The sequence below is a fragment of the Oncorhynchus mykiss genome, chromosome 11 (genome assembly GCF_057628025.1).
Source record: "Oncorhynchus mykiss isolate SJ-2025 chromosome 11, ASM5762802v1, whole genome shotgun sequence".
Lineage (NCBI taxonomy): Eukaryota > Metazoa > Chordata > Actinopteri > Salmoniformes > Salmonidae > Oncorhynchus > Oncorhynchus mykiss.
The window spans coordinates 69,272,843-69,397,273 of NC_143032.1; the positions used below are offsets into that span (position 1 = coordinate 69,272,843).

General features: G+C 42.1%; 3 protein-coding genes across 22 annotated transcripts; all 3 read right to left on the reverse strand.

Annotated features, from left to right (window-relative positions):
- Positions 1–22,719: 22,719 nt before the first annotated feature.
- Positions 22,720–81,881, reverse strand: LOC110536278 (lysyl oxidase homolog 2B). The gene is made up of 14 exons (XM_021621975.3): positions 81,502–81,881; positions 78,464–78,865; positions 77,914–78,089; positions 51,701–51,912; positions 48,760–48,976; positions 39,889–40,072; positions 37,146–37,297; positions 36,808–36,975; positions 28,167–28,332; positions 27,564–27,804; positions 25,875–25,990; positions 25,451–25,587; positions 25,014–25,125; positions 22,720–24,302 (listed from the first exon to the last, which is right to left on the reverse strand). Exons 2-14 carry the CDS (start codon positions 78,822–78,824, stop codon positions 24,232–24,234), a joined length of 2,313 nt encoding a protein of 770 aa, XP_021477650.1. The 5' UTR covers positions 78,825–78,865; positions 81,502–81,881; the 3' UTR covers positions 22,720–24,231.
- Positions 81,882–82,991: 1,110 nt separating this feature from the next.
- On the reverse strand, positions 82,992–99,264 carry cyb561a3a (cytochrome b561 family, member A3a). 11 transcript variants are annotated; one of them, XM_090191054.1, is made up of 7 exons: positions 99,107–99,212; positions 97,259–97,409; positions 96,343–96,550; positions 88,338–88,546; positions 87,997–88,151; positions 84,542–84,710; positions 82,992–84,215 (listed from the first exon to the last, which is right to left on the reverse strand). In XM_090191054.1, exons 2-7 carry the CDS (start codon positions 97,394–97,396, stop codon positions 84,192–84,194), a joined length of 903 nt encoding a protein of 300 aa, XP_090047180.1. In that variant the 5' UTR covers positions 97,397–97,409; positions 99,107–99,212; the 3' UTR covers positions 82,992–84,191. The 11 variants fall into 11 exon arrangements, with proteins under 11 accessions (XP_090047180.1, XP_021477653.3, XP_021477654.3 ...); XM_021621978.3 differs by having other exon boundaries at positions 98,838–99,202; XM_021621979.3 differs by lacking the exon at positions 99,107–99,212 and adding an exon at positions 98,852–99,016.
- Positions 99,265–106,215: 6,951 nt separating this feature from the next.
- On the reverse strand, positions 106,216–121,441 carry LOC110536280 (tumor necrosis factor receptor superfamily member 10B). Of its 10 annotated transcripts, none has more exons than XM_021621989.3 (10): positions 120,903–121,441; positions 111,531–111,693; positions 111,093–111,221; positions 110,837–110,948; positions 110,585–110,676; positions 110,292–110,375; positions 109,970–110,010; positions 109,524–109,790; positions 108,042–108,075; positions 106,216–107,907 (listed from the first exon to the last, which is right to left on the reverse strand). In XM_021621989.3, the coding sequence occupies exons 1-10, from the start codon at positions 120,942–120,944 to the stop codon at positions 107,609–107,611; spliced, it is 1,263 nt and encodes a 420-aa protein (XP_021477664.2). In that variant the 5' UTR covers positions 120,945–121,441; the 3' UTR covers positions 106,216–107,608. The 10 variants fall into 10 exon arrangements, with proteins under 10 accessions (XP_021477664.2, XP_021477660.2, XP_021477665.2 ...); XM_021621985.3 differs by having other exon boundaries at positions 110,292–110,378; positions 110,567–110,676; positions 120,903–121,361; XM_021621990.3 differs by having other exon boundaries at positions 109,692–109,790; positions 110,292–110,378; positions 110,567–110,676; positions 120,903–121,102.
- Positions 121,442–124,431: the final 2,990 nt, after the last annotated feature.

The window sequence follows — 124,431 nt, forward strand, 5'->3', positions numbered from 1 at the left end:
AATGTATTAAATAGTTTTTCCCCCTCATCAGTCAACACACAATACCCCTTAATGACAAATCAAAAACAGGTTTTTAGAAATGTTTTCAAATGTATGTGGATATCACATTTACATAAGTATTCAGACCCTTTACTCTGAAGATCCTCTCAAGCTCTGTCAGGCTGGATGTGGAGCGTCGCGCTGCAGCTATTTTCAGATCTCTCCAGACATGTTCGATCAGATTCAAGTCCGGGCTCTGGCTGGGCCACTCAAGGACATTCTTAGACTTGTTCTGAAGCCAATCCTGCGTTGTCTTGGCTGTGTGATTAGGGTTGTTGTCCTGTTGGAAGGTGAACCTTCGCCCCAGTCTGAGGTCCTGAGTGCTGTGGAGCAGGTTTTCATCAAGGATCTCTCTGTACTTTGCACTGTTCATCTTTCCCTCAATCCTGACTAGTCACCCTGTCTCTGCCATTGAAAAACCTCCCCACAACAGGATGCTGCCACCACCATGCTTCACATTAGGGATGGTGGTTTCCTCCAGATGTGACCCTTGGCATTCATGCAAAATAGTTAAAATGTGGTTTCATCAGACTAGATAATCTTGTTTCTCATGGTCTGAGAGTCCTTTAGGTGTATCTTGGAAAACTCCAAGCGGGCTGTGATGCGCCTTTTACCGAGGAGTGGCTTCCATCTGGCTACTCTACCATACATGCCTGATTTATGGAGTGCTGCAGAGATGATTGTCCTTCTGGAAGGTTCTCCCAACTCCACAGAGGAACTCTGTAGCTCTGTCAGAGTGACCATCGGGTTCTTGGTCACCTCCATGACCAAGGCCCTTCTCCCCCGATTGCTCAGTTTGGCCGAGTCTTGGTGGTTCCAAACTTCTTCCATTTAAGAATGATGGAGGCCACTTTTTAAACTAAATGTGCAGAAATGTCTAAAAAACTGTTTTTGCTTTGTCATCATGGGGTATTGTGTGTACATTGATGACGGGGAAAATTTGATTTAATCAATTTTAGATTAAGGCTGTAACATAACAAAATGTGGAAAAGGGGAAGGGGTCTGAATACTTTCCGAATGCACTGTACACAGTGGGAGTCTGAAGCGTGCTATAAAGTTCACAGCTGGTGATGCCTCATTGCCATTGTTTTTTTCCCCATTTGCAAAAATGTCAATGAGCGTCATCACTAGCTTTCCTTTGCGGTACCTCAAGCTGTCGTGACTGCCAGCTGAGAAACTTTTATGACTTGCTTTTACTCCTGGCCCAGAGTGTGTTTGAGCAGTATTTTAACATCATCCTTTAACCTACTCTGAGCTGGGAGGTTTTGTAGTCTTAAAACAGGTTTTAACAGGATTCCTATGACTTTTTTCTGAGATACTTTGTGGATACGGGCCCTGATCCTAGATCAGCACTCCTACTCTGAGATGCTTGATACCTACGGCCCCTGATCTGCTAAGGCTCCTGCTGGTCAGACCCATTTGCTTTATAAATCATTTTGAGACACATAACATGTTTATGTCCCGTGTCCAGCTCCTCTGTTCTCCTGCTTTTAGTTAGTGCCTTGTGGGGTTTTGTAGACTAGGCGCCGAACACGTCAAGAAGTGCCGCTGAGGACTCCAATGCACTCTTCACTGATCTGGTCTTTATCCTCAGTTGAACTGTCACACTTGAGAGCAGAAACTGGTTTGAAAAACAGGATTTGGTAATAATCCAGGGAATGGAGTGAAGCAGGTCCATGAGGATAAACACTTCTGCTCTATGCCCACATTAAAGAATGTGCAGCTAGCTAAATGGTTAGAGCAGAGTTCACAGGACAAAAACAATTTTTTTTGCCATGCATGTGCCACATGAAAAAGGTAGCTTTACAACACAGCTTTGTGGTTTAATGGCACTTCCCTCTTGATTGGGTGGTCTCTCTTTAGCACACTTTTTTTCCCTGTAGGATCCACTACACATACCACTGCTGAAGAAATACAGCGTGCTACTCCTCAGGGAGTCGATCCACAGCTACAGTGCCTCATCATAAAACCTTTACAACATTTCTCTCATTCCCTTGCTAGCAGTATATCATAGGAATTGTAATGCCAAACTTTTTAAGTGAGCTTGTAATTTTTTTATACAGTCATATTTATTTCACCAGATTTTCTTTTTCTTCCTTTTTTTCAGATGTCCAAGTGACAAAATACCAAATGCATAAATTCATAAAATACTTTATTTTATTTAACTTTGGATCCATGTTGGTCTTTTATCTGAAATAGATCATGGGGCAGAACATTTTGTTGATGATTTCCACCTCTATTGAAGAATATTGACTTATTATTAAATGTTATTTTCTATTCCAAGGTTTAGTACAAGAACATGTCTGGCGAAGCACTAAGCATTCAGTGTATTTGGCAGGTAGCGAGCCAGACCAGCCAAGGACAATAAAATGCTGTCAAATTTTCTCCACATCCCCTTTCCCTTTAATTTTCCTTATTCACATATCTACAGTAGATCGCTTGACACAAAGTAGGCTAAATAACTTGTTTAAGATGGTATCTATCCTCAGAAACTCCTATCGTAGCACACTCTTATCCTAAAGCCTGTGTGCCGTACACTTTTTAATGTTCAAATTACTGCATCCAACGTAATGGAAATATGTTCAGACGAAGGAGAAATGTGGTTTGAATCCCAGCCTTTAGATGGGAAATTAGAGGGAGAACAAAGACTCCTCACGGCGGGCACCAAACATGCCTAAGACAACTGATCTGTTGGCGCTTGTTGTTACATTCCTTGGGCAGTGGGTGCATGGGAACATAACTTGGAGGCTGTTCAGAGGCCCGAAAGGCCTGGCTGCTCTCCTCATCTGGTCTGGTTTGCAGGACACTGCAAGTCCCCTCTCTTATTTGTGTCCCAAATGGCACCCTATTCCCTATATAGTGCAAAACATACTGTGCTAACTGAATAAAAAAAACAAATGAAACAAATATTTTCCACAATTGTTCTACATATGATAATAGGATTATTACACCTACTTATTAACAAACATAACTTTTTAACATGATCATCTAAATATAGTGTACTATGAGCGCAGCATTAATTAATAAATTAATAACATGAGTTTCTATTTTACCATTATGAGTTCTTAAGTAACCTAAGTAATTTATTCAGGCAGCTATAGGCTGCAAATGCAATAGGTAGCTTATGATTCTGTAATCATGTATAAATAGGCTTTATCATTATTATAATATAAATTATAAGCCAAAGTGCCTTAACATGTAACACATACCGATTGCAAGGTGCAGCCTGTGTCCAAAACGTTGGAGTCTGGTCCAGTCATTCAACGTGATGACCTTTACCACATTTGCACCGATATCGTTATGCACCCTTGCTGCTACTTATTCAGATCCCAGGCGGCTAAAGCTTCTCATCAATAAAGTGTTCTGTAAAATGAATGTACGGCTCGGTAGTTCTACTGGACCAAATTTTCGTTGCAGTCACGTAATAGTCAACATGTGAGCTCCTTCAACTTCTCCCTTAAATGCATACATCGGGATTCCCCAAAGTCCAATGAACTTGTGGATACCATTTGTATGTCTCTGTGTCCAGTGTGAAGGAAGTTAGAGGTAGTTTTGCAAGCCAATGCTAACTAGCGTTTATGCAATGACTGGAAGTCTATGGGTATACCCATGGACTTCCGGTCCTTGTGCTAATGATAGTTAGCAATTGCTCTCTCGCTAGTAAGCAAATTCCTTCAAACTGCACACAGAGACATAAAAATGGTATCCACGACTTCATCTTACTCTGGGGAATCCCGAAGTATGCATTTAAGGGAGAAGTTGAAGGAGCTCACATGTTGACTATGCTGCTGCTACTCTCTGTTAGTATCTATGCATCGTCACTTTAATAACTATACCTACATGTACATATTACCTCAATTACCTTGACACCGGTGCCCCCGCACATTGACTCTGTACCGGTACACTCCTGTATATAGCCCTGCTGACAAATCTTTTCAGCCTCCTGAGGGGGAAGAGGGGTTGTCGTGCCTTTTACATGACTGTGTTGGTGTGTGTGCACCATGATCATGATCCTTAGTGATGTAGACACCTAGGAACTTCGACCCGCTCCACTACAGCCCTGTGGATGTGGATGAGGGAGTGCGTGTCCCTCCGTTTCCTGTGGTCCATGATCATCTCCTTTGTCTTGCTGAAATTGAGGGGTAAGTTGTTTTCCTGGCACCACATTGCCAGGTCACTGATCTCCTCCCTATAGGCTGTCTCATCGTTGTCTGTGACCAGGCCAACTACCATTGTGTCATCAGCAAACTTAATGATGGTGTTGGAGTTGTCTGCAGCCACGCAGTCGTGGGTGAACAGGGAGTACATGAGGGGACTAAGCACGCACTCCTGAGGGGCCTCGGTGTTGAGGATCAGCGTGGCAGATCTGTTGTTGCCTACCCTTACCACCAGGGGGTGGCCTGTCAGGAAGTCCAGGATCCAGTTGCAGAGGGAGGTGTTCAGTCCCAGGTTCCCGAGCTAAGCGATGAGCTTGGAAGCCACTATGCTGTTGAACAATGAACAGCATTCTCACATAGGTGTTCCTCTTGTCCAGGTGGGAGAGGGCAGTGTGGAGTGCATTAGAGATTGTGTCATATGTGGATCTATTGGGGCAGATTTCGAATTGGGATGGCCTTGGGATGATGGTGTTGATGTGAGCCATGACCAGCCTTTCCAAGCATTTCATGGCTACAGATCTGAGTGCTACAGGGTGACAGTAATTTAGACAGGTTACCTTGGCGTTCTTGAGCACAAAGACTATGGTGGTCTGCGGTCTTGTGAATGTTAACCCTTTTTAAAGGCCTTACTCACATCGGCTACGAGCAATGAGATCAAACAATCATCCGGAACAGTGGGAGCTCTCATCCATGGTTCAGTGTTGCTTTCCTCGAAGCGAGCATAGAAGGCATTTAGCTCGTCTGGTAGGCTCATGTCACTGGGAAACTTGCGGCTGGGTTTTGTTTTGTAATCTGTGAAAGTTTGCACGCCCTGCCACATCCGTTGAGCATCAGAGCCGGCATACTAGGTTTTAATCTTAGTCCTGTTTTGACTTTTTTTATGGATCGTTGGAAGTCATAGTGGGATTTCTTATAAGTGTCCAGATTAGTGTCCCACTACCTTGAAAGCAGCAGAGTAGGAGTAGCCTTTAGCTCAGTGTGGATGTTGCCTATAATCCATGGCTTCTGGTTGGGATATGTACGTACTGTCACCGTGGGGACGATGCAATGCATTTATTAATGAAGCTCGTGACTGATGTGTTAAACTCCTCAATGCTATCAGATGAATCACGGAACATATTCCAGTCCAGTAGCAAAACAGTCCTGTAGCTTAGCATTGGCTTCATTAGATCACTTCTGTGTTGAGCGTCACTGGCACTTCCTGTTTGAATTTTGCTTGTAAGCAGAAATCGGGAGGATAGAGTTATGGTCAGATTTGCCAAATGGAGGGCTAGGGAGAGCTTTGTATGAGTTTTTGTGTGTGGAGTAATGGTGATCTAGAGTTTTGTTGCCTCCTAAAACGGATTTCAGTTTCCCTGCTTTAAAATCCCCGGCCACTAGGAGTGTTATCAAGGATAACTCTCTTGATAAATAGTATGGGCTGCAGCTTATCATGTGGTATTCCAAAATCTCAATACTTCCTTAACATTTGAGATCGCGCACCAGCTGATAACAAAGAGACATAAACCTCCCCCTTAACCTTACCTGAAGCTGCCATTTGGTCTTGACGGGCCTGGTCCAGATGGAGCAGTACGTCCAGAGCTTCTGACTCGTTGAAATCAAAATCTTAATCCAAATCAAGGTTAGTGATCGCTGCTTTGATGTCCAGAATCTGTTTTTTTGGTCATAGGAAATGAGGGTGGAAATATCATGTAAAACAAAAGTTAAGATCAGTGTAAAAAAAAGACACAAAATGGCCAGGAGCCCATAAGACGGCAGCTATCCACTGCAGCGCCATCTTCATCGCGTTACAACATTTTTACGTTTGAAGTCAATGTCGTAGTTGTACATTGTCGGTGAAAATCACTACAATAAATGTTCTTTAGCTGTCACCCTGGCCTGATGTTGGCTACACTATCTAGCTACTTCCCTTTTCTTAGTGCTGCCAGTGGGAGCAAATGACACTGCCAAGTGTTGTAGTGTTGTTGGCTTGCAGCGCAAACTCTCCACATTGAGCAGTGTAGACTGTATCACGGTGACAACAGATGGTTACTACCAATATTACAAGTTATTTTTCATGAAGGCTGCTTTCCTACTAAAAATAAAATCAAGTGGTATGGAACAATTTGGAGATGGTGACCAAATCCAGATGGTGATCAATACTACAAGTTATTTCTCCCTCATCGAAAAATAAACATCGCGTTCTTGTGCAAGTTTCAACGAGCACCATGCTGTTGCCAGCTAGACAGCATAAACTAGCTGGGAAGGGCAGCAAGGGTTTATCAGGACCGAATCCATTCGTTTCTACACTCGCCTGCAGGCGTGTCCGTATAGCCTCTCCCCACCAGCATCTAACTGCGGGCTCTAAGCAGGGACGCTTGTGATTGACCAGTTTGTGCATGCTATGTGCATGCTATGCGTACGCTACGGTCACAAGACGCAAGCCTCCTAATTGTCCCTAGAATTTCTAAGCAAACAGCTGGAGGCAGGGCATTCTCCTATAGAGCTCCATGTTTAAGGAACGGTCTGCCTACCCATGTCAGAGACGCAAACTCGGGCTCAACCTTTAAGTCTTTACTGAAGACTCATCTCTTCAGTGGGTCATATGATTGAGTGTAGTCTGGCCCAGGAAGGTGAAGGAAGGTGAACAGAAAGGCTCTGGAGCAACGAACCGCCCTTGCTGTCTCTGCCTGGCCGGTTCCCCTCTTTCCACTGGGATTCTCTGCCTCTAACCCTATTACAGGGGCTGAGTCACTGGCTTACTGGGGCTCTCTCATACCGTCCCTGGGAGGGGTGCGTCACCTGAGAGAGTTGAGTCACTGATGTGGTCATCCTGTCTGGGTTGGCTTCTGTCCTAGCCACCGTGCTTCTACACCTGCCATGCTTGCTGTTTGGGGTTTTAGGCTGGGTTTCTGTACAGCACTTTGAGATATCAGCTGATGTACGAAGGGCTATATAAATACATTTGATTTGATTTGATATGCAAAGAGTGAGAGAGGTTGCTTGTGATTGATCTGCATCCTCTGTGCATGTAAGTGTGAATAAACAGAGTCTAGCACATCTCATTGGAGGAGGTACAGTATAGTTTTTATTGTATTTTCATTTATTCATCAGACACTCTTATCCTGAGTGATTTACAGTAGTGAGCACATAGATTTTCATTTTTTCATACTGGTCCCCCGTGGGAATCAAACCCACAACCCTGGCATTGCAAGGGCCATGGTCTACCATCTGAGCCACATTGGACCCTGGTATACATTTTTAAAACATTACATTTTCGCCTAAAATCTAACTGCCTGTAGCTCAGGCCCTGAAGCAAGGGTGTGCATATTCTTGGTACCATTTGAAAGGAAACACCTTTTAAGTATGTGGAAATGTGAATTGAATGTATGAGAATATAACACAATAGATTAGTAAGAAGCAGTGCGGCTTGGTTGGGTTGTGTATTGGAGGACGCATGACTTTCAACCTTCGTCTCTCCCGAGCCCGTACGGGAGTTGTAGCGATGAAACAAGATAGTAGCTACTACAACAATTGGATACCACGAAATTGGGGAGAAAAAGGGGTCAAATAAAAAAATAAAAAAAACATTTAAAAAACGTCTTTGGGATATGGGGCAGTATTTTCACATCTGGATGAAAAGCGTGTCCAAAGTAAACGGCCTGCTACTCTGGCTCAGAAGCCAGGATATGCATATTATTAGTAGATTTGGATAGAAAACAGTCTGAAGTTTCTAAAAGTGTTTGAATGATGTATGTGAGTATAACATCACTTATTTGGCAGGCGAAACCCAGAGGACAAACCATCCAGGAATATATTTTGAGGTCACTCTCTTTTCAATGGGTTTCATTGGTAATCTAGAATTATAAGGCAGGGGCTTGCAGTTCCCAAAGCTTCCACTGGATGTCAACAGTCTTTAGAAATTGGTTGAGGTTTTTCCTTTGTGTAATGAAGAAGTACGGCCATCCAGAACGAGGGTAACTTGAAGTGTACTGTTAGATAGAGGCGCATGACCAGAAATGCTCGCTACACATTGTTATCATCCTGTATTGAACGCCGTTTATCCCATCTTCAATGTTATCGATTATTTACGTTAAAAAATACATAAAGTTGTATTACAAAAGTAGTTTGTAATGTTTGGACAATGCTTACACAGGTAACTTTTGAGATATTTTGTAGTCACGTTGCACAAGTTGAATCCGGTGTTTTTCTGGATCAAACGCGCCAAATTTTGGATAAACATCGACGGAATTAATCGAACAAGATGCTCGTCAAAGGTAAGGCATGAATTATATTTTTATTTCTGCGTTTTGTGTCACGCCTGCAGGGTTGAAATATGCTTTTCTCTCTTTGTTTACTGCTATCCTCAAATAATAGCATTGTTTGCTTTCGCCATAAAGCATTTTTGAAATCTGACACGTTGGCTGGATTTACAGCAAGTGTTGCCTTAATATGGTATATTGAATGTGTGATTTCATCAAAGTTAAATTTTTATGGTAATTTATTTGAATTTGGCGCTCTGCATTTTGACTGGATGTTGGCTGGGTGGGACGCTACCGTCCCACATATCCCAGAGAGGTTATTAACAAGAAAAAACAGAAATACCTTATTTACATAGTATTCAAACCCTTTGCTATGAGACTCGAAATTGAGATCAGGTGATCCTGTTTCCATTGAGATGTTTCTACAACTTGATTTGAGTCCATCTGAGGTAAACTCAATTGATTGGACATGATTTGGAAAGGCACGCACCTATCTATATAAGGTCCCACAGTTGACAGTGCATATCAGAGAAAAAACCAAGCCATGAGGTCAACGTAATTGCCTGTAGAGCTCTGAGACAGGATTGTGTCGAGGCACAGATCTGGGGAAGGGCACTAAAAACTTTCTGCAGCATTGAAGGTTCTCCAAGAACACAGTCGCCTCCATTCTTAAATGGAAGAATTATGGAATCGCCAATACTCTTCCTAGAGCTGGCCTCCCTGCCAAACTGAGCAATCCGGGGAGAAGTGCCTTGGTCAGGGAGGTGACCAAGAACATGATGGTCACTCTGATAGAGCTCCTGAGTTCCTCTGTGGAGATGGGAGAAACTTCCAGAAGGAGTACTATCCCTGCAGCACTCCACCAATAAGGCCTTTATGGTAGGCACATGACAGCCAGCTTGGAGTTAGCCAAAAGGCACCTAAAGACTCCCAGAACATGAGAAGCAACATTCTCTTGTCTGATGAAACCAAGATTGAACTCTTTGCTCTGAATGCCAAGTGTCACGTCTGGCGGAAACCTGGCACCAACCCTACTGTGAAGTATGGTGATGGCAGCATCATGGTGTGGAGATGTTTTTCAGAGGCAGGGACTGGGAGACTTGTCAGGATTGAGGGAAAGATGAACGGCGCAAAGTATGGAGAGATCCTTGATGAAAACCTGCTCCAGAGTGCTCAGAACCTCAGTCTGGGGTGAAGGTTCACCTTCCAACAGAACCATGACCCTTAGCACACAGCCAAGACAATGCAGGAGTGGCTTCGGGAGAAGTCTCTGAAAGTCCTTGAGTGGCCCAGCTAAAGCCCGGACTTGAACCCGGTCGAACATCTCCGGAGAGACCTAGCTGTGCAGTGATACTCCCCATCCAACCTAACAGAGCTTGAGAGGCTCTGCAGAGAAGAATGGGAGAAACTCCCCAAATACAGGTGTGCCAAGCTTGTAGCATCATTCCCAAGAAGACTTGAGGTTCTAATCACTACCAAAGGTGCTTCAACAATGTACTGAATAAAGGGTCTGAATACTTACGTAAATGTAATATTTCCTTCTCTTTTTTTTTTGCAAAAATGTCTAAAAACCTGTTTTTACTTTGTCGGTATGGCGTATTGTGTGTAGGTTGATGAGGGGAAAAAATCTCTAATACATTTTAGATTTAGGCTGTAACGTAACAAAAGGTACAGTACAGTGCACTACTAACTACTAGCTGGTCAAAAGTTGTGCACTACATTATGAATAGGGTGCTATTTGAGAAACAACTTTTTTTCAATTGTGGTTGGTGTTTCAGATTGATAAGCAGCAGTTTGTTGAGACTGAGGACATTGAACAACTTGTATGCTGTGACAGAGATGCTGGGAGGCTCGTCGCACCTGGAGGGCTGTCTGGCCTGCCTCACAGCTTACACAATCTTCCTCTGTATGGAGACACAGTACAAGAGGGTGGGAGACCCTCACCCATCCACACAACTTGGGTTGTAAAATATGCTAACTTTCCCCAGATTCCCAGGTTTCCAGATATCGAGATTGGAAGTACAAACTACTGACCACTGTGTGTCGGTCTGGATAAGAGTGTCAGCTAAATGACAACAACAACAAAAAGAGTCCATGAATCAGAAGGGAATGAGAAGGAAATGTGGAATCCTTCAAGGATTTCTGGAAATCCTGGGAATTTTGAGACACAAAACAGAATTCTGCAACCCTGCATGCTACTTAATGTATGCTGACAACAAAGCTCCACCAAGTAGAGCCAATGTACTTTCAAAAATGCTTTGTAGTTATCCAATTTAGATTGAGGACAAACAGATTTAATAGATTTTATGCTAATCAGCAGCCCTATTTTAGAGTTGGAAAGAAAGGCCCCCTCATAGAAATTGCATGAAATTAAAGGGTATTTTGTTCCCACACTGAAGGTCTTTATCGCTGTCATGTAATCCATCAAGAAATTTGATCAATGGTTTTTATCTTCATGTTGCAATTTAGTAAGTCTGAATTAGGAGAAAGGAACCCAAATCAGTACAGTAAAGGGAACATGAAATGTGAGGCATTGATATTAATATAATCACCTTTATGATATACAGTCAGTTAAAATGGCAGCGAGCAGTGCAGCTCTAACAGTAGAGCCCAAACAAGCAGATATAGACGATCTGATTTTAAATGTGATTTAAAATGTACCTCTTTAGTAATTTAGCAGACGCTCTTATCCAGAGCGACTTATAGTATACTATTACTACACAAATGCCTTTCTCAGATCCAGCTCTACCGGTTGGCACAGACAACCATATAGGATTTGATTTATTCCTGTGATCCATTGATTCAGACTCCTCGTGGGAGTCATAAAGGGGCTTACATGTTAACGTCATCCTACCTGGAAATAATGTGGAGACTTGGTCATGTGCCTAAAGGAAATCCTAGTGGGAAAATAGATCATTGTAATTTAGGAGGATAAATGCTATTCCTCTTGGCCAGTCCTACGCATGTAATGGGACCCCAATAAGAGATATGGGTTACGTCCCAATAATCTCTCCATCCTCCTGAAGTGTGCACTTGTTTACTACACCCAACAAATGGAAAAGTTTTAGATTGGTGTAATGAAAGTGCGTGCCTGCCTGCCCCTGTACCTGTTTCAATGGGGCCTTCTACCCCATGGGGTCTTCTCCTCACCGACCCTCTAGCAAGCCACTCTCTCTCTCTTTTCCCAGGGGAAAAAATGCTCCAGCAGAAAACAAAGTATTCTGATTGTATAACAACGGTCTGAGAGAGGAGGTTCTCAGATTTCTGTAGGTATACATTGTATTTCACAAATCTAAATTTTGAGGTCAGTAGCAACTATTTTACAAAGAAGATATTAGATATGGCTTTGAGATCCTCGAGCGCGTGAAATACGCATTGGCCATTGCATTGGGCAGTAGGATACAGCTTTGTTTTTTTTTTTGAACATTACATGTAATACATGGCTACTAGCAGTGGGTATTACATTTAGAGTTAGTGATCTAGCTAATGTGTTTAAAGTTTCCACTTTCTCAGGTGGTGAATTAGCCCCAAATAAATTGGCCTATGATATTAGATCACATAAAGATACAGGCAAATTCATCTCTATTAAAAATAGTTTTTAAAATTGGAAAATTCTAGGGCCCTATTTTAACAGTAAAATACAACAATACCTTGTTTATTAAATACCATATTGGTAGTCTATTACACTTTTTAATAAAGCACAGTGAATGACTTTATAGACTATAGTAATAATATACCATTTAGCAGATGCTTTTATCCAAAGCGACGTAGTCATTGCGTGCCTACATTTTATGTTTGGATGGTCCCAGGAATCTAACCCACTATCCTGGCATTGCAAGCACCATGCTCTACCAACTGAACTACTGATTTTTTCTATTGTGACACCGCATTTATTTTTTTGTGCTACCAAATCATGGGCTGGTGCCACCAACTGAAAACCAGGTGAAAATCTTAGTTTGGAGCCCTGGGCTAGCTAGAGGGAATGTCCATATGCCAGTCATTTTCTTTCAAATCCATGAAGTGAACAAGTGCACACTTTGGGAGAAAGGTGAGATTATTAGGAAGCAACCCATGGGCTCTCGTATATTGGTGAAATATTGTTATATACTGTATGTCTCAGCATTAAGACACTTTTATGGCCTATCAGATAGCTGGTTGCATAGGCCTACAAAGTACTGCCTACATCCCAAAAAGGCCCTATCGCCCCCTAATGAAACTAAAGTGACAGGGACTTTGTGAAATCGTCCACCACTGTTTTCATAGACGGAAAAGGAGTCGTAATGGAGAGCATCTATGCGGCTTGGCTGTAAATCGACATTTGACAAAGTGATTTATATGAATCTGGTACCATAGAAAAGTTATAGTACACTATGTACAGGAATGAGTGTGTTATTGGTGTTCCAGTCTCATCTGGATTTCTATTCGACCAGACAGGTTTGATATGGGATGATTTGAACCATTGGCTTGATTTTATATTTTATGAGGGCTCATAAAGATAGAAGTCAAGATGAATGATTTGAAATGACTTCTTAACTGAGCACACCTAAAAGATTAACTACAGTAAATTTGACAAAATGTACATCATAAGTTGATTATTATTATGTATTTTTTGCATTTTAGCTAACCCTAATCCTTTTCCTAACCTTAATCTGATTCTCCTAACCTGCTCTGTTATTTATCCTAACCTGCTGCGGAAGTTCTCCTAAACCTGCTCCAAAAAGTCAAGTCTGACAAAAGCTTGATACAGTACCTTCTAGCCATGAACCTCCTTCCTGTCCACTTAGAACATGAGGGGATGAGGTCAAGGTTGAGAGAGACACAAGTCTACTCTCCTTATTGGTGAAAATAAATTCTCCAGCTTGAAAATAAAGTTGGCAATCTTCCAACATGGAATAATTGAACTTAAACTATGTATAGCAAGGATAGTTATAAAATTGAAAATGTTTTATTTTTTCTCTTTTCAGCTTTTGAAGAAGATTGCCAAATTCATCCAGGAGCAGAATGGTAAGATCTATGCCGCACGAGGTCTTCTCCTCATCGACCCTATTGAGAGAGGCCTCAGAGGTGTATCCTTCTACACCAAGCATTTTTATAGACATCAGAGCAACATGTCTATTTTTGAAAGGAGACTCAGACTGTCCCAAATGGCACCCTACTGTATTAAGGCTACTACTTTGTAAGGTAGTGCACCATATAGGAAATGGTGCCTATTGGGATGCAGTCTCAATGCGTGCTAGGGACACAGGGTAAACCAGTTACTCTTAGCCAATAGAAAAAACACTATTTAGAATTAGTATTCTGGATTTTTTCAGTACCCACAGAAAACTTGGCCATTTGAGGGCATTTGGAAACGCCTTCAATGCGTTCGCCTTCATTAAGTCTGTCAGAAATGGTTTACCTTGCAGATGTAAACACAGAAATACAAACTGCTTGAATTACAATAACAGCACAATGAGTTGGGTGATGCAGCCTGATATTAGATGTTACAGTTGGGGCTGGGCTAGCTCCATATTGATGTGCTGTGCAGTGCTAGCTAGAACACTGAAGTTTCACAGTGACCTGCTGCCGATGTGCGACCGAGTGGTTATGTGGTATTACCACAGATGCATCCCAAATAGCACCCTATTCTCTTTACAGTGCACGACTTTTGACCAGAGCCCCATAAGGAATAGGTGTAATTTGGGACACATACCCAGAGCACTGTGTGGTATGCTCCCCTCCAGAACCCCTTCCTGCCTGCCTGTAAATGGAAACCAGGAGTCTGGACAGCTCACAGGAAACCTAGTGGTACCCTGTAATAACACCAGATAAAAGTTATATTTAATCCATTTCATCTGCACTAAATCATAGGGTGCAGAAACAGTCTCTGTTCTCCAAGTGTGTGGGGTGCAGCCTGAGTGACTGACTCAACATCCAAATTAATTGTACAGAGGGCTGGGGCAGGCAGTGAAATATGACTGAAATTGTTTGCAGCTGAGGACCTCCTCCTCTTGTATGATTTCATTATCTGCATCCTAAATGGAACCCTAATCCCTATATAGTGCACTACTTTTGACCAGAGCTCCATAGACTCTGGTCGAAAGTAGTGAACTATAGGATAGGGTGTCATTTCTGAAATAGACCTTGGCTTTATGGAGACCTCCTGGATTATTTCTCCAGCACTGCAGAGCGTCTGATTTTGGCCTGGGAGCGGCAGGGAGAGCAGAGTGGAGATGGACAGAAATGTTACACCTGCCCTGTTTTTCCTCCATGCCCTCTCAATGCACCCAAACAAATGAGATGTCTGCATTTTCTAATATCTTATATGAAGTCTTGACTATTGCTGCCCAAGTACAGTATGTGTCTGTTGATGTACAATTCTAGAGGAATTTTGCAATGCCTTTAAACATTGTACTTTAACTGAACATAAGTAACCATCTTTGAAGACAAGAGCCTGGACAGATAAAATCTACAATACTGTGGTGAGTTTCTATGGAAGCATTTATTTGCCCAAACTCAATTGGAAATTAAATGGGAAAATCACAAATCAATATCATGTTGGCAATTCCTTTTCCTAAATGTGAATGCATTTTCTATGACAAAATTGTGATTGAAATGCAAAAGAAGATATTGCATGATCATTTTCATGATTGAGTACGCATAGTGTCACGTTCTGACCTTAGTTCTTTTGCTTTGTTTTAGTATGGTCAGGGCGTGAGTTAGGTGGGTTGTCTATGTTAGTTTTTCTATGTTGTGTTTTGTGTTTGGCCTGGTATGGTTCTCAATTAGAGGCAGATGTCATTAGTTGTCTCTGATTGAGAATCATACTTAGGTAGCCTTAATATTGTTTGATATTTAATTTCCATGGTATTATCCAGTACAACACTGACACATTTAAAAATTAAATGTAAATGCTTAAATGACAAATAATTTCTCATGTTTGCCATTTCATTTCCCTGTTGTGATCGCATAAACAGTTATGCAAATAATATATTTTCCCTACTCTGTGTGGTTTAAGACTGTCAATATTCAAATAATCAATTAAATGTTTTATATGCCATTTAGCTTCCTAATTTCCTCGTTCAACCTGTGTTGATTGCCAATCGAACACTGTGGGTGGCGTTTCGGTAACGTGAGGCGGAAGAGGTTGCCTGTGTTGCTGGCAACAGTTACTTTCGGTCGTAGCTGTGTCGATGTGATGCGTTTTTTGGCTGTCCCGGTAACAACAGCCAGTGTGAAACCCCACAGAAGAAGAAGAAGAACAGAACATGTTGCAAAGAGTTTGTGGGAGGAGACTATAAAGCTCAGTGGAGGGGACACGGGAGACACTAATAGCTAGTTAATATGGCAAATTGGCTATTATAGGTAGCTAGCTACCGATAGGTTAGATAGCTTGCTATTAGCCTAGGAGCATCCAGACACAGAACAATGAGCCAGATATTTCACCAGATGTATGAGTGTGAAGCATCCGGTTGGCGTTTCCACTCTACCAAATATGGTGATGAGAGGAAGCCCAGTTGCCGGAAGTGGGAGAATATGGAGCGAGATGGATTTTGGCAGACGTGCTAATTTTCACATCATTTAAATATTTGATATCAATACAGTTTTCTGTTCCCAAAACTAGAATCTGTTACTAACAGAGTGGACTAAGTTTTGTGGATCTTACCCTTTCCAAAGTAAAAAACAATTGCGTTCTTTAGAAGTGCAAGGCGAATTGAGTTATTGCATATGCTCACTTCACAGAGTAGGCGTTCCCTAATAGAAATATGAAAATACTTAATAGAATGCGCCAGTGGGATCTCACTAGCTCGTGCTTGGCTCTGCCACCCCCCTTGCTTGTTCTGCCCACTGTGACATTTTTTTTCCCCCATTGGAAACGTCAGGCTTTGGTCTATCTTGGTTTGTTATAAAATTATATTTGATACAGAGAAGGAGCTACCAGATGCGTCATAATTGCCTGGAAGTAAAGGCACACTGGGAGCCAAATTTTAAAGGAAATACATTGAATCCATGGAGCAGGGTGGAAAAAAATCATATGAAAACCCGATTTAAATGTATTTTTTCTGAAGGGCTCACCATTCAATTAATACATTACATATATACAGTGCCTTGTGAAAGTATTCAGACCCTTTGACTTTTTCCACATTTAGTTACGTTACAGCCTTGTTCTAAAATTGAATTAAAAAAAATAGATTCTCCGCAATCTACACACAATACCCCATAATGACAAAGCAAAAACAGGTTTTTAGAAATGTTTGCAAATTTACTAAAAATAAAAAACAGAAACACCTTTTTTACATTTCTGCAGCATTGAAGGTCCCCAAGAACATAGTGATACCATCATTCTGAAATGGAAGAAGTTTGGAACCACCAATACTTTTCCTAGAGCTGGCCACCCTGCCAAACTGAGCAATTGGGGGAGAAGGGCTTTGGTCAGGGAGGTAACCAATAATCTGATGGTCACTCTGACAAAGCTCTAGAGTTCCTCTGTGGAGATGGGAGAATCTTCCAGAAGGACAACCATCTCTGCAGCATTCCACCAAACAGACGGAAGCCACTCCTCAGTAAAAGGCACATGACAGTCCGCTTGAATTTAGCCAAAAGGCACCTAAAGGACTCTCAGACCATGAGATTCTCTGGTCTGATGAAACCAAGATCGAATTCTTTGGCCTGAATGCCAAGCATCACATCTGGAGGCAACCTGGCACCATCCCTATCGTGAAGCATGGTGGTGGCAGCATCATGCTGTGGGGATGTTTTTTAGCGGCAGGGACTGGGAGACTAGTCAGGATTAAGGGAAAAATGACCGGATGACTCGAATGTAATTGCTGCAAAAGTGCTGGGGAAAGGGTCTGAACACGTATGTAAATGTGATATCATTTTTTCATCATTATGGGGTATTGTGTGTAGATTGAGTGAATAAAAAAAATTGCACATCTGTGCTGTTTGGGAGCGATGTTAGACTGCATATCATTGTTTCCTCTTCAGAGCGCACTGTGCACAAGTAATATATTGTAGAATTTCGCTTGACCGTGAGTTCCACAAGTTCTGTTCCACAAGTTTTTTTTCATAAAAATGATGTGTGTGTATTTACAGTATCAGGGATGGGCATCTTTGATGGGGTTTGGGCCACAAAAAAGTGGATCTCATCATGAGGGGCCGCAGTGGCTCATGGGTCTGCGTACGAGAAGTGACAGCACATACATTGAAGAGAATTTCTATGTTTGATTTGGCTTCATTCTCTCGTTGATACATTTCACACCTTCCCAATCCAGACCAAAAGACACATTTGAGTTACACACACGAGGACTCAGAAAATTGTGAAAGAATAACATTAGGAAACAAGAATATCAACCTACAGCGGTCAAATGATTTATAAGTAGAAGCAATCACCAACAGCTTAATAAAATGTGTGAAATACACATGTGAAAACAGAATTATGATAATAATATTGGGAATATATCTATGATGAAAAAAGAGAATGGAATATAATTGGATAAATATCTTAAAAGACGAGTTGAGTTGCACCCACCAATCGTGTGTGGATCGCTATTTCTAAAATCAATATGGACAGTGCCTGGTGCTGAAAGTTAAATAGGCAAATTTACTAACAAGGCTTTGTTGGCACACTAAGAAATAGGAGGTAGGCTTACCAGTTTGACAGATGCAATTATGCCTTCCTAAAATTGAGTTGCTCCCCTTTTTGCCCTCAAAACACTCTCAATTCGTCGGGGCATGAACAATACAAGGTGTCGAAAGCGTTCCACAGGGATACAGGCACATGTTGACCCCAATGCTTCCCACAGTTGTGTCAAGTTGGCTGGATGTCCTTTGGGTGGTTGACCATTCTTGATACACACGGGAAACAATTGAGCGTGAAAAACCCAGCAACGTTGCAGTTCTTGACACACACCGGTGCGCCTGGCACCTACTATAATATCCTGTTCAAAGGCACTTAAATCTTTTGTTTTTCCCATTCACCCTCTGAATGGCACACACACAATCCATGTCTCAATTGTCACAATCCATGTCTCCTCCCCTTCATCTACACTGACTGAAGTGGATTTAACAAGTGACATCAATAAGGGATCATTGCTTTCACCTGGATTCACCTGGTCTATCTCATGGAAATATGTTTTGTACACTCAGTGTGTATAGTGAGTTGTTCAGTATATAGTACAGCTTCGCTTATCCGTCACTGATCCATAAATATTTTAGAAATTAAGAGTATTTCTGTCTGAGCATAGCTAGCAAGACCAGGCAACCTCTTCTGCCTCACGTTACCAAAACCCAGCCCACCGTGTATGATTGACAGGTCAAACGCAGAGGAGCAATGAGGAAACTAAATAGCAAAATGAAGCATTGCGATTGATTTATCTAATTTGATTGATCATTGGAATTTGGACAGTCTTAAACCACACAGAGTATGGAAAATAATTTTCAATTGCAGTTGAGAATTCAAATAGTTTTCGTCACAAACAAACATGAGAAATGTATGTGTTGTACTGGATAAATTCAATTTGAATTTTGTCACAAATGCATACCCATTTAGGGAAAGGAATTGCAAAAATTATATTGATTTATAATTTAAATTTAACCATTACAATTTAAGATTTAATTATGTCACTCATAGGCATCCATAAGGTTTAAGACACAGTCATGCCACACAGGATGTGTACAACAGATTCCATATGGGCAATTGTACTGGTAATAGAGGGATGCTGAGACTCAGATTCTTCACTTTAAAATGTTTGTCAAAGAAAAAACAATGTTTGCATAGTTAAATAAACCATACAACTCTATGCACAAGGACTACTTTTAACAATTTACACTTTAACAATTTACATTTTTTTATAAAAAACACATTACTTGAAGAACAGTGCAGATGAAAATGGTGCCTTCACTTTGTTACCAAACTTTGCATCTGCACTGTTTCTCAAGTAAATGGGTTTTTGTACTATTTTCTGTGGAGATTCTTTAAAGTAGTCATTGTGCATAGAATTGCCCATATGCCTGTCCTCATAGTCTTTCTGCACTGCGAACCAAATTACTCTGTAGCAATCGAATACCATCAAAAACTGCTCAATGGGAGAAATCTAAAAGTATCTGTGAGTAGTGAGACTGCGTGAGAGCAATTTCTGTAATCTAATGATGGATAGAAATATGTGGCATGTTATTGAATTGAAATATGGCTGGTCTTGCTTTCCAAGACTGACATTATATTTTTCCTCGTTCACCCCATGCTGTAACTAAATCTAGAAAATCTTTGAGACCATGTCATTGCTCTAGAGCAATTTGTTTTATATTGGTGGAATCATATGACAGTATTACAGCCACTCTGACAGCACAGTGTTTTTGTCCCAAGATTTTCAAGAGCACTAAAAATCATGTCTTGAATCTATTTACCTCACTCAAGCACATCTTTAAGGCTTGTGTAAGTTATTGCATATCACAAAGAACATAATTTTTCCATTGAGATCCCAACCCATTTTCATCAACTAGTGTCATGCTGTGAAACGGTTTACTAACTCATAATGACAACGTCTCAACATAGTGTTTTTCAACACTCAGTCAGGCCTAACCCAAGCTGTGTCTGTGAATGTTCTGCCTGTAGAGAGAGACATCGTTTTTAATTCAGACCCCTTTACTTTTTACACATTTTGTTACACACAGGAACCAGGCACTGTACGCCATTTAGCAGACACTTTAATCCATACGTATGGGTGGCTCTGGGAATTTAACCCACAATCCTGGCGTTTCAAGCACCATGCCCTTCCAACTGAGCCATACAAGACCACATAGCCCTATTTGTTCATCGGGTGCTGGTGCAGACCTGGTCCTGGTGGAACAATGTGCACACACAGATGATTATTTTCATTAGAAATTCCTGCCAGGCACCTCTGTACATACACATGTCTTTGTAAAGGAATGTAAACTGCTCTTTTATAAGTAGCTGTTGAGAGGGGTGTCCGTTGGACCTTTGCCATGTTCAAAGAAAGTATAAACCACTCTTAGCAAAGGGAATGTGTTCGTGCTCTTTCAGTCATACATTCTTTTATGCCCACTGGACAGTGTTGCAATAGTGTCGTCCCGCTGCTCTGCTGCATGCTCGTTCCTGCTTCTCTAGCAGAGCAGAAGGCCCTCAGTGGACCTGCCGTGGAACCTCCTCTTCATCCATACACTAATAGCATAGATGGACTAAAACTGGTTTCACACAGACTGTGTGTGTACTGATGTCTGGTCAGAGTGTAATTTAGAGAGGAAAACGTGCAACCTAGGGTTGGAAAAACATCAGGACTTTCCAGAGAGCTGTTTTCAGTTCCAGGTAATATTTTCTCTTGTCAACAAGAGTTATAGAAGAGCACCAGCACTAATAAATCTCACTGAAAATAGTAGTATTTCTCTCTGTTAAACTAAACATTCACAGAAAAGTCATTCTGGGTATAACTAAGGAGGTGGAGAGAGATTTCTAGTAAGATTTGAAAAAGGGACACAGCTACGGCTCTGGTCAAAAGTAGTGCACTACATAGGGAATAGGGTGCAATTTGGGACGCAAACACAGAACCTTCCCATGAGCTCTGTCGTAACTCTTGACTAAGAGAAATAAGAGCCCATCACCTGTTCTGGTTCCCTGTCCTCTCCCAAGCCGAGCCAGAGAAAGAGACTGCTGAACCATATCCCCTCTAGTTTTAGCTCGCACATCCTCTATTCAGCCATGCCTCAAACATAATTCGATCTCCCTTCAACCTTTAATCACATGAATGCAGCTCTTTGTTACCTCATAGAGTAGAAGGAGATTTTCTCTTGCCCAAGCATGTCTAGTCAAACGAATGTCTGTCGATAGCCACTAAGTCTCAAGTTACCCGTGACATTCCCCTCCTGGTGGCACAGCATAGTAGGTGGTCATCCCTCCCCGGCCACAAAACAAGACCCTCAGCCGTGTGAGGAGTGTGGTTAGTTTGTGTGTCTTGTTGGACATGTGTGTGTCTGTGCGGACTACAGTATATCAGAGGAATGGGTGGTCTTGGTAGTTGGAAGGGGATTAGACAAACACTTGGATACTAAAAACTAAAACAGTCAGAGGGTGATAGGTGTGGAGTTTATGGTCCTGGATGAATCACATCTTCCATGATAATAGGCCATGCATGGCTGGGGCTAAATTCAGTATCTATATCTGCGTCCCAAATGGCACCCTATTCCCTTTTTAGTGCACAAGGCTTTTGACCAGGGCCCATGGAGCTCTAGTCAAAAGTAGTTAATTATATAGGAAATAGGGTGCCATTTGGGGCACAACCTATGCTTGAGACCTGGAGCATTTGTCTAAACTGTGAAGCAGCTTGTCAGGTTTTCTTAACAGCCCTGTTCCTGAGGGTGCTGGAGATAAACCTTACTATACCCGAGTAATGCAGGGCTGCTTACATTTGCACAGGAGACAGTCCTAACAGAGTAATGAGGCCTGGATTTACTCCGACCAATGTCAACGGGACGTCCATCTCTCTCTAGTTTTCCCTGAAAGCAGTCACCCAGTGAACAGCTCCAAACGGAATGCATACCATGCTCCTACAAAGTTTGTCATTTGGAGTAGCTTGCTGCAGAAAGTCCAGAGCTTTTGTCGTACGTCAAACACGTTCTGTCATTTGCTTTATGGACTATGACCTCTTTATGTGTGGCACAATGCACACATAACTCTCTAACAAATGGCAAGGAAGCATAAATGAAAGAGTTAAACTAGTTGTGAGAATGTTTCTGATGCCACACTAAAACAAATTCACTCCCATTGAAGTAATTCAGAATTCAGATGTTAAGGACATCCCTTGGTCATACTGTAGAAATGATAGGAAAGTCAACAGAGCAGTGAAGAACAAACTGTAATGACTATAAATGACCAGAGGGTGGAGATCATTTATCATCATTGAGAATGATAGAGGCCTCTGGTGGCCAAAAGGCCACATTAGTCCTCTCTATCTCTGTATATACCGAACTGTAGTAGACTACTGCTTTACGGTACACTGCCAAATCACTACCCTAAAGTAAAACAACCAGAAGATGGCAGCAAATTCAAGGGCTGAGGAAATCAAGCACAGCTTGTGATCATGAGGATGGTGGCATAAGGCATAATTTATATCGGGGTGGCAGATAGCAGTTAAGAGTGCTGAGCCAGTAACGGAAAGGTAACTGAGCCGACTAGGTAAAAAAATTGTCTGTGCCCTTGAGCAAAGCACTTAACCCTCATTGCTCCTGTAAATTGCTCTGGATAACAACATCTGCTAAATTACCAAATATCTGAATATCCAACCAACAACTTAGATTTGTTTGCTTTAATATAGTTATCAAACAAAGGACATTATGGATTTTTACACTCCATTCAAGTATACAGTTAGCATAACATACTGTAGCCATTCAGCTGTCACTGTACTGTACCCTCATAAAACAGAGGTTAACAGTTTGGTAGCACCATTACTTTTTTAAAGTACAATAAAATAATGAGATACACATTATTGTACAAAAAAAACTGAAAGGAAAAAGGGAAAAAATGCTATTAAAATCCCTGACTTTTACAACAATAAGTTACTAATATGTTTGCTTGAAAAGATGAGATTGTTTGTGAATGTTGAAAAGGAAACATATGCATGAGAAAATAAAAATGACTTTATTTCTCTCAATATAAGGCACTGAGGGGCATTAGTTGTATCCCTCCATTTTAACTACCGTACTACCGCCACTACTGTTGTGGTGTGGAGTGGACTAATGTCTGCCATTTGGTCACAGTTTTTACATTGGAAAAGGAACTTCTCAGGCACTTGGGATGGGTACTGGGGTTGAATACAGATGTCAGAATGGGAAACATGACAGAATAACTTAAAGATAGAGCGTGTTGACCATAGAAATCTATACCACAGACTAAAAGATTGGTGACGGTAACAACCTTGTACTTCAAAATAATGACATCTACATTTCCAAAGAAAAAGAAAATAGAAGACAGGTGAAATTACTACATCACAGGACATCTGTTTGTTAAACACTTCACAACAACAATGCACTTACTGGCAGTTAGTTATTGGATCCTAATGTATTGCATTGTACTATACTGTGTCCTCAATACTCATCGTCATTAAGCTACTTAGAGAGTAGCCTATATGAGGCCCTTACTTTATAATGCAAATCTATTATTAGATCATGATCAATGAAGTCTGTAGTATTCCCAAATATGTCTTTGTTCATAGTTCAAGAAAGATTTTTGTCAGAGATATTCAACCTCTGCGGAAATGACCTTTGACCTTTGAATGTTCTATCATTAAAAAAAAAAATAAGAAAGTGCAGCAGGATTCACTTTCATTACTGTACATCAGATAACTTACACAGCACCCAAAAGTAGTGCACTATTTTGGGAATAAGGTGCTATTTGGTCTCATCATCACCTCTAGCGGGGAGCATTGGGAATGTATATTTCATGTCTCTAACCCAGGGGTGTGAGAAACTGCATCAGTCCCTTCTTGATCTCAACCAAAGAGCTGGGAGAGGCTGCCTGCTTTTGGGATAAACTAATGAGAGGGGATTGAATTTGAGATGACAGAAAGATACATCAAATTATGTATATATAGGGCAGCTTGTCCACATTTTGTCCATATAGCATTCCTAACTAGCAGGGGGATTCTTAACAGCTGTAGTCTTATTGGTGACAAGATAAAAGAGTTTACTCTGGACTGCTGACTGGGGAACAGAGAGAGGGGGGGTGGGGGGGGTCTAGTGGTTGGGGACATTTTGGCAGTTTCTCTGTGGTGGTGATGGTTGCTCTGTTCTTCTCTTCCATCCTTTTACCTGTGGGTCACCTGGTTGTTCAGTAGCCCAGGGAAGGACTCCTCAGTCTCAGTGCTTAACGATCCACCTGAACAGGAAAGGGACAAATGGTCAACATTTAAAAACGTCTCAACGCTTTACACTTTCAAATCAAAGTTTGCCAGACGTTTTTTTGATTACTAAAGTAGTGTAATGTCAAGATGAAACCAAGTCCCACGACATCAGTTTAAGGGCAACTCCGCCACTTTTCAACCTCATGAATTATCTCCAGTACCAAACCAGTGTCTAAATATGTGAAAAGGGTTTATTTTTATGATCTGTAGTAAAATTATAAGAAGATTGGTCCTAAACAATGCTTGTCTGTGACATCATAGGGTAGGATTAAAAGTAAGAAAAGCAGTGATTTTCAAAACCTTCAACAAGTTTCTAGCCAGAGGAGGGTATTTTCTTGCTCCCCAAGTCACCGCGAATCTCATAGTGTTTGAAAATCACTCAAATGTTGTAACTTTTGATGATGTCATCTGGTAGAACTTATTTTTTTTCTACAACACCGTTTTCACATATGTAGACACTGGTTTGGTGCTGGAGATAATGAATATGAACTTGGCCTTTAACATCCAGCAACTGTATACACCTCCTGCACAAATGAATGGCTGGATCTATACATCTTAACATTAGTCTACTTGTGAGGTCTGCAAACATCCAACTTTCATTTATGAAAGGGGTTGCGGAACAATGCAGTAACACAGAATTTCTGAGGTAAAACAGTCACACAAATTGTGGCACATCATTGTCTTACCATTATGACAGCTGTACATCCATATACGGTGGCCGTCGTATCTACATCTACACTTCATTAAGTTGTTGGAGTAGTCGGACTCAGGCACCTCATAGTTAGGGTTAATAAAAACCTGTTGGAGAGAGCAAAATGCTGTGAATCATTATCCAACACAAAGAGTGGAAATTAACATTGATAATCATAGTTAGGATTTTGCTCAGTTGAATGAAAAAACTCTATATGCATTTTACATTTGTCCAATAAAATTAATGAATTAACTTTATTAGACCTCAATCGATAACATAGTTAACATAGTGTAGAGGAATGACCTTGGTTGCGTCCCTAATGGCACTACTTTTGACCAGAGCCTTACGGGCCCTGGGATATATAGGGAATAGGGTGTCATTTAGGACGCACTCCTTCACTGGAAAGACTAAGTAAGCAGAAAGGTAATTTACCTGGAATATGTAATCTCCGGGCTTGATGTCTGTGATGTCAATCCACTGGCAGTCAATATCATGTCTGTACGTATCCCAGCAGCCAACAGTGATGCCTTGCTCTCCAAAGTTGGCACACTCGTATCTTTTCTCAATACCTGTCAAGATGACAATAAATCAAAGTTAATCAAAGTACATACAATGGCACATAATATTTTGTGAGTGAAAGAGCATGTTGAGCTATTGCTCAGGCTGTATTATATATGTGCTATGCAAGGAGTGAGGAACACTAGGCAGACAAGATAGTATAGGTAGCTAGTCTGTCTGTGTCCCAAATGGAACCCTATTCATTATAGAGTGGACTACTTTTGACCAGGGCCTTATGGACTCTATGTAAGGGATAGAGTGCCATTAGGGACACACATTTATTTATCCAGGCTCTTACCCTCTTCACAGTCAGTGTCCTCCAGACAGAAGCTTGCCTTGTGTCCCTCTGCCACCTTGGTTCCGTTGAGGCTGAGCAGGTCATAGTGGGTGAATACCTCCATGCTGTGGTAGTGCCTGGGCACAGCGAGAAAGAGAGAGACACTTCATTTATAAATAGACCTGCCATCTACTGTAGAGTCTATTATATTCTCTCTGAAGCAGATATGTTTTTATACAAGAGCTAGAGACTGTTGAAACATATGGCACTAAGGCAGACACTAAGAAACCCAAAATAAACATTTGCTTTCAAAATTGTATATGTTTAGCGATTCAGATTATATGCATAATCCCACAGGCACTGAGGGTTTTATTTGTGTAAAACTGGTGACTGTGTGAAGCTGCCGACATTGCACAGTTCACCCAATGCCTAGACAGAAAACATCTGAGACGTTTCAGTCTGTGGCCAATTACAGGGCAGCGAACGTATGGAAATGGAAAATGGCTCAAGAACGGAGTTATCTAGAGAGTTCAGTAGAATGTTCCCTTAATGTCAGTCTCCTATAAAAAGACAACTAGGTAGTCATGGTGACCGACAACTATGAGGTAAAATACACTCAGTGACCAGTTTTTTAGGTACACCACCCAGTTCACGAAAATGAATCGTTCCTACAGACAGTGAGTCACGTAGCCGTGGCTTGCTTTATAAAGCAAGCAGACAGGCATCGAGGCCAAGCAAGCAGACAGGCATCGAGGCCAAGCAAGCAGACAGGCATCGAGGCCAAGCAAGCAGACAGGCATCGAGGCCAAGCAAGCAGACAGGCAGAGGCATTCAGTTACTGTTTGATTAAACGATAGAACGGGCAAAACAAGTGATCTAAGTGACTTTAAGAGTGGTATGATCATTGATGCCAGGCGTGCCGGATCCAGTATCTCAGAAACGGGTGGCCTCCTGGGATTTTCACACACGACAGTGTCTAGGGTTTACAGAGATGCCAGGCGTGCAACAAACAAAAAACATCCAGTCAGCGGCAGTCCTGCGGGAGACAACAGCTCGTTGCACGAGAGAGGTCGAATGAGAATGGCAAGAATCGTGCAAACTAACAGGCGTGCCACAAACAGACAAATAACAGCGCACTACAACAGTGGTGTGCAGAACGGCATCACGGAATGTACAACTCGTCAATGCTTGTCACAGATGGGCTATTGCAGCCACACCGGGTTACACTCCTATCAGCTAAAAACAAGAAGCGGCTCAAGTGGGCAAGCGATCACCAACACTGGAAAATTGATGAGTGGAAAAACATTGCCTGGTCTGATGAATCCCAGTTCCTGTTGAGTCAGGATTTGGTGTAAGTAGCATGAGTCCATGGATCCATCCTACCTGGAGTCCACGGTACTGGTGTGGGGAATGTTTTCCTGGAACCCTTTATGTCCCTTGATATCAATTACGCAAAGACCAATTCCGACACCTTGTAGAGTCCATGCCCTAAAGAATTGCGTCTGTTCTGGAGGCAAAGGGGGGTCCGACCCGGTACTAGATGGGTGTACCTAATAAACTGTAATCTGAGTATATATCACCATATTAAACAAATAATACAATTCTAGCCTGGATAACATTGCGCATAGCCCTGGGCTAACAACATGCTGTGTGAACAAAGCATATCTTTCAATTTCACAAACAAACAGGAAGGGCCATGGAGCAACTTGCCTATGGCAGTCATGCCACACCCAGGAGTGGCGTCCAGCCTTGGGTCTGAAGTCTGACTGTCCGTTGTTGTGGATCTGGGAGGAGAAGCGCAGCAGGCGGCGGTAGGAGTTGGCAGGGGTCTTGCTGGAGGTGGTGGATAGGCAGTTCTCTTCATAAGCACACTGCAGCATGAACATGGGCCTGTCCTCCATATAGGTGGTCTGCTCCACTACCTGGGGGCTCAAGACCAGGTCAGGGGCCGCTGATGGGGAGAGCAGGGAGGGAAGAGGGAGAGAGAGAGAGAGTGGTTAAAAATGTGAGCATACTTCATCATTACAATGTTACAGTTATTATAGTTATTATCTTATAAAAAGGCCAGGACAGACAAATACATGTTTTGGTATTCAACCATTATTATCAGCATTCAATCCAAGGCATCTAGTACTGGTAGACTACTGAGAGGGAAAGGCAATAGGAGCGCTCTTATGCAGCATGAATGAGGTTTTGGCCACACCACATCAAAGGCTAATTATAAAGATTGTGTAAACAGAAAAGTAGCAAATCTGATGTTGAAGAAAGGTACATATTACTTCACATATTTTGTTAGTGTAACAAGCCCCTTACTCTCTGAGCAGGAGACTCCGGCGGCGTTGCGTCCTCCTCCTTTAGGACAGGTGAGGTGAGCTCCGTGGTGCAGGCAGTGGGATAGGGACATCTCCGTGCCAGAACATCTCACCCCACTCATCACCACAGGGTCAGCACTAACCTCTCCTGGCCAGTACCACGTCTCCTAAAGGACAGGGACACAACATGACAGAGGTCAGGCATGTATTTTATCAGACAGAGAATTTGCGGAACATGTCCTAGGTTATGTGTTTGTTATGCAATTGTATTATTACATTTTATCATTATACAGAGCCTTCAGAAAGTATTCAGACCCCTTGACCTTTTCCATATGTTACATTACAGCCTAACTCTAAAATTGATTAAATTAAATGTTTTTTCTTATCAATCTACACACTTAATGAAAGCGAAAAACAGTTTTTTGGCCATTTTTGCAAATGTATAAAAAACAGAAATACCTTATTTACATAAGTATTCAGACCCTTTGCTGTGAGACTCAAAATTGAGCTCAGGTGCATCCTGTTTCCATTGATCATCCTTGATATGTTTCTACAACTTGATTGGAGTGCACCTGTGGTATATCCAATTCATTGGCCATGATTTGGAAAGGCAGACACCTGTCTATATAAAGGTCCCACAGTTGACAGTGCATGTCAAAGCAAAAACCAAGACATTAGGTCGAAGGAATTCTCCGTAGACAGGATCGTGTAGAGAAAAAGGGGAAGGGTACCAAAACATTTCTGCAGAATTGAAGGTCCCCAAGAACACAGTGGCCTCTATCATTCTTAAAATGAAAGAAGTTTGTAATCACCAAGAATCTTCCTAGAACTGACCGACCGTCCAAACTGAAAAATTGCAGGAGAATGTCCTTGGTCAGGGAGGTGACCAAAAACCTGATGGTCACCCTGACAGAGCTCCAGAGTTCCCCTGTGGAGATGGGAGAACCTTCCACAAGGACAACTATCTCTGCAGCACTCCACCAATCAGGCCTTTATGGTAGAGTGGCCAGACAGAAGCCACTCCTCAGTAAAAGGCACATGACAGCCCGCTTGGAGTTTGTCAAAAGGCACCTAAAGGACTCTCATACCAAGATTCTCTGGTCTGAAGAAATCAAGATTGAACTCTTTGGACTGAATGCCAAGTGTCACGTCTGGAAGAAACATGGCACCATCTCTACGATGAAGCACCATCCCTACGGTGAACATCATGCTGTGAGGATGTTTTTCAGCGGCAGGGTCTGGGGAAGATGAACGGAGCAAAGTACAGAGAGATCCTTGATGAAAACCTGCTCCAGAGTGCTCAGGACCTGGGGTGAAGGTTTTACCTTCCAACAGGACAACAACCCTAAGCACACAGCGAAGACAATGCAGGAGTGTCTTGTCTCTGAATGTCCCAGCCAGAGCTCGGACTAGAACCAGATCGAACATCTCTGGAGAGACCTGAAAAAAGTTGGGCAGTGACGCTCCCCATCCAACCTGATAAAGCTTGAGCGGATCTGCATAGAATAATGGGAGAAACTCCAAATACAGGTGTGCCAAGCTTGTTTCGTCATACCCAAGAAGTCTCACAGCTGTAATCGCTGCCAGAGGTGCTTCAATAAGGGGGTCTGAAAATGTATGTAAATGTGATATTTAATTCTTTTTTTTTTTTATATACATTTGCAAACATTTCTAAAAACCTGTTTCTTCTTTGTCATTATGGGATAGTGTGTAGATTGATGAGGGGGGAAAAAACAATTGAATCCATTTTAGAATAAGGCTGTAACGTAACAAAATGTGGAAAAAGGGAAGGAGTATGAATATTTTCAGAATGCACTGTATAATGGTGTTAGAACAATATACTGGTAGGATTCAAATTCACAATGGATTCAAGGTAGCAACAAATATAAGCAAAACTATTTTTCTACTAACCACAAGAGGGGGCAGCCTGTTCATTATCTCTCTAGCTGTATTTAGTAGTGTCACTATTACTTTATTTTGTCCCTCAGACAGAGGCGTCATGCCCATCGGGGGCACAGATGTTCTGTTTAATACTGTTTATATTATATATATATCTATCTATCAATCTATCTATGTATATATATATATATATATATATATATATATATATATATATATATATATATATATATATATATATATATATAAAATACTGAGTGTAATAAAACTGAAGGATACCTGCTCCTTCCATGACTGACCAGGTGAAAGCTATGATTCCTTATACACTGAACAAAAAAATATACACGCAACATGTTTTGGTCCCATGTTTCATGAGCTGAAATGAAAGATCCCAGAAAATGTTCAAATGCACAAGAGGCGTAATTTCTCTCAAATTGTGTGCACAAATTAGTTTACATCCCGGTTAGTGAGCATTTCTCCTTTGCCAAGATAAACCATCCACCTGACAGGTGTGGCATATCAAGAAGCTGATTAAAAAGCATGATAATTACACAGGTGCACCTTGTACTGGGGACAATAAAAGGCCCCAGCACAAATGTGCAGTTTTGTCACACAACACAATGCGACAGTCTCAAGTTGAGGGAGTGTGCAATTGGCATGTTGACTGCAGGAATATCCACCAGAGCTGTTGCCAGATAATTGAATGTTAATTTCTCTACCATAAGCCACCTCTAATGTTGTTTCAGAGAATTTGGTAGTACATCCAATCGACTTCACAACCGCAGACCCACGTGTTTGACGTCGTGTGGGTGAGCTATTTGCGAAGAGTGCCCCATGGTGGTGGTGGGGTTATGGTATGGGCAGGCATAAGCTATGGACAACGAACACAATTGCCTTTTAGTGATGGCAATTTGAATGCACAGAGATACTATGACGAGATCCTGAGGCCCACTGGGAGGCCCTTATTTCTAAAGGTATCTCTGACCAACAGACACATATCTGTATTTCCAGTCATGTGAAATCAATAGATCAGGGTCATAGATCAGGGTCTAATGAATGTACAGTGCCTTGCAAAAGTATTCGGCCCCCTTGAACTTAGCGACCTTTTGCCACATTTCAGGCTTCAAACATAAAGATATAAAACTGTATTTTTTTGTGAAGAATCAACACAAATGGATTGTCTTGTTGGAAGACAAATCTCCGTCCCTGTCTCAGGTCTTTTGCAGACTCCATCAGGTTTTCTTCCAGAATGGTCCTGTATTAGGCTCCATCCATCTTCCCATCAATTTTAACCATCTTCCCTGTCCCTGCTGAAGAAAAGCAGGCCCAAACCATGATGCTGCCACCACCATGTTTGACAGTGGGGATGGTGTGTTCAGGGTGATGTTGCTTTTACGCTTTTACGCTGTGTTGCTTTTACGCCAAACATAACGTTTTGCATTGTTGCCAAAAAGTTCAATTTTGGTTTCATCTGACCAGAGCACCTTCTTCCACATGTTTGGTGTGTCTCCCAGGTGGCTTGTGGCAAACTTTAAACAACACTTTTTATGGATATCTTTAAGAAATGGCTTTCTTCTTGCCACTCTTCCATAAAGGCCAGATTTGTGCAATATACGACTGATTGTTGTCCTATGGACAGAGTCTCCCACCTCAGCTGTAGATCTCTGCAGTTCATCCAGAGTGATCATGGGCCTCTTGGCTGCATCTCTGATCAGTCTTCTCCTTGTATGAGCTGAAAGTTTAGAGGGACGGCCAGGTCTTGGTAGATTTGCAGTGGTCTGATACTCCTTCCATTTCAATATTATCGCTTGCACAGTGCTCCTTGGGATGTTTAAAGCCTGGGAAATCTTTTTGTATCCAAATCCGGCTTTAAACTTCTTCACAACAGTATCTCGGACCTGCCTGGTGTGTTCCTTGTTCTTCATGATGCTCTCTGCGCTTTTAACGGACCTCTGAGACTATCACAGTGCAGGTGCATTTATACGGAGACTTGATTACACACAGTTGGATTGTATTTATCATCATTAGTCATTTAGGTCAACATTGGATCATTCAGAGATCCTCACTGAACTTCTGGAGAGAGTTTGCTGCACTGAAAGTAAAGGGGCTGAATAATTTTGCACGCCCAATTTTTCAGTTTTTGATTTGTTAAAAAAGTTTGAAATATCCAATAAATGTTGTTCCACTTCATTATTGTGTCCCACTTGTTGTTGATTCTTCACAAAAAAATACAGTTTTATATCTTTATGTTTGAAGCCTGAAATGTGGCAAAAGGTCGCAAAGTTCAAGGGGGCCGAATACTTTCGCAAGGCACTGTATTTAAATTGACTGAATTCCCTTACATGAACTGTAACTCAGTCAAATATTTGAAATTGCTGCATGTTGCATTAATATCATTGTTCAGTTTATACAGTACTAGTCAAAAGTTTGGACACCCCCACTCATTCAATGGTTTTGCTTTATTTTTTTACCATTTTCTAGATTATAGAATAACAGTGAAGACATCAAAACTATGAAATAACACATATGGAATCATGAAGTAACCAAAAAAGTGTTAAACAAATCTAAATCAATTTTATATTTTGATTCTTCAAAGTTTCCACCCTTTGCCTTGACAGCTTTGCACACTCTTGGCATTCTCTCAACCAGCTTCACCTGGAATGCTTTTCCAACAGTCTTGAAGGAGTTCCCATATATGCTGAGCACTTGTTGGCTGCTTTTCCTTCACTCTGCGGTCCAATTCATCCCAAACCATCTCAATTGGGTTTAGGTCGGGTGATTGGGGAGGCAGCACTCCATCACTCTCCTTCATGGTCAAATAGCCCTTACACAGCCGGGAGGTGTGCTTTGGGCCATTGTCCTGTTGAAAAACAAATGGCACAGTGGTCTAAGGTACTGCATTGCAGTTGCTAGCTGTGCCACTAGAGATCCTGATTCGAGTCCAGGCTCTGTCGCAGCACATTTGGCCCAGCATTGTTCGGGTTAGGGGAGGGTTTGACCGGCAGGGATGTCCTTGTCCAATCGCGCTCTAGCAACTCCTGTGGCGCGCCAGGCGCATGCACTCTGACACAGTCGCCAGGTTTACAGTGTTTCCTTCGACACATTGGTGTGGTTGGCTTCCGGGTTAAGCAGGCATTGTGTCAAGAAGCAGTGCGGCTTGGTTGGGTCGTGTTTCGGAGGACGCATGGCTCTCGACCTTCGCCTCTCCCGAGTCCGTACGGGAGTTGCCGCGATGAAACAGGAATGTAACTACCAATTGGATACCACAAAATTGGGGAGAAAAGGGGTAAAATAAAAACATAAATAATAATAGAAAAACAAATGATAGTCCCACTAAACGCAAACTGGATTGGATGGCATAACGCTACAAAATGCTGTGGTAGCCATGCTGGTTAAGTGTGCCTTGAATTCTAAATAAATCACAGACAGTGTCACCAGCAAAGCAGCCCCACACCATCACAACTCCTCCTCTGTGCTTCACGGTTGGAACCACACATGCAGATGTCATCTGTTCACCTACTCTGAGTCTCACAAAGACATAGCGGTTGAAACCAAAAATCGCAGATCTGGACTCATCAGGCCAAAGGACAGATTTCCACCAGTCTAATGTCCATTGCTCATGTTTCTTGGCCCAAGAAAGTATCTTCTTATTAGTCACCTTTGGTAGTGGTTTCTTTGCAGAAATTATACCATGTCTCCTCTGACCAGTTGATGTTGAAATGTGTCTGTTACTTGAGGCATTTATTTGGGCCGTGTTGTTTCTCTTCACATATTTGAGCTGTTCTTGCCATAATATGGACTTGGTCTTTTACCAAATAGGGCTATCTTTTGTATACTTTGTCACAACACAACTGATTGGCTCAAATGCATTAAGAAGTTAAGAAATCCCACAAATTAACTTTTAACAAGGCACACCTGTTAATTGAAATGCATTCCAGGTGACTAATTCATTAAGCTGGTTGAGCGAATACCAAGAGTGTGCAAAGCTGTCATCAAGGCAAATGTTGGCTACTTTGAAGAATCTCAAATATAAAATATATTTAGATTAGTTTAACACTTTTTGGGTTCCTACATGATTCCATATGTATTATTTCATAGTTTGTAGTCTTCACTATTTCTCTACAATGTAGAAAATAGTAAAAATAAAGAAAAACCCTGGGATGAGTAGGTGTGTCCAAACTGTTGACTAGTACTGTATATATAGGAGGTCAGCATCTTCACTGTTGATGTTGAGATTGGTGTTTTGCAGGTACTATTTAACGAAGCTGCCAGTTGAGGACTTGTGAGGTGTCTGTTTCTCACCGGGGCCTCCCACTCTTTCTATTTCTGGTTAGAGCCAGTTTGCGCTGTTCTGTGAAGGGAGTAGTACACAGCGTTGTACAAGATCTTCAGTTTCTTGGCAATTTCTCGCATGGAATAGCTTTCATTTCTCAGAACAAGAATAGACTGATGAGTTTCAGAAGAAAGTTCCTTGTTTCTGGCCATTTTTAGCCTGTGCTCAAACCCACAAATGCTGATGCTCCAGATACTCAACTAGTCTAAAGAAGGCTAGTTTTATTGCTTCTTTAATCAGATCAACAGTTTTCAGCTGTGCTATCATAATTGCAAAAGGGTTTTCTGATGATCAATTAGCCTTTTAAATGATAAACTTGGATTAGCTAACACAACGTGCCATTGAAAGTGATGGTTGCTGATAATGGGCCTATGTAGATTTTCCATAAAATAACCAGCCGTTTCCAGCTACAATAGTAATTTACAACATTAACAATGTCTACACTATATTTCTGATCGATTTGATGTTATTTTAATGGACAAAAAAAATGTGCCTTTCTTTCAAAAACAATAACATTTCTAAGTGACCCCAAACTTTTGAACGGTAGTGAATATATTAAAAGATTTTGTTGATGTTGTTTCTGTGTAATACTACTAGCAACCTAGCCATTTTATGAATGTGGCTTTAGCTAGCCCAGTTAGGTTCCCAATGAGGTAGTAGAGTCACTATGAGCTGTGTCACTACTACCTCATAACTAGCTACCAAGAAGCCATTTCAGACTATCATCAAGTTAGAGTAGCTAGCTTGTCTAATTATCTTAGCTGGCATGGTTGGTAGACTTTAGAAAAGCAGCAATAACTAAATGTACTGAATAAGACTCACGTTCCTTTCAATCTTTTTTCCCAGAGGCATAGAATCATATTTAGTTTCTTTAATAAAAAAATAAAGAAACTAAAAAAAGAATCACAAGTCAGGAAGATACAGACAGCTCAAGATGTATGCTTAGATATATATAGATATATGGAATCAAGCATAATGGTTATAGCTCTAAAATGCAGACTAAAGCTAAAAAATTATAAATTGTCCATCTTCCCTAGCCCCCCTCCGGACCCCCCCACCTTCCCTCAGCCATCCTCACGTACTTTGTGCACCCTCAGATTATTTGGGTGCATGACACCCCTACCCTCAGATATCCTTGTAGTGTAGCCATCACAAATATTAAAACAACCTACAGTCTATGAAATAGATAAGCTTTCAATCTATTCATATAAAGTTGTTATTCAGTAGTCATTCCTCTGCTTCGAGGTAAACTAGACAGCCTACAATAACATATTGTCCCTACATTGCAATTTCCACTCATAAATCTCTGGTTTGAAAGCAATATAATTTCTACTACTCCAAGGTTTACAGATATTTTCCAAACCAACTATTACTGTTATCAAGCAGTCTTGTAAAATCCATTTGCTCCAACAAATACTCTTGTGTCTGACTGGAAGGTCTCCTTACTGCTTTGCAGGTGGAAACAGTTTACAGAAACAGTTGACAGAAAGAGTTCAGTCCTACATCAGTGAGAGTTACTGTATATTTCACCCTTGGCAACTACAGACACACACTAACACACTTATATTTACAGCACTGACTGAAGGCCCTAATTTGGGGAAAGCTCTCATTTGGGATGGCAATGACGTAAAAAAGACAATGGAAAAGTTTAGACTCACAACAGCCATAAATATTACCTCCTTGGCGATTATAATTGTCAGTACACAAAATTCTTTTAATTACAAAATCTAATTCCAACCAAACTACTAAAAACACACCTTTCACAGAGTGAAAACCCACACTTCAATGTCTTCCCAGTCTGATGTGACTCTGCTCAGCACAGTCGGTACAGTTTGTGAGGTTGGTGGTATCAATAAAACATCAAGGAGCCAAGGAACATCATTAAAGTATCAATGATTCCTCTAATTATACGAGATTATAACGAACAACACGGAAACATTTTGCACTTAATCAAAGCAGATTTTTATTTGAGTCTGTGTCTGGTAGGTAGTTGCGTGATCTTATTTTGACACACAGATCTGGAACTAGCCTTTCTAAGAACAGTAATCTTATCTACCTTCTGCCCGTAACACTCCAAGATACTTCACCCCTGAATTACCACTTCCACCTCTGTTACGTCATAGTCTGGAATAGGATAGAAACACATAAACCTTTTTTCCCTTAGGGCCCAAACTTTTACTCACTGTAAACAGCAGTCATTGTTTTGCCTGCTACAACTTGTATGTCTGTAGATCATACACGTAAGAGAGAGGCCTCCTATTCCATCCATTAATTAAATATGAATGTGTAACTGTACTGTAATGCTGCTGAGACCTGCTGCATGTTTGGTCGTCAAAGTCGTCAAAGCAGGAATTTGTTCTTAATTGATTTACCTGTATAAATAAAGGTTAAATAAATAAATGATTCTCACCTGGAAGGCATTACTGGCGAAGCCCAGGCCTAGCTGTCTGCATACCACCATGGCCTCCATGGTTCCCCAGCCATCACTGCACACCGTGCCCCACACCAAGGAGCCGTTCCTCTCCACCAACGCCTCCACGCGCCCCTCGTATGGGTTACGCCCCCCACTCAGACGCAGCTGCACAGAGAGAGACACAACACAGGAGAGATCTTTAGCTACTATCACACACGGAGCAATAGGAATACTATAAGATTCTACATCATTATTCATCAACCAATGACTGAGACAAAAAAAGAAGAAGAATGTTTATTGATGATGATTTATGGTTTATCAAGTTGAGCACTCACCCTCTCCTGGAAGCCCATGGCTGGAACGTTACACGTGACGGCTGCATCTTCCTCATGGCTACAGCCCAAAGACTCCTTGTTGAAGAAACACTCTGTGACGGACTTCTCAAACCCAGAGCACTTCACCTCATTCATATGGACTGGGCCCATACCTGGGAAACAGGAACAGGGGAAGAATACTGGTAAGAGCCGGGCCGAGTAGGGTTAGGTTGCATTGACAACACATTTAGCACATTCTGTCTAATTACATTCATCTATCTAATACATAATGGAGCATGTTAACAGGGAATAAATGGAACCATAGAAAACCTAAGTCAGAGATTCAGTGTGTCAGTTCACAACCTCTATACATTATGTTTTTTATCTGTGTTCCATGATAGAAGTTCTATCTGTGACTTATTTTCCTGGAAGCCTTAGTTACAGGGACAGTGTTCTTTCCTCCTTGACAGTAAATCATGTTGGAAATTATTTTTCCAAAAGGAACAACCAGTCCAGAATTCTTGCTCTCTGCGTCCCAAAAAGGAACCATATATAGTGCACTACTTTTGACCAGATGCAACATAGGGCTCTGGTCAAAAGTAGTGCTTTACGTGGGGGAATAGGGTGCCATTTGAGACAGCCACTGTCTGCTGTTTCCATGTTCCATAATGTGCCATTATCCTGGAATTTACTACTCCTTTCCAGTCTCACGCCTGGGTGGACTAGCTTGCAGATGAAACGATTAATAGCTGTACCTATTTGGAAAACAGCAGTGTGCAATTCCTTTCAACCCTGTTATAGGGGTATATTATGGGAAACACAGTAACAAGAAAATATACCATCTACTTCAGCAGACACTTCAGTCTCACTCAAAACAGGCAAATTATGTAAAGACACAGTTACTGTAGCCTACATGCAGATCTGCTGACTACATAGTTTTGACAAGAAGAGAGTCAGTGATACATATATGGGGGGGGGGGGGGGGGGGGGGTACATGCCTCAGTTATTGGTTAAGCCCTCCATTTGGCTCATACAGTAAAAGAAGAAACACCATGGTAACCAATATCCCCGTAGGTAACACTGAGTTAGAGGACATTTTACAGTCACACTGTAACGACTCTCGTGGGTTGAAGAAGGAGACCAAAGTGCAGCGTGGTAGGCGTTCATGATTTTTAATAATCTGAACACCGCAACAAAATAACAAAGTAGAAAATAACAAAAGCGCACAGTTCTGTCAGGCAACAAAACAGCTAAACAGAAAATAACTCCCCACAAAACCCAAATGGAAAATCACAACTATTATATGATCCCCAATCAGAGACAACGATAGACAGCTGCCTCTGATTGGGAACCACACATGGAAAAAACAACAAAGAAATTGAAAACATAGAAACAGAAAACCTAGAATGCCCACCCTAATCACACCCTAACCTAACCAAAAATAGATAAATAAAAGGCTCTCTAAGGTCAGGGCGTGACACACACCCACAAACCAGGACTTACAGGAATGCACCCCATAATTAGGGAAACTGGTCAATAAAGTGAAGGTCCTCTTTTGGGCAGAGCCCATGTCCCTCGAGGGGAAGGCGAGGCCTTCCAAACTGATAAGGGAGTTGATACATGATGTACTCTTTATATATAGTATTTCTCTCCACTACAGCCTTTCAATTACAGTACTGGAATATAGCAAGTATGGGCTTGCATTGTTCGTCTCTGTCACGACTTCCGCCGAAGTTGGTGCCTCTCTTTGTTCGGGCGGCGTTCGGCGGTCGACGTCACCGGCTTTCTAGCCTCCACCGATCTACATTTCTTTTACCATTTGTTTTGTCTGTATTGTACACACCTGGTTTCCATTACGTTTGAATTATTTCCCTATTTAACCCTCTGGAGCCATCATGGTTTTGTGCGTGTTTATTGTTGTCAGTTGTCTCGTTTATGTGATTCTGGATTTTCGTCCTCCTTGTTGGAAGATTATTTTTGAGTAAAGTTTCTATTATTACTCATCTCTGTGTCCTGCGCCTGACTCCGCCTTACCCACATCACCTAGACTCTGGGCCATTATTCAGAAAGCGTCAGAGTAGGAATGCTGATCTAGGAACAGGTCCCGCTTTTCCATTTTGAGATCATTATGATCTCAAAGGACAAACGGATCCTAAATCAACGCTTCTACTCTGTGAAGCTTTATGAATATATTACATTTCAATATCCCAGCCAGTTCCGGTCCTCCAGGGGGGTTCCTATTGTTCAAGTCAAGATGAATTAGTGTGGGGCTTAAAGAGTCCGCAAAGAAGGGATAGTATTACAGACTATGATATCTTTTGGACATGTTCCCTTTGTAACATTTGGTGCGCAGATGTAGCTCTACACTACACAACTGAGCTGTTCATGTTCATTGTTCTTTATATTTCAGGAATTCAAGTGGTTATCCTATTGGTACTCGAGCTTTGTGCAGTTATGCCCATGTTTCTTGATTGTTGATTGATAACAGTGAATCAAACCAAATATTTCTCATACAACTGCTCGAAAAGAAGAGACCAGTAAAACCTCCTTGACCTCAGTCATTCCCGATTTTGATTACTTCTGTAATAAGAATTATGTGTATTGTTAATCTATCCAAGGCCTTCTACCCAGAGGCAATATTCAAATAGTCAACTTCATCTTCAGCCAAGTCAACTGCAAGACGGACCAATATGTTGGCCTGCCCATCATGTACTTGTCCAGATGTAGTATTGTTGTTATAAGTAGGACTGATTCTAATCCCTACCCTGTCCAAGCCGACCACCAGACAAGGCCTCCTTGGCACTCCCGAAGCCCAGTTCTCGACACACCACTGTGGCTGACAGCAGGCTCCAGTTATCATCACAGATGGTTCCCCACTCGCCGTTCTTCAGCACCTCCACACGACCTTCCCCTACGATGGCGCCACCTCGCAGACGCACCAACGGTTGCTGCAGGAACAAGAGAGAGATCACTCATAGTAAGGCTGAGTTATTCAAACACTCAAAGCAAGCTATTATGTTGCATTAACTAACAATGAAACATGAAAGACAATAGGTGGGTTTTCAAGACAATAGAAGGTCAGGTTATTATGCCTTATTGGTCCGAGAAGCAGAATTATAGAGTTCAACTTTCTATAAATGAATGACTCTTGAGCCTGAGAAATATATAACTAATATATAACTAGAGGGGGCCATCCATAAAGAGTTACAAAACTCTGTCTTGAGTTGGCTCTTTCCAAGACGTTCAGAGAAGCTAGAAGGGTGGAATGAAGACTGTCAGTGTCATGTACTGTCATGTTGTGTCTTGTCTCTGTCCTTTCCCTTCACCCTGTCTCCCTCTGCTGGTCGTGTTAGGTTACCTTTTCTCCCCCGCTTTCCCCCAGCTGTCCCTTGTCTCCTCTAACTACCCATTCACCCCGTTCCCCACCTGTTCCCTTTTTTCCCTCTGATTAGGTCCCAATATCTCTCTCTGTTTCTGCTCCTGTCCTTGTCGGATTCTTGTTTGTTTGTGTCATTCATGCCTGAACCAGACTGTCGTCATGTTTGCTGTAACCTTGTCCTGTCCTGTCGGAATCTGCCGGTCCATCTGAGCCTACCTATGTTTGGTAATTAAAGAAGCTCTGTTTAAGTTGATTCGCTTTTGGGTCCTCATTCACGCACCGTAACAGAAGAATCCGACCAAGAATGGACCCAGCGACTTCGGATCCTCTCCACTCAGCCGTCGAGATCCAGGGAGCGATGCTAGGCAGACACAAGCAGGAATTGTCTGCTGCTCGACATGCCGTTGAGACCCTGGCCACCCAAGTCTCCAACCTCACAGAACAGGTTCACCATCTCCGCCTCGATCCACCGGCCACTTCCAGGGCTTTCGAATCTCCGGAGCCCAGAATCAATAACCCGCCGTGTTACTCTGGGGAGCCCACTGAATGCCGCTCGTTCCTCACCCAGTGTGATATTGTGTTTTCTCTCCAGCCCAACACTTACTCCAGGAGCACTGCTCGTGTCGCCTACGTCATATCTCTCCTTATTGGACGGGCTCGTGAGTGGGCCACGGCAATCTGGGAGGCAAGGGCTGAGTGTACTAACCAGTATCAAGACTTTAAGGAGGAGATGATACGGGTTTTTGATCGATCTGTTTTTGGGGAGGAGGCTTCCAGGGCCCTGTCTTCCCTATGTCAAGGCAATCGATCCATAACAGACTACTCTATTGAGTTTCGCACTCTTGCTGTCTCCAGTGGCTGGAACGAGCCGGCCTTGCTCGCTCGTCTTCTGGAGGGTTTCCGCGCAGAGGTAAAGGATGAGATTCTCTCCCGGGAGGTTCCTTCCAGCGTGGATTCCTTGATTGAACTCGCTATTCGCATTGAGCGACGGGTTGATCTTCGTCACCGAGCTCGTGGAAAGGAGCTCGCGCTCTCCGTCGCCTCCCTCTCCGCATCACTACCATCTTCCTCTGCCGGCTCGGGTGCTGAGCCCATGCAGCTGGGAGGTATCCGCATCTCGACTGAGGAGAGGGAACGGAGAATCACCAACCGCCTCTGTCTCTATTGCGGTTCCGCTGGTCATTTTGTCACTTCATGTCCAGTAAAAGGCCAGAGCTCGTCAGTAAGCGGAGGGCTACTGGTGAGCGCTACTACTCCTGTCTCTCCTTCAAGATCCTGCACTACCTTGTCGGTCCATCTACGCTGGACCGGTTCGTCAGCTTCCTGCAGTGCCTTAATAGACTCTGGGGCGGAGGGCTGTTTTATGGACGAGACCTGGGCTCGGGAACATGACATTCCTCTCAGACAGTTAAAGGAGCCCACGGCCTTGTTCGCCCTGGATGGTAGTCCTCTCCCCAGGATTCAGCGTGAGACGCTACCTTTAACCCTCACTGTTTCTGGTAATCATAGTGAAACCATTTCTTTTTTAATTTTTCGTTCACCTTTTACACCTGTTGTTTTGGGCCATCCCTGGCTAGTTTGTCATAATCCTTCCATTAATTGGTCTAGTAATTCTATCCTCTCCTGGAACGTCTCTTGTCATGTGAAATGTTTAATGTCTGCTATCCCTCCTGTTTCCTCTGTCTCTTCTTCACAGGAGGAGCCTGGTGATTTGACAGGGGTGCCGGAGGAATATCACGATCTGCGCACGGTGTTCAGTCGGTCCAGGGCCACCTCTCTTCCTCCACACCGGTCGTATGATTGTAGTATTGATCTCCTTCCGGGAACCACCCCCCCCCCCGGGGTAGACTATACTCTCTGTCGGCTCCCGAACGTAAGGCTCTCGAGGATTATTTGTCTGTAGCTCTTGACGCCGGTACCATAGTCCCCTCCTCCTCTCCCGCCGGAGCGGGGTTTTTTTTTGTCAAGAAGAAGGACGGGTCTCTGCGCCCCTGCATAGATTATCGAGGGCTGAATGACATAACAGTGAAGAATCGTTATCCGCTTCCTCTTATGTCTTCAGCCTTCGAGATCCTGCAGGGAGCCAGGTTTTTCACTAAGTTGGACCTTCGTAACGCTTACCATCTCGTGCGCATCAGGGAGGGGGACGAGTGGAAGACGGCGTTTAACACTCCGTTAGGGCACTTTGAATACCGGGTTCTTCCTTTCGGCCTCGCTAACGCTCCAGCTGTCTTTCAGGCATTAGTCAATGATGTCCTGAGAGACATGCTGAACATCTTTGTTTTCGTTTACCTTGACGATATCCTGATTTTTTCACCGTCACTCCAGATTCATGTTCAGCACGTTCGACGTGTCCTCCAGCGCCTTTTAGAGAATTGTCTTTTTGTGAAGGCTGAGAAGTGCACTTTTCATGCCTCCTCCGTCACATTTCTCGGTTCTGTTATTTCCGCTGAAGGCATTAAGATGGATCCCGCTAAGGTCCAAGCTGTCATTGATTGGCCCGTCCCTAAGTCACGCGTCGAGCTGCAGCGCTTTCTCGGCTTCGCGAACTTCTATCGTCGTTTCATCCGTAATTTCGGTCAGGTGGCAGCTCCTCTCACAGCCCTTACTTCTGTCAAGACGTGCTTTAAGTGGTCCGTTTCCGCCCAGGGAGCTTTTGATCTCCTCAAGAATCGTTTTACATCCGCTCCTATCCTTGTTACACCTGACGTCTCTAGACAGTTCGTTGTCGATAGGTTCTCTAAGGCGGCTCATTTCATTCCCCTTGCTAAGCTTCCTTCTGCTAAAGAGACGGCACAAATCATCATCGAGAATGTTTTCAGAATTCATGGCCTTCCGTCAGACGTCGTTTCGGACAGAGGTCCGCAATTCACGTCTCAATTTTGGAGGGAGTTTTGCCGTTTGATTGGGGCTTCCGTCAGTCTCTCTTCCGGCTTTCACCCCCAGTCTAACGGTCAAGCAGAACGGGCCAATCAGACTATTGGTCGCATCTTACGCAGTCTTTCTTTTCGCAACCCTGCGTCTTGGTCAGAACAGCTCCCCTGGGCAGAATACGCCCACAACTCGCTTCCTTCGTCTGCGACCGGGCTATCTCCTTTTCAGAGTAGCCTCGGGTACCAGCCTCCGTTGTTCTCATCTCAGTTCGCCGAGTCCAGCGTCCCCTCCGCTCAGGCTTTTGTCCAACGTTGCGAGCGCACCTGGAAGAGGGTCAGGTCTGCACTTTGCCGTTATAGGGCGCAGACTGTGAGAGCTGCTAATAAGCGTAGAACTAAGAGCCCTAGATATTGTCGCGGTCAGAGAGTTTGGCTCTCCACTCAGAACCTTCCCCTTAAGACGGCTTCTCGCAAGTTGACCCCGCGGTTCATTGGTCCATTCCGTATCTCTCAGGTCATTAATCCTGTCGCAGTGCGACTTCTTCTTCCGCGATATCTTCGTCGCGTCCACCCGGTCTTCCATGTCTCCTGTGTTAAGCCCGTTCTTCGCGCCCCCGCTCGTCTTCCCCCCCCCCCCCCATCCTTGTCGAGGGCGCACCTATCTACAGGGTCCGTAAAATCTTGGACATGCGTCCTCGGGGCCGTGGTCATCAGTACCTAGTTGACTGGGAGGGGTACGGTCCTGAGGAGAGGAGTTGGGTTCCCTCTCGGGACGTGCTGGACCGTGCGCTGATTGATGATTTCCTCCGTTGCCGCCAGGTTTCCTCCTCGAGTGCGCCAGGAGGCGCTCGGTGAGTGGGGGGGTACTGTCATGTACTGTCATGTTGTGTCTTGTCTCTGTCCTTTCCCTTCACCCTGTCTCCCTCTGCTGGTCGTGTTAGGTTACCTTTTCTCCCCCGCTTTCCCCCAGCTGTCCCTTGTCTCCTCTAACTACCCATTCACCCCGTTCCCCACCTGTTCCCTTTTTTCCCTCTGATTAGGTCCCAATATCTCTCTCTGTTTCTGCTCCTGTCCTTGTCGGATTCTTGTTTGTTTGTGTCATTCATGCCTGAACCAGACTGTCGTCATGTTTGCTGTAACCTTGTCCTGTCCTGTCGGAATCTGCCGGTCCATCTGAGCCTACCTATGTTTGGTAATTAAAGAAGCTCTGTTTAAGTTGATTCGCTTTTGGGTCCTCATTCACGCACCGTAACAGTCAGGCTACAGACTGGGTGGCATCACATTTACACAGCAGGTAAATGTTACTCCCATTAATGGTTTTGGCAAATTGGAAGTGTTTAATTTAACAAGGGGATACACGAATAGCATAACTGTATCTTATTTACGTGGATTTGTAATTACAAACAGCAATGCACAGGTATTTTCATGCAGTTTAGGATTGGCTCTGCTTTGTGGTTTGTGTTCCCATTCCAAAAAAGGAAACTATAACATATATTTATTCCCAGTGCAAGAATATTCTAAATAGGTATCTAAAATCAAATTTAAAAAATACCAAAACCATCATAAAATGTGTACATATCCAAAAGCAGTAAGTATTTGGGTAAGTATTTGTTTTATGACTAAATATTTCTTAGGTGAAACTGTGGCACTTGAAGAGGGAAAAAGGTTTTAGAAAAGGGGATTGACACAATCTGAACCCAAGCAAGGACAGGAATGGCATTCTGAAATATACACTACCGTTAAAAAGTTTGGGGTTACTTAGAAATGTTATTGTTTTTGAAAGAAAAGCACATTTTTTGTCCATTAAAATACAATCAAATTGATCAGAAATACAGTGTAGACATTGTTAATGTCGTAAATGACTATTGTAGCTGAAAACGTCTGTTTTTATATGGAATTTCTACATAGGCGTACAGAGGTCCATTATCAGCAACCATCCCTCCTGTGTTCAAATGGCACGTTGTGTTAGCTAATCCAAGTTGATAATTTTAATAGGCTAATTGATCATTAGAAAACCCTTTTGCAATTATGTTAGCACAGCTGAAAACTGTTGATTTGATTAAAGAAGCAATAAAACTGGCCTTCTTTAGACTAGTTGAGTATCTGGAGCATCAGCATTTGTGGGTTCGAGTACAGGCTCAAAATGTCAAGAAACAAAGACTTTTCTTCTGAAACTCATCAGTCTATTCTTGTTCTGAGAAATGAAAGCTATTCCATGCGAGAAATTGCCAAGAAACGGAAGATCTTGTACAACGCTGTGTTCTACTCCCTTCACAGAACAGAGCAAACTGACTCTAACTAGAATAGAAAGAGGAGTGGGAGGCCCCGGTGCTCAACCGAGCAAGAGGACAAGTACATTAGAGTGTCTAGTTTGAGAAACAGACGCCTCACAAGTCCTCAACTGGCAGCTTCATTAAATAGTAACCGCAAAACACCAGTCTCGACGTCAACAGTGAAGAGGCGACTCTGGGATGCTGGCCTTCTAGGCAGAGTTCCTGTGTCAAGTGTCTGTGTTCTTTTGCCCATGTTAATCTTTTGTTTTTATTGGCCAGTCTGAGATATGGCTTTTTCTTTGCAGCTCTGCCTAGATGGCCAGCATCCTGGAGTGGCCTCTTCACTGTTGAAGAGAGCAGGGAGGCAGGCAGGCCTACACTACAGCACTTGCTGTGCAAAATAGAGGTGGGAGAAAGGGTGAAATAGAGGAAAGAGAGAGAGAAGGTAAAATGGTGGGTGGAGAAAGAGGGTGAAATGAGAGAGAGAGAGAGAGAGAGAGAGAGAGAGAGAGAGAGAGAGAGAGAGAGAGAGAGAGAGAGAGAGAGAGAGAGAGAGAGAGAGAGAGAGAGAGAGAGAGAGAGAGAGAGAGAGAGAGAGAGAGAGAGAGAGAGAGAGAGAGAGAGAGAGAGAGAGAGAGAGAGAGAGAGAGAGAGAGAAATGAGAGCGAGTGAAATGAGAGAGAGAGAGAGAGAGAGAAAGAGAGCACAGCACAGCACAGCACAGCACAACCTTGCCATTGAGAAAGGTAGACACAGGAAAACCTGGCTCCCTGTAGAGGAAAGGCTGTGCAACCCCTGCCCAACAGCACCACTGCACAACAGCAGAACCTGAGACAGAGCTGCATCTCCTGACTAAATGTAAAACATGTCAATCAATTAGTGTGACATTTCCCCATTATTCAAGGTTTCAAAGACCTCTCTGATGAGAATAAGCTACCTGTCCTGTTGAGGGAGGATGCAGAGAGCTGTGGGTTGGCAGCGCACTACATTGCTGCCTGCCATAAGATGAGGGACAGTGTCTGCTGTCTGCACATGTCCTCTACTGTATGCTTAGAGGACATGAGAGAAATGAGAGAGAAATGAGAGAGAGAGAGAGAGAAATGAGAGAGAGAGAGAGAGAGAGAGAGAGAGAGAGGGTGAAATAGAGGAGAGAGAGGGTGCAATAGAGGAGAGAGACAGAGAGGGTGAAATAGAGGAGAGAGAGGGTGCAATAGAGGAGAGAGACAGAGAGGGTGAAATAGAAGAGAAAGGGTGAAATAGAAGAGAGAGAGGGTGAAATAGAGGAGGGGGAGAGGGTGAAATAAAGGATTAGATCACAGCCAGAGAAAATATGTGTTAGTGCAGATTCCCACAAGATGTTTGCATGGACGAGCATGAATTATCTACTACCCACAGATCTTGAGTCCATGATGAATCACTTATACTAATATTCAAAACATCTGCAGATGGGCTTCACAAAGCATTGAGTGTCAGAGTAACAGTAACGCATCTCAGAAAACCCCATTGTCTATCGATCTCCCACAGGATTCATCAGATCAGAGATAAAATAGCCCACTCAGTTTTACAGTATGTAGTTAAACCCCCACAGCTACAGTACCAGTCAACAGTTTGGACACACCTACTCATCAAAGGGGTTTTCTTTATTTATTTTTTTACAATTTTCTACATTGTAGAAAAATAGTAAAGACATCAAAATAACACATATGGAATCATGTAAACATTAGTAACCAAAAAAGTGTTAAACTCTCAACCAGCTTCACCTGGAATGCTTTTCCAACAGGCTTGAAGGAGTTGCCACATATGCTGAGCACTTGTTGGCTGCTTGTCCTTCATTCTGTGGTCCAACTCATGTCAAACCATCTCAATTGGGTTGGGGCCAGGTGATTGTGAAGGCCAGGTCATCTGATGCAGATCTCCATCAATTAAGTGTGCCTTGAATTCTAAAAAAAATCACTAACAGTATCACCAGAAAAACACCCCCACACTTCCTCCTCCATGCTTCACGGTGGGAACCACAGATGCGGAGATCATCCGTTAACCTACTCTGAGTCTCACAAAGCCATGGCGGTTGGCACCAAAAATCTAAAATTTGGACTCATCAGACCAAAGGACAGATTTCTACCAGTCTAATGTCCATTGCTCGTGTTTCTTGGCCCAAGCAAGTCTCTTCTTATTATTGGTGTCCTTTAGTAGTGGTTTCTTTGCTGCAATTTGACCATGAAGGCCTGATTCACGCAGTCTCCTCTGAACAGCTGATGTTGAGATGTGTTTGTTACTTGAACTCTATGAAGTATTTATTTGGGCTGCAATTTCTGAGGCTGGTAACTCTAATGAACTTATCCTCTGCAGCAGAGGTAACTCTGGGTCTTCCTTTCCTGTGGCTGTCCTCATGAGAGCCAGTTTCATCATAGCGCTTGATGGTTTTGCGACTGCACTTGAAGAAACTTGAACTTGAACTTTTCCATATTGACTGACCTTCATGTCTTATAGTAATTATGGACTGTCGTTTCTCTTTGCTTATTTGAGCTGTTCTTGCTATAATATGGACTTGGTCTTTTACCAAATAGGGTTATCTTCTGTATACCACCCCTACCTTGTCACAACACAACTGATTGGCTCAAATGCATTAAGAAGTTAAGAAATTCCACAAATTAACTTTTAACAAGGCACATCTGTTAAAAGTGATTACCTCATGAAGCTGGTTGAGAGAATGCCAAGTGTGTGCAAAGCTGTCATCAAGGCAAAGAGTGGCTACTATTTGGTTAACACTTTTGGTTACTACATGATTCCATATGTTTTATTTCATAGTTTGATGTCTTCACTATTATTCTACAATGTAGAAAATAATCAAAAGAAAATAAAACCCTTGAATGAGTAGGTGTGTCCAAACTTTTGACTGGTACTGTTTTCCCCTACCTATGTTTTATTTGCCATAACCAGGCAGTGGCACAACATAAATCAGTCCAATTCCAAAGAGGGTGACAGAATCATAGAAATAGAATCACTAGAACATGCATTCCCATTCAAGTCAATAGATCTGGCTATATCTGCTCTATTGATTATATTTATATGGACAGAATGCATTGGTTTAATGAGTCCATGGTGCCTACCTCCTGCCTGAAGGCCTTTCTGAAGCCAGTCATGGGGGTTGGGGAGAAGGCTCTTCCTGGCACACAGCTGACAACCACAGGTGTGCCCCCTCCACATGTGCTGTTGGCCTTCGCTGCCACGGCATGGCCCAGCTTGCAGCTCGACAGGTGCGCCTCATTTCCAGTGCAGTTGACTGAGTAGTCCCAATAATTGGGCTTTCTCCTGCGAGCAAACATCCTGAGAACACAGGGAAAACATAAAGTAGTCAAATAATAACACATTTTAGACAGACATTTCATTCAATATTTACACAAGGCTGCTATCCCGTTTTCCCTAACACCTACCGTACATACAGCATTAACTGTATGTAGTCAACTTGTTGCTAAATACTGCTAAAGACTCATATCTCTCTATCTAACTTTAAGCACCAGCTCACATATCACTGCACCTGTACATAGCCCATCTGTAAATAGCCCTTCCAACTACCTCATCCCCATACTATTATTATTATTTTTTTGCTCCTTCGCACCCCAGTATCTCTACTTGCACATTCATCTTCTGAACAACTCCAGTGTTTAATTGCTAAATTGTAATTATTTTGCCACTATGGCCTATTTATTGCGTTACCTCCCTTACCTCATTTGCACACACTGTATATATACTTTTCTATTGTCTTATTGACTGTATGTTTGTTTATTCCATGTGTTGTTGTTTGTGTCACACTGCTTTGCTTTATCTTGGCCAGGTCGCAGTTGTAAATGGGAACTTGTTCTCCACTGGCCTACCTGGTTAAATAAAGGTGAAATAAAATAAAAAATAAAAATAACAGCGCTAGTCCGATAACAAAGGGTTCAGTATTAGGCTACAGGTGTGCCTGTTTAGTCTGTGATGTGAACAACAGGTGATTGAGGTCTTCCAGGCATGCAGGGATGTTAATTAATTCCTTTACTTTTCAATGGTGAGACAACCAACGTGTTTAATGAACGTTTATGGCAGCACAGCCTGTCCTTGTCCTGTCTCTTCATCACATGTCTTAGAGGTGTACATGAAAGCAGATTAAAGAGAACGGGAGGAGACACACACACAGCATTTGTTTTCCATTTGGAACCTGGATAAAAGAACATTGCGGATCACTGTCCGGAACCCATCCAAAGCCTGCGTTCTAAGCCTCTGAGTCTGCGGGGGGACATACAGAAGTTGTGAGTGAAGGATGGATAAATAGAACTCAGGGGAAAAAGCATCTTGATCTGTTCAAATGTGTTCAAGCAGCAGCTGTGAAGGTTCAACCAAGTAAAAACTGAACATGGTAGGAGCGGTAGGAGCTGTAAACTCAAAACATATTACATAAGTCACATTAGGCAATTGGATCAGTGATCTATTGTTACTTTTCATCAGCTTGAAAGTTTGCACGTGCTACCAAAAATTTGCTTTTGAAATGATTACATACCACAGCACACATAAACCATTGAAAAGCACAGATGACGTCTACTAAATCCTATGCTCTCCAAATAATTTGGAATATGCTAAGCGGGCCAACAGAGGCATTTGAACAGAGACCAAGTTTGGATTATGAAAGAACTGTAGACCTTGGCTGTCTGCCGCCGCCTGGACCAAACGGCAGACTATAAAAACACATTCTGCACGTTTCATAAGTTTCAAGCGGTTGCATGCCGGCAGTCACGTAGATGGAAAGTAGGGTGCTGCTGTACTGTGGTTACCTAAGCAGAGGAACCTTCTCTCCCTCTCTGCCCTGAATGAGACAGTAAATTCAAGGATGGCTTCAGAGCTAGAGACAAGGTCTCAAGGTTTGAAGTGATTAATTAACTGCTGGCTATTCCTCTGCAGGTTTCCACGTGTAAATAAGAGTTAGATCCTTCCCCAGCCCAGTCAGTACCGGATTACAACTACTTTAAGGAATGCACTGATCCTGGATATATACATACGAAGGGGGGAGGGGTTACTTAAGTTCTATGAGAGTGTTTGATGTGAAGCAGAATAAATAACGTTTCTGTAGAATTCAGCATTATTGCTCTGTATTAGGGCAAATATGTTCTGTATGCAATATATAAGTCAAACAGCAAAGATCTAAAAGATTTATCCACCACGGTAGGGTAAGAAGCTCAAAGTTCTGGTGAGTTGTCAGTCTGTTGAATAACAGCCTGAACTTTCAGTAGCATAGTGGGGTTAAAAAGTAACCACATAGGTTCATAGTTTTCACCATGGGAGTACTCTGAGTTGACATCCCTCTCCAGTGTTTAAGAGTCAAGGTGTCTGTGTAATGTGTACCAAGAATGAATCTTGACTGAGATAAGGTATGGGTCTGTCAACGGCTTGTTGCCCTGGGCCTGGGATAGTAACTGTCCATGGTACATCGCCTCCCCAGGCTTAATACATCTGAAGATGAATAAAGGGCTGTGCCTGACCAAACCAAACAAGTTGACATAATAAGAATATGTACAGCAGAGGAGGCTGGTGGGAGGAGCTTTAAGAGGAAGGGCTCATTGTATTGGCTGGAATGGATTAAATGGAAGTCAAGCATGTGGTTTCCATATGTTTGATATGTTTAATACGATTCCATTTGTTCCATTCCAGCCATTACATTGAGCCCATCCTCCTATAGCTACTCCAACCAGCCTCCTCTGATGTACAGTAGTGTCCTGTCCAGGGGGTGTACTTGTACATCCAGCTGCCTCACACTACAGAAACAGGAGATAGGGTAGGAGTCTATGTGCCATTCTGGCATGGACACGGCTTACTTACTTATGTTTACAGTAGTCCTGCTCCATAACACTCCAGTAAAATGGAACCTGCTGCTGCCACTGCCCATCCATAGAGACACATACAGTATTCCTTTCTACACTCTCATCCCTTTCATCAAAGAATGGCAGGAGCGCATTGTGGCCTTAATTCCCATAGAGGACCAAGAGGATTCAGTTAAACAAAGACCCATCCCTCACTCACTTGTAGACTCTGGCATTGTACTTCCTCTCTCCGGGGAAACCGAACATGCCACAGATAACTCTGCTGTTGTGCTTCGTCCACTCCGCATCACAGATCTGCTTCCATTTCCCACCGTCCTTCACCTCCACGTAGCCCTCTGTCACAGGGACACGCTTGCGGTACGACGACAGAATGGCCCGGATACGCACATCCTCCACTTGAATGTTTAAACTCTGTGAAGAAAAATGTGGTATGATTCATTTCACATGAATAGGCCAAGTCATCTCTTCCTCTGCGGTCCTCTATGGTCCTCTCTTCCTCACTGCTCTCTTCCTTATTTATCTGCAAATAATCGCTCCAAATGTGTCTGCATTTTGACAGTTTGCCCTTGTTATATAGCCATATAATGAATGTAAGGCACTCACCCTCCGGCACCAACCCCACAACATTGCATTCCCTTGTAAAGCCTCTCCAGCTTACCCAAACATTTTTACAATCCTATCACCTAGTGAATCACAGGCCAGACCCAGCTGTGCTACAACTGCTTGGGTTTTGAACAAGGATATCAAAGGAGTGACCATGGCAACTCATACAACACTTTCTAGTCATGTTTTAAAGGGTGTCACTGGACAGAAGCTGGTAGGTGACGAAGATCCAGTTTAGGATCAAAAGTTTATTAAACACTTTCGGAGCATTATGCAAGATTTACTTTTTGATCCTAGTCGTGAAAATCCAGATACTTAATTTACTGTAATATCACAAGAATATTGTTGAACTTGCTGAACCGTCTGTGGTGGAATTGACATGCTGACTTGCCTGGGTTGTTATCTCATCTCCTGAAAGAATTATCTGATCAATACCAAATAATTTCAAAGGCAATGAGTCTATCCATCTGTCTACATGTCTGTCTTTGTCCAAAAAGTAATGTGGAGACCTTCCTCTGTGAAGCCTGATGGGGTTTGAACAAACAGCCTCTCTCCTAAAGACCCAGCCCACATTCCTGTGCTACGTGACAGTGCAGGCCATGGGAGAAGAGAGGAGGCAAGATGAGAACTGGCGGATAGATATTTGCTTGTCTCAGCAGATGTGCTGGTGGATGGGCTGGCTGAGACACATATCAAACCCAGCCCCTGTCCTGTCCTGTCAGACCTGAAGTCAGTGGCTTTGTCTCAAATTGCACCCTATAGCCCATAGGGGTCTGAACAAAAAAAGGTGCATTATATAGGGATTAGGGTGCCATTTGGGACAGAGACAGTTAGACCTCCAAACATTTTCCTGAAATGGCATCATACATCAGTCCACAGGATGAAAGCGAACCACAGAGAAACTGTAAATGTTCAGTCTGCTCTTATTTAACTATTTTTATCCGCAGATGATCACATTAACCAGCGAGTGGAAGGATGAGATCCAGCATGTTGAGCTATCTGGGGGGGTTCAAACCCTGGGACATGATCATTTAGAGAACTGTGGTGATAGTGACCTTGTCTGTATTTAGGATCTCTAGTAGAATACTGTAGTGTACTTTGATTTTAAAAAGTCTGCACAATAAAGACCAAATGAAACTGGGTGTGCTACAGTTGTGTGTTTCTTACATCATAACACGGTCTTTCAGCAATAATGTGTTCATCTTATTCTTAATGGTGAAAAAATACCATTCAGAGCAAGATCCCCAAAATGTAGACCTGGCTGCAAGCAGGGTCTTTGCAATCAACACACATGATTTTTACTTATCAACTCCTCCAAAACCAGGGGGACAACTTTCACTGGGGACAGGAGGGACAGGATTCCCCCACGTTCTGAAATTGCATTTTTGTCTCCCCCAGTTTATTAATCAATGCACTGTGATACAAAAAGCGGCATTGTGTGCTTTAGGATCATTCGGACGCCTCAGAGAGGTTGGGTAGGTTGTTTGGCGGTATCAACCACCTGAATTTAGGACCGTGCGGACACAAAGGCAGCTGTTGTCTGTGTGTGTTGTGCTTTTTCTCAGAGTTGTAAAAGCAAGCAGAGCAGAAACTGGCTATTCTTTATTTCATTTATGTAGCTGACAAGGTAACTGCTGTTTAACTTAACAGGGGAAGAAATGTATTTATTCACAATGTTGAATATGTAATGTAACTGACATGAAATGTTAGCTAATGCATTAGATAAATGTTTCATCCCCTCTCAACTGAAGTTCTGTCTGAAGTGAATGAACTAGCTAGCTAGCTAGTAGCTACCACAGCCAGTTCAGCTCTAGCCTCTAGTTTTCTGTCAGGTAGCAGAATCTAACAAATCACATTTTATTTGTCACATGCGCCGAATATAACAGGTGTATGGAAATGTTTTGTAGCATTTGTTTTGTCCTGTTTCAACAGAATTAAATTAACTTGGCTAGTTTTCGCCAGTTGACAAACCATTAGCGCTAGCCAGAAGTTGGCTAACGTTAGAAAGCTAGTCAGCTAGATCACTAACTTTAGCTATTCTTTTTGCAACAATTACACTAGTCTAGACCTGAATCAAACGATGAAAACAGCGGCCAAACGATTGAAGACCAATATTCTGACGTTTTTTGATAGCACAATGTGATTTTGTTTTCAATATAGCAATGCAACGTTATTGATTGGTCAGTTTCCATAGATAGTTCCCTACTTTTCACACTGACATGGTGTAAACAACTCTACAGACTTCTCTGTCATGATGCACAGTTGCTACACAACAGTATGCTCATCATGCCTTAACATGATCAAATAGTGACAGGTGTCCCAGCAGAGTTAGCCAGTCAGGGAAGGGCAGTCTACAGAGCTCTGGGGAGTTTTACAGTATGTTATAACAACCAGTGAATGGATACAAAGTTCCATCTTGAGTTGATGGGTAGACTACAGTCTGGTATCTGGGAACTGGGAATAATGGTTATTTCAATTATTGAAACATTGATTATATTCTTGGATAATATAATGTATAAATGTACACCAAGCTAATTATTTGTCATGCCTCATCTGAGCAGGATCTGATGGTAACTGGGGTCTCAGCAGGGTAATGCAACCTGGGTGGGGGGGACCCCTAGGTGCAGGATGGGGCAATCCATCTTTATTGTTTGCAAGTAAAAAGAGCTCTAGAGTACTTTTAGGCATAAAAAAAATAGATTGTTTCTCAACACTTCTACATAAATCTGCATGCTATATGAATAATCCTGAATGAATCGTGAGTAATGAATCGTGAGAAATTTATAGACGCACAAATACCATCCCCCCCAACAAAAAAATGCTAACCTCCCCTGTTATTGTAATGGTGAGAATATATAATCTCTAAAAGGCCCCAGAGTCTGCAAACACCACCAAGCAAGAGACACCATGAAGACCAATGAACTCTCCAAACAGGTCAGGGATAAAGTTGTGGAGAAGTACAGATCAGGGTTGAGTTATAAAAAAATATCAGAAACTTTGAACATCCCACAGAGCACCATTAAATCCGTTATTAAAAAATTTAAAGAATATGGCACCACAACAAACCTGTCAAGAGAGGGCCGCCCATCAAAATTCACGGACCAGGCAAGGAGGGCATTAATCAGAGTGGCAACAAAGAGACCAAAAATAACCCTGAAGGAGCTGCAAAGCTCCACAGCGGAGATTGGAGTATCCATCCAGAGGACTACTTTAAGCCGTAAAGCCCAGCATTACGGAAGAGTGGCCAGAAAAAAGCCACTGCTTAACCTCTCTTGGGTAGGGGGCAGTATTTTCACGTCCGGATGAAAAGCGTGCCCAAAGTAAACTGCCTGTTACTCAGACCCAGAAGCTAAGATATGCATATAATGGTAGATTTGGATAGAAACCACTTGTATGGATTGCAGTAGAAACACAGTTTCTAAAATTGTTACAAGTATGTCTGTGAGTATAACAGAACTGATATGGCAGGCGAAACCACGAGGACAAACCATCCCCCCAAAAAAATATTCAGCCTACCACTGTTTTCAATGGCTGTAACTTTTATTATAAGGTGAAATCCACCCAGATTGCAGTTCCTATGGCTTCCACTAGATGTCAACAGTCTTTAGAAAGAGTGTCATGCTGGTGTTTTGAAAAATGAGTCAGAAATTGTAGTTTTTCTAGGTGGCTCTCATTTTGGCTGTAGTTTTTCCAAGCTCGTGGAAGAGAGCGCGTTCTTTGGTATTTTTCTCCGGTAAAGACAATAACGATTCTCCGTCTTAAATTGTGTTTATTTACATATTAGGGTACCTAAGGTTTGATTATAAATGTTGTTTGACTTGTTTGGAAAAGTTTATTAGTAACGTTTGGGATTCATTTTGTATGCATTTTGAGGGAGGGAAACTGGGTGGATTATTGACTGAAGCGCGCCAGCTAAAATGAGTTTTTATGGATATAAAGAAGGACATTATCGAACAAAAGGATGTATCTGGGACCTTTTGGACTACCAACAGAAGAAAATCATCAAAGGTAAGGCATTTATTATAATCGCTATTTCTGACTTTCGTATGCGGGGCGCTGTCTTCAGATAATCGCATGGTGTGCTTTCGCTGTAAAGCCTTTTTGAAATCTGACACAGCGGCTTAACAAGAAGTTAAGCTTTATTTTGATGTATGACACTTGTGATTTTATGAAAGTTAAATATTAATAATTCTGTAGTTTGAATTTCGCGCTCTGCAATTTCACCGGATGTTGGCCAGGTGGGACACTACCGTCCCACCTGCCCATAAGAAGTCAAAGAAAAAAATAATCAAACACGCTTGGTGTTCGCCAAAAGGCATGTGGGAGACTGCCCAACATATGGAAGAAGGTACTCTGGTCAGATGAGACTAAAATGTAGCTTTTTGGCCATCAAGGAAACCGCTATGTCTGGTGCAAACCCAACACCTCTCATCACCCTGAGAACACCATTCTCACAGTAAAGCATAGTGGTGGCAGCATCATGCTGTGGGAATGTTTTTCATCAGCAGGTGCTGGGAAACTGGTCAGAATTGAAGGAATGATGGATGGCAGTAAATACAGGGAAATTCTTGAGGGAAACCTGTTTCAATCTTCCAGCGATTTGAGACTGGTACAGAGGTTCACCTTCCAGCAGGACAATGACCCTAAGCATACTACTAAAGCAACACTCAAGGGGTTTAAGGGGAAACATTTAAATGTCTTGGAATGGCCTAGTCAAAGCCCAGACCTCAATCCAATTGAGAATCTGTGGTATGATTTAAAGATTGCTGTACACCAGCGGAACCCATCCGACTTGAAGGAGCAGTTTTTCATTGAAGAATGGCCAACAATCCCAGTGGCTAGATGTGCCAAGATTATAGAGGCATACCCCAAGAGACTTCCAGTTGAAATTGCTGCAAAAGGTGGCTCTACAAAGTATTGACTTTGGGGGGGTGAATAGTTATGCACGCTCACGTTTTCTGTTTTTTTGTCTTATGTCTTGTTTGTTTCACAATAAAAAATATATTGCATCTTCAAAGTAGTAGGCATGTTGTGTAAATCAAATGATACAAACCCCCCCAAAAATCTATTTAAATTCCAGGTTGTAAGGCAACAAAATAGGAAAAATGCCAAGGGGGGTGAATGCTTTCTCAAGCCACTATACATGATTTACTTGTACAGATGAAATATTCACTCAGCTGTAGTTAAACCTAAAATACTTATACAGAAAGAACCCCCCTTTTAATGTGAAAGAGAGGAGTGAACTTGTTTCACCAACTTAAACTCACATGGCAAACCAACCTCCCCATTCCCTCCTTGTTACTTGGCATCCAACCATTTCTAATTATTGATTTCTTGTTTAGAGTTCAGGACTACACGTGCATCGATGTCTAGTTCAAATGACTGGAAAATAAATGCCTGTTGATTGCGACGGTGGTGTGGTAGAAAAGTAGAAACACGGCAGCAGCCGGTGAGATACTTCTAACATAAGTGGCTTGTTTCTATGCACTCTGGGGAAGGGGATTCCAGAAATTGGCAGCAGGGGGAGGAAGGTGCAGAAGATGGAAAAGCCATTAGTGGGATGCATCTTTGAGGAGAGAAGCAGAGGAGAGGAAGCTGGTGGGCCCTCTGTCGGTCTCAACTAAGCCCTGAATCACTCTGAGACCACTTCTCCAGAAGGAGACATAGGTACAAGTGGTAAACCGATACCTTCTTATGGAAAACACTGAGGCAGTGGAACAGCATTATGTCATTGTTGCTGTCATCCAGAATCAATTAGGTCATCCATGATGGCTATATATCTATATACTGATGTTTAATTTGAATGTTAATGAGACAGGAATCCCTACACATTTATGTCCATAAAAGATAACCTTTCTGCCCCTGACTGCTCCATGAAGTCAATGCAGTGCATTTGTAGGCCTACTATTGGTAGGTGAAGAGATTATGTCATTCAGCTAAACAAGTTAAAAGAGGTCTCTTGGAATGAGACCGGAGTCAGTGGGTCATTCTTACCCTCCGGGCTTGTATTTGAAGTTGAGCCTGTCAACGTATTGTCTGATGTCAAACAATGAGCTATCTTATGTATAGACCACAGGACTGAAGAATCAGCCATCAGCAAAAATATCCCCACAATGGCTAACATTCATGATTCCCGTATGTGTGAGGTTTATTATGTAGGCTACAATAGTCCATTCCCAGAATCATACACTAGAAAGTGAGTACTGGGCATTAGTTCTAAAATGAACAAATGATGCTACCCTTGAGAAATTAACAAAAATATGTATATCAAAACCAACTGAAACCAAGAAGACATTGCAATGAAAAAAATAAATGCATAAGTCATATTTCAAGTGTCACTTGCACTGACAGTACTCAGGCGCAATACTCTTTATGACGTGGTTGCCAGTTCGGAGCATTTGACAATGGTGTGACTTAGTGTGCCGACTTTAATGAACATACTTCTCATCCTCTCAGGCCAGAATGTGACCTCAAGCCTCTACTAGAACACAGTACTAATGCCAGCAATAACAACGCCCACGGAGCCTACAGCATATGGTTCCAATAGAAATCATGAAGTACATTCACTTCTAACAGAAATTCCCATAGATTCTAGTAGTCAAACTGGATTACATAGAAATTCCAAGTGAGAGAACAAACCAATGGGATAAAACTGAATGTATCATCAACATTGTTTTCACCTCATCTTAAAAAAAATGTGATGACGTTAAATCAACGTGGATAACTGATTGGATATGCAAAACGTCGTCATCGTTATTTTTTCACCCAACTTTTAAACTAAATCCATTGTCATTGTCAATGTTTTTGTTGATTTCATATTAAATTCACATTAGTTGACAACTCACTCAACCAAATGTAAATCAAATAAAAATAGTAATTGAACAGGCGTCTGTGCCTAGTGGGAAATCATTTCTCGAACATCACAACCGTATTTTGCTGAAGTTACTTCCTGGGATAAAGTTTGCTAAGATGTTTGTTGATATCATGTTTGCCACAGAGTGACCACTCCCTCCCTGGGCTTGTTTTTCAATATCACATGTGCTGTGCTCACCAGGCCTGCACTGTTTGGGTGCTGATAATTCTTTGAGCCACAACACAAATGGATGATTATCTCTGTCCTGAAACAGTGTTTATAGTGTGGCAGTGAATGATGTCATGTACCTCATGTCTCTGTTCCACTTGTTTCTGCTCCTTAAAAGCCATTAAAAGAGCCTTTTGACAAAGTGGATACAGATGTTCCACAACACCTTCACAAATCCTGAAAAACTACAGTTTAACTTATTTGTTTATTAAAAGAAAGAATGCTATTATTCTTTTTAGTTGAATTTAAGTTTCAGAAAAAACTAGTTTAACTTGGCAGAAAATCTCCCTAACTATCATTCTGTGGCATGTATAAATTAGAGACAGAGACGTTCATGGTTTGTGCCAAACTGGCACCAACTCACACAATGACTGTAAAAACCACTTCTGCCGAGGCTTGAAGTTGTTAGAGCAACGCGTTGTTAGAGACTGAGGGCTTTATAATATAATGTGTATATCTAGAGGGTAAATGAAACATGCTATTCAGTTGAGTTATAATGTAGGAATGTTGTCCCCTGCAGGGTGTGGACTTTAATCTGCAGTTGTGACATGACCAGAAAACAATCTATCAGTTATGTGAGAAGTTAATTAAATTGTTCAAATTAAATCAAATTACTTTTTCAACCCCACATTAAATCAAATCAAATCAAATCACATTTTTATTTGTCACATACACATGGTTAGCAGATGTTAATGCGAGTGTAGCGAAATGCTTGTGCTTCTAGTTCCGACAATGCAGTAATAACCAACAAGTAATCTAACTAACAATTCCAAAACTACTGTCTTGTACACAGTGTAAGGGGATAAAGAATATGTACATAAGGATATATGAATGAGTGATGGTACAGAGCAGCATAGGCAAGATACAGTAGATGGTATCGAGTACAGTATGTACAAATGAGATGAGTATGTAAACAAAGTGGCATAGTTTAAAGTGGCTAGTGATACATGTATTACATAAGGATACAGTCGATGATATAGAGTACAGTATATACGTATGCATATGAGATGAATAATGTAGGGTAAGTAACATTATATAAGGTAGCATTGTTTAAAGTGGCTAGTGATATATTTACATCATTTCCCATCAATTCCCATTATTAAAGTGGCTGGAGTTGAGTCAGTGTCAGTGTGTTGGCAGCAGCCACTCAATGTTAGTGGTGGCTGTTTAACAGTCTGATGGCCTTGAGATAGAAGCTGTTTTTCAGTCTCTCGGTCCCAGCTTTGATGCACCTGTACTGACCTCGCCTTCTGGATGATAGCGGGGTGAACAGGCAGTGGCTCGGGTGGTTGATGTCCTTGATGATCTTTATGGCCTTCCTGTGACATCGGGTGGTGTAGGTGTCCTGGAGGGCAGGTAGTTTGACCCCGGTGATGCGTTGTGCAGACCTCACCACCCTCTGGAGAGCCTTACGGTTGAGGGCGGAGCAGTTGCCGTACCAGGCGGTGATACAGCCCGCCAGGATGCTCTCGATTGTGCATCTGTAGAAGTTTGTGAGTGCTTTTGGTGACAAGCCAAATTTCTTCAGCCTCCTGAGGTTGAAGAGGCGCTGCTGCGCCTTCTTCACAATGCTGTCTGTGTGAGTGGACCAATTCAGTTTGTCTGTGATGTGTATGCCGAGGAACTTAAAACTTGCTACCCTCTCCACTACTGTTCCATCGATGTGGATAGGGGGGTGTTCCCTCTGCTGTTTCCTGAAGTCCACAATCATCTCCTTAGTTTTGTTGACGTTGAGTGTGAGGTTATTTTCCTGACACCACACTCCGAGGGCCCTCACCTCCTCCCTGTAGGCCGTCTCGTCGTTGTTGGTAATCAAGCCTACCACTGTTGTGTCGTCCGCAAACTTGATGATTGAGTTGGAGGCGTGCGTGGCCACGCAGTCGTGGGTGAACAGGGAGTACAGGAGAGGGCTCAGAATGCACCCTTGTGGGGCCCCAGTGTTGAGGATCAGCGGGGAGGAGATGTTGTTGCCTACCCTCACCACCTGGGGGCGGCCCGTCAGGAAGTCCAGTACCCAGTTGCACAGGGCGGGGTCGAGACCCAGGGTCTCGAGCTTGATGACGAGCTTGGAGGGTACTATGGTGTTGAATGCCGAGCTGTAGTCAATGAACAGCATTCTCACATAGGTATTCCTCTTGTCCAGATGGGTTAGGGCAGTGTGCAGTGTGGTTGAGATTGCATCGTCTGTGGACCTATTTGGGCGGTAAGCAAATTGGAGTGGGTCTAGGGTGTCAGGTAGGGTGGAGGTGATATGGTCCTTGACTAGTCTCTCAAAGCACTTCATGATGACGGAAGTGAGTGCTACGGGGCGGTAGTCGTTTAGCTCAGTTACCTTAGCTTTCTTGGGAACAGGAACAATGGTGGCCCTCTTGAAGCATGTGGGAACAGCAGACTGGTATAGGGATTGATTGAATATGTCCGTAAACACACCGGCCAGCTGGTCTGCGCATGCTCTGAGGGCGCGGCTGGGGATGCCGTCTGGGCCTGCAGCCTTGCGAGGGTTAACACGTTTAAATGTCTTACTCACCTCGGCTGCAGTGAAGGAGAGGCCGCATGTTTTCGTTGCCGGCCGTGTCAGTGGCACTGTATTGTCCTCAAAGCGGGCAAAAAAGTTGTTTAGTCTGCCTGGGAGCAGGGCATCCTGGTCCGTGACTGGGCTGGATTTCTTCCTGTAGTCCGTGATTGACTGTAGACCCTGCCACATGCCTCTTGTGTCTGAGCCGTTGAATTGAGATTCTACTTTGTCTCTGTACTGACGCTTAGCTTGTTTGATAGCCTTGCGGAGGGAATAGCTGCACTGTTTGTATTCGGTCATGTTACCAGACACCTTCACCTGATTAAAAGCAGTGGTTCGCGCTTTCAGTTTCACGCGAATGCTGCCATCAATCCACGGTTTCTGGTTAGGGAATGTTTTAATCGTTGCTATGGGAACGACATCTTCAACGCACGTTCTAATGAACTCACACACCGAATCAGCGTATTCGTCAATGTTGTTGTCTGACGCAATACGAAACATGTCCCAGTCCACGTGGTGGAAGCAGTCTTGGAGTGTGGAGTCAGCTTGGTCGGACCAGCGTTGGACAGACCTCAGCGTGGGAGCCTCTTGTTTTAGTTTCTGTCTGTAGGCAGGGATCAACAAAATGGAGTCGTGGTCAGCTTTTCCGAAAGGGGGGCGGGGCAGGGCCTTATATGCGTCGCGGAAGTTAGAGTAACAATGATCCAAGGTCTTTCCACCCCTGGTTGCGCAATCGATATGCTGATAAAATTTAGGGAGTCTTGTTTTCAGATTAGCCTTGTTAAAATCCCCAGCTACAATGAATGCAGCCTCCGGATGAATGTTTTCCAGTTTGCAAAGAGTTAAATAAAGTTCGTTCAGAGCCATCGATGTGTCTGCTTGGGGGGGGATGTATACGGCTGTGATTATAATCGAAGAGAATTCTCTTGGTAGATAATGCGGTCTACATTTGATTGTGAGGAATTCTAAATCAGGTGAACAGAAGGATTTGAGTTCCTGTATGTTTCTTTCATCACACCATGTCACGTTAGTCATAAGGCATACGCCGCCACCCCTCTTCTTACCAGAAAGTTGTTTGTTTCTGTCTGCGCGATGTGTGGAGAAACCCGTTGGCTGCACCGCTTCGGATAGAGTCTCTCCAGTGAGCCACGTTTCCGTGAAGCAAAGAACGTTACAGTCTCTGATGTCCCTCTGGAATGCTACCCTTGCTCGGATTTCATCAACCTTGTTGTCAAGAGACTGGACATTGGCAAGAAGAATGCTAGGGAGTGGTGCACGATGTGCCCGTCTCCGGAGTCTGACCAGAAGACCGCCTCGTTTCCCTCTTTTTCGGAGTTTTTTTTTTTTTGGGTCGCTGCATGGAATCCACTCAGTTGTCCTGTTTGTAGGGCAGAACACAGGATCCGCGTCGCGAAAAACATATTCTTGGTAGTACTGATGGTGAGTTGATGCTGATCTTATATTCAGTAGTTCTTCTCGACTGTATGTAATGAAACCTAAGATGAGCTGGGGTACTAATGTAAGAAATAACACGTAAAAAAACAAAAAACTGCATAGTTTCCTAGGAACGCGAAGCGAGGCGGCCATCTCTGTCGGCGCCGGAAGTAGTCAAGTTCCTGGTGCCTCCCATTAGGCTTTACATTGCACTTTATAGAACCCTACTATGATGACAAGGCTAGAGTATAGAGGTGAACATGGATGGTTTGACCGTAAAGCTGGAATGCTTAATGGTGAAGCAGTCACTTCCATTTGTGATTTTACAACACAGAAGTTTTCCCCTTTGACATCATTGCACGCATGATAGAAAAGCGCAGAATGTACCATGCTGTGTGACGCTTGGCAACAAAAACAATAACAACTGTGGTGGGGCGGCCAGTGACGCTATTTCCCTCTACAGCGGATTCTATCTATAAGCCTAAGGGGAAAAACTGAGAGGAGGAAGGTAAAATAAACTATTGCTTTGTGTGTGCGCGTGCATGCGTGCAAGAGAGAGAGAAAAAGAGACCGACAGACAGACAGACAGACAGACAGGCCTGCCTGCCTGCCTGCCTGCCTGCCTGCCTGCCTGCGCCTGCCTGCCTGCCTGCCTGCCTGCGCCTGCCTGCCTGCCTGCGCCTGCCTGCCTGCCTGCCTGCCTGCCTGCCTGCCTGCCTGCCTGCGCCTGCCTGCCTGCCTGCCTGCCTGCCTGCCTGCCTGCCTGCCTGTCTGTGCCTGCCTGCCTGCCTGTGCCTGCCTGCCTGTGCCTGCCTGCCTGCCTGCCTGCCTGCCTGCCTGCCTGCCTGCCTGCCTGCCTGCCAGCCAGCCAGCCAGCCAGCCAGCCAGCCAGCCAGCCAGCGACAAGGGGAGAGACCTGCTCTGGCACAGAACCCCTGCCTCGCCATAGACTCCCAGTTTCCCAGACCCAGCTCATATAACAGGATGATAGGACATTCCTCCAAAACAAAAGTGAAAACTAATGAAGGTACATACATCAAAGTTGGGCAAGGCTTTGTTTCAAGGTGTGTTATCACATAAATCAACTAACTACAGTAAAGATTTTTTCATCTAAACTTAAAAAAAAAGAGCAATGTTCCCCAGTCCTTTATGATGAAGCACCATTAAACCTTACTTTACTTTATATCACTTTAATAAACCTCAATTAACCACCTTTATGGTGATGTATTTACATGGATGTTTCAACAACAGATGTTCAAAATTGACCCCACAAATTTGAACCAAAGAATAAACTTGTTTCAAGATGTGTTCCGTATAATTTCTAAGAGCCCACAGTATGCTGTTTGTTCCTCACCGAGGATGCAGAGAGATGAATAAATCTCAAATATTTCCTTCTGAAATTCTCCAGCAATGGAACACATTGGTGTCTACATAAAGTCTGCATTGATAAAAGCTGCTCGCTAGTTAGCCAAGAATAACCTGCATAAACACTGAGGAATGCTCAATGTTGAAAGTTGGTTAGAGCAGAATGTACCCTAATGCATGTGCTTGATCACAGGTCAGACAACCACACAAACCTCACTTCTAAATCATGACTATACAGCCACCTCTATTTACAAGCTGAAATGATGTGAGAGGATATTACTAAGGATAATAGAGAGGGACAGATGTTGCTCCTGACCTTTTCATGACCCAACTAGGAAAAACTCTGGGCACTAATCTTAAAATGCTTTATGCCAAACAACCTTAAGGACATGACTGAAAAGAATGTGTGTGTGATAAACACATGAGGAACAGAACATTTATATTTATATAATAACAGTCTTAATGGAAAGCACACAGTAACTTCTCAGAAGAGCACTGGATGTCCTCTACTGTTGTTTTAAAGTGCAGATGACTGAGACACAATGCCACTAAAACTGCAATCCATACAAACCCATAAACTGCACGGCACACAAAGCAAATTCTTGCTCAGTTCACATGCTATGGGTATTTTCCAGAGTTATAATTAAACTTGGTTACTTGAAACAGAAACTTAGAAAGAAGTGCAAGTGTACTAAAAACAAGGCATTCACAGAGGAATCGGACAAAAAATGCCCTAAGAAGCCAAAGGTAGGTAACACATGCATGCAAGCTTCAGGTTTCAACACTCTCTTAAGTCCTAAGTCTTTGAAACATTTCCTTTGTGGTTCCTTTGTGGTCGGATGGCCAGCAATTACCCTGAAGTCATCGCAAGTGGCCCACAATGAAAGGGCAACAGTCTCTAAAATGTCTCTAAAATGTAGGCGGAAATGTTCTCACCCCAAGCACCTATTTTGAGTCCCCATACCTCTCATCATCCCCCTCCACAGTATCACACTAGTCTGTCGTCATGCCTAACATTAGACATTGTACGGCCCAAGTGGCACCCTATTCCCTCTATATGACACTACTTTTGATGGGCCCTGATCAAAAGTAGTGCACTGTAAAGGCAATAGGGTGTGATTTGGGATAAAGCCAAGTGTAACATCAAACTGAAGCTGTGAGTCACCACCACCATCAAATGACTGTTTCCAGATGATACGGTAAAGGGAAGTCTCCATTAAGTCTGTGCCTGCGCTCAAATGGTAGCCTATTCTCTACTCAGTGCACTACTTTTTATCAAAACCCTATGAGCCCTGGTCAAAAATAGTGCACTACATAGGGAATAGGGTTCCATTTGGAACATAACCTGTGTGTGTGGAGGGCTTTGCCTCAGCCTGGCTGTGTTTTACATTGCTTCTGTGTGGAGCTAACTCGGCGTGCCCCACATCTAAGTGAATGGAAAAGATGAGCCTGATATTCTCTAAGTGAATATCACAGCTTGAGACATCACAAAGGGCTGAAGGCGGACTCCAGATGTCTGGACCTCTACAGCGCAGCTCTTTGGAGCATTATAATCTCTACCTTTTGTCTTTATAAACCTCACCAGAGGAAGTGAACTGGAGCCATTCTTCCTCATCTTGTCCCATTACAGAAGTTGAATAGCATTGGAAATTGCAAACTGTGTACGGTCACTTCTCTGAAAAGATAACCAAAGTGCTTATTGAGGATGTTCAGCTATGGTGTGGGCCAGGGGCGCAACTTTGGTTTTAGAAGTGTGGGGGACATAATATATAAATATATATATACAGTACCAGTCAAAAGTTTGGACACACCTACTCATTCAACGGTTTTTCTCTATTTTTACTATTTTATACATAGTAAAATAATAGTGAAGACATCAAAACAATGAAATAACATATATGGAATCATATAGTAACCAAAAAAGTCTTAAAAAACAAAAAAGTCTCAAAAAAGTCTTATTTTGTATTTGAAATTCATCAAAGTAGCCACCCCTTTGCCTTGATGACAGCTTTGCACACTCTTGGCATTCTCTCAATCATCTTCATGAGGTAGACACCTGGATTGCATTTCAATTAACAGATGTGCCTTGTTAAAAGTTAATTTGTAGAATTTATTTCCTTCTTAATGCGTTTGAGCCAATCAGTTGTCTTGCGACAAGGTAGGGGTGGTAAACGGAAGATAGCCCTATTTGGTAAATGACCAAGTCCATATTATGTCAAGAACAGCTCAAATATGCAAAGATAAATGATAGTCCATAATTACTTGAAGTTATGAAGGTCAGTCAATGCGGAACATTTCAAGAACTTCAAAAGTTTCTTCAAGTGCAGTCGCAAGAACCATCCAGCGCTACGATGAAACTGGCTCACATGAGGACAACCACAGGAAAGGAAGAGTCAGAGTTGCCTCTGATACAGAGGATAAGTTCATTAGAGTTACCAGCCTCAGAAATTGGAGCCCAAATAAATGCTTCACAGAGTTCAAGTAACAGACACATCTCAAGATCGAATGTTCAGAAGAGACTGCGTGAATCAGGCCTTCATGGTTTAATTTCTGCAAAGAAACCATTCCTTAACGACACCAATAATATGAAGAGACTTGCTTGGGCCAAGAAACAGAAGCAACTGACTTTAAACCAGTGGAAATCTGTCCTTTTGTCTGATGAGTCCAAATTTGAGATTTTTGCTTCTACCCACAGCGTCTTTGTGAAACGCGGAGTAGGTGAATGGATGATCTCAACATGTGTGGTTCCCACTGTGAAGCATGGAGGAGGAGGTGTGATGGTGCTTTGTTGTTGACACTGTCTGTGATTTATTTAGAATTCAAGGCACACTTAACCAGCATTGCTACCACAGAGTTCTGCAGCGACACGCCGTCCCATCTGGTTTGGACTTAGTGGGACGATCATTTGTTTTTCAACTGGACAATGACGCAACACATCTCCAGGCTGTGTAATGGCTATTTGACCAAGAAGGAGAGTGATGGAGTGCTGCATCAGATGACCTGGCCTCCACAATCCCTTGACCTCAACCAAATTGAGATGGTTTGGTATGAGTTGGACAGCGTGAAGGAAAAGCAGCCAACAAGTGCTCAGCATATGTGGGAACTGCTTCAAGACTGTGGGAAAAGCATTCCAAGTGAAGCTGGTTGAGAGAATGTCAAGCGTGTGCAAAGCTGTCATCAAGGCAAAGGGTGGCTACTTTGATGAATCTAAAATGTAAAATATAATTTGACACAATGTAGATAATAGTAAAAATAGGTGTCCAAACTTTTGACTGGTACTGTGTATATATACATATATTTTTTTATGGGGCAGGGACAAAAATGCAATTTAAGAATGTCCCCCCTGTCCCCAGTGAAAGTTGCACTTCTGGTGTGGGTTGTCAACCAAGTAACCCAGAATCACCCTGAAACACCCAGTCCTGGTGGGGCCATATTTGCGGAAACTAGAAAAAGTTTAAGTTCAAGGTTAAGTTTAGGCATCAGCCAATTAATATCATTGACATAGTGTCACGTGATATAATACTACATTGTAGCCGGTCCCATCAGATAAGCTGGCACACGTTAGGCCTAAGTTAACCTCACAAGGTGGTAGTGATTATTTCCTGTAACAAATTCCTCAGCAGTCTATCAAACTTTTTCTCCACAAACCAATGTCATTTCTTAAAACAGGTTAAAACAGGTCAACTCGACCACCAGAGGGATACATGTAAACCTTGAATTTGGAGGTGTCAGTCATCGTTGGAGTCAAATAGAGACATGATTTGAGCTGACTCTCCTGGAGAGTGCTGGTCTGCACTAACTCATAAAATTGGAATGTGAACTCTTGAGGGCCTGCAGTGAGTGAGCGGAACAACACATAACACTCTGCCTTTGGTGGCAATTAGCTGCAGGCTTTTATACAAAGGGTAGGTGTAATCCTGAATGCTGATTGGTTAAAAGTGCATTCCAGCTGGTGTCTATTCCACAAGTTACCAACGGCTAAATCTATGACATTAAAATGCCCTTTTTACACTGTTCCATCTGACTGCGCAATCCACTGTCTCATAAGCCCAGGCAGGGAAGTTATAAACTTGATCTCCACTATAAAATGCACCTAAACATTATCTGGCAATTCTTTTAGACTAATATTTAGTTTTCAACAGTGGAGATTAGTATAAACCTTGCTGTCTGCCTGTCTGACATTTGCAACTTTGTTTCAATACTCAAATTCAATCTCCAACTGTCCCAAAGTAATGAACGTGTAGGGGTCGGGAGTCGTGACGAAAGAGAGAGGCAGGCAGAGTTTCTTTCGAATTTATGAATCAGCTGGCATCATTTTTATGGATATATACAAAGAAATGTCAATTGATAAAAGGTCAAACGAAAGTCCGGCTAGTTTGCAGTCTTTCCAGCTTCAGTTTGAAGCCAACCTTCCTTTGCTACCTGACAACTTTCCGGTTTTTACTTTTTAATTACCATTTATATTTTTGGTTTTTCCCTCAACTTTATTTTTTTCATTAAACTTTTTCACTCCGGACGCTTTATCTGGACATGGTTCGTCAGGACCTCCAACAGCCGAAGCTAAGTAGTAACATTAACATGATGCCTTCTAATTGCAGTCGCTGTACTCATAATATACAGGTGAACGATCGCCTTTCGGCGAGGATAGCTGTGCTACAAGCCCAGCTTCAGACGCAATTGTTAGGCAAGGGTAATTTCAGTGTAGGAAAGGATGAAACAGCGTCTGTGCCACCAGTAAGTACAGATAGTAACGTTAGTATAAGTCCCCTCGCACGGTCCCGCAGCCGGACAACTTTCTCACAGTTTCTGGAGGGAAATGCTGTAGGAATGCTCAACCGGTGTCGCTCATTCAGCCGACAGAAACTTTCAACCGGTTTTCCCCATTAAGCAAGGAGTCGGAGTCAGAGGCCGAGCCTTCTCTTGTCTCTACTCCTCCCGTTACGGGGTCTGAGACGCCGAAGCTTCCCACCATTAGTTCTGACAAATTGAAAACTCTAGTCATTGGCGACTCCATTACCCGCAGTATTAGACTTAAAACGAATCATCCAGCGATCATGCACTGTTTACCAGGGGGCAGGGCTACCGACGTTAAGGCTAATCTGAAGATGGTGCTGGCTAAAGCTAAAACTGGCGAGTGTAGAGAGTATAGAGATATTGTTATCCACGTCGGCGCCAACGATGTTAGGATGAAACAGTCAGAGATCATCAAGCGCAACATAGCTTCAGCGTGTAAATCAGCTAGAAAGATGTGTCAGCATCGAGTAATTGTCTCTGGCTCCCTCCCAGTTAGGGTAAGTGATGAGCTCTACAGCAGAGTCTCACAACTCAATCGCTGGTTGAAAACTGTTTTCTGCCCCTCCCAAAAGATAGAATTTGTAAATAATTGGCCCTCTTTCTGGGACTCACCCACAAACAGGACCAAGCCTGACCTGCTGAGGAGTGACGGACTCCATCCTAGCTGGAGGGGTGCTCTCATCTTATCTACCAACATAGACAGGGCTCTAACTCCTCTAGCTCCACAATGAAATAGGGTGCAGGCCAGGCAGCAGGCTGTTAGGCTGCTAACAGCCTGCCAGCATAGTGGAGTCTGCCACTAGCACAGTCAGTGTAGTCAGCTCAGCTATCCCCATTGAGACTGTGGCTGTGCCTCGACCTAGGTTGGGCAAAACTAAACATGACGGTGTTCGCCTTAGCAATCTCACTAGGATAAAGACCTCCTCCATTCCTGTCATTATTGAAAGAGATCATGATACCTCACATCTCAAAATAGGGCTACTTAATGTTAGATCCCTTACTTGAAAGGCAATTATAGTCAATGAACTAATCACTGATCATAATCTTGATGTGATTGGCCTGACTGAAACATGGCTTAAGCCTGATGAATTTACTGTGTTAAATGAGGCCTCACCTCCTGGCTACACTAGTGACCATATCCCCCGTGCATCCCGCAAAGGTGGAGGTGTTGCTAACATTTGCGATAGCAAATTTCAATTTACAAAAAAAATAATGACGTTTTCGTCTTTCAAGCTTCTAGTCATGAAATCTATTCAGCCTACTCAATCACTTTTTATAGCTACTGTTTACAGGCCTCCTGGGCCATACACAGCGCTCCTCATTGAGTTCCCTGAATTCCTATCGGACCTTGTAGTCATAGCAGATAATATTCTAATCTTTGGTGACTTTAATATTCACATGGAAAAGTCCACAGACCCACTCCAAAAGTCTTTCGGAGCCATCATTGACTCAGTGGGTTTTGTCCAACATGTCTCTGGACCTACTCACTGTCACAGTCATACTCTGGACCTAGTTTTGTCCCATGAAATAAATGTTGTGGATCTTAATGTTTTTCCTCATAATCCTGGACTATCGGACCACCATTTCATTACGTTTGCAATTGCAACAAATAATCTGCTCAGACCCCAAACAAGGAACATCAAAAGTCGTGCTATAAATTCACAGACAACACAAAGATTCCTTGATGTCCTTCCAGACTCCCTCTGTCTACCCAAGGACGCCAGAGGACAAAAATCAATTTACCACCTAACTGAGGAACTCAATTTAACCTTGCGCTATACCCTAGATGCAGTTGCACCCCTAAAAACTAAAAACATTTCCCATAAGAAACTAGCTCCCTGGTATACAGAAAATACCCGAGCTATGAAGCAAGCTTCCAGAAAATTGGAACGGAAATGGCGCCACACCAAGCTGGAAATCTTCCGATTAGCTTGGAAAGACAGTACCGTGCAGTATCGAAGATCCCTTACTGCTGCTCGATCATCCTATTTTTCCAACTTAATTGGGGAAAATAAGAACAATCCAAAATGCAACTCACTGCCTTCCTGAAGACAAACAATGTATACAAAATGCTTCAGTCTGGTTTTAGACCCCATCATAGCACTGAGACTGCACTTGTGAAGGTGGTAAATTACCTTTTAATGGCATCAGACCTAGTCTCTGCATCTGTCCTCGTGCTCCTAGACCTTAGTGCTACTTTTGATACCATCAATCACCACATTCTTTTGGAGAGATTGGAAACCCAAATTGGTCTACACGGACAAGTTCTGGCCTGGTTTAGATCTTATCTGTCGGAAAGATATCAGTTTGTCTCTGTGAATGGTTTGTCCTCTGACAAATCAACTGTACATTTCGGTGTTCCTCAAGGTTCCGTTTTAGGACCACTATTGTTTTCACTATATATTTTACCTCTTGGGGATGTCATTCGAAAACATAATGTTAACTTTCACTGCTATGCGGATGACACACAGCTGTACATTTCAATGAAACATGGTGAAGCCCCAAAATTGCCCTCGCTAGAAGCATGTGTTTCAGACATAAGGAAGTGGATGGCTGCAAACGTTCTACTTTTAAACTCGGACAAAACAGAGAAGCTTGTTCTAGGTCCCAAGAAACAAAGAGATATTCTGTTGAATCTGACAATTAATCTTAATTGTTGTACAGTCGTCTCAAATAAAACTGTGAAGGACCTCGGCGTTACTCTGGACCCTGATCTCTCTTTTGAAGTACATATCAAGACTGTTTCAAGGACAGCTTTTTTCCATCTACGTAGCATTGCAAAAATCAGAAACTTTCTGTCCAAAAATTATGTAGAAAAATTCATCCATGCTTTTGTCACTTCTAGGTTAGACTACTGCAATCCTCTACTTTCTGGCTACTAAATAAACTTCAATTAGTGCTAAATACGGCTGCTAGAATCCTGACTAGAACCAAAAAAAATGATCATATTACTCCAGTGCTAGCCTCCCTACACTGGCTTCCTGTCAAGGCAAGGGCTGATTTCAAGGTTTTACTGCTAACCTACAAAGCATTACATGGGCTTGCTCCTACCTATCTCTCTGATTTGGTCCTGCCGTACATACCTACACGTACACAAGACGCAGGCCTCCTAATTGTCCCTAGAATTTCTAAGCAAACAGCTGGAGGCAGGGCTTCTCCTATAGAGCTCCATCTTTATGGAATGGTCTGCCTACCCATGTGAGAGACGCAAACTCGGTCTCAACCTTCAAGTCTTTACTGAAGACTCATCTCTTCAGTGGGTCATATGATTGAGTGTAGTCTGGCCCAGGAGTGTGAAGGTGAACGGAAAGGCTCTGGAGCAACGAACCGCCCTTGCTGTCTCTGCCTGGCCGATTCCCCTCTTTCCACTGGGATTCTCTGCCTCTAACCCTATTACAGGGGCTGAGTCACTGGCTTACTAGGGCTCTTTCATACCGTCCCTAGGAGGGGTGCGTCACTTGAGTGTTGTTGAGACACTGATGTGATCTTCCTGCCTTGGGTTGTGCCGTAGCGGAGATCTTTGTGGGCTATACTTGGTCTTGTCTCAGGATGGTAAGTTGGTGGTTGAAGATATCCCTCTAGTGGTGTGGGGGCTGTGCTTTGGCAAAGTGGGTGGGGTTATATCCTTCCTGTTTGGCCCTGTCCGGGGGTGTCATCGGATGGAGCCACAGCGTCTCCTGACCCCTCCTGTCTCAGCCTCCAGTATTTATGCTGCAGTAGTTTATGTGTCGGGGGCTAGGGTCAGTTTGTTACAGTGCCTTGCGAAATTATTCGGCCCCCTTGAACTTTGCAACCTTTTCCCACATTTCAGGCTTCAAACATAAAGATATAAAACTGTATTTTTTTGTGAAGAATCAACAACAAGTGGGACACAATCATGAAGTGGAACGACATTTATTGGATATTTCAAACTTTTTTAACAAATCAAAAACTGAAAAATTGGGCGTGCAAAATTATTCAGCCCCTTTACTTTCAGTGCAGCAAACTCTCTCCAGAAGTTCAGTGAGGATCTCTGAATGATCCAATGTTGACCTAAATGACTAATGAGGATAAATACCATCCACCTGTGTGTAATCAAGTCTCCGTATAAATGCACCTGCACTGTGATAGTCTCAGAGGTCCGTTAAAAGCGCAGAGAGCATCATGAAGAACAAGGAACACACCAGGCAGGTCCGAGATACTGTTGTGAAGAAGTTTAAAGCCGGATTTGAATACAAAAAGATTTCCCAAGCTTTAAACATCACAAGGATCACTGTGCAAGCGATAATATTGAAATGGAAGGAGTATCAGACCACTGCAAATCTACCAAGACCTGGCCGTCCCTCTAAACTTTCAGCTCATACAAGGAGAAGACTGATCAGAGATGCAGCCAAGAGGCCCATGATCACTCTGGATGAACTGCAGAGATCTACAGCTGAGGTGGGAGACTCTGTCCATAGGACAACAATCAGTCGTATATTGCACAAATCTGGCCTTTATGGAAGAGTGGCAAGAAGAAAGCCATTTCTTAAAGATATCCATAAAAAGTGTAGTTTAAAGTTTGCCACAAGCCACCTGGGAGACACCAAACATGTGGAAGAAGGTGCTCTGGTCAGATGAAACCAAAATTGAACTTTTTGGCAACAATGCAAAACGTTATGTTTGGCGTAAAAGCAACACAGCTGAACACACCATCCCCACTGTCAAACATGGTGGTGGCAGCATCATGGTTTGGGCCTGCTTTTCTTCAGCAGGGACAGGGAAGATGGTTAAAATTGATGGGAAGATGGATGGAGCCAAATACTGGACCATTCTGGAAGAAAACCTGATGGAGTCTGCAAAAGACCTGAGACTGCGACGGAGATTTGTCTTCCAACAAGACAATGATCCAAAACATAAAGCAAAATCTACAATGGAATGGTTCAAAAATAAACATATCCAGGTGTTAGAATGGCCAAGTCAAAGTCCAGACCTGAATCCAATCGAGAATCTGTGGAAAGAACTTAAAACTGCTGTTCACAAATGCTCTCCATCCAACCTCACTGAGCTCGAGCTGTTTTGCAAGGAGGAATGGGAAAAAATGTCAGTCTCAGGCACGCCTCCAACACCATCATTACATTTGCCGACGACACAACAGTGGTAGGCCTGATCATCGACAACAACGAGACAGCCTATAGGGAGGAGGTCAGAGACCTGGCCGTGTGGTACCAGGACAACAACCTCTCCCTCAAAGTGATCAAGACAAAGGAGATGATTGTGGACTACAGGAAAAAGAGGACTGAGCACGCCCCCATTGAGCAGGTTGAGAGCTTCAAGTTCAAGTTGGTGTCCACATCACCAACAAACTAACATGGTCCAAGCACACCGTGACAGTCGTGAAGAGGGCAGAGGGCAGGACAAAACCTATTCCCCCTCAGGAGACTGAAAAGATTTGGCATGGGTCCTCAGATCCTCAAAAGTCTCTACAGCTGCACCATCGAGAGCATCCTGACAGGTTGCATCACTGCCTGGTATGGCAACTGCTTGGCCTCTGACCGCATGGCACTACAAAGGGTAGTGCGAACAGCCCAGTACATCACTTGGACCAAGCTTCCTGCCATCCAGGACCTCTATAGCAGGCGGTGTCAGAGGAAGGCCCTGAAAATTGTCAAAGACTCCAGCCACCCTAGTCGTAGACTGTTCTCTCTGCTACCACACGTCAAGCGTTACTGGAGCGCCAAGTCTAGGTCCAAGAGGCTTCTAAACAGCTTCTGCCCCCAAGCAATAAGACTCCTGAACATCTCTGTTGTCATCTATATATAGTCACTTTAATTAAGTCTACCTACATGTACATACTACCTCAAATAACCGGTGCACCCGCACATTGACTCTGTTTTGGCATCCCACTGTATATATTGTTCTTTTTTTACTGCTCCTCTTTAATTACTTGTTAGTTTTACCTCTTATTCTTATCCATATTTTTGAAACTGTACTGTCGGTTAAGGACTAGTAGGTAAGCATTTCACGTGACTAATAACATTTTGTTTTATTTGATTGACCCGTTGTATAAAAGTGATAATGCCCTCGAAGCCGGTGTTTGGAGGATATATAGGCATATATACAGCTGTCGGAAGTTTACATACACCTTAGCCAAATACATTTAAACTCAGTTTTCATCTCCTGACATTTAATCCTAGTGCAAATTCCCTGTCTTAGGTCAGTTAGGATCACCACCTTATTTTAAGAATGTGAAATGTCAGAATAATAGTAGAGATAATGATTTATTTCAGCTTTTATTTCTTTCATATTCCCAGTGGGTCAGAAGTTTACATACACTAAATTAGTATTTGGTAGCATTGCCTTTAAATTGTTTAACTTGGATCAAACGTTTCGGGTAGCCTTCTACAAGCTTCCCAGAATAAGTTGGGTGAATTTTGGCCCATTCCTCCTGACAGAGCTGGTGTAACTGAGTCAGGTTTGTAGACATCCTTGCTCGCACACGCTTTTTCAGTTCTGCCCACACATTTTCTATAGGATTGAGGTCAGGGCTTTGTGAGGGCCACTCCAATACCTTGACTTTGTTGTCTTTAAGACATTTTGCCACAATTTGGAAGTATGCTTGTCCATTTGGAAGACCCATTTGTGACCAAGTTTTAGCTTCCTGACTGATGTCTTGAGATGCTACTTCAATATATCCACATAATTTTCTCCCTCATGATGCCATCTATTTTGTGAAGTGCAGCATTCCCCCCTGCAGCAAAGCACCCCCACAACATGATGCTGCCACCCCCGTGCTTCACGGTTGGGATGGTGTTCTTCGGCTTGCAAGCCTCTCCCTTTTTCCTCCAAACATAACAATGGTCATTATGGCCAAACAGTTCTATTTTTGTTTCATCAGACCAGAGGACATTTCTCCAAAAAGTACGATCTTTTTCGCCATGTGCAGTTGCAAACCGTATTCTGGCTTTTTTATGGTGGTTTTCGAGCAGTGGCTTCTTCCTTGCTGAGCGGCCTTTCAGGTTATGTTGATCTAGGACTCGTTTTACTATGGATATAGATACTTCTGTACATGTTTCCTCCAGCATCTTCAGAAGGTCCTTTGCTGTTGTTCTGGGATTGATTTGCCCTTTTCGCTCCAAAGTACGTTCACCTCGAGGAGACAGAACGTGTCTCCTTCCTGAGCGGTATGACGGCTGCGTGGTCCCATGGTGTTTATACTTGCGTACTATTGTTTGTACAGATGAAAGTGGTACTTCAGGCATTTGGAAATTGCTCCCGAAGATGAACCAGACTTGCTACAAATTATTTTTTAGCCTATCAGAAGTTTCTAAAGCCATGACATCATATTCTGGAATTTTCCAAGCTGTTTAACGGCAGAGTCAACTTAGTGTATGTAAACTTCTGACCCACTGTAATACAGTGAATTATAAGTGAAATAATCTGTCTGTAAACAATTGTTGGAAAAATTGCACAAAGTAGATGTCCTAACCGACTTGCCAAAACTATAGTTTGTTAACAATACATTTTTGGAGTGGTTGAAAAACAACTTTTTTTTTGTTTGTTTGTTTGTTACCCCTTTTTCGTGGTATCCAATTGTTTTTATTAACTACTATCTTGTCTCATCGCTACAACTCCCATACGGGCTCGGGAGAGACGAAGGTTGAAAGTCATGCGTCCTCCGATACACAACCCAACCAAGCCGCACTGCTTCTTAACACAGCGCCATCCAACCCGGAAGCCAGGCGCACCAATGTGTCGGAGGAAACACCGTGCACCTGGCAACCTTTGGTTAGCGCGCACTGCGCCCGGCCCGCCACAGGAGTCGCTGGTGCTCGATGAGACAAGGATTTCCCTACCGGCCAGACCCTCCCTAACCCGGACGACGCTAGGCCAATTGTGCGTCGCCCCACGGACCTCCCGGTTGCGGACGGTTTTGACAGAGCCTGGGCGCGAACCCAGAGTCTCTGGTGGCGCAGCTGGCGCTGCAGTACAGCGCCCTTAACCACTGCGCCACCCGGGAGGCCCCGAAAAACGACTTTTAATGACTCCAACCTAAGTGTATATAAACTTCCGACTTCAACTCTATATAACACCAGTGCCAATTTTTCCTCCAAACACCGGCTTCTCAGGCATTATCACTTAAATAAGACATACCACTCTGAGGTGATGAATGAACCCTTTAGGAGCCCAGTAGGTATGAGGTATGAGTTAGTAGGTATGATTAGTTAGTTTGTTTCTGGTAGCCCAAGTTTCCCTGAAAAATGTATTGTGGGCTTCTGCACTTTAATTTGAAGTCATCATTGGGTTCAAGCTGTGATTTTGGCTTGACACTTTTTTCAAAAGCCACGTGTACTACTTATGTCAAAAGGTGTGTCTGCACTCTGCACAGAACAGCTCAATAATAAAAAGACCAGCTGTGAGGGCCTTCTTGGATGAGGAGTCAAGAGCCAAATGTTCTGGAACATTGCAGTGCAAGAATCTCAGTCAACAACAATGTCAACCAAAGCCTCTTCAGGGCCATTTCCTGGACACAGATTAAGCCTAGTCCTAGAATTTTTGATTTTTTTTCACCCAACTTTTAACCTAAATCCAATGACGTTGTGGCATTTTTTGGTTGATTTCACATTTAATTCACGTTAGTTGAATTAGGCAGGTTGTTTACCTCCACATTATTGGCCATGGTGTTGATGAATTTAAATCCTGGAATCCTTTTGTCGCTGCACACCACGCCCACGTCCTCTGTGTGCTTGCAGTCGGAGACGCCGATCCCGTTGGACATGCACAGTGCCAGGGTCTTCTCTTTCCCAGTGCACTGGACATTATCAAACCAGATGCGCCCTGAAAAAAAGCAGGATTCTCAACACATTGTAGATACATCAAGACCTCCGTAGGGAGGAATCTTTTTTCACCTGACCAGTGGTAGCTAGTGAGGCCAAACAGCCAAGCAAATTTGGCAAAGTGACTGGACACAGGCAGTAATTCTACTGCTGAGTTGTACACTCACTCTCGTATCCCTACCGTATCTCCGCTATAGATGTGAATTATTCATTTTGGTGAAAGATGAGTCAGAATGTATTGTAAAAGCTTCACCGGAAAAATTGCTTAACATTGGCCAATAAAAAACATCCCTGAAAATAGAGTCAATTATTTCCCCTTTCCCTTATCATTACACACATGCATAATGGGTTGATGTGTAATAGCAGACATTTTACCTTCTCCTTTCCCATATTTAGAGGACGGAGACCAGGAGACAGCCTCCAGGTAGCCCAACTCCCTGCACACTACCTGGGCAGAGTGAATAGAGAAGTCATCATCACAGACCGTGCCCCACTCGCCATCATAGAAAACCTCCACGCGCCCCTCGTTGTGCTTGCGCTTATCCCCCGCCAAACGCAGCTGTATCCTGGGTGTGTCAGGTGGCAGCTCCGGGGCAGTGTACTGCTCCTGCTCTGGCTCTGGGTAGCCCTGTGGATAGCCGTGTGGGTAGCCTAGTTGTTCATACTGGGCCCGACACAGCTTTAACAGGCCCAGCAGGATGGTGAAGCAGTAGGGGAGCGACCACGGGGCCAGCATGGTGGTGTCTGTCAAGTCAGACAGTAGACTGAAGAGGTTATCTGTGGGAGAGTAGAGAGTAGGAAAATAACATTACTTATAAAAAATTTAAAAATCCTTTGGCTACTTTGTCATGTTTTTTTACTGGGAGACTGGTGGTTGGAATTCAGCTAAAGAAGTACCCTACATTCAAAGTATTACAGTGACACTGATTGAGGCCATTATTAAGTGGAGGAACAGAGTTGTGGCATGATGTCATCATGAGGTATGAAGTCACAGAGAAATACACTGATTTACAGCATGTCCTGACTCCTGCTCCGAGGTGCCCCTTGGAGCCTTGTGAGTCAGTAACAAAGAGAATTTAAACACACAAATGTACATCTGTAGATCACATAGCCTATCCTCAGACCTGAGCAATAGTGTCTAAATCAAGTTATGGTCTTATAACCAGTATCAATTACATTCAAAGATATGTATGACAGATGGTTTTAATCAAACAGCATAACTCCTTTTAAGACTGCTGAAACATTTCACACAAAGCACTGAGCCAATGAACAATAAAGTGGCTTTTAAATTATGTAAACTAAAGGCTATGTCTGTCTAGAAGTTGAAGCTGGATCTTTCTATTTGCCAGCATCTTTCTTTTTCCTTCGCTGTGACGTGGCAGTTGGTTACACAAGTTACAAAACATAGATGTTACAAAATCAAGCCCAACAGCTGGCATTAAGCCCACCGGGTGTGCATCTCCCCACAACGGCACATAAGCGTCATAACCAGGCTGATGTTTTCTTTAAACCACATGGATAAAGATCCACACATGTGATCTGGAATATAGGATATATGAACCGCTATCTTTCTTTAAACTCAATCCTGCTTCAGCACTCTAAGATTAAGATTTAGGGTCTCAAAGTAGAACACAGACAGTACAGAATCACAAAGTAGTTTGCAGAGCAAATATAAGGTAAAGATTCAAAAGTATAAGATGGACCACCCCATGAAATGGTGACCTCTTGGATCAAACAGAAGTCTCCTGGCAACAGCGAATCAAACAAGTTATTCAGGAAGCTCTGGCTCCCTTTGGTCTTAAGTAAAAACCAATATGTCCAGGCAGAGAAACTCAACACATCAGCATCTATCGACAAACTAGAACGCTTCTTTTACTGCTTTTAAAAAAGAAAGACATTAATTCCATGATGAGACATAGAAGAATGGCACACTTGTCTTTTCTATCTCCTCATGTTTCACCGTGAGACAGCTAGACACATAACTACCACTGACTAGGGACAGCAGGTCATCTGGGTCAAAGGGAGGAGGTTCCGGGGTCAATATGTCAGGTCAGAACAAAGAGTTAGAGCCTTCCTAATATCTTGCTCAGACCGTTAGACTGTTTAGAACGAACTGGATCATTCTAGATAGAAGAAGTCTGTTTTATCATGCATGGATGGCGATCGAATACTCTATAAATGCATTATACATATGCAGCTCATAGAAAGTGTTACCAAACCATCAACTTGAATAGTTATTTCACGGTTCCTTCTAGGTCAAGACAGTAAAGTAGAATAAAGTCAGAGAACTCCTGGCACATGCCATTTTTTTTTTTTTACAGGTAACTGCCAAAATAAAGGAAACACCAAAGTGTCTTGATATGGTGTTAGGCCACCACGAGCTGCCAGAACAGCTACAATGCTCCTTGGCATAGATTCTACAAGTGTCTGGAACTATTGGAGGGATGCGACACCATTCTTCCATGAGAAATTCCATAATTTGGGGTTTTAATGATGTGGAAAAAGCTGTCTCAGTCGTGTTCAATTGGGTTGAGATCTGATGACTAACACACACACAAGTCACACACACACACACACACACACTTTAAACCCTCTATGGTCCTTTGAGACCCCTCTTTCAAAGTTACTGAGATCTCTTCTTCTAGTCATGGTAGACAAAATAATGGGCAGCAATCCTTATATGTGACCCTATTAGCATGATAGAACTCAGAAACCACACCTGTGTGGAGCACCTGCTTTTAATATACTATGTATCCATTTACTCAAGTGTTTCCTTTATTTTAGCAATTACCTGTATATGACAGAGGAGCACATTCAGGTAATAATACACAATATAGCCATATAACATTCTCTGCAACCTAATTACATAGCTACTATAGACTATAGAGACTGAAAGCACTTATCGTGATTGGCAAGAGTGAGAAATCAGCTCGCAATCATGAAGTCCACAAAAGCAAAACACATTTATCTCCTCCTGTAGTCTACTGCATCTAAACTGTAGTTGAAAACAGTGTGCACCCTACAGCGCACCCGGCACCAACATATCACAAACCCCACAACTATTCACACCTGGCATAATTTATTAGGATGACATCATCCTTGTTTTGGAACCATATAAAACAAACTGCGGTGAATTCCATCTCAGTAATATCCTACAATATTACAGGCAAATAGAAACTTCTATAAGAATTTGGTACAAGTAAGACATACCGTTCAAGCAGATCAACATGAAATCAAACTGCATTTGGTTATATGTAGTGTGGCATATAAGGATACAGCTTAAACACCTAATTTTACATGACAATCTCAAAGACCAAATGTCATACACATTTTTTTCCAATAATATCCTTAAATAATTGTTGAATTAACCAACTTTTCAAGTTATTTCCAAATACTTTGAAAAAAATTCTCACCACAGACGATTTAAAAAAAATCCTCTTGATCCTTTATTGAAACCTATAGATGACTGTCTAATATCATGCCCAAGTCCCAAAATCGTCGCTTTACTCCCCAAAGATTGCTATGTGCCTTACGGATGTTTTACCCCGCTAAACTTTCACTCCCACATGCAATTTCAATGCCGCCTTCGACCAAATTACGCCTTGTGCAACTGCCCAGTAACGCCCCCTGCTGAAATGACCTCATCGATGGCCCGAGCGCTGAAATTGGAATAGCCTGAATTCCTATGGAGTTGGAGCGACACCGGGGACGCGATAGCATCGCAGAAGGGCAGCAAAAAATTATCCTAGGTCAATTAGGGTCCGGTGCAGCTCAACAACCATCTTGCTTTTGTGCCACATTGGTAATTTCATCACACAGAACCAAAAAGCACACCCTTGTCATGAATTGAGTGTATGGTAACACTGTGACATTCAGAAAGCAAAGATCCACATACTTTTTTTTTGTGATCAAATGTTTATTTTGTAATAATAGTCAGCAAACATGAAAACATACAAACATGAATACATACAAAATTAAGCTACACCACCATCCCCCCATCCCAATCTCACCCCACCCAAGGACCAAATTAAATAACAGATCCACATACTTTGTTAAACATTTTGCTCTTGTATAGCCTAGCCTACTATATCTAAAATGTCTTGTAGCCCGCAAAACACATATGTGCTATTGCGCACGACTATCAATTTAGTGTGATATTTGCTCTCTACACTGAATCCTTGATACTGCTGCCACCATGTGAAAAACATATAGCCCATTAATATTTTGGAATTTTTATTTAACAAGGTAAGTTGACCGAGAACACATTTTCATTTACAGCAACAACCTGGGGAGTAGTTACAGGGGAGAGGAGATGAATGAGCCAATTGTAAACTGGGGATGATTAGGTGACCATGATGGTATGTGGGCCAGATTGGGAATTTAGCCAGGACACCAGGGTTAACACCCCTACTCTTATGATATGTGCCATGGGATCTTTAGTGACCACAGACACCCATTTAACAACCCATCCGAAAGACAGCACCCTACACAGGGCAATGTCCCCAATCACTGCCCTGGGACATTGGTATATATAAAATAAAATAAATACCAAAAGGTGCCTCCTACTGGCCCTCCAACACCACTTCCAGCAGCATCTGGTCTCCCTTCCAGCAGCATCTGGTCTCCCTTCCTGGGACCAACCCTGCTTAGCTTCAGAAACAAGCCAGCAGTGGGATGCAGGGTGGTATGCTGCTGGCCATATAGGCCTAGCTGTAGCTTTCTCTACCCCATAAGAACACAACATATTGTTTGTGTGGCCAAACACTGAATGGTCAATATAAAGAATTGAAATGAGCATTGAACAGATTCCAAAATCCCAGACTGTAGCTTTAATGATGAGGCTACAGCCTAAATTGCATGCACAACAGGAATGGCAGTCACAAAGAACTGCTGAAATACCGTGTTATCTTTGAGTATATCATACTTTATTCATGATTTTATTCATAAAAAAGAAGGCAGCGATGTAAAATCTACTATTTAATACATTTATAAAACGTATATCTTGATGGGACACATACTATTGCTTACAACACTGTCATGACCAGGGCCAGCACTAGTCTTTTGGGGGCCCTAAGCAAGATTTGCTTGGGGGGAGCTCCACCTCGCAGCCAAAAGATTACCGTGGTCCCATCTTGACAGCGGAGAGAAACATTTTTAAGTTTGAAAGTAAATTTCATGCAATTCTACTCATTTTGCCATGGGACAGAGAGAAACATTTGCAGTGTACCAGCTGATTTTCAGCAATTTTACACATTTTGCCCTGACTTATGCCATGTTAAAGGGATTTTTTGGGATTTTGACACCGAGGCCCTTTATCGACTTCCCCAGAGTCAGATGAACTTCTTGACACCATTTTAATGTCTCTGTGTGCGGTTTAAAGGAAGTTGCTAACTAGCGCTATTGCAATGTCTAACTAGCATTAGTGCAATGACTGGAGGTCTATTGGTATCTGCTAGCATGCCAGCAGATAGCACAATAACTGGAAGTTTATGGGTAACGCTAGTTAGCATTGGCTTGCGAAACTACCTCTAGCCTGCCTCATACTGGACACAGAACCATAAAAATGGTATCCACAAGTTCATCTGACTATGGAGAAGTAGATAAAGGGCCTCGTTGCCGAAATCTCGAAGTATCACTTCAATATGATATCTGAGTGTGAATGACTAACAAAATCAATGTAAGCGTCCTGGAGTTCATGGCCCCTTGGCATGTGCTCTGCGTGCCGAGTCAGTAATTTGGCCATGATTACTACAATGTTTAGATAGCTGGCTAGACTAACTTACCAATCAAAACAGTTTTAGCTGACATTGGCTAATTCAGTGACTGTCAGTGTCTGATATAAGAGAAAAACTGCTGATGCAATAACACATTTTAAAATTGTACCTAGTGTGTTTTACTATATTAACTCTCAACAGTAAGTTCAGACCCCAAAGTGGCCAGGGGCCCTTATGCCCAGGGTTGGCCCTGGTCCTAGGACATTCAACATCTCATTATCCAAAGTTGCGGCAACTTTGGACCCAGCAGGGGCAGATAACATTTCTGGATAGCTTGCGTAGTATGGTTAGCGGCTGAGAGCGGGTTTGAAGCCTCTTCATCTCTTCTATTAGCTGTCGTCTTGAAGCAGTGGCTGCATGTGGAAACATTAAAGTTTGTTAAAAACACAAAGGAGTTGAATATATCTGTGAATACACTTTCACCTAGTATGAATATAGCATTGAAGAAGAAAAAAGCATTTTCAGATGTCATTCAAATAATGAATTTGTTTTAGACCAAACAGGGTTTATAACAATTTCACAACAAAAAAAATAAAAACAGCTATGAAGATAATACAGCTCTATCTGCATACATAGTATGGGACAAATCTGTTCTGATTTTTACACATCATATTCAGTGCTGCGCTCGGTCAGGACATCTGACTTGGCAACATTACATCAGAAGGTTTGTTGCACTCACACTGTAGCCCAGGTCTTCACTTCGAGGCTCTGGTCGCTGCCATTTCTGATTGGACAGAATCTTCAGGACGACCAATCCAAAGGCTACAATCAAGACTCCTAATGAGTTGGCGACCAATGCCTCAGGTGGCAGGTTGCCATATGGCACTGTTCCATTGGTGGTTCCTTTCCTGAAGAAAGAATCAACAACACTTTGTACACAGTTTGAATAATATTGTCCAACACAGGTTGATGTCCTTTTTGTCTTTAGCTATATTATGGAAATATGTGTATAAAGAGTACATTGTTTCCTACTCAATAAAAAAATATAAAATGTTTCCCAAATGGCAACCTATTCCCTAGTACAATATTTCTCAATCCTGTTCCTTGGGATTCAAAGGGGTGCACATGTTAGTTTTTTCCCTAGCACTAACATACAGTGCCTTTGGAAAGTACTCAGACCCGTTGACTTTTTCCACATTGGATTAAATTGTTTTTTCCCCTCACCAACCTACACACAATAAACCATAACGACAAAGCAAAAACAGGTTTTTAGATTTTTTTGCAATAGTATATATGTATATATATATATATATATATATATATATATATATATATATATATATATATACACAGTGCCTTGCGAAAGTATTCGGCCCCCTTGAAATGTGCGACCTTTTGCCACATTTCAGGCTTCAAACATAAAGATATAAAACTGTATTTTTTTTGTGAAGAATCAACAACAAGTGGGACACAATCATGAAGTGGAACGACATTTATTGGATATTTCAAACTTTTTTTAACAAATCAAAAACTGAAAAATTGGGCGTGCAAAATTATTCAGACCCTTTACTTTCAGTGCAGCAAACTCTCTCCAGAAGTTCAGTGAGGATCTCTGAATGATCCAATGTTGACCTAAATGACTAATGATGATAAATACAATCCACCTGTGTGTAATCAAGTCTCCGTATAAATGCACCTGCACTGTGATAGTCTCAGAGGTCCGTCAAAAGCGCAGAGAGCATCATGAAGAACAAGGAACACACCAGGCAGGTCCGAGATACTGTTGTGAAGAAGTTTAAAGCCGGATTTGGATACAAAAAGATTTCCCAAGCTTTAAACATCCCAAGGAGCACTGTGCAAGCGATAATATTGAAATGGAAGGAGTATCAGACCACTGCAAATCTACCAAGACCTGGCCGTCCCTCTAAACCTTCAGCTCATACAAGGAGAAGACTGATCAGAGATACAGCCAAGAGGCCCATGATCACTCTGGATGAACTGCAGAGATCTACAGCTGAGGTGGGAGACTCTGTCCATAGGACAACAATCAGTCATATATTGCACAAATCTGGCCTTTATGGAAGAGTGGCAAGAAGAAAGCCATTTCTTAAAGATATCCATAAAAAGTGTTGTTTAAAGTTTGCCACAAGCCACCTGGGAGACACACCAAACATGTGGAAGAAGGTGCTCTGGTCAGATGAAACCAAAATTTAACTTTTTGGCAACAATGCAAAACGTTATGTTTGGCGTAAAAGAAAGTATTAACTTAAGGGGGCTGAATAATTTTGCACGCCCAATTTTTCAGTTTTTGATTTGTTAAAAAAAGTTTGAAATATCCAATAAATGTCGTTCCACTTCCCACTTGTTGTTGATTCTTCACAAAAAAATACAGTTTTATATCTTTATGTTTGAAGCCTGAAATGTGGCAAAAGGTTGCAGAGTTCAATGCAAATTTCACATTTACATAAGCCTTCAGACCCTTTACTCCAACCCGATTACAGCCTCGCGTCTTCTTTGGTATGATGCTACAAGCTTGGTACACCTATATTTGGGGAGTTTCTCCCATTCGTCTCTGCAGATCCTCTCAAGCTCTGTCAGGTTGGATGGGGAGCGACGCTGCACAAGGTATATTCAGGTTTCTCCAGAGATGCTAGGTCTTGTTCAAATCTGGGCTCTGGCTCGGCTACTCAAGGATATTCAGAGACTTCCCCCGAAGCCACTCCTGCATTGTCTTGGCTGTGTGCTTAGGGTTGTTGTCCTGTTGGAAGATCAACCTTTTTCCCAGTCTGAGGTCCTGAGCGCTCTGGATCAGGATTTAATCAGGGATCTCTCTCTACTTTGCTCTGTTAAACTTTCCCTCAATCCTGACTAGTCTCCCAGTCTCTGAAAATTATCCCCACAGAATGATGATGCCACCACCATGCTTCACAGTAGGGACGGTGCCAGGTTTCCTCCAGAAGTGAAGCTTGGCATTCAGGCCAAAGAGTTGAATCTTGGTTTCATCAGACCAGAGAATCTTGTCTCTCATGGTCTGAGAGTCTTCAGGTGCCTTTTGGCAAACTCCAAGCGGGCTGTCATGTGCCTTTTACTGAAGAGTGGCTTCTGTCTGGCCACTCTACCATAAAGGCCTGATTGGTGGAGTGCTGCCGAGATGGTTGTCCTTCTGGAAGGCTCTCGCATCTCCACAGAGGAACTGTGGAGCTCTGTCAGAGTGACCATCGGGTTCTTGGTCACCAACCTGACCAAGGCTCTTCTCCACCGATTGCTCCGTTTGGCCTGGTGGCCAGTTCAAGGAAGAGTCTTGATGGTTCCAAACTTCTTCCATTTAAGAATGATGGAGGCCACTGTGTTCTTGGGGACCTTCAATGTTGAAGACATTTTTTGGTACCCTTCCCCAGATCTGTGCCCCGACAAAATCCTGTCTTGGAGCTATATGGACACTTCCTTTGACCACATGGCTTGGTTTTTGCTCTGACATGAACTGTCAACTGTGGGTCCTTATATAGACAGGTGAGTGCCTTTCCAAATTATGTCCAATCAATTGAATTTAAAACAGCTGGACTCCAATAAAGTTATAGAAACATCTCAAGGATGATCAATGGAAACAGGATGCACCTAAGCTCAATTTCAAGTCTCATAGCAAAGGGTCTGAATAATTATGCAAATAAAGTATTTCAGTTTTTAATTTCTAATACATTTGTAAAACATTCTAAGAACCTGTTTTCTACTTTGTGTGTAGAATAGAATAAGAATAAGTCTGTAAGGTAAAAAATGTGGAAAAAGTCAAGGGGTCTGAATACTTTCAGAATGCACTGTACATGACTGAAATCAAAGGCTTGAATGAAATGTTATCACTTCCAAAAAAAATGTGAAACACTGCCCTAGTGTACTGCTTTTCACCTATGAGGCCTAGTCAAAAGTATTGCACTACACTCTTAGAAAAAAAGGAGCTATCTAGAACCTAAAAGGGTTCTTCGGCTGTCCCAATAGCATAACCCTTTTCAGTTCAAGGTAGAACCCTTTTGGATTCCATGTTCATTTCAACAGAGGGTTCTACATGGAACCCAATAGGGTTCTACGTGGAACCAAAAAGGGTTATCCTATGGGGACAACTGAAGAACCCTTTTCGAACCCTTTTTTCTAAGAGTGTATAGTGAATAGGGTGCTATTTGAGATGCAACCAATGTCTCTTACAGTGCAAAGAAGAGCTTCTCGTTGATCCCTGAAATGCAGGATACAATGCTGAGTATCAGTATGCAGCCTCCCATCCACACATGGGCAGGCTTAAGCAGCTTGCGGAATGACATGGGTGAGCAGGGTAGGAGGAAGCCAGCAAGGCCCATCACCCACTGAAAACAAAACATATGTCACCATCTCACAGCCATAGAAAGTGGCATTACGATTTTAACAATCGCCATACATGCCAAGTACGACATAATACGTTTAGGCCATTATATGGCGTAATATGAGCTGACAATTGTTTTTAAGACAATGCCGTTTTAATTTGTGTGCTGGCAGTGGCAGATATACTAAACCTGAGTGGTGAAGAGTGCTGTAGTGCAAATGCCAATCCAGCTGTGCAAGGAGTAGAGGTTGGGAGTGCTGTTGGTGTGGTGGAAGTCAAACACAGCACAGAGGCCAAGGATGGAGCAGAGCAGGGCCAGGAGCATGACACCAGCATGCAGCAGTTTCCAGGGCAGCTTATTCTGCCCCCATGTGAGGGGAATGCGGTACAACACCGCTCCTAGAGATAAGACAGGTAAAGACACAAAAATGTAAAAAGGTCACCACTCACTTTACTTGGATATCAGCTGCAATTGAAGCTTTGTTTTAATTGTCTTTCTCTCGTGTATACAGTACACCAGGGCTATTCAACTATATTCGTACAGGGGCCAGATCTAAAATTGCAGGGGGGCCAGACATTTTCCATAAGCGAATATTCTTTGGAAGAACTGTATAAACTGTATAAAAAAGCAACACACAAACACACCAATAAAGCACTTATCTTAAAATTGAATGTTACTAAAGGTAATTATGAAAGAAGTGGAAGGCGCTCAACCAACTAAGTCGAGGTGCAACCAAAACATTTCATAATCATTGAAAAGGAAAAGCACAACTAGGGCTGTAGCTCACGAAATTTCATCAGCCTGTGATTGTCAAGCAAATAACTGTGGGTATCATGGTAATTGACAGTTAATTAACAAACACATTTCACATCTCAGGGCTTCCAAATACAGCCTACAAGACATTTTTAAAAGTCTAATAAATCCATGTAATATAGCCTACACCTTCACAATAATTCCATTATTTATTTTAGACAGGTCTAAAGACGCATGATTTTAAGAAAATGTAGTCTATTTCAGAAGAAAAGAACAGCATACTCTGAGTTGTCCTTATGTTAGGTCCTGATGTGGCTATGCCAAATGGTTGTGGGCTACACTAGTTCATTTAGAAGACAATATTTCCTTAAAATTCAGTTTCATTATCTTATAGTATGAAGAATACAATTGAACAAAGCTGAATAAAATATAAATATTTTCTCCAAACGATTTGAGGGAGTGCGCACATGCGGCTATTCTGCGTTGAGCGGTTAACAAATATATAGGTACCCCTTATATGCTACATTTAGAGTTATTACTGTAACTTTACTTGTTCTACAAACGTTGGGCTATATGTTTAGATGTTTTGATTCATTGTAAGGCTGCACGATGAGACGCTAATGATGATTTGAAAAAAGTAACTTGAAAGGCATAAGCTCTTTTTTTGCGCAGGCTGTACACACTCCAATAGTCTCTCATTCACAATTTGACAAGCACTTGATAATGCATCGAATTTCATGGCGGCATCCCCTTTCTGGCCGTAATGCACTCTAAAAAAATCCATGACTTTTGCGTCCTGGAGTGCGGAGTTGTGCCCTTCGCAATTCGAAGTGTCTCTCACTCACATGGCTCTCCATCACGTGATCGGGTCTTCACAAGCTACAAGTCAGACACCTCCGGGATGCAACTGCGCAAATTCCTTATCCAATTCCGAGGTGCATATTGAAAGATATTGGAAGAAATGTCCACATTTACTTTTCGTCAGCCAACAAGAGGAGTAGGCCTAACGAACAGCAAAAGCACAAGCCTATGTTAATCTACTATCCCCCATCGTAGAGAAGTCGACCTATTTATTATATTATGTGCGAGAAATAAATATTCCAAACATAGTCTGGGACAGTTGTGGAATGAGATGGATCCCAAATTAATACAACAACTAGCATAAAAAAAAACGTTTTATGCCATGTGGCTGACGCAACAGATCAGAACGTTTAGCTTAAAATGTTGATAAACTATTAGGTTATTTCTTCACAATATAAGCGCAGCAATAAGCACAAGGTAGTAGGCTATAAGTGCGAATGTTTCATTAGTGGAAAAAAACATTATCAAAAGTGACCGCAAATATAATTATGCATGTAATGCCTGCATTATAAAGGTCATTTTTACGCTGAAAATTGTCTTCCTCAAACTTGAAACTGACGCTGGAGGAGATGGCTGCCGTTTTACTGTCTCCTAACCAATTGTGCTATTGTGTGTGTTTTTTCGCGTTATTTGTAACTTATTTTGTACATACTGTTTCTGCCACTGTCTCTTATGACTGAAAAGAGCTTCAAGATATCAGGACAGTGATTACTCACCTCATACTGGAGGAACATTTTTTTAATGAGTCGAATGCGAAGGATTTACTTCAGACACCCAAACAAGGCCCTCATCCCCATCATTCGCAGGAGAAAGAGACAGAGATATCGGGACATAGGTTGGGGTGCCTTGTATGGATCCTACGGCAATTGGATAATCTGCCTTTACCATCAGTCCTATTAGCCAACGTACAATCATTGGATAACAAAATAGATGAACTAGGATCACATATGCAGTGGCAAGAAAAAGTATGTGAACCCTTTGGAATTACCTGGATGTCTGCATAAATTTGACATACAATTTGATCTGATCTTCATCTAAGTCACAACAATAGACAAACATAGTGTGCTTAAACTAATAACACACAAATTATTGTATTTTTCTTGTCTATATTGTATGCATTGTTTAAACATTCACAGTGTAGGTTGGAAAAAGTATGTGAACACCTAGGCTAATGACTTCTCCAAAAGCTAATTGGAATCAGGAGTCAACTAACCTGGAGTCGAATCAATGAGACGAGATTGGAGATTTTGGTTAGAGCTGCCCTGCCCCCCAAAAAAGACTCACACAATTTGAGTTTGCTATTCACAAGAAGCATTGCGTGATGTGAACCATGCCTCGAACAAAAGACATCTCAGAAGACCTAATATTAAAAATTGCTGCCTTGCATAAAGCTGTAAAGGGTTACAAAAGTATCTCTAAAAGTCAGTCCACAGGAGAAATTTCAGCCCTGTTGCTACTGTCCCTAGGAGAGGCCGTCCTGCAAAGATGACTACAAGAGCACAGTGCACAATGCTCAATGTGGTTAAGAAGAATCCTAGAGTGTCAGCTAAAGACTTACAGAAATCTCTGGAACATGCTAACATCTCTGTTGACGAGTCTACAATTCTGCTTACAAGCCAATTTAAAGCTGTAAGCACCAGAGACTAAGGTCAATAAAGAAGTGGTCGGATGACGTAGATACTAAGATACAAGACTGTTTTGTAAGCACAGACTGGAATATGTTCTGGGATTCTTCCAGTGGCATTGAGGAGTACACCACATCAGTCACTGGCTTCATCAATAACTGCATCGATGACATCATCCCCACAGTGACTGTACGTACATACCCCAACCAAAAGCCATGGATTACAGGCAACATTCGCACTGAGCTAAAGGGTAGAGCTGCCGCTTTCAAGGAGTGGGACTCTAACTCAGAAGCTTATGATGCTTATGATGCCCTCCGACGAACTGTCAAACAGGCAAAGTGTCAATACAGGATTAAGATTGAATCGTGTTACACCGGCTCTGACGCACGTTGGATGTGGCAGGGCTGGCAAACTATTACAGACTACAAAGGGAAGCACAGCTGCGAGCTGCCCAGTGACACAAGCCTACCAGACGAGCTAAATTACTTCTATGCGCGCTTCGAGGAGAGCTACACTGAAACATGCATGAGAGCATCAGCTGTTCCGGACAACTGTGTGATCACACTCTCCGTAGCCGACGTGAGTAATACCTTTAAACAGGTCAACATTCACAAGGCAGCAGGGCCAGACGGATTACTAGGATGTGTACTCCGAGCATGCGCTGATCAACTGGCAAGTGTCTTCACTGACATTTTCAATCTCTTCTTGACTGAGTCTGTAATACCAACATATTTCAAGCAGACCACCATAGTCCCTGTGCCCAAGAACACTAAGGTAACATGCCTACATGACTACCGACCCGTAGCGCTCACGTCTGTAACCATGAAGTGCTTTGAAAGGCTGGTCATGGCTCATATCAACACCATTATCCCAGAAACCATAGATCCACTCCAATTTGCATCCCGCCTCAACAGATCCACAGATGATGCAATCTCTATTGCACTCCACACTGCCCGTTCCCACCTGGACAAAAGGAACACCTATGTGAGAATGCTATTCATTGACTACAGCTCAGCGTTAACACCATAGTGCCCTCAAAGCTCATCACTAAGCTCACAACAGCCTGATTACCGACCACGATGAGACAGCCTATAGGGAGATCAGAGACCTGGCCGTGTAGTGCCAGGATAACAACCTCTTCCTCAATATGATCAGGACAAAGGAGGTGATTGTGGACTACAGGAAAAGGAGGACCGAGCACACCCCCATTCTCATCGACGGGGCTGTAGTGGAGCAAGTTGAGAGCTTCAATTTCCTTGGCGTCCACATCACCAACAAACTATCATGGTACAAACACACCAAGACAGTTGTGAAGAGGGCACGACGAAGACTATTCAATCTCAGGAGTCTGAAAAGATTTAGCATTGGTCCTCAGATCCTCAAAAAGTTCTACAGCTGCACCATCGAGAGCATCCTGACTGGTTGCACCACTGCCTGGAATGGCAACTGCTCGGCCTCCGACCGCAAGGCACTACAGAGGGTAGTGCATACGGCCCAGTACATCGCTGGGTCCAAGCTTCCCGCCATCCAGGACCTCTATACCAGGCGGTGTCAGAGGAAGGCCCTAAAAATTGTCAAAGACTCCAGCCACCCTAGTCATAGACCGTTCTCTCTGCTACCGCATGGCAAGCGGTACCGGAGCGCCAAGTCTAGGTCCAAAAGGCTTCTAAACAGCTTCTACCTCCAAGCCATAAGACTCCTGAACAGGTAATCAAATGGCTACCCTGACTATTTGCATTGCCCCCCCACACTGCTGCTACTCTCTGTTTATTATCTATGCATAGTCACTAACTCTACCGACATGTACATTTGACCTCAATTACCTCTACTAACTTGTGCCCCCGTACATTGACTCTGTACCAGTACCCTGTGTATATAGCCTCGCTAATGTTATTTTACTGCTGCTCTTTAATTATTTGTTATTTTACATTTTTTATTTAATACTTATTTTTCTTAAAACTGCATTGTTGGTTAAGGGCTTGTAAGTAAGCATTTCACTGTAAGGTCTATTTGCCGCATGTGACAAATAAATACAAATTTATATTTATAATACAAAAAACGTGCGTGCTAGCAGTTGCTCCCGACACCACTTGGGTACACTGCAGCATACACCGAGAGGCTCTTGCTACCAAGGGAAAGTCTGACAGCTTGAAAGACGTTTTGGACACTACAGTGAAAATGGTTGACCTTGTTCAAGCAAGGCCCCTGAACTCTCGTGTATTTTCTGCACTATGCAATGACATGGGCGGCGACCATGTAACGCTTTTACAACATACAGAAGTGCGCTAGTTATCAAGAGGCAAAGTATTGACACATTGTTTTTAATTGAAAGACGAGCTTCAAATTTTGACCACCGCTTGTATGATGACGAGTTTCTCACACAACTGGCCTATCTGGGTGATGTTTTTTCTCACCTGAATGATCTGAATCTAGGATTACAGGGACTCTCCACAACTATATTCAATGTGCGGGACAAAATTGAGGCTATGATTAAGAAGTTGGAGCTTTTCTCTGTCTGCATTAACAAGGACAACACACAGGTATTTCCATCATTGTATGATTTTTTGTGTGCAAATGAACTCAAGCTTATGGACAATGTCAAATGTGATATAGCGAAGCACCTGAGTGAGTTGGGTGCACTATTACGCAGGTACTTTCCCTAAACTGATGACACCAACAACTGGATTCGTTATCCCTTTCATGCCCTGCCTCCAGTCAACTAACCGCTATCTGAACTAGAGAGCCTCATCGAAATTGCAACAAGAGGTTCTGTGAAAATGTAATATAATCAGAAGCCACTTCCAGATTTCTGTATCCTGCCTTGGCAAATCGCGCTGTTAAAACACTGATGCCCTTTGCAACCACGTACCTATGTGAGAGTGGATTGTCGGCCATCACTAGCATGAAAACTACATATAAGCACAGACTGTGTGTGGAAAATGATTTAAAACAGACTCTCCCCAATACAACCCAACATTGCAGAGTTATGTGAATCCTTTCAAGCACACCCTTCTCATTAACCTGTGGCGAGTTATTCACAATTTTCGATGAACAAATAAGGTTTTATATGTAATGGTTAAATAAAGAGTAAAATTATTTATTATTATTATTTGTCACTTCCCACGACCCAGGTTGTGACAAAAACTCACACTCAATCTTATGTTTAATAAATGTATCATATAGTGTGTGTGTGGCAGGCTTACAATGACTGCAAAAAACAACATTTGAGAGTGCGCTGACCCTAGTGCTAGAGGGGGTGCACAGCTGGAGGTTGAATGTTTGAAGGGGTACAGGACTATAAAATGTTTGGGAACCACTGGGCTAGGCTACATGAGGTGGCGACTATGATTAGAAAATGTTGGAAAAAAAGGCTTTGTTTCTTATTCCGGGTATCATTCACAAGTGATAATATATAATTCACCAGTGATAGGCTAATATTGTTACCCATCAGACTATTCTTGATTTCATCTTGTCTTTACATACACTAAGTAATATATGTGTGACATTTGTTTTGATTTAGAATGGACCATTATCATGCACCTGTATCGAAAAATACATGTAATCTAAGCACTTAAATAGCGAATGGAGGATGCTTTTCCCCATGATCTATTTTCATGCCAGCCAGGTAAGCTATACTCCTGTTGTAAAGAGAAGCAATGTGCTTAATATTAGGAAAGTTTAGAAATAAATATAGTAGGCCTAGTCTATAGAAAGCAGATGGTATCCTCGTCTTTTTATTTACGGCCATCACTCTATAGAAATGTTGCGCAACATGAGCTCATGGGCTCTCATGAAGTGTTTGATGGGATTTTGATTAGAGGGACAATAGAGTGCTGAGTACCAGACCGTTAGCAAGTTTGGTAGGCTACTAATGACCAGCAGCAGCATTAGAGCTTGGAGAAGCCTAATAACCATGTCTAAATGGTCATGTGGAATTTGACTACCTTCATGACTCGTGACCGCCAGTGTGGCGGTAATACGGTGACCGCAACAGCCCTAGGCACAATGCTCGCGCTCACCATTTTTTTAAACAACTATTAAAAGTAATTAGGTCATTTTAAAATGATCTGAAAACTATGCATCTCAATAAATAACACAAGGATGTGTCAAATCAGGTAATGCCAAATTCCAGTCTGAAGGAAGTATGCTTTGAATTAATTTCCCCCAGTCATTAGATGTTTTTCTGTCACGCTCCCTTCTAATGATTCCTTGTGAGCATCAGAGAGGGAAACAGAAGGCACGTATTTGTTCCTGAGAGTTGTAGCTTTTAGAAATGGGGTCATATTGTGTAGATTAAACTGTTCAAACGCTTGAGCCAAATTCATATGAAGAAAACATTATCCATATAGGCGCTAGACTGCAAAAAAATCACATTTTGGCACTGAATGTCAGATTTTGGCAAGGATTTTTTTGCAAATCTTTTATTAATGTTCAGAATTGATCAAAGGGCCAGTCTAAATGAATAAACGGCCCGGATCTGGCCCGCGGGCCTCCAGTTGAATATCCCTGCAGTACACTGTCAACGTGGTTAAGTTCTTGACATGCCTACGGTGCCAGGGAAAGACGAGAAGGGAGCAGCGAAGGAAGTTAAGGTGACTTTATTTAGTTTTCTATATGCCGAAACACCAGCACAGAACATCTTCATATCCTACATAACATTATATATCCAAACATGAATCATTCATTGCGATTGAAATGCTTTCAGTTCTTATTTCCAATTCATGTCTGAGACACATTCATCTGCATCAACAAGGGAATGTGAAACCACTTGATTGTAGTTTCACTACAACTGACTAAGCCACTCACCTACATAACAAACCCCCATACATAACACAAACTATCCAAACCTGAGACAGTCATTGTAATTAAAAAAACATCAAGTTCTCATTTCAAAGGCTGAGACACATCTGCCTGCACCAAAGACTGGAAGTAAAAGCACTTTCTGAGCCACTCACCATTGCCGTAGAGCACGACCAGACCTGTGACCATCAGGACAGGGTGCCAGTTAAACTGAAGAGCCGAGCCATCCCAGGCAAAGCCACCACGCCACTGGGAGTTCCAGATGGACACAAACACCACACAGGCGATCCCCAGGCACAGGCACAGCAGGTAGCAGAAGTAGAAAGACACAATGGATCTCATCCTGGTAGAACAATCTGCAAGCTAGTTTGAGAACACAAGAAAAAAATGGAAAGAAAGTTATTTAATGGAATTGCATGGTTACATAAGTCTGGACATTTTCAGAGTAGGAATAAACCTCCACTCAGAGGTGTGAAGCAGGTCAAATGGACAATAATAAAAGCCTAGGCTATACAGTAAAAACATACGTACAGTTTGTCCTCACTATCTTGTCTCACCGTCAACACAAAATGAGCAAGATAAGACAACTAAAGTGTGATTCAGTTTCTGTTCTACTTCTGTGTCTAGTGGCTTGAAAAATCCCTAAATGGTTTCTGACCAAAATCAGTTGGGTCTAAATACCTTAATGTGGCTCCTACGTATGATGCTGCATTCATAACCAAGTGGGGTGGTGGTAATTACCAGTTGTGAAGTCGTAAATATGAGTTGGAGGCATTCACATGCTTTGAAATCATTGAGAAAAATCGATTGGCCAATGGCAAAAAAGCTGTGTCAACATTAAGTAAGAGTACAGCTATCATGCAAGCAAACAAATTATAGTGTTCAAAAAAACATTAATAGATTGTTATAAATAATGCTTTGTTGTTGCATTTAACAGCCAGAAATACAGTTGAAGGCCATTTTCTTAATATGTGACAGAGTTGGAGGACCGTTCAACTGGATTCTTCCCAGTTGTATGTGGTAAATACCACCTTCCTACTTGGTTATGAACGCAGCATTATGGCTACTCACAATGGCCCTTGATTTCAGTTCCTTTTTCATTGTGTCAACTGCTAACTCGCTTCCACATTCCATTGTCTCATTCCACTGGCTTAGGTGTAAGCACTCAGATGGGGTTGAACAGGTGTTAGGTGGGGTATAGTCATGCATGTGGTCAGGTGCCCTACATGAAAATAGTAAGGTATCACAAACAGACTTAGGTAGACATCGCATCATTGTATCTGTCCCATTGTGGTGTCTGTGAGAGCACAGGCAGCGTCATTTAGGCCATCTGCATTTTGAAATAATAAATGTTCTTCTTCTAATACTTCTATAAATTGGCAACAAGGGCCTGGGTTCCGGCCTAGAAGCACGGTTTCGACTGCTCATACAGTTTTGCTTCGATACGGCAGTTTAACCGACGCCCGGCCCAGAAAGACAATTTGCATAGACAGCAACATAGAGAAGTCATATTTGAAAATTCCTAATCAGAAACTTTGGTCATCACCTTTGTGCACAAAACTTCCAATGAATTATTAAAATAATCGTCGCTGAGGCCTATTTTTTTTCCCATCACACACATCCGAACATATTAACATTTTATATTCATCCAATGTCTGACATGTTTTTGGATGACGTCATTTCTGCTCTCTGTGCATACTGAGTGCTAGTGCATATGTGAACCGGATGCAACCCAGATATAGACAGTCCATGAACGGACCGAGGTATAATTCATTATCATGAGTAGATTAACTTGAAAACAACGGTCGAACATATTGGACACAATCTCCAGTTCTTATTATATATCAGTGGTTGGCAAACAAACTGAAAAATTGCACACTTTGAACAGGTATAAAGTCAAGGTTGGTGATTTACTGCCACCTGCAGTTATGGAATGTTTCCACATGCATATAATTCATTATCTGATCCATCCTGATGACATCTTCTGATCCTTTCTTAACCCATAGGAAATCCCATCCAGTTGATTACAACAAAATGGTAAAAGTCCTCAATGCTGCTGCCCATGCTAACACAAGCTTTAGGGCACTAGAGTCCTTCATCTATCTCTATGGCATCACATCCATGATGCTTTGTGGGTAAATTGTGACGACTGACCTATAAATAATAAGTAGGCCTTGCTAGTTATTTATGATGCAAGGTTATTTGAAAATCAGTTATTCAGCAGTTGCATGCACTGTCGAACAAGCCCAGTTTCTATCCAAAATGGAACCACTTTTGACGAGAGACCGTACTTCCATTGAGTATGGATTATGTCTAAACAAAACTAAGGGCTTTTTAACCCTGGGGATATCAAACAGGTCTCACAAGAAAAATACTAGCCAGCTATGCACCGTCACCCTGAGATTGCCTACCTTAGAATACAGCGAGAATATTGTATGCAACACATCCAGAAGCCACATATGATATAAAACACCCACACATATCGGTAAAAACTAAAAACGGGAAATATTCCTTGGAAAAAAATTGTCAAAGACACATGCCACAAACTGAACAAAAATACATCCTAGCTAGCTAACAAAGATGTTGTTGATTGACCCGAGTTCATGAGTACACATAACGTTAGCTATAGTAAGTTTTCTTTAAGTTTTACCTAGCTCTTCCTACCTATCTTAAGATTCTTCCATATCAGCTTAGATCGAGATAATTAAATACTAACTATAATCATTGCCAAATGTTGTAAAGTTTAGAAATACATTATATTCAATCAGCACAAAAACAGCTGCTGGTGTTTATTACAAGTCACATTTCCTTATTGACCTCGCAAGGCATGATGGGAAATGTATTATTGGCTACAAACGATAAACTGTGTGCACGAACTGCCATAGTAGCCAACAACAACAGTGCCGTGTTGCATTGAACCTTTCTGTTGAAAATCTCTCTGTTGCTTGTATTATTGTAGTAGAGTTAAAACGGTTATTCCATCAAACTTCAAATTATTAGAATAGTACACAACGCAGAACAGATCAACCAGGTTGAGGGTCATGGCCAAAGCCCACCAACAGGAATATTCCAAGTTCAGACAGAAGGGGGGAGTCAGATCGCTATGATCGCCAGGAACTTTACTTTTGGTCTCTATTTTTAATTGTTGCGCTACTGGTGATGCCTGTTGATGTTAGGTAGGCAGCTACAGTAGCTGAATGATGTTAACATCTTCGGGTTTTATTTCTCTAAATGTATTAAATGTCACCTACTAACACCCTGGTACACCCGTAGCTCCCGTTCTCCTCAGTCCAAGAAAACACAGAGAAACATGTGTTGCAAATTACTCCTTTGTAGAAGTCCATAACGTGAAATAAATAAAACATCCCAAGGTTAATGCTGTAGATATTGTTTAAAGGGTGTTTGAGACTATTGAAACACGTAACTTTCAGAGTTTTACTGTTATTAATATAGTTTACAGAGTGCGAAAATTGTTCTAGCATGGCTTTCTGTGATGCAGACGGTTAGCTGAGCTGGTGATGGTGTTGCATTATTTATTTATTTTTTAATTTCACCTTTATTTAACCAGGTAAGGCAAGTTGAGAACAAGTTATCATTTACAATTGCGACTTGGTCAAGATAAAGCAAAGCAGTTCGACACGAACAACAACACAGAGTTACACATTGAGTAAAACAAACATACAGTCAATAATACAGTAGGAAAATGAGTCTATATACAATGTGAGCAAATTAGGTGAGATAAGGGAGGTAAAGAAGGCCATGGTGGCGAAGTAAATACAATATAACAAGTAAAAAATAAAAATAGACACTGGAATGTTAGATTTGCAGTGGAAGAATGTGCAAAGTAGAGATAGAAATAATGGGGGTGCAAATGAGCAAAATAAATAAATAGAGTAGGGGGAGGGGTAGTTGTTTGGGCTAAATTATAGATGGGCTATGTACAGGTGCAGTAATCTGTGAGCTGCTCTGACAGCTGTTGCTTAAAGCTTGTAAGTGTTTCCAGTTTCAGAGATTTTTGCAGTTCGTTCCAGTCAATGGCAGCAGAGAACTGGAAGGCGAGGCGGCCAAAGTAAGAATTGGTTTTGGGGGTGACCAGAGAGATATACCTGCTGGAGCGCATGTTACAGGTGGGTGCTGCTATGGTGACCAGCGAGGTGAGATAAGGGGGGACTTTACCTAGCAGGGTCTTATAGATGACCTGGAGCCAGTGGGTTTGGCGACGAGTATGAAGCGAGGGCCAGCCAACGAGAGCGTACAGGTCGCAGTGGTGGGTAGTATATGGGGCTTTGGTGACAAAACGGATGGCACTGTGCATCCAATTTATTGAGTAGGGTATTGGAGGCTATTTTGTAAATGACATCGCCAAAGTCGAGGATTGGTAGGATGGTCAGTTTTACAAGGGTATGTTTGGCAGCATGAGTGAAGGATGCTTTGTTGCGAAATAGGAAGCCAATTCTAGATTTAACTTTGGATTGGAGATGTTTGACGTGAGTCTGGAGGGAGAGTTTACAGTCAAACCAGACACCTAGGTATTTGTAGTTGTCCACATATTCTAAGACAGAACTGTCCAGAGTAGTGATATTGGACGGGCGGGCAGGTGCAGGCAGCGATCGGTTGAAGAGCATGCATTTAGTTTTACTTGTATTTAAGAGTAATTGGAGGCCACGGAAGGAGAGTTGTATACAAAATGGTGTCGTCTGCGTAGAGGTGGATCAGAGACTCACCAGCGGCAAGAGCGACATCATTGATGTATACAGAGAAGAGAGTCTGTCCAAGAATTGAACCGTGTGGTACCGCCATAGAGACTGCCAGAGGCCCGGACAACAGGCCCTCTGATTTGACACACTGAACTCTATCAGAGAAATAGTTGGTGAACCAGGCGAGGCAATCATTTGAGAAACCAAGGCTATGGCGTCTGCCTAACCCGCATGGAACTTTAGATACACTTCTCCTTAATGCAACCGCTGTGTCAGATTTCAAAAAAACTTTGCTGACAAAGCATAATCTGAGTACGGCGCTCAGAGCCCAAACCAACCAAAATAAATATCCGCCATGTTGCGCAGTCAACGTTAGTCAAAAATAGCATTATAAATATTAACTTACCTTTGATGATCTTCATCAGAATGCACTCCCAGGAATCGCAGTTCCACATTAAATGTTTGTTTTGTTCGATAATGTTCATCATTTATGTCAAATAGCTTCTTTTGTTAGGGCGTTTGGTAAACAAATCCAAACGCTCGTTCAGGTCCAGTCGGACGAAAAGTTCAAAAAGTTATATTACAGGTCGAAGAAACTTGTCAAACTAAGTATAGAATCAATCTTTAGGATGTTTTTATCATAAATGTTCAATAATGTTCCAACCGGAGAATTCCATTGTCTTTAGAAAAGCAATGGAACGAGAGATACCTCTCATGTGAACTCGTGTGACTGAGAACGAGGCTGCTGCCAGACCCCTTAGTCAAACAGCTCTCATTTGCTCCCACTTCACAGTAGAAGCCTGAAACAACGTTCTAAAGACGGTAGACATCTAGTGGAAGCCGTAGGAAGTGCAAAATAACCCATATCCCACTCTGTATTCGATAGAGGCTGAGTTCAAAAACTACAAACCTCAGATTTCCCACTCCCTGTTTGGATTTTTTCTCAGGTTATTGCTTTGCCATATGAGTTCTGTTATACTCACAGACATCATTCAAGCAGTTTTAGAAACATCAGAGTGTTTTCTATCCAATACTAATAATAATATGCATATATTAGCATCTGGGACTGAGTAGGAGGCAGTTAACTCAGGGCACGCTATTCATCCAAAAGTGAAAATGCTGCCCCCTATCCCAAATTTAACAGGTGCATGTTTATCAATAATTGGAAGAAGCAATTTCATAAATTCATCAAGTGCAGCATCTGGATGCTCCTCATTAATCACATCAGACCACAAATATTTTTAACATCATCCACATAAGAGTCACAGCAAAATCTTTTGTATGTTCTCTTATACATTATTTTAAGCCCAGCTATTAGAACTTTGGCTTTCCTGGATATAGCCACTATATTGTGATCACTGCATCCAACGGGTACGGATACAGCTTTAGAACAAAGTTCTGCAGCATTAGTAAAAATGTGATCGATACATGTGGATGATCTTGTTCCTGTAGTGTTTGTAAACACCCTGGTAGGTTGATTAATAACCTGAACCAGATTACAGGTACTGGTTACAGTAAGAAGGAGCTATTGATCTCTTGAGAAGAAGCTCTTGAGTGGACAGCTTGATGAAAACTAGTTAATATTCAGGTCCCCAAGAAATTAGAGCTCTCTGTTTACATCACATACACGATCATGCATCTCACACATATTATTTAGATACTGACTGTTAGCACTTTGTGGCCTATAGCAACACCCCACAAGAAAAGCTTTAGATGTGCCAAGGTAACCTGCAACCACAACACTTCAATAACACTTGACATAAGATCTTATCCAAGCATTACAGGGATATGGCTCTGAATATTTTCAGCAACACCTCCCCCATAATCATTTCTGTCTCGTCTATAGATGTTATATCCTTGTATTACTACTGATGTATCATCAAATTAATTATCTAAGTGAGTCTCAGAAATTGATAATATAGGAATGTTATCTGGTGTTAGCACGTTATTGATTTCATTAACCTTATTTCTAAGGCTACATATATTAATATGGGCTATTTTCAGCCCTTTCCTGGGAAGCTTATCAGATATAGAAATAATACTGAATTAGAGCAAACAAAACAAGAGAAAAAAATATACATTCAGCAGTCCAGTAATCAATTGGTGTGTGTGTGTGTTCTGCGAGGTTGAAGCTACGAACCCATAGGCTTGGCTCTCTCATCCTTTCCAGGCTTCTGTGAGGGAGGGTAGACAATGAGCATGTCATAGCGGATGTAAGCAATGTACTCACGTGCTCTGGCTGCTTTCATGGCTGGGATCAGTTCTTTCCTTTTCTGGCACACAGCTTCAGGCCTTCATGGTAGAATTGCTGAAAAGAAACCACTACTAAAGGACACCAATAAGAAGAAGAGACTTGCTTGGGCCAGGAAACACAAGCAAAGAACATTAGACCGGTGGAATGATGGATGGCACTAAATACAGCGAAATTCTTGAGGGAAAACTGTTTCAGTCTTCCAGAGATTTGAGACTGGGACGAAGGTTCACCCTTTCAGCATTACAAGCATACTGCTAAAGCAAAACTCAAGTGTTTTAAGGGGAAACATTTAAATGTCTTGGAATGGCCGAGTCAAAGGCCAGACCTCAATCCAATTGAGAATCTGTGGTATGACTTAAAGATTTCTGTACACCAGCGGAACCCATCCAACTTGAAGGATAAGTTTTGCCTTGAAGAATGGGCAAAAATCCCAGTGGCTAGATGTGCCAAGCTTATAGAGACATACCTCAAGAGACTTGCAGCTGTAATTGCTGCAAAAGGTGGCTCTGCAAAGCATTGACTTTGGGGGGGTGAATAGTTATGCACGGTCAAGTTTTCTGATATTTTTTGTCTTATTTCTTGTTTGTTTCAGAATAAAAAATATTTTGCATCTTCAAAGTGGTAGGCTTGTTGTGTAAATCAAATGATACAAACCGCCCAAAAATGTATTTTAATTCCAGGTTGTAAGGCAACAAAATAGAAAAAATGCAAAGGAGGGTGAATACTTTCGCAAGCCACTGTATCTACTAAACCTAGCCCTATCCCTAACTCTCAACTTACTCCTTACCCTAGCTCTAACCCTTATTATAAACCTAACCTTACCCACATTTTTACATTAGCAAACAGTTGCTTATCAACAGATAAGTTTGTTGATAGTGATGAACTATCCAGACTATCCAAATAAAGTGTGACCAGACATCTGAGGATGAAAAGGATCATATTGAACACCGTAGACATACATTAAGTATACAAAACATTATGAACACCTTTCTTTCCTTTACATAGATTGTCCAGGTAAATCTAGGTGAAAGCTATGCTCACTTATTGATGCAACTTGTTATTAAATCCACTTCAATCAGTGTAGATGAAGGGGAGGAGAGGTTAAAGGAGGATTTCCAAGCTTTGAGACATGGATTGTGTGTGTGCCATTCAGAGGGTGAAAAGGCAAGACAAAATATTTAAGTGCCTTTGAACGGGGTATGGTAGTTGGTGCCAGGCACACCGTTTTGTGTCAAGAACTGCAACTCTGGGTTTTTCACGCTCAACAGTTTCCCGTGTTTATCAAGAATGATCTATATCAAGAATATGCAACTCAATATTAGGAAGGTGTTCTTAATATTTTGTACACTCAGTGTAGACTCATCTTAGCTGCCTCCTTGTGTACAGGATTGATTCATTGTACAGGTTTAAAGAGATATTCAGATAGAATTCTTGTTCATAATGAAGATAATGTTACAGATTCTTCTTATCTCCAAGCTCCTGGAAATGCTTTTACTGACTCCGCAACAAATACATTACTGGCTAAGCCATATGGAGATAGTAAAGATGGAAAAACTGTCGAAGACAATGATAAACCAATGAGTTTCTTACCAGAAAATACAGATGAAAATGGTAATTCACATAAATATAAAGGTAGAGACCAACAGGTGGAAAATGCAACTCATGAAGAAATGACCAAACCTAATAGTCTCAAACTATTACCGCTCATTACTAACATACGTGAGTAGAATGATACCTTTAAAAGTGCAGAAGAAGAACAGTCACTTTTATTATTTTGTTGGAAAGATGAGGCAAGCTGGGGATTCCAAATAACAAAAGCAGATTACAAGTATCCAAGAATCTGAAGAAAACCCACCCCTTCTCCCAACATCAAAAACAGACTAATTGGAAAACATTTTAAACAACCATCCGCAAACACAGGAAGTAGTCTCCATGTGTAATGGACTCAGGAGGGTCTAGAGCTGTGGCTTGGCTGACTTGCCCCAGTTCCACAGCTTTGGTTTTGCTCTGTGAGGAGGATGTGCTCTCCTGTTGCTCAGTTCCTGTTGCCGCTGACACATGGGTAGGAATATTCCCTGTAGCTACAGACACATGGATAGTTTCATTCCCTGTTGCTACAGACACATGGGTAGAATCATTCCCTGTAGCTACATAGACCCGGGTAGGGTCATTCCCTGTAGCTAGACTCCCGGGTAAGGTCATTCTCTGTCACTAGACACATGGGTAGGGTCATTCCTTGTAGCTACAGACACATGGGCAGGGTCATTCCCTGTTGCTACAGACACATGGGTAGAATCATTCCCTGTAGGGAACTGTGTGCCACTGCCACCTGCTGGACTATCACATGTTCTGAGAAGACACAACTGCTCTGAGAAAATACATTATTCTGAGAATAAACATCACTGTTCGAAGACACATCACTCTGCCTATTTCTGTTTTCTCTCCGGGATGGTCTTGCCTCTGCGTTGGTGGTTCCTGAAGCTCACCAATCTTCTGGCATTGCACAATGTAATGCCAGTCAGCTGGATGAGCTGCCTGGCGGTGCAGTGGTTTAAGTCAAATTAAGTGTTGTTTGCCATCCTCACACCAAGTACAGGTGCTGAGTCCAGGCTTGCTTCTATTGTTGAGGTGTGGTGGTCTTACCAGTACTTTTTACAGCTGCCGAAGCATCACCCAGGTGGGTGCTGATCTAGAGGAGCTGTGACTATCGAAAATGACAAGGTGCCCGATGAAGAGCTCCGGGGCCTGTCTGTCAGATGTCTCTACCTCCCTGCCTGGCTGTACCATCTATGCTCCCTCCTCTCAAGACAGAAGATAAGAAGTTGAGAAAGGTACTAAAGCTGTGGATGACCATCACCCAAGAACTACCAGATCCTCCTACATTTGTTTTGTGAAATAGTTATTTTGTTTTTCTTTTTAAAAGCAACTTTGAGATTCAACATGTAATTGAAAGAGCTACCTATACAAAATAAATCTATTATTAATCTGACAATTTATTGATTCAGAATGACCTTTTGGAATAACACACAATTATGACATCAAAGAACATTTAGACATATTTAGAAAAGGGCATAACATTTAAATTTTAATATAATATTTATTTCAAAACTGACGCATTACCATACTTTATCAAAAATAATAATATTTAGTTGTAAAGAACAGCGACATACAATAATAAATATTGACATACATCACGTGTGAAATGTTATATTAAAATTGACACTGGCAAGGCAACTGCATTTTGGATTCAACTCAAGGAAATATTCTGTAAACGGTAACAGAGGAAATATGAAGAAAATACTTGAATGTTAGTGAAACTGTCTTGAGGGGCAATCTGTGAAGACAAGAACATAGCTAACAATGTAGAGAAGATTGTCTTTTGCAATCATGAGAGACTAACCTCACTCATTCCATCAACATTAAAAAGGATATGCTAAATACTACATCACTAAATACAGTGTACAGTACTACAGGCTGGGAATAGCAGCTCATCATTAGACAGCAGAAGACTCGATTATTTCCATAGATAGCGCCACCTAGTGGAAACCAGCTGCTCTGAACTCATGACCTGATCAACATTGCCCATTTACAAATACCAAATGGTCAATGCCATTTTAAACACTTGGTTACACTGAAACATCCTTCAAATAAATCAAAATCTGTAAAAAATAAAATAAAAACAAAACTCGACATACATTTTTTGCTTAAGGAGCAACTGGAACTTTGGCATTATCATCAGTGTTAAGACAGAACTTTGTAGCAATATCGTGGACAGTGACAGCATTTCATTTCCTGATGAAGTCAAATTGAGATAAAAGTATCAAGGTTCATCATCAATACAAATAAACAACCACAACAACCAATAAATTGCTCTACAATACCAAAATATATTTTTAAATCTCATAATTACCTGTATTTTTTGATCATGTGTAAATAGGTGTATTACATTCATTGCCAACTCTTCAAGAGACACCACTGGGAGTACTTTCCAAATGCCACCCTATTTCCTATATAGTGCATTGCTTTTGAACAGAGCCCTGGTCAAAAGTAATAGGGTTAAAATACAGTCAGGCCTGTCCATGCCTTGATCAGTGCATTCCATAATGGCACGATGATGTCAGCGTAGACAACATCCGGTGTATATTATCCCGTTCCCCTACAGCAGTGTTTCCCAGCAACAGTCCTCCAGTAACTCCAAAAGCACAACTTTTTGCTGTAGTCCATTACAAACTCACCTGATTCAACTCATTGAGAGCTTGATGATTAATTGACAAGTTGAATCAGGTGTGCTTGTCCAGGGCTAAAACAGAAATGTGTGCCGTTAGGGGTACTGAAGTTGTGATACTCAACTCTAAACATCCACCACCAGCTCTAGTCACTAGCCAGTGCATAGCCTAACAGTTCACTGTGTGAAACTGTACAGAGGAAATTACTCAACAGCAAGCCAATATGCCTGTCACAGGCATACATTCACTCTTCATTTTCTGCATATTCATAATAACCATTTTCAATGGCTTTTGAAATAATATTTTCTGCTGATAACCTTTGGCCAAAATAAAGTAACGCTTTGATTAGGTCATTCATGTCAGCGTCCATGCCCACCTTCTCCAACCATACTTTCAACAGTTCATAGACTCGATCTTCAGGATGAAGGTGCGTAGAGCTTTTTATAGCATTGTCAGAGAGTCCGATGTGCCTGAAGAATCTGTTATGGTAGTGAACATCCAGCTCTTCAAAAAGTTCAAAACTTTTCTTCAAGGACTCATCACCTGAAAACAAAAAGGCATGTCAAGACCATGACATCAAAGCCCACCATTCAATAGTGTATTATCAACTTAGGATACATATTATTTTATGTTATTAACTAGTCTAAAACCATAAAATATAGAGGGTATACTCTCACCATTCAAAGGAACCAGTTTTATGAGGACATTTTCCTAAAAGAAATACAGATAAAAGAAACAACATGGTCAGTTATGAATCCTAAAACAGAAGTCTGGCTCCTTAATTAGGCCTGTGCACTAGCTCTGAAGTTAACTCTTGGAGGGTCATGCAGGAGGTGTAGGTGAAGGACCTCTACAACAGCTCTGGGCTTCCCTTCCTTGACCCTGCATGTGCATCTATAAATCACATTTACAATGCCTTCAGAAAGTATTGACACCCCTTGACTTTTTCTACATTTGGTTGTGTTACAGCCTGAATTGAAAATGGATTAAACTTAGTTTTTTTGTCACTGGCCAAAACAAAATAGTTCCACATTATAGGGTGTTTCAAAACATGTTTTGTGCAAATTCATTTAAAAAAGAAAATCTAAAATGTCTTGAGTCAATAAGCATTCAACCCCTTTGCAAGCCTAAATAAGTTCAGAAATAAAAATGTGCTCAACTCACATAATAAGTTGCATGGACTTACTCCATGTGCAATCAAAGTGTTTAACATGATTTTTGAATGACTACCTTACAATTATCTGTATGTGTGTGGTATAGAGGTAAGGTCCCTCTGTCGAGCAGTGCATTTCAAACACAGATTCAACCACAAAGAACAGGGAGGTTTTCCAATGCTTCGCAAAGGGCACCTATTGCTAGTTAGGTAAAAAAAGAAAAGCAAAAAAGCAAACACTGAATATCCCTTTGAGGATGGTGGAGTTATTCATTACACTTTGGATGGTGTATCAAGACACCCAGTCACTACAAAGATACAGGTGTCCTTCCTAACTCAGCTTGAAGTATTGTGAAAATAATAATGTGCAAATATTGCAAAATCCAGGTGTGGAAATATCTTAGAGACTTACAGCTGTAGTCGGACTCAGGGGTGTCTCATGTAAATTAGACATGTCTGTATTTCATTTTTAATAAATTAGCAAACATTTCTAAAAACATGTTTTCACTTTGTCATTATGGGGTATTGTGTGTAGATGGGTGAGAGTAAAAAATGGATTTAATCCACAACAAAATGTGGAATAAGTCAAGGGGTCTGAATACTTTCTGAAGGCACTGTTTGTGCTTGGGCTTGGCCATTAGCAATAGTTCAGCAAATCTTCAAAAACATGCCTAAAAATGCACACTAGAAAAGACTGGTGACCGACCTAGTAAGTCTTCGTCAAGATGGTGGAAAGGGAGTAGCACTACTCCAAAATGGGACATGGTGGCTAAGCGTCCATTTGACCGTAAGATTAATTATTAAGTGTGTGTACTAATGCTATCATACATCAGACAACTGTGGCTTTCAACAAACAGTAAGTTAATGGAGCAGAGAATAGAAAGTAAGACCAGATCCAGAATAGGATGAGTACTAAATTAACTATAAGGATGGAGTTAGAAAAGAGCTTGGGGGAAGACAGGGGAAGGTAAGTTAGCCTGAGCATGACCAGAGCAGCTGCTCTCACCCCAGCCGAAGAGCCAGGCTGCCTCTTGGCCGAAGGGCTGGGAAGCGGGGAGGATCTGGGGAGGGGGGCTGAGGGTAGTGCAGACAGACTGGACTGGGAGGAGTTGGTGGTGTTGGGGAGACTGTCGCCCAGTCCATTGTCCTCATCCTCTGAGGCTTTGGCACCCACCGCCTGGGTCTGCTCCAGCAAGGGATAGAGCTGTGTGTCATCCAGCACAGCATTCTGGTTGTTCTGCCTCTCCTCAATTGACCTGTTATTTTGATCATCCTGCAAAATATGAAAAATTATGTTCTCACAAAATGTTGCCATGTTCTCACAAAGTGTGTGTAATTTTATCAGCTCATCTCTCAGTAATTTTATCAGAATTAATCAAATTCGATATGCAGTGCTGATTGAGTGACACTGTGAATGTGAAAATAACATTTGAATGAGACTGACTGACGCACCACCACAACTTTTAGCGTCGCACTGGGATTATTCTGGGTGTCTGGAACAGAGGAAATGTGACTCAGACACGGCACTTCACATCCAGGTACAATATTGACTGTTCTGTTGACAGCCTTAAGACGCAGTAAGCTTCAAAGCTTTGAGGCTATGTGTCCTCTGGATGGCACCCCATTCTCTTTATAGTGCACTACTTTTGACCAGGGCATATAGGGCTCTGGCCAAAAGTAGTACACTATATATGGAATAGGGTGCTATTTGGAACACAGCCTGAGCCTTCACTATTGAAAGCAAAGGTATTTATTTTATATAAAATGACCTTACCTGTCCTTTTAAAGAGCTTTCGCCTCATCCAATAGACACTGGCAAGTGCAGCAGTGATACCCAGTACTGCCACCACAATCACAACTACTGTTTCCATAGAGAGAAAATTGTCACAACCACATCCCTCTGCTGTTTTCCAAGTTAGCAGTTTTCTGTTTGAATCCCAGATTGTCCCTTTATATTCAGAAAGTCAATTATCAAATACATTCAACATTAATAATATTTACAAAAATAACGACACAACAGAGCATGTAGCAAGGTGATGTATGCTGTACCTGGGCCTGGAGTTTTACCTGAGATGGTGCTGGATGTGGGCAGTCTGGTCTCACAGACCGTGTTGGACGTAGTGGTGCAGTTCTTCACCCTCACCTCATTGTCTTTACATCTGGGAGAAGAGGAGGGTTTCAACAAAAATACATTTTGAAAATAAAAAGATATGGAATGTGTAAGGTGAACATTCTTCATTTTGTAATGTTTAATGAAAATCAAATGGAAGTTAGTTTGTCAAGTATCAGTGAGTAAGCTCAAATATTATATGGACCTACCTTGAGCACTTTTTGCACACCTCGCAGGCTTGGTCAGGGGCACAGAAATACCCTGGTTTACACTGGCACTCTGTGTTCTGAGTGATGGTGCATGTCTTTGTGGTTACCTGATCTGTGACAGGAACACAGAGTTTGGCATGTTGACGCAAAGAGCATGGCCTGCATTCATAAAGCATCACAGAGTAGAACTCCTGATGTCGGCTCTGTTTTGTCATTCATTTTAAATGGCATAACGCCATCGTCAAATAGAATTTACCTGAGCGACACTTAGTGCACTTTAAGCACTGTGGCAGTCCGTTATCATGCTCTGTGTATGTGTCGAGGTCACAGTCCTCACATGTTCCTTTCTCCAAGGCACCCGTGCAGTACGCTTTGACATATTTACCTGAGGCCATAGAGAAACAACAGTTGTCTACCTGTACATAAAGCAGACACTTGAAGGTCAACTGAATATTCATTACTGTAGCCATATAACCGGAGTCATTACAAGGTCAAACTTGCTTCAGTAGTTCCTATTATGGATTTCAGCTTGTGACTAGCTAAGTCCCAAATAGCACCCTATTCCCTATATAGTACACTACTTTAGACCAAGGCCCATAGGGCTCTGGTCACAGGTAGTGCACTATATAAGGAATAGCATAGGGTACCATTTCGGATGCATACACTGTGGATCTCAAATCTTCATTTGTCTCACCAGCTGGGCAATTCAAACAGCAGATGTTGTCATGTGGGTACTCCAGGTTTTCCCTGCATGAGATGTCCCGCTGTTTCCTGTTCCTGACGCTGCCTCCTGTCTGTGTCAACTCAAGGCCAGATTGAGCTGCCGCCATGGGGTTGAGGGCCCAGATGAGGACAACCTTAGATAAAGATGAACAGCTTGTATTAAAAACACACTGTCATCCAGTTGTCCCCTTGTTTCCTGTAGACACCCATAGCATCTAAGCAAAGTGTAATCAAAGTGGGTTAGCAAATCTGCATTGTAGAGCTAGTTATTTATTGTCTCACAATATGGCATTATCAAATCTAACTTTTTTTGTCATATGCACAGGAAACAGTGTAGGTCTACACAGTACAATGACATTATTGACTTTACAATAAAACCGGGAATACCTCTAGGTTCCATATTAATGAGTAACCAGGGAAGGGCAAAAATCACAATCCCAGAATATTTTGGAGATCATCCAAACCTTGTTAGCAAAGCAATTTCTTAGCTTTTGTACATACAGAGCTCCTTGTTCAAATGACATCATAGTTTGCAAGACTTAGGTTTAATAACAGGACCAATATAATTGCATTCCTGATCACACCACTGACTCTCTAGCAAAACAAATACAAAGTTCAGCTGGTGTGGAAGAGGGGAAGCAATAGATGGGAATTTCCATCAACGGCCATATTGGAGACGGCTCATAAATCTCTCTCACTTAAATAGTTAGACATGGTTGATTACGAATATGCCATTTAATGTGATGTGTAGAAAATGAGACATCAGCAAGTTGCCAGTCATTGAGAATGTAGTTATTTTAGGCTGCATTTAAAAGCACCCCAATCCTGATCTCTTCCTATTAATTGGGAAAAGATCAGAATTGGGATGCCTCTAAACGCAGCCTCTTACACAGTGAACATGGAAGATATGTTAAACCCTGTCTTTCTTATCCCTGTCACTTCAACTATAAGTGAAGCAAGCCTACTGATTAGTCATTTCTGTAGTTACACAAACATGATTTTGAAACTGTTCCAATGGGTTTAAATTAATCTCCAAGCAGACACATGCTGAATTAATAAGATCACTGAAAAATAATGTTGCCAGTGTAAATATGAGGTAGAAATGTTCTACAGCCTAGGTCTTCATATGGTTGAACTAGGCCTGTGTGTGTACTGTATTTATCAGCTAAAGACAAATAAGGACGGTGTTTGCAATTTCCCCACTAATCCCTTTGGAACTGCCGTTGAGTCACAAGATACATGGGCACACCCAATTTAGCAACCTGTATTCACCTGTACATTACAGTGGAGTATGTCCAAATATGGCCTTCCTACAAACCTGCTGAACAAATTAAAACCCAAGCACATTCCAGACAAGACGCTACGTGACAGCTAGACAGAATAATAAACTGGATGATTCGAACCCTGAATCCTGATTGGCTGACAGCCGTGGTATATCAGACCGTATACCATGGGTATGACAAAACATGTAAATACTTCTCTAATTATGTTGGAAACCAGTTTATAACAGCAATAAGGTACCTCAATGGTTTGTGATGTATGGCCATTATACCACAGCTACGGGCTATATCCAGGCACTCAGCTTTGCATCGTACGTAAGAACAGCCCTTAGTCGTGTTATAGTAGCCATATACAGTTGAAGTCGGAAGTTTACATACACTTAGGTTGGAGTCATTAAAACTTGTTTTTCAACCAAACCATACATTTTGTTAACAAACTATAGTTTTGGCAAGTTGATTATGACATATACTTTGTGCATGACAATTAATTTTTCCAACAATTGTTTACAGACAGATTATTTCACTTAATCACAATTCCAGTGGGTCAGAAGTTTACATACACAGCTTGGAAAATTCCAGAAAATTATGCCATGGCTTAAGAAGCTTCTGATAGGCTAATTGACATCATTTGAGTCAATTGAAGGTGTACCTGTGGTAGTATTTCAATGCCTAACTTCAAACTCAGTGCCTCTTTGCTTGACATCATGGGAAAATCAAAAGAAATCAGCCAAGACCTCAGAAAAAAACATTTTAGACCTCCACAAATCTAGTTCTTCCTTGGGAGCAATTTCCAAATGCCTGAAGGTACCACGTTCATCTGTACAAACAATAGTATGTAAGAATTTAACACCATGGGACCACACAGCCATCATACCGCTCAGGAAGGAGACGCGTTCTGTGTCCTAGAGATGAACGTGCTGTGGTGCAAAAAGTGCAAATCAATCCCAGAACAACAGCAAAGGACCTTGTGAAGATGCTGTAGGAAACAGGTACAAAAGTATCTATAGCCATAGTAAAACGAGTTATAGTTTGCAACTGCACATGGGGACAAAGATCATACTTTTTGAAGAAATGTCCTCGGGTCTGATGAATCAAAAATAGAACTGTTTGGCCATACTGACCATCGTTATGTTCGGAGGAAAAAGGGGGAGGCTTGCAAGCCGAAGAACACCATCCCAACCATGAAGCACGGGGATGGCAGCATAATGCTGTGGGGGTGCTTTGCTGCAGGAGGGACTGGTGCACTTCACAAAATAGATGGCATCATGAGGAAAGAAAATGATGTGGATATATTGAAGCAACATCTCAAGACATCAGTCAGGAAGTTAAAGCTTGGTTGCAAATGGGTCTTCCAAATGGACAATTGAGTGTATGTATACTTTTGAACCACTGGGAATGTGATGAAAGAAATAAAAGCTGAAATACATAACTCTCTCTACTATTATTCTGACAATTCACATTCTTAAATAAAGTGGTGATCCTAACTGACCTAAAACAGGGAATTACCAGGATTAAATGTAAGGAATTGTGAAAAACTGAGTTTAACCTCTTGGGTAGGGGGCAGTATTTTCACGTCCGGATGAAAAGCGTGCCCAAAGTAAACTGCCTGTTACTCAGACCCAGAAGCTAAGATATGCAGATAATTGGTAGATTTGGATAGAAAACACTCTAAAGTTTCTAAAACTGTTAAAATTATATCTATGAGTATAACAGAACTGATATGACAGGCGAAACCCAGAGGACAAACCACCCCCCCAAAAAAACAATTCAGCCTACCACTGTTTTCAATGGCTGTCACCTTTATTATAAGACTAAATTCTCCCAGATTGCAGTTTCTAGGGCTTCCACTAGATGTCAGTCTTTAGAGTTTCATGCTGGTTTTTGGAAAAACGTTGTTTGACTTGTTTGGAAAAGTTTATTAGTAACGTTTGGGATTAATTTTGTACGCATTTTGATGGAGCAAAACTGGGTGGATTATTGACGGAAGCGCGCCAGCTAAAATTAGTTTTTATGGATATAAAGAAGGACATTATCGAACAAAAGGACCATTTGTGATGTATCTGTGACCTTTTGGAGTGCCAACAGAAGAAGATCATCAAAGGCATTTATTATAATCGCTATTTCTGACTTGTGGTGCACCTGCCTGGTTGAAATATGTTTTTCATGCTTTTGTATGCGGGGCGCTGTCTTCAGATAATCGCATGGTGTGCTTTCGCCGTAAAGCCTTTTTGAAATCTGATACAGCGACTGGATTAACAAGAAGTTAAAAGCTTTATTTTGTTGTATTACACTTGTGATTTTATGAAGGTTAAATATTTATAATTCTGTAGTTTGAATTTTGCGCACTGCAATTTCACCGGATGTTGGCCAGGTGGGACGGCCCGGCCCATAAGTTAAATGTATTTGGCTAAAGTGTATGTAAACTTCCGACTTCAACTGTATATGAATGTCAGCATGTATTCTTTCTGTAGATAATAGCATCCTGTCAGGCTGTATCACCGCCCGCAACCGCAGTGGTCTCCAGAGGGTGGTGCGGTCTGCCACGGCCTGTCCACCCCGCTATCATCCAGAAGGCGAGGTCAGTACAGGTGCATGAAAGCTGGAACCGAGATACTGAAAAACAGCTTCTATCTCAAGGCTATCAGACTGTTAAATAGCCATCACTAGCCGGCTTCCACCCGGTTATGCAACACTGCGACTGCCCTATATACATAGACTTGGATTCACTGCCACTTTAATAATGGAACACTAGTCACTTTAATAATGTTTACATATTGCTTTACCCATCTCATACGTATATACTGTATTCTATTCTACTGTATTTTAGTCAATGCCACTGACATTGCTCGATCTAATATTTATCATTTCCATTCTTTTACTTTTAGATTTGTGTATTGTTGTGAATTGTTAGATACTACTGCACTGGAGTTAGTGAAATGCTTGTGTTCCTACACCAGCAATAACATCTGCTAAATATGTGCATGTGACCATTAAACTTTGATTTGATGATTCTGCCAGTGTCTTTGTGCAAAGATGAGGGTCGCTAGACTCGTCAGACGGAAGAACAGAGGACACAGATGATTATTGTATCGTGTGAAACATTGACTTTCTGATGTTGTGGGATTCTCTCTGGTGTTTACAGAACATTGGTGCTGTGAGATGAGGATATCAGGACCTGCTTAGACAAAACAATTGTAGCAGTAGAACAAAGGATTCCAATGTAAGAGAAGAAAATGAGCTGTTATTGGCAGAGAGGTTTGGAACAGTCTTTTTTATTGGTTTATTAACTCAATTTACCGCCTGGTGATGGCACCATGGAAGGCCAAAACTCCATCCCACCAAAACAGGCTGAAATTTCAGGCAGTCTATTCAAACAGCTCTTAAACTAAAAGGGCATTATCATAATTTTCACAATATTATTCCAACCTCATATAGTACAGCTGGGAAATATGGACAAAATATCATTTCACAATATTTGACGGTATGATGGTATTTGACGATATTTTATGTTTTTGGATAATAAAAGTTCTAAATATGCTTTATGAGAAGTTCATGACCATAGGGTGGCAACACAAATTATAAGTGATTTCAAATGGGGCTTTCTCCATCTATACTGTTCAATCCAACTCCAAACAAAGATCATTCATCATTTTAAACCATTTCTGCACTTTTATTAGAAACGTCCACACTGTGCCACGCAGCATGATATGGGCAAAAAAATCTAAGCCCATATAATTGGTGAACTGTTGGAATCACAGAATATAATGATTATTCTAATTCTATAGTTGGAATATAGTGGGCAGCACCTTGAATATTTTGTTGTTTGAAAACGAATGAAAACGAATGAATAAACCAGGGAGGAATTATTGACAGGGTTGGTCAGTGTTTCCAGGAGACCATAATTAGATGTTACCCTTTCCATGACAGACTGACCAGGTGAATCCTTGTGAAAGCTATGATCCCTTATTGATGTCACTTTTTGAATCCACTTAAAACCAGTGTAGATGAAGGGGAGGACACAGGTTGAAGGAGGATTTATAAGGCTTGAGACATGGATTGTGTATGTGTGCCATTCAGAGGGTGAATGGGCAAGACAAAATATGTAAGTGCCTTTGAACAGTGTAGTAGGTGCCAGGCGCACCGGTTTGAGTATGTAAAGAACTGCAACGCTGCTGGGGTTCACACTCAACAGTGACCCGTGTGTATCAAGAATGGTTCACCACCCATGTCCCTGTGAATTGAGGCTGTTCTGAGGGCAAATTGGGGGGGGGGGGTGGGGCAACTCAGTATTAAGAAGGTGTAACTCATGTTTGGTATAATCAGCGTATATAAAACACAGAAAATCACGTTTTGACTCCAATGGGGCTTTAAGGCATAAGGTTTATTTATTTTAAATGTAGGTCTTTCCTTGTGATGCAGGCCCACTTCTACATTCATGTTGTGTATTTTCGAACGTTCGATCTGGTTTAATCCGAGGAAGAGGAAAGGGGATACCTACTCAGTTGCACAACTGAATGCATTCAAACGAAATACAGCTATTTTTTTTCATTTTGCAGTAGCTTCTGCTTTAGCCGCTAATAAAATACAAAAACTATACAGGCCTACTTTTGAGAAGGCACTGAGGCTAATAAACAAGTATTCTTGAGTACAACCTCAACTGATTTAAATCCTTCATAAATGAGTAAATAGGATCAGTGACAAACAATGTCATATATTGGAAACATTCTCCTGCCATGAAAGCTTAATAACTTGACCCACATTTGTGATAATAACACATGTGGTAGTGTCAGAGATATACAACCTCCTACAGCACAATATAACAACCGATGCAAACATCTTGAACTTTAAACACATTTGCTTGAGTTGTAGCCCAGAGGCTGTATACAGTGCATTCGGAAAGTATTCAGATCCCTTACCTTTTTCCACATTACAGCCTGATTCTAAAATGTATTAATTTGTCCCCCCCCCCCCCCCCCCCCTCTCAATCTACACAATACCCCATAATGACATAGCAACAACAGGTTTGTAGAAGTTTTAGCTAAATTAAACCCTGGAAATATCACATTTAAATAAGTATCCAGACCCTTTATTCAGTACTTTGTTGGGGCACCTTTGGCAGCAATTACAGTCAAGTCTTCTTGGGTATGACGCTACAAGCTTGGCACACCTGTATTTGGGGAATTTCTCGCATTCTTTTCCGTCAGGTTGATTGGGGAGCGCCGCTGCACAGCTATTTTCAGGTCTCTCCAGAGATGTTCCATCGGGTTCAAATCCGGGCTCTTGCTGGACTACTCAAGGACATTCAGAGACTTGTCCCGAAACCACTCCTGCGTTGTCTTGGCTGTGTGGTTAGGGTCGTTGTCTTGTTGGAAAGTGAACTGTCGCCCTGGTTGACTCAAATTAAGTTGTAGAAACATCTCAAGGATGACCAATGGAAACAGGATTCACCTGAGCTCAATTTCAAGTCCCATATCAAAATGTCTCAATATTTATGTAAATAAGATATTTCTGTCTTATTTTTAATACATTTGGCAAACATATCTAAAAACCTGTTTTCACTTTTTCATTATGGGGTAGTGTGTAGATTGATGAGAAAAAGGGTAAAAGATGAACAGAGAAAAGTGAAGAGAGAATTTTGATCACAACCTGCTCCAGAGCGGACAACTACCCGAAGCACACAGCCAAGACAACGACCCTAAGCACACAGCCAAGCCAACGACCCTAAGCACACAGCCAAGCCAACGACCCTAAGCACACAGCCAAGACAACGACCCTAAGCACACAGCCAAGACAACGACCCTAAGCACACAGCCAAGACAACGACCCTAAGCACACAGCCAAGACAACGACCCTAACCACACAGCCAAGACAACGAAGGAGTGGCTTCGGGACAAGTCTCTCAAAGTCCTTGAGTGCCCCAGCCAGAGCCCGGACTTGAACCCGATCTAACATCTCTGAAGAGACCTGAAAATAGCTGTGCAGCCACGCTCCCCATCCAACCTGACAGGGCTTGAGAGGATCTTCAGAGAAGAATGGGAAAAAAACTCCCCTGGTGTGCCAAGCTTGTAGCGCCATACCCAAGAAGACTTAAGGCTGTAATCGCTACCAAAGGTGCCCCAACAAAGTACTGAATAAAGGGTCTGAATACTTATGTAAATGTGATATTTCTATAAAAAAATGTGTAATCAATTAGCAAAAATGTCTAAATATCATTTTTTGCTTTGTCATTATGGGGTATTGTATGTAGGTTGATGAAGGGAAAATAACAATTTGATCAATTTTAGAAAAAGGCTGTAGCGTAACAAAATGTGGAAAAAGTCAAGGGGTCTGAATACTTTTCAAATGCACTGAACATCAAACTTCTCAGAGTGGGGGTGCTAATCTAGAAACAGTTTTGCCTTTTAAGGTCTTAATGAATAAGATCACATGGATAGAGGGACTTCACCACTCCTGCTCTGAGATGCTTGATAACTAGTCTCCCTAGGCCGATGGGAAGTCTGGGATTTCCGTGACTTGATGATAGCTGTAGCTGTGGCCACAGAGTGGTGTGCTACTTTAGTAGGTAATCAGAGTCATCACTTTTCACAATTAGATCATAATGGTTAGTTATTTTACACAGAACACAAGATGACATGTTTCCCCCATAGTAGATATTCTACGACCTTGTTCCCTGTAAAAAGATACCATTTGATTAGAGTTGAAATTAAAGGATATGTTGTTGCCATTTTTCAACAGGTGCACACCTGGGAAATAAAATATAGGCATAGACTACCGTATGGAGCAGCCACCTCATTGTAATATATAACATTTTAAGCATGAGGTACACAAACTGCACAACTTTAAGGGCATATCAGATTAAAAAACATGTATGAGTATGTACAACAGTGTTCTAGAATATTGGATCGTCAGCATTTATACTTGTCTAATGCCAGGAGGTGTTCAGAAATCTACATTTTCAAAATGCAGATCATAAAAAAAAAAAAAACAACTTTTAAACCATTTCATGTGTTTTATATTGCTTGCAATGAAATAAAGCTACTTTTGCTAACACTATGCATGGTCATCATATTTATAATGTTTATCATAGAAAGTGTGTAGCCAGCTACATTTCCTAATGTTTTGCTTGAAGTTAATATGGCATTTTACCTGAGAAAAGTGTGCAGGTCCTAGGCTGGCATGGTTACACGCGATATGCGGTTGAGGCCAGTTGAACACACTGCCAAATTCTCTAAAATAACCTTAATGGACAGAAATTAACATTCTAGCTATTAGCTGTCTGCTAATAGAATGCCTGTTTATGTATCCTCGTCCAAGTGGAGAAGTGCAACTGAAGCACATAATGTGTCTGATGCCAAGCAGAAATTACAATAAGAATTTTAGATCTGCATTTACAAAATGCAGCAAGACATTTCTTATATAAAAAAATCTCTGTGTGAACTGTCAAGACACTTAAATGAATAGCGGAAATGTATGCCACCTGGATACCTGTTGGTTGGGAGTTGTGGATTCTGGCTGTGTGTTCCCCGTGTATGGTGGTCACAGAGCCGCGTACCTATGTCACAACTATCGCATCTCAGCGACGATGATTTACTCGATGTTTCACAATGGGACACCGGACTAAGTATGCGGCTCTGAGACCAAAACTCCCAACCAACGCGTCCTCTATTCATTTGAATGTGTTGACAGTTTGAGAAATTGCTTGAGCTGCGCTGAGAATTAAACACTGCTGTGTATATGTGTACACGTTTGGTACTATGATAGGCCCTTTAGTCAAGCAGTAGGCTACACCGGCTTCAACCGGCGCCACACAAAAATGTCACACCTTTATGATGCCTTTCCCTTGGCATGTTTACGCGACATTCTTTCTGCCCGACCACATGGCGCATCGATTCTGAAGATTTTTTTTATTTTTTATCTTAGAATATATTTGGATCAAAATTAGGCCAACATCGATAGTTTCATTGGCTTGTGAATGGCATCGCTACGTGCAGTGTGTGAACAATGTTCCCAGTCAATTTGATCCCACCGACTGACACAAGTGTCGCGTGAAGAAAGAAACTTACCATCAAATGTATATAGCTCATACTCAAAGGTGGCGTTGACATCCCCGTTGAGAGAACCCCTATCCGACTATACTCAACCGTGGTGTACACATCCCAGTTGAGAGAACCAGCATCCGATATTATACTTTTTTCTCGCGGAGCAAAACTTTAGCCAACTCTCCTCATGAGAGAACTTTCCAGATGACGATTGCGCAGTCTCCGTCACGCCCCTTTAGTCAATAGATTATCTAGGTAAATCCCAATTTAACTTTGTCTATCCTAGACACTGTTTTTGTCTATAAAAATGTCTAAAATGAAGTGCAAATAGGCCTCGATGCGTAATACTTGTTCCATTATTATTATTATTATCATCCACAGAATTAAAGGATTTTTGGGATAACTTGATACATGTTTAATTACAGTATAAATGCAAATAGAAAACACAATATGGATTGAGTTATTGAATGTCTTATTCCATATATCATACACGGGAGTTAAGGAGTATATATAGACCATTAAAAATGCGGTTTTAGTTGGGGAAAACCCACTTTGTAAAATGCATAGGATTACAAGGCACACAACATTATCAATGCGGAAAACGCTCTTTCTGTGTGTGTCAGTTTGACATTATCTTTGCAACAGTTGTCTGCTCTGTTGAGATACAGTATCTCTAGTCTCTCACGCAGACACGGCCATATGGTCACAGGAAGGGGAGGGTTAAACGGACTCATATGCTCAGAAAGAGAGGAATTTCATACTCACATAATTTCACCTTTATTTAACCAGGTAGGCTAGTTGAGAACAAGTTCTCATATGCAAGAGTGTTGGGGATCATGAACAAGTACAACTAACAGTGAACTGTGAAACTACACTAACCTGTTCAACCTCGTCTACTGATATAATTATGTGTGGATGGTTTAGATCAAATGTAAGTATATTTTTGACCTATTTAGTTCATATATAAAATTCAATATTAATATTTACAATGAAAGTTAAAAATAATAATACAGGATGGACAGGTAACGTTCTGCCGCAGTTGTCATACCTATAGTAGCCTATACTGTCTGAATCCAACACAGCCACACATTGTACAAAACATTTTTAGTTTTGCTGATATTTTTACCCGTTACCTTAGCAACCTACTCATGGGGTTATTTAACGCTATAACCTGAAACTGACCAGACAGCGGGTCATAAAGCATTTCGAAAGTATTCAGACCCCTTTACTTTTTCCACTTTTGTTACATCACAGCCTTATTCTAAAATTGATTAAATTGTTTTTTTCCCCTCATCTATCTACACACAATACCCCATAATGACAAAAAAAAATTACTACATTTTTGCAAATGTATATATAAAAAAAACTGAATTACTTCACTTACAGTTGAAGTCGGAAGTTTACATACACCTTAGCCAAATACATTTAAACTCAGTTTCACAATTCCTGACATTTAATCCTAGTAAAAATTCCCTGTCAGTTAGGATCACCACTTTATTTTAAGAATGTGAAATGTCAGAATAATAGTAGAGAGAATTATTTATTTCAGCTTTTGTTTCTTTCATCGCATTCCCAGTGGGTCAGAAGTTTACATACACTCAATTAGTATTTGGTAGCATTGCCTTTAAATTGTTTAACTTGGGCCAAACATTTCGGGTAGCCTTCCACAAGCTTCCCACAATACATTGGGTGAATTTTGGCCCATTCCACCTGACAGAGCTGGTGCAACTGAGTCAGGTTTGCAGGCCTCCTTGCGCGCACACGCTTTTTCAGTTCTGTACACAGATTGTCTATAGGATTGAGGTCAGGGCTTTGTAATGGCCACTTCAATACCTTGACTTTGTTGTCCTTAAGCCATTTTGCCACAACTTTGGAAGTATGCTTGGGGTCATTGTCCATTTGGAAGACCCATTTGCGACCAAGATATAACTTCCTGACTGATGTCTTGAGATGTTGCTTCAATATATACATTTTCTTTCCTCATGATGCCATCTACTTTGTGAAGTGCACCAGTCCCCCCTGCAGCAAAGCACCCCCACAACATGATGCTGCCACCCCCGTGCTTCACGGTTGGGATGGTGTTCTTTGGCTTGCAAGCCTCCCCCTTTCTCCTCCAAACATAACGATGGTCATTATGGCCAAACAGTTCTACTTTTGTTTTATCAGACCAGAGGACATTTCTCCAAAAAGTATGATCTTTGTCCCCATGTGCAGTTGCAAACCGTAGTCTGGCTTTTTTATGGCGGTTTTGGAGCAGTGGCTTCTTCCTTGCTGAGCGGCCTTTCAGGTTATGTTGATATAGGACTCGTTTTACTGTGGATATAGATATTTTGTACCTGTTTCCTCCAGCATGGTCACAAGGTCCTTTGCTGTTGTTCTGGGATTGATTTGTACTTTTCGCACCAAAGTACGTTCATCTCTAGGAGACAGAACACGTCTCCTTCTTGAGGGGTATGATGGCTGCGTGGTCCCATGGTGTTTATACTTGCGTACTATTGTTTGTACAGATGAACGTGTTACCTTTAGGCGTTTGGAAAATGCTCCCAAGGATGAACCAGACTTGTGGAGGTCTACAAATTGTTTTTCTGAGGTCTTAGCTGATTTCTTTTGATTTTCCCATGATGTCAAGCAAAGAGGCACTGAGTTTGAAGGTAGGCCTTGAAATACATCCACAGGTACACCTCCAATTGACTCAAAATATGTCAATTAGCCTATCAGAAGCTTCTAAAGCCATGACATAATTTTCTGGAATTCTCCAAGCTGTTTAAAGGCACAGTCAACTTAGTGTATATAAACTCATGACTCGCTGGATTTGTGATACAGTGAATTATAAATAAAATAATCTGTCTGTAAGCAATTGTTTGAAAAATTACTTGTGTCATGCACAAAGTAGATGTCCTAACCGACTTGCCAAAACTATAGTTTGTTAACACGAAATTTGTGGAGTGGTTGAAAAACGAGTTTTAAGTGCACGTCAACTTCCTACTTCAACTGTACATACGTGTTCAGACTCTTTACTCAGTACTTTGCTGAAGCACCTTGGCAGCGATTACAGCCTTGAGTCTTCTTGGGTATGACGCTACAAGCTTGGCACACCTGTAATTGGGGAGTTTCTCCCATTCTTCTCTGCAGATCCTCTCAAGCTCTGTCGGGTTGTATGTAGAGCATCGCTTCACAGCTATTTTTAGGTCTTTCCAGAGATGTTCGATGAGCTCAAGTCCGGAACACTCAAGGACATTCCAAGACTTCTCCCGAAGCCACTCCTGCGTTGTCTTGGCTGTGTGCTTAGGGTCATTGTCCTGTTGGAAGGTGAACCTTCGCCCCAGTCTCAGGTCCTGAGCGCTCTGGAGCAGATTTTCATCAAGGATCTCTCTGTACTTTGCTCCGTTCATCTTTCCCTCGATCCTGACTAGTATCCCGGTCCCTGCCTCTGAAAATCAGCAGAAAAAGTATGATGCTGCCACCACCATGCTTCACCGTAGGGATGGTGCCAGGTTTCCTCCAGACGTGACGCTTGGCACTCAGGCCAATGAGTTCAATCTTGGTTTCATCA

Coding starts and splice junctions, on each gene's coding strand:
- LOC110536278 (XM_021621975.3), bottom strand. CDS start 78,824: ATGCTGGCCCCGTGGTCGCTCCCCTACTGCTTCACCATCCTGCTGGGC. Junction 48,977..51,700: donor TACAATGCCAGAGTCTACAA/GTGAGTGAGGGA, acceptor CTGTGTTCTCAG/GATGTTTGCTCGCAGGAGAA. Junction 27,805..28,166: donor CGGAGTCTCCTGCTCAGAGA/GTAAGGGGCTTG, acceptor TCTCCCCATCAG/CGGCCCCTGACCTGGTCTTG.
- cyb561a3a (XM_021621977.3), bottom strand. CDS start 98,633: ATGTGTTGCATACAATATTCTCGCTGTATTCTAAG. Junction 88,547..96,342: donor GGTCGTGCTCTACGGCAATG/GTGAGTGGCTCA, acceptor TCTTATCTCTAG/GAGCGGTGTTGTACCGCATT. Junction 84,711..87,996: donor GAGAAGCTCTTCTTTGCACT/GTAAGAGACATT, acceptor TTCTTTCTTCAG/GAAAGGAACCACCAATGGAA.
- LOC110536280 (XM_090191047.1), bottom strand. CDS start 120,944: ATGTCAACGCCACCTTTGAGTATGAGCTATATACATTTGATG. Junction 110,011..110,291: donor AAAGCTCTTTAAAAGGACAG/GTAAGGTCATTT, acceptor CCTCTGTTCCAG/ACACCCAGAATAATCCCAGT. Junction 107,908..108,041: donor AAAACTGGTTCCTTTGAATG/GTGAGAGTATAC, acceptor TTTTGTTTTCAG/GTGATGAGTCCTTGAAGAAA.